At 43.3% G+C, this 144,179-nt stretch overlaps 1 protein-coding gene and 2 pseudogenes across 4 annotated transcripts; 2 read left to right on the top strand and 1 right to left on the bottom strand.

Annotated features, from left to right (window-relative positions):
- The window catches only part of LOC102463299 (ATP-dependent translocase ABCB1-like), a 74,496-nt pseudogene extending 24,970 nt beyond the window's left edge, over window positions 1-49,526 (bottom strand).
- Window positions 49,527-62,967: 13,441 nt separating this feature from the next.
- Window positions 62,968-64,760, top strand: LOC102463536 (SCAN domain-containing protein 3-like; annotated as a pseudogene).
- Window positions 64,761-68,122: 3,362 nt separating this feature from the next.
- Window positions 68,123-141,637, top strand: ABCB5 (ATP binding cassette subfamily B member 5). Of its 4 annotated transcripts, none has more exons than XM_006138343.4 (28): window positions 68,126-68,369; window positions 77,872-77,966; window positions 83,978-84,038; window positions 85,120-85,270; window positions 86,684-86,738; window positions 87,664-87,855; window positions 90,651-90,822; window positions 94,473-94,597; window positions 94,704-94,881; window positions 95,971-96,084; window positions 96,503-96,613; window positions 97,215-97,340; window positions 98,681-98,884; window positions 100,216-100,386; window positions 104,611-104,772; window positions 107,353-107,502; window positions 108,088-108,231; window positions 109,884-109,991; window positions 110,318-110,395; window positions 117,421-117,504; window positions 118,617-118,820; window positions 120,030-120,130; window positions 121,091-121,231; window positions 129,828-129,984; window positions 131,240-131,437; window positions 137,437-137,643; window positions 138,068-138,214; window positions 140,915-141,637. In XM_006138343.4, the coding sequence occupies exons 2-28, from the start codon at window positions 77,896-77,898 to the stop codon at window positions 141,110-141,112; spliced, it is 3,810 nt and encodes a 1,269-aa protein (XP_006138405.2). In that variant the 5' UTR covers window positions 68,126-68,369; window positions 77,872-77,895; the 3' UTR covers window positions 141,113-141,637. The 4 variants fall into 4 exon arrangements, 3 of the variants coding, with proteins under 3 accessions (XP_006138405.2, XP_075778353.1, XP_075778352.1); XM_075922237.1 differs by lacking the exon at window positions 68,126-68,369 and adding an exon at window positions 74,592-74,713; XM_075922238.1 differs by lacking the exon at window positions 83,978-84,038.
- Window positions 141,638-144,179: the final 2,542 nt, after the last annotated feature.

Below are 144,179 nucleotides of genomic sequence, written 5' to 3'. Positions count from 1 at the left end.
TACATTGGCATGATTTTGCGCAAAAGCAAGCACTTTTGCGCGAAAACATGCTGCCTGTCCACACTGGCGGGGTGTACTTGCTCAAGAACACCGACGTTCTAATGTGTGAAATCAGTGCTTCTTGCACAAGAACTATGATGCTCCCGCTCAGGAATAAGCCTTCTTGCGCAACTGTTCTTGCGCAAGAGGCCAGTGTAGACAGGCAACATGAATTTCTTGCGCAAGAAAGCCCAATGGCTAAAATGGCCATCAGAGCTTTCTTGCGCAAGAGAGCGTCTACACTGGCACGGATGCTTTTGCTCAAAAGCACATCTCTTGCACAAAAGCACATGACTGTGTAGACGCTCTCTTGCGCAAATGCTTTAACGCAAAAACTCAAGCGTTAAAAGTATTTGCGCAAAATCTTGCCATCGTAGACGTAGCCTGTAAGAATGCATCCAGCAAGTTTTACCAGTAGGCTGTATTGTGATATAAAGGAACTTTTAGAATAGAGTTTCTCCGCTGGCGGTTTCAACCCAAATTTGGGTCACTCAAATGTGTCTAAGGATTGCAGGCCTGGCTGGGCTCAGCTCCCCACTCCAGGCTTTATGACTGATGCCCATGGTAGCAATGCTGCTCTCACAAATTTGGCTGAGAGGGCTGGGGGCCTACGCCAAACCTGAGCTATGCTGTAACATGCATCCCAGCCAGCCCTGAGGGAGGGAGCTGTAGGTTAACATTCTCTGGTAATTACAGCCCACCCCCTCACTCTACAGTGGGGCAACACTCCCTCTTCCATACCCATTGTCCTGCACCCAAATTCGGATCCTTTGATGTAACCCCCTGCCATACCCAAGAAATTCTACTGCTGTCAAATCCCTCATCCCACCTCCAGGCCCCTCAGATCCACTGTCCTATCAACTCCTTCCCAACCTCTCCCACTTTAATCCTAGGAACTCAAACACTCCCACCCCCACCACCATCTTTACCCTCTTTGCTCTCCATGGGCTGTGTGAGGTGTCTGTGGTTTTGGGGAGGTATCAGTTTGCCACCACTACTCTAGAACTATCTGCCCCTATCTCCTTCCCCCAGTCCCTCATGGCACCTCCACACCTCTCTCCCACCATTTCCTTCCCCAGACCATCCAATTCCTTCCTCCTTATATCCCCAGACTCCTCTCTCTCCATCTTACCTCCACCTGATAAAAGCCTTCTACCATTTATTCTCTCCAACCCACACCCGCGTGGGCTGTGTTTTCTATTGCCAGCCTCACACAAGGATGTGAATTTTATTGTATGCAGTTAAACTATATATATTCTGCAATGAAGTCCTTATTTGGGCATAAGTCTAATCCAGAGACCATTGAAATTCTTTTCATTGACCCAATGAGTCCATTGAAGCACAGCCTAAAACCTGAAGTCCTTATCTGGTTTTCATTCAGTTCTAACTTGGGTAAATATCTTAACCAGAAGGGGAATTCTGTCTGAATAAAAATAGTGTAAGGATCTCAGGAGATTGCCCTATTGAAACATACAGAAAGATGTGGCTGGAGAAAAATGTCAATCTTTTCTATTGTTTTAATTTAGGTTGCATTTCAAAATAGCAGTTTCTGGTCATTCTGTGCCAACATTATTGTTAATTATAATTTGCATTTCTTTAGCACCTGACATCCCAAAGTGCTTTACAAATGGGCATACATATCAGAAGGAGTGTGTCATCCACTGGTAAAATGCAAAGTATAATTTAATTACTTGAGTAGGAATGTGACCAGGACAGTGGACTTAACACCCCAATGTTATGAAGTTTCACAAGAGGTTAAGAACTTGTTTGTACATCTTAACAAAAAGATAACTAACGAGCAAAATAGCGTCTTGTAACGGGATGTACCTACTCTGCACTGAGGGGCAGGGAGTTGCCCTGGCCCAGTTGGCTGAAAAGGCCTGACCCCCATGGCCCTGCTGGGCATGCTCACAGGGGAGAGCGGGTATAAAAGCCCAGGGAACTACTCAGTTAGGGCCGACTGCCAGAGGGGAAGGAGCTCAGGCCAGAGCTCCAGAGCATCCCCAGCAGTGGGTGTTGCAGTCTCAGCAGCTCGAGCCCCACCCCCGGCCAGGGAGGGTTTGACCCTACAAACAACACGCTGAGAGTGACGCAGCACCAGGCCCAGGGTGGAAGACTGTCCTCCGGGAGCTCAGCGCATTTTGGCTGAAATCCCCACTGAGCAGGCAGTGGAATCCTCCACTGGCAACAAGGCCTGGGCTGGGACCTGGTGGAGCGAGAGCCTGGGGCCCCCTATCTCCTCCCCAGACACATGACAACCCTGCTCCCTAGCAGTTGGGAGGCTCACCTGTGGACTAGGCCTCAGGGCCGTATGTACCCTGATAGAGGGAACTGTGCTCGGGACTAGGCCTCAGGGGGAACTGAACAAAGAACTGAGCCAATGGGCTGTGTTTGCCTGGTGGAAAGGGGGCACTGACCCAGACTTTGGGGTCTTCCGGGCTATTGAGGGGGCTTGTCCCATGACATTCCTTAACAGGAGTGTTAATAGCATATTAACAGCATATTGTGTTAATATGGTCTCAAGAGGTCAGATGGACATATTTACACATGTGTGTTCCTTGAAGATTCTTAATGTGGTCAGTGCAGTATATGACAGGATCATAACAAAGATGTCTTGACATTAGGCCTTAAAAATAAAAAAAATAAATAAAAGAGAGTGTCCTATGTTCCTATTCTCACAAACTATCACTAACCCTCAGGTTTAAACTGAATTTTAGCACTAACCGCTATCTCCTTTGTTTTCTTCTTTTCAGACCACTGTTTCTTAGTAAAGGTCTTTATTTTTAAGCCTTCTCGATCCTTTACAAATGCTTCCCATTTCAATGACCCTGGTTCTTCCAAACCACCAAGATCGGTCAAATTCTCCATCCTGATATCATCTAGATCTTCTTCCTCATAGTTTTCATTTTTTGTCTCTTCATTGTTTCTGATATCTCATTTTGAGTGCTTTCACCATGACCTTAGTGACAAGCAAGGAATAGTGATACACAGTCACAGTATATCTGGTATAGAAACAAACAAATAATAACACTTTGATTAGGTGGTCACTATCATGTTGTAAATTGTATAGCCCAAGTTCTCTGTCAAGATAAGATGGTACAGCTGCAACTTACACCAGCTGAGAATTTGGCTCTATATGGTTTTTCCCCCACTATCTATAAAGCTCAGCTGAATATTGGATCCAACGGTTCTGTAATAATTTCATGCACCTCTTCTGCACAGTTATGTTTTTGACTCATTGCTCTGGATAAATATGAAGCACTGCTACAGGTAGAAAACAACCATATCTGACTCATAAACAAGACTGACTGATCACCTTTCACTCAACTAGAAAGCATGCAGAAACTACAAAGTGAAAATGGCCCAGTTGTTTGAGTGCAGTAGTGCTGGTAAGATCAATAGGTACCAACTCTGTGGGTGCTCCATGACTCTAGCACTCATGCAAAAAACAAGTGCTGAACGCTTTTTTTGAGGACTGAATTAATGTTTTGTGGGCCCCGACACCTGGACTGTGGCCCTCCCCAAGGCCCGGTTTGCCATTTGATTCAACCCAAGGCTTCTCCCCAATTCAGCCTCTTCCCCCCCTGAGATTCTACTGCACTCCACCCAGAGACACTGCACCTGCTCATGCTCTTCCTCCTTGCCCGCAGCTCACACGGGGGCGGGGGTGGGAGGGCAATGGAGAGGAGCACCCACTGACAAATACCAAAGTTAGCTCCTTTGAGATATATGGATAATTTTCTGGAGTAAAGAGATGGCCAGTGGTGGTAACTCTGATTGGTAACTCTAGCAATAGGAGTCCTACCTTATCAAGAGCTGCTTGCACTGCAGATTCACTCTGAGAATCCAGAGCAGATGTGGCTTCATCCAGCAGCAGAATCCTGGGATTCCTTACCAGGGCTCGGGCAATAGCAATCTATTGTTTCTGTCCTCCACTCAGCTGAGCTCCCCTTTCTCCCACCATGGTGTGAAACTTCTGAGAAAACAGGAGGAGCACAGAGATTGCAGAAGGGGTCAATTGAAATCCTTTTAATCTTCTCCCTCCCCTACCCCCATTTGAGCATTACTCTCACAAACAGAAATGCCTCTTTAAAAATGTTATGATGGATGATCAAATAAACATTGTAATACTAATTACTGCTGAAAATACTGTCCTGGCCAATTACATTTGGGTTTTTCCTCTTGACACAAAGGACAATTTAAAATTTTTAATGATCAGTTTACATTTTACTCTCAGCCTCACCTTCTATTTGGCAGGTACTTAGCATGTTATGTGATGGTTTTCTATTAACTTAACAAATGTACTTTAAAGTTAGATTTTTCAATTATTATAAAATAGAAGTGATTGGAGCAAAAATAAAACCCAGATAAGCTAGAACTGGCTGATAGCCAAATGGCTGTATTCTGACTATATCCAAGCAATTTCATTTGCCAATCTCAACCCAATTTACAAACCAAATAAAAAAGAAAAGAATATTATAAATGGAAAAATGACAGATAATACCTAGCAGAAGGAAACAATAAAATTAATTTGGTAAATAGAAAATCTCGCCTTCCATATAAATTCTTCATCCATCCTATTAAAAAAAATTGCCATGTTAGTATAATAAGTTAAAAATGTTGTGGGCCAAATTGTCAATTGGTATAACTGACAGAACACTAGTGAAAACCAAGTGAAGCAGCACCTATTTATACTAATAGAGGATTTGGCCCTCAAAATTCAAACAAACACAGAGTAAAACCAAACATTCAGCCATAGTTATAAGGTTCTCAAAAGTACATTATCTTACATCAGGCAGTCTTGATATAAAATCAAATACATTGGCTTCTTTAGCTGCTTTTTCAACTTCAGAATCAGTAATATCCTCTCTGCCACAGTGAATGTTCTCAGCTTTCATTGTAGCAAACAAAACAGGCTCCTGGCTTACAAGGCCAATATTTTCTCTGAGCCACCTTACATTAAGTGTCCAAATATCTTGTCCATCTAAGGTAATCTAAATGGTAAGGCATAAATGAAACATTTGAGAAAATGCATTATTTTTAAAATAGGCAGTTGTCGTAGTAATAATAATAATTAATAATAATAAATAGACATAAGAGCTATATCTAGATTGCATCCCTTTTTCGTAAAAGGGATGCAAATTAGACGTATCGCAATTGCTAATGAAGCGGGGATTTAAATCTCCCCCGCTTCATTAGCATAAAAATGGCTGCTGCTTTTTTTCGGCACGGAGCTTTGCCGGAAAAAAGCGCCAGTCTAGACATGGATCTTTCGGAAAATACAGCCTTTTCTGAAAGATCCCTTATCCCTTATTTTAAGAGGGATAAGGGATCTTTTGGAAAAGGCTTTATTTTCCGAAAGATCCGCGTCTAGACTGGCACTTTTTTCCGGCAAAGCTCCGTGTGGAAAAAAAGCGGCAGCCATTTTTATGCTACTGAAGCGGGGGAGATTTAAATCCCCCGCTTCATTAGCAATTGCGATACGTCTAATTTGCATCCCTTTTACGAAAAAGGGATGCAATCTAGACATAGCCAAGCATTTGCTAGTAGCTTCTCACGTGGAATACAACAACAAAATGTAAACAAAATGACCAGGAAAAAATTAAAATGTCTCTTCTAAATCACCTCAAACTAAAAGAATGGCACGAGGACATTGTGCCAATGAACACAGAGAAGAACACCTATTGGGAACAAAAACAGGAGCTAGTCTACAGTGGTTCCAGACCTGCAGTTTTCTTATTGGCAAGTGTCATGTTAACCCTGGTAGTTCCATAGGAGCTTTGCCAGAAAAGGACAAAAAGGAAAAAGCAGTCTTAAATCTTTCTAATTCCCATTGCCTGTATTTTTATTCGTATGATGTATTTGACAGAGGAAGTAGTAAATGTAGCTATTGTGTGCAGCCACATCACCTTTCATTGTTTGATTAGCTTTTTTCTTGCTGTTTTCACAGGGTTCCGTTAAGAGGATAGTGAAATTCCATTAAGAGGGTAGCTAATCATAGCTTTCTCAAGGGAGTTAATATAGTTTCCTTACTGAAGTACCAATCCTGCAAAGCACATGAATAACATTTTGCACTGTGACTAGTTCTATTTAGGTCAAGTTCTCATCAGAAGTGTATGGGGCTACTCACAGTGCATAAAGTTATGCACATATATAAATCTTTGCAGGACCAGGACTTTATTCCTTTACAAAGGAAAAAATAATCTAAAGGGACTGGTAAAGTACAATAATCCTTTACAGAGTTTTTTTTTTTAAATGAGAGATGGATTCACAGCTGTGACACTGCCAGACCAAGTGCCAGCTCGCCAGAGCTTCAGACCTCACTGAATGCTTACAGATGGCTAGTCGGAAGCCAAGCCAATTCACTTGTGTGTATGGAAGAAAATGATTGTTACATGTATAAGAATGTATGTGGGGTTTAAACTTCATTAAAACCAATGGGATGTCCCATGCATTCTTTTCACTTTCCTTTATCCTGTTATAATGCAGTAGCAAATATTTACATTATGTATGCCTCTGTAGGCAAATAACACATCAAAGGAGAAAGAAGCCTTGTGGAATGCAAAGGAAGGTCTTTAACAGTAAAGTGTTAATTTAAAAGGAAGTGGTTCTTGTATGTGATGATGAAAGGTCAAAAAGACTCAAATGGCATTCCTCACCCTCTCTTACAAAATGACAAGCCCACATCAGCTTCTTTTCAGTGGGAAGTAGCTATAAATATGTACACAGGGAAAATCCTTCATCTTTTACTGTTTGGATTCTAACAAAGCACAATATAATAAATGAACACGAATATGGAGATTCCCAGTTATTCTGGGTAGCCATAAGAGACTTTTGGGTAACTGGCAGTTTACTGTATCTCTGCTACTATTAGGAATTATAGAGTGATTCATCTATACCTATATTTTATCTGCTTTAATTTCTCAATAACTCTCATTACTTTTTCTTAGCTAAAAAACCCTTAGTTAGTTTACTATAGAATTGACTACCAGTGATCACTTTGAAATAAGATTTAGGATACCAATTGTTCTGAGATAAGTGTTTAGTCTCTTGGGACTGTAAGGAACCTGAATTTGGGGTTGATTTTTGCTGTACATGAACTTTTATCTCTGGATGACAAGATAGACTGGAGAGTCTGTCTGAGACTCCACAGGTAAGATTGGTAGAATGATCTAAATATTCACACGTCCTCCTGGATTGGAGAAATCTAATCGTAGAATGTACCACTCATTTGGGGTATCTACGCTGTTTTCTGACAGTCTGCCCTGAGACATAGTAATAGAGATGTAGCCGTGTTAGTCTGGTCTAGCTGAAACAAAAGGAAATGGGTCTGGCCCACGAAAGCTCATCACCTAACAAACCATCTTGTTAGTCTTTAAAGTGCTGCATAGTTCTATCTTTTGTTTCTGCCCTGAGACAGGCACTCATAGTCATAAGCTACTCCAGATAGAATGATAGTGACCAAATGAGATATTCATTATGTAACTTTGAGGTTTTTCTCTCTGATTTATAGTAAACATATTTTAATATTTAGTCTGATGTGGTCTTTGTGCCTAAGTGGAAAATATGGATCCTTTTCTGCAGTACTTAAACAACAAAGCATTTTACTTAATTTATAAACCATTTTTGAACAGTTTGCTTCAGACTATGCTATATTGTACTTACAGTTATCACTCGTCCAATGTCATAGTTCTCTTTCTCTTCCACTGTGAGGTTGGTTCCATACCAAAGTGCAAGAGCATAGGATCCATATAAAATAAAATGTGTGAAACCCAAAGATGCACTGGCAGTAATGGATTTTTGAACCCTGACACTCTTAGCATTCTCAAGATTAACATCATATCTGAAAACAGAAGCTAAATATTAAATTTGGTGTGTATCCCTAACTTGCTTTCATGCTTCCAGGGTTTTCTTCCATAAAAATTATTAGCCAGATTCTTAGATGGCGTGAATTCTTGTAGATTCACTGATTTTGTATCAGCAAGAGATTGGCCCCAAGAATCGTCAATGGTAGGTCTAGTTTCTGGTGTTCAATGAATATGAGTGAATTATCAGGCACACAGATAAACTTGATATATTATAGAACAGTCAACATAACTTTTTGTCAATGGAAATGATGCTTCACCAATCTATTAAAATTCTTTGACTGTTTCAACAAACATGTAGACACAAGAGATCCAGGGTATGTCTACACTGCAATGTTATTTCAAAATAACTAGCACTATTCCAAAATAACTCAGTTCGCATCTACACAGCAGGCCGTTATTTTGAAATAGTTTTGAAATACTGTCAAGCTGGAGACTTCTTACTCTGACTCCTATCAACCACATTGTATAAGGGAAGTTGGAGGAAGAGTGCTCCATTTCAAAATAAGTGCTGTGTGGACACTCCCATTATTTCAAAATAAGCTATTTTGAAATAAGATATGCAATTGACATAGCTCAATTTGTGTAGCTTATTTCGAGTTAAGCCCTGAAGTGTAGACATACCCCCAGTGGATAAAATGTACTTGGACTTTGAGGGTGTATATACACAGCTTGGCTTAGCTCGAAATAAGCTAGCAAATTGAGCTACGTCAATTGCGTATCTTATTTTGAAATAGCTTATTTCAAAATATGGAGCCTCTACACAGCACTTATTTTGAAATAGAGCATTCTTTCTCTGACTCCCCTTATACAATGAGGGTTACAGGAATCGGAGTAAGTAGTCCTCTAGCTTGACATATTTTGATACTATTTTGAAATAACTGCCTGCTGTGTAGACACGGTCTAAGTTATTTCAGAATAGTGCTAGTTATTTTGAAATAGGGTATGTGTTCACTGCAACACTAAGAATGATTTGGAACCTTGTCAAAAGCTAAGATTCTTAAGCAAAGTCATAGGATAAGAGTGAAGATCCTGTTCTGGATCAGTAAGGCTATGTCTACACTGCACAGTTATTTCGGAATAAGCTATTCCAGAAAAGGTATTCTGAAATAGCTTATTTCAAAATAGCACATCTGCACTGCAGGGAAGCCTCAAAATTAGTTCGAGGCAACATATTTGCATTAGGGAAGCCTATCTTGATTAAGTGATCCAGGAGGAATCACTTAGAATGGCCCTTGTGAAGGTCTATTTCAAAATAGTGGAGCATCTGCACATGCCTTATTTTGAAACAGCTATTTTGGAATAGGCATTAGTCTTCGTAGAATGAGGATTACAGAAGTTGGAATAAGCCATCCATTATTTTGAAATAACGACATTGCTATGTAGATGCGCGCATTGTTATTTCGGAATACCAGTCCTAACCGGCTAAAGAATCAGAAACAAAGGGTAGGAATACATTTTTCACAGTGGGGCAGAATCTGTACAGAGGTCTGTGCTGTTCAGATTCATAGATGATATGGAAAAGAGGGTAAACAGTGAGAGACCAAAAAATAGCAGATGATGCAAAATTACTTAAAATAGTTAAGTCTAGAGCTGACTTCAAAGACCTAAAAAGGTATCTCACAAAACTAGGTGACTGGACAACAAAATGGCAGATGAAATACAGTAGTCCTCTTCTGCAGTTAGAAGCCAAATGTATTCTCATGTGCTAAGTTACTAAGCTGTATGCCAATAGCAATTAATCAAATATAAATCAAACACCCTACTGTGCTAGTTAAATCCTCTGAGACAAGGACAAAGTTAACAGTAATGTAATGAAAAAAATCACTATCCTCTTGTAACTGGCTAATCCCCTTTAGCTTTCCAAAGGCATTATAGAAAGCCCAGCCCAGCCCAACCCAGCAATGTTCTCAGACCTTTTCCAGAGGATATGTGTATTATTTTATTATTCAATGACATGCTCAGAAGCTTTGTAGAGAACTCTCCATGCTTATATTAGGCACACAAAGTGGGAAGGTCCAAAATTAATGGCACAGTTAAGCACTACATCCTAAAATGATGTGCCGTTAATTTCTTCTGCATAAACTGCTCAGATATTATTTATTAGTACAGTTCAGATGAGACCAAAAAAAAGGATTGTTAAAAGTATTCACCTTACACTTAAATTTAAGCTAATGCGTTCCCTCCTTAAAGTCAATGACCTAGGAAAGTGATATGAAATCTTACTTAAAGTTATGATCCAATAAAACATGAACTTAACTGTAAGCACTTTATTCAATGATTTCAGCAGGCATGTGCATGTGCTTACAGGTAAGTATTTGTAGATGTGCTTTGTTGGACTGGAGCATAAGATAAGATTGCATTTTCTATAGCTTCAGTTTCCAACTTCAGGTTTGCATCAGAGTGAAACTGAGCCTTACAATGCCCTTCCAAAATGTAGGTCAACTGAGTGATTGCAAATGTTCACAGGAGACAGAAAATGTCTCCTTCCAGACTTCTTTAGCTGAAAAGTTCAGCTGTCTGGCAGATAATCTGACAGAGCTTTGATTTTTTTTAAATGACTATATCACTTTCCCAAATATTATCTACAATCAATAATTAGTACAAAAACTCACTTTGCTAATGCCTTCGTCTGTCCATTGAACGCAACAACTGTTCTGATAGTCAAAATTTCTTCTGCCACAGCTCCTGCTCTAGCATAAGCAGTGAACTCTTTTGTAGAGAATGACACTAAGAACTGCAAAAATGGGGAGGGGAGATGGGAAAGTATTTTATTGTAATCTGTAGAAGTGGTGTAAATTATGTACAGGTACAAAGGGTAATTTAGCAGTTAGACTAAGAGCCTAGAATTTAGGAGATCTGTGTTCAAGTCCCCACTGCAACACAGTGTTCCTGGGCAATCTCGAGTAAGTAACTTCTTCTCTCTGAATCTCACTTTTCCATCTCTAAAATGGGCATCCCCTATTTTGCATGGTGTAGCGAGGCTAAACACGATGAATATTGTGAGGCACTCAGAGGGCTCGTCTACATTGGCCCCTTTTCCGGAAGGGGCATGCTAATTTTTCAGATCGTAATAGGGAAATCCGCGGGGGATTTAAATGTCCCCTGCGGCATTTAAATAAAAATGTCCGCCGCTTTTTTCCGGCTTTTAGAAAAGCCGGAAAAGAGCGTCTACACTGGCCCCGATCCTCCGGAAAAAGCGCCCTTTTCCGGAGGATCTTATTCCTACTTCAAAGATCCTCCGAAAAAGGGCGCTTTTTCCGGAGGATCGGGGCCAGTGTAGACGCTCTTTTCCGGCTTTTCTAAAAGCCGGAAAAAAGCGGCGGACATTTTTATTTAAATGCCGCGGGGGATATTTAAATCCCCCGCGGATTTCCCTATTACGATCTCAAAAATTACCATGCCCCTTCCGGAAAAGGGGCCAGTGTAGACGTAGCCAGAAAGTATAGTAATGGATGCTATGTAAATAACTTAGCTTTCTTGAATAAAGATCACAATCTTGTTTTTCCTCTCCACCCATTTCAGTGCTTGGGTGAGGGGGAAGAGGGAGAGAAAGCAAATAAAATCTATAAATGGAAACACTTAGGCTGTGTCCACACTCAGGGGTTCTTTCGAAAAAAGTACCCTTTTTTCGAAAGAACTTCCCCTGCGTCCAGACTCAAGCCGCGTTCTTTCGAAAGTAAATCGAAAGAACGCGGCTTTTCTTTCGACGGCGGTAAACCTCGTTTCACGAGGAAGAACGCCTTTTTCGAGGGAGATCCGTCGAAAGAACGTGAATCTGGACGGGGGGAGCCCTTTCTTTCGAAATTATTGGCCTCCAGGAAGAAGCCCTGGTGGACAATCTGGGCCATGGGTTGCACGTCTGTGGTTCCTGGCTGCAGCCATTCCTTAAAGGGACAGGCACCCTCACAGCCACTTGTTGCAGACAAGGAGCCAGAGCACACGGCGACCTTGCTGCAGCATGTCACAGCCCCAAGAGCGTCCTGGCCCTTCCACAGAGCCTTCTGGGGACCCAGCCAAGGGCTTCAAGCGCCGGGCACCATCCTGGTCCGGCGCAGAGATCAAGAGCCTGCTGGAGCTGTGGGGAGAGGAGGAGGCCTTACAGGCCCTCAAAAGCCGGCGGCGAAATGCCGAAATTTATGGCCGCATGGCTGAAGCCCTGGCCCAGAAGGGCCATTACCCCCGCACACAGGACCAGGTGCACTCCAAGGTAAAGGAGCTGCGGCAGGGCTACGCCAAAGCCAGGGAGGAGAGCTCCCGGTCTGGGGCAGCCCCCCACTACTGCCCCTACTACCTAGAGCTGGACCAGATCCTGGGTGGCAGTGCAGAAGCACGCACACCACGGAGGTTCGTGCAGTCTGGACTGGCAGACCCGGTGGTGGACGCTCCAGAGCGGGAGCTACAGCAGTCTGGAGACGGGGACATGGTCCCAGAGGACGACAGCGAGGAGACGGCGACCCTCACCCTGGAGCCAGTCACCCAGACCTCTGAGGCCTCCCAGGCGTCATCTGGCGCGGGAGAGGAAGCAGCAGGTGAGTACAGTGAGTTTGTGTCACACCCGGGGGGGGGGAGGTAGGTGGGTGGGTGCACAGTGGGTGATGCACAAGGGAAACCTGTCATGCTCAGGCTGATGCCCAGGTCACACACACACACACACAGTGTGACCTTCAGAATGTCTGCTTCCCCTGTCTCAAGGGAGAGGGCATGCCCTTTTGGACAGCTGTTGCACACATGACTGATTGTGATAGAAATGTAGCCGTGTTACTCTGATCTGAGGAAGTGGGTCTGGCCCCGGAAAGCTCATCCCCTAATAAACCATCCTGTTAGTATTGTAAGTGCTACAGAGTCCAGTTTATAGGACTGATTGTGTCTTCTTCTTTTCCTCCACAGCCGGACCAGCTGTGGAAGAGGGCCGCAGCACCTCAGCCCCACCTCCATCTCCATCTCCATCTCGGAGACATGGGAGCCGCAGACACAGGCGTGTCTACGCCGACATCCTCCGGCAGCACGTCGAGGCTGTGCAGGAGCAGAACGCCATCCTGCTACAGAGGGCGGAGGCAGAGGAGCGGTGGCGTGATCGGCTCATGAATGAGCTGGTCCTGCAGCGCACGGTGCTGTACAGCACCCTGAGGGAGGTCAGCGGCTTGCCTGCTGCTGTGCCTGGTCCTGCTCCTCCAGCACCCCATGACCCCACCCCATCAAACCCCCCTTCCACAACAGCATCCCTTTCCCCCCTTGGACCTCCCTCTCCCCCAGCCCCCCCAGCTCCCCAGCCCCTCTCTCCCCCGGCCCTCCTCTCCCCCAGGCTTCCACGTCCCAAGAGCCCCCCAGCAGCCAGCCAACCGACAGGTGCATCACCCGATCCCGTAGCCGGGGAGCACCCCAAACACGAGGCCCAGGCAGGAAAGGGAAATCTGCCAAGCCCCGTTCAACCTGATCCCCTTCCCCCCTCCAGGTTTCCAGTCCCCTTCCCCCCTCCAGGTTTCAATCACCCCCATCACCCCAGTTAAAGCACAAACAAAGGGTTAAACGAACTGTTTATTGTATATAGTTTGGCAACAACAAAAATGAAAAAAAATTTTGTTATGTTTGCAACATTGTTTGATAATATGTACAAAATTATAAATAAGTAAAGAGAACATTTTATTTTGAAACACACCCTGGTGTAAGTGATGTGTCCAAACTGGGTCAGGAGATGGGTTGTGGAGGGAAGCTTCTATTGGGGGCCAGGGCCCAGTCCCCAGGCAGAAGCCCCTCAGTGGCCTCCACTGGAGAATTGCTCCCGGAGGGCCTCCCGGATGCCAACTGCAGACCGGTGAGCCTGGCGGATGGCAGCTGTCCGGGGCTGGGCAAAGAGCCTCTCCTGGGCATCAGCAGCTCTCCCCCACCCTGGTAGGAAGGCCTCCCCTTTCCTCTCCACGAGGTTATGGAGGACGCAACACGCGGCCACCACCTCGGGGATGTTGGTCTCCCCCATGTCGAGGCGTGTGAGCAAGCACCGGAATCTGCCCTTTAAACGGCCAAACGCACATTCCACCTGGTTGCGATCCCGGTTAAGGCGAGCATTAAACTGCTCCTTGCTCGCATCCAGCTGGCCGGTGTAGGGCTTCATCAGCCACGGCATCAGGGGATAGGCGGCATCAGCCACTATGCACACCGGCATGTGCACATCCCCAACCACAAACTGGCGATGGGGGAAAAATGTTCCTGCCTGAAGCCTCCGGTACAGGTATGAGTTCCTGAAGATGCGGGCATCGTGTGCCCGCCCTGACCACCCAACACAAATGTCTGAAAACTGTCCACGATGGTCGACCAGGGCCTGGAGAACCATAGAAAAGTAGCCCTTTCGATTGATGAATTGGGCTGCTCGATGGGGCGGTGCACGGATGACAATGTGTGTCCCATCGAGCGCTCCTCCACAATTGGGGAAGCCGAGGGCAGCAAAGCCGGCCATGACGCTGTCCAGATCCGGTAGACAGATGAGCCTGTTGAGCAGCTCCGAATTGATGGCCCTCACCACCTGCAGAACGAGACAGACAACAAAGTGTTAGAAGGGGTGCCTTATCTCTTAGGAGGAGAACCCACCGCCCACCTTCCCTCTCAACCACCCCGGGAATCCCCTCCTCAGAACCCCCCCCCCCACAATTCAGGGTGAGTGGAGGAGCTCCCTCCCACTCCCACTCCCACTCCACTTGGCCCTTCCTGACAGTCTCCCTTCCCCCCACCCCAAACTGTGACTGTCCCCAGACAATGACTTACCTCCATCAAGACGGCCCCGACAGTAGATCTCCCCACGCCAAATTGGTGTCCCACGGAGTGGTAGCTGTCGGGGGTTGCCAGCTTCCAGAGGGCAATGGCGACCCTCTTTTCCAGGGGGATGGCGGGCCGCAGGTGGGTGTCTTGCCGTTGCAGAGCAGGGGCGAGCCAGGTACAGAGCTCCTGGAACGTGGTCTTTCTCATGCGGAAGTTCCGTAGCCAGTCTTGGTCATCCCAGATCTCCATCACGAGCCGGTCCCACCATTCAGAGCTGGTGTCAAACCTCCAAACACGCCTGTCCACGAAAAAGTTCGGAGGCAAGGGCAGTGTGGCTGCCGGACGGAGGAACCCCTCGTCCCTCTGGTCTGGGTCCAGCTCGGGAAGGAGCCTCATGATTGTCTCATGAAGATGCAGCAACAGCTGCAGTATGGTGGTGTGGGGCCATCGCCTGCCCAGGGGCAGCTCTGGCTCCATGCCAAAAATAAGGGTCTGCAAGCAGAAAAACCTCACAAGAAAAAAGCTGCTGGGGTGTCCCAGGAAGCTGAGCACTCCAAAGCAGCACTGCAATGCCTTGCAAAATTCCTCAAGGGACAGCAAAGGCAGCTGCAGGAGCAGAGCAACAGGTGTTCAGGAGTGTCCCTCTCACCACGCGTCTCTGCAAAGGGCAGGCAGGCAGCACCCGGAAGGAAATAGCGGATTGATCCGCGCATTGTAGTTTAGACGCGCTCTTTCGAAAGAGCCTCTTTCGAAAGATGCTTTCGAAAGAGGCTCTTTCGAAAGAAGCCTGCAGTCTAGACATAGCCTTAGTGTCTGTCATGCACAGAAAAAAGTACTATCTAATAATATGGTCCCAGTGATTAATGGAGTTGATGAATGCAGATCATCCTCTTTCCATGTGGAAGTCAGCAATGGTGGTTGAAAGCAGTCTATGCCTCCCCTCCATAGCATGTTAATGCCCATCTGCTGATAAACAGAGCTCTGCAAGTGTTGGGGCAGGAGACAATGGAGAAGGAGCAGGGAGGCTCTCCAAACTGTGGTCATGTTGCTTTGGGATTCACTCCCTGTCCTCTACCCTCTTCTTCCCACCCCTCTCCCCATCACTCACCCTTCCCCAATCTGTTTCTTAGAGGTAGAATTAGTTATTTTTTCCTGGCACTTGCATTTGACCTAACTACTATTGATGCAGCAGTGAAAGGAATAACTGACAACATCACCAAAGTCTGTTTCCACCCATAAACAAATCCTACAATAATCCCAGTCAGAAAAATGGAAAAGTATTGTACAGATATATTGATCTTGTCTCCGATTCCATCATGGATGGTGTTAATATCTCTGTAATTTTTTTTTTAAAATGCTTTTTCATGAATGCTTCCTCCTCACACATTTTTCTGTTTTCCTGGAGAGAGACTTAATGTCAGAAGTTAATTGCTCATATCTTTAAGGAGTAGGAACTGTGAACGTGAGTATTAAACAGCAGTAATACAGCTCTTTGTGGGGCTAGGAACTAACAGATCACAGCTCATTTTTGGTGATGTAACCTCTGGAAACATTTCTGTCGTTGCTATCCCCTCTCATTCACAAGTGTCTCAATTCACTGTACAATACCCAAAAGGAATAACCCATAGAAAACCAAAAATTTACTCCAATAACCTTTACAGTACTTTTTCCTCTGAGTTCTCCTGTGCCTGCTGTCATCTTCAATTGTGCTATTAGACTAAGATCTTTGAGGCAAAGGACATCTCCATTTTGCATCCTATATATGCAAAGTGTTAGTAAAATATTGTTTGTAGACCACTGTGTGTCCTACTAATTTTCTCTTCCTATTTACGTATGTGAGAGGTAGGGATTGGTGAAATTCAAGACTCTCATTCTCTTCAGGATTCACATCTTCCATAATCTGGGCATATCCTGACCTGCAAAAATTAAATCTGGAGAAACTCTGCATACCCTTCCTCTGAATCCCTGCATGAAGATCCAAACTGATCCAAAGATCCCTAATTTTAATTGGTTTGGATCAGTTTCAAAATGAGAATATACTGCTCATAAATATGAGTGAAGTTTAATTTCAAACAGTGTCTGGGTTTTCAGTGTTTGTAAATTAAATGGAGACAGCAGAGCTATTTACCTGTGTCTCAGAAGGGTAGCTGTGATAGTTTGTAAGGGTGCGTATATGCACCGGGGTTATTTCAGGATACCAGAGGTACTCCGAAATAGCTACCCCACGTCTTTTAAATGATCCCATTATTTCAAAATATTTTTTGAAATAAGGAGTGTGCTATTCTGGCAACCCACAAGGGTTACATGGATGTCTTGAAATAGCACGTTATTTCAAAATACAATCAAAATAAGATACAAAATTTGCACACCCTAATTTAAAACATTAATCTGAAGACATGGGTTGTGCCCACAAAAGCTCATGATACCATTTACATTTTTTGTTAGTCTCTAAGGATGCGTCTGCACAGCACCCTAACTTGAAATAAATATGCAATTTGTGCTATATGATTTTGAAATTTGGTGCTGTATAGACACAAATTTTGAAATAAGCTATTTCAAAATATTTGTATTTTGAAATAGCTTATTTCAAAATTGGTGTGTACACAGCACCAAATTTCAAAACAACATGCCATTTTGAGACATTCCTTAACCCTCATGGAATGAGGGTTACAGGGATACCAAAATAGTGTGCCCATTACGTCAAAATCTATTTTGAAACAACAGGCACATTTAAAAGATGAAGGGTAGCTATTTCGGGATACTTCCAATATTCCGAAATAAGGTATGTCTAGACAGTGAGGCTAAGTTGCTGCAGGACCATTTGTTTATCTATAGTAGTTTGCAAAGTAGCTTGTAAATCTTACAAAGTTAATGTCAGATGAATAAGATTTTGCATTTCACAAGTCCTTGCCGTGGATGTGTCACTGAAACCCTGAAAATGAAGTTAAGTTCACGTTTCTCAAACTGTGGGTCCCGACACCCCAGGGGGTTGTGAGCAACTTAGGGAGGGGGGTCGCGGTACCACAAAATTTGAGAACCCCTGAGTGAGTGATAACTAATTCCTCCCTCAGGCAGCAGTAATATTTTGCCTCTTCGTTAAAAAGGTTTCCTGGAAACTCCCTATAGCTAATTATATAAAGGAAAACATCAGTCTTCTTTTTGGCTCTGATGTTTGTGGTGCATAGATAAATAGAGCCTTCTGACTCTGTTAGTTGGGTGTTTAGTGTGCCAGTCTGGCTAGTATCAAACCAAGCCATCTACTGGTGAAGTATTGCAAAAAAAGCCTTTTGTCGGATTCTTGCAGTCTGTCTTGCAGCGGAGGTCAAAAATGTCCAGACTTGGATGGCATTTGGTATTTGTAAAATTATTTACTACTTTCTATAGGTTATAAGTAGGATTTGCTGTTTCAGGAAGTGACCAAAGGTTTGAATAGTGTTGCACATTTGGTTAGGTGCATTATTAGTATCATTACAGCAAAGCCAAAACAAATATAGTAATAAGCATTCCTGTAGTAAAACAGTAAAAATCTGTAAGATCAAGTGCATCTTGCAAGAGAAATTACGCACAGAGGGTCAAATTCTATCTCCCTTTACCTCCAACACAACCCTTCTGAAGCAAATCAGATGTAACAGATGGCTGAATTTGGCTCTCAGTTTATTGGAAAATAAAATATGGAAACTACATCATGCTATTCTTATGAAAATAATTGCAGAGGTTCTTACGCTGTTATTTGAGCTTCTATGTCAAAACCTGGAGCTGCTGGACAAACAGAACTAGTCATTGCTGAAAGATTAACTGTAACAAGAAAAACATTCAGTTTTGCTAGAACATGCATAAAACAAAATCATGGTGATTTTAGGCCATGAACTTATGGGTATTTTGCATGACATAACACTCCCTGAACAGCTCAGGAAATATATAACTTTACATCCAGTAGAGGATGAAACGGGGAACTTTTGAGTCCTCTCAGAGGGTTACTGTGGAGTGATGTCATGGATTTAACTCTTTACATCAATGGGAACTGATCAGATCATACCTTCTGATGGTCTATCCTTCTCCTTGCCACAGTGACCAATCTCTTATTTTTCATAAGTGAAAACTCCCCCTTTTACCTCACATAAGGAAAAAATAATCCAAGCAGAGGACACCATAAGGCCGTCTTTTTTGCACCACTTAAGTTCAACCCAAGCCTCAAAACTGGACTCAGGTGGAGTCCAACTAGTGACTTAACCTTTTGCTGGCTATCTGCAAAAAGGCACTAATAATGCACCTAACCAAATGTGCAACACTATTCAAACCTTTGGTCACTTCCTGAAACAGCAAATCCTACTTATAACCTATAGAAAGTAGTAAATAATTTTACAAATACCAAATGCGCAGCTCTGTAATATATCAAGCATCTGTTTTCCAACTGTACTAAAAAGGAAGGACTGCTCAATATTCAATATGCTCTTCAGGGTTTTTAACCGACTGGAGCACTGTGTCTTGGACGTATGCCAATCCAAAGAACGAGAGACCCAAACAAATATTGTCAGCAGTTGAATAACTCTCTTTACCTGAAGTCATATTTATTAGCTGGCCAGTCATCACAAAGTTGTCTGTCATCTTTCCATAGAAAACAATTGACAATGGCAACCCAACCCCACTTGCAGCAGCTGCAATCAAGCCTATTATCATCAGAATTATATCTAGCCAATCAGCATACCTAAACTGCTCAGATATAAAGAAAAAGGAAATATTTTAAGGGTGACAAATCCACATAACTGTAACAAGCTCTTTCTAGACCACACAGAATAGGATTTGTGTTTACATAGCACCATTCACAACTAGGTATCCCAAAACACTTTATGAAGCAATTAATTCGATACTATGAAGGTAAACACAGCACTTGGGATGCACTTTGCAAAAGCTCACACATAGTTTTAGGCTATGTGTGAGGGAGTTGGAACATGTTTGCAGGATGCATTCCCTACTCTGCAGAAAAAAAGAGATGTATCTTATATTTTTTATTTAGGTTATGTCTAGACTACATGGCTCCGTCGACGGAGCCGTGTAGATTTGTTTTTTTGGCAAAGGCAAATGAAGCCGCGATTTAAATGATCGCGGCTTCATTTACATTTACATGGCTGCCGCGCTGAGCCGACAAACAGCTGATTAGCTGTTTGTCCGCTCAGAGCGCTAGTCTGGACGCTCCCCTGCCGACATCAAAGCCCTTTGTCGGCAGCCCCGGTAAACCTCATCCCAAAAGGAATAACGGGGCTGCCGACAAAGGGCTTTGATGTCGGCAGGGGAGCGTCCAGACTAGCGCGCTGAGTGGACAAACAGCTGATTAGCTGTTTGTCGGCTCAGCGCGGCAGCCATGTAAATATAAATGAAGCCACGATCATTTAAATCGTGGCTTCATTTGCCTTTGCCTACAACTCTAATCTACATGGCTCCATTGATGGAGACATGTAGTCTAGACACAGCCTAAGTGATAACACCACCTGTGCAATCACTACCTTTCTGTGTTTATGCTACTACATCACATATTTACTCAGTGCACTTAACACCAAAACAAGAACAGGTTGTTGACAAATAGTTGGCTGCTCCTTACCATTAGAAACAGGTGTGCAGAAGTTGTCACATTTAAGAAAAACACACAGCACTTGTCTCAGGAATTATCCAAACAAGGGCACCATTTCGGGCACATAGGAGGGGCAGCATCCATGTACTCCGGGACATGGCTTGATTTTCATCCCGTTCCCCAACTGCTAAAGGAGTGAGGAGAAAGTGCTTGCATTATGTGCATGCCTCTCACACCAGGCTGGCATGCACGGGAATGCAAGTGCTCACTCCTTTAGCACCTGGGGAACGGGATGAAAAGCCAGCCAGGTCCTGGAGTGCATGGCTGCTGCCCATCCAACCCTCCCAAAATGGCACCTTTGTATCCAAGGAAACATTATGCATGAATGGTAAAATTCTCTTCTGTTGAGAGAACCAGGGCAAGGCCCTACTTATCACACGTGCTTCACTCCGGTCCTTTACTAGGGTGTATTCCTTGGGGGGAAACTGCACAATGTTGTAAAGCAGGCTTTTTCTGTCCACGGCCTTCGCATATAGCCCATCCTGCCACACAAGGCCCCTCGCACAAAACCCAGATACTCAGAGGAGCATGGAAAGCACAATGCAGTTTTTGTGAATGGAATTTAACCTTATAGGCATCCTGGAACTCAAAGGCACCAAGAAAATAGGGAGGTAAGCATAACTAGATAACGCCTAGCTAAATTTACAGATAAGCCTCATTTGACTGTAGCTTAACCGGTCTTAGGGGTAAGGGGAAAAAGTAAACATAGGGTAATAAAACACAATAGTCTTACACTAACTATGCCCCATCTGGTCCTGTCCACGAGGGTATCATGCATACATCACAAAAATTCCTATAGGGCAGTATTGTCATACTACCTCATGACTAGCCTATCAGGCCCTGCCAAATGCAGACCCTAGCATGGCATCAGACACCGAATTTTTGTATAAAAGACCCTCTACCCCTTTGTTCGATGGAGGTTCCGTGTCTTTTTTTTGCCCGGCTAAAGGATTGATCACCCTGAGGCTGCCTCCCCACCCTTCGAGTCAAATATAGGGGTGCACGAGTCCTGAGCATGCTCCGAATTCTAGTGTGTCTTTCTGTTGTTATTGTTTCTGGATTTGTAAGTATTGCTTAAATGTATTAGTTATTGGTTTAATTAATAGTTAAATTGTGTTAATTTCACTGTGTAATTCTGTAAAATGTATCTAAGTTCTGTTAACCACATTGTATAATCTTGTGTTGTATAGTAGTGTTGTATTTAGGCTAAGTATAAGTGTTAGAAATAGAAGCTCAGGAGTTGTTAAGTTGTAAAAGTAGATTTATGACTAACTCCACCAGCTGCCCTAAAATAACCATAGAGGGGCTGGCTTTGGACAAAGTTTTTATTATCATTATATTGTCTTTGTTTTTGTATTTTTTGTTAAGCAAATCAGAGACAGTGATTTGGTATAGTTAATTGTAATCAAAGAAGTTTGTAATTAGTTAAGTACAGCTAAGTTTAGGGTTTTCTACCCTGTAAAAGCATTGGGCAATTGCTGTGTGTTCTCATTTAACCACTCTCATTCTTTCTTATTCTTTTCTCTTTAATCAGTTGATGTTTAATAAATTGTATTTGCTTTGAACCTTATGAAATGATCACTGGGCCAAGAAAGCATGCAGTCTGAAGAGAGCACCTTGGGGTGGGGACACCCTAACTCCTGCCCCAAGGCTATGTCTAGACTGCAAGCCTCTTTCGAAAGAGGCTCTTTCGAAAGATACTTTCGAAAGAGCCTCTTTCGAAAGAGAGCGTCTAGACTGCACGTTGAACTTTCGAAAAAGCGGCTTGCTTTTTCGAAAGAAAGCATCCAGTGAGTCTGGATGCTCTCTTTCGAAGAAGCCCTATTTACATTGAAGAGCGCCTTCTTTCGAAAGAGGAACTTTCGAAAGAAGGCGTTCTTCCTCGTGAAATGAGGTTTACCGCCATCGAAAGAAAAGCCACGTTCTTTTGATTTAATTTCGAAAGAACGCGGCTTGAGTCTGGACGCAGGTGAGGTTTTTTCGAAAAAAGGCTACTTTTTTCGAAAAAACCCCTGAATCTGGACACAGCCCAAGTGACTACAAGGTCGGGGATTAAGCCCCAGGAAACCTGGGCCCAGCCTTGTTGGGGTTTCGAGGACTCTGCTACTCAGGAGAGTGGAGGGGGAGCCCTCAGGATCAGGGAAGCCATGGGGTAAAGGAAGTGGGAGCAGGGACTCAGATCCTTTCGCTGGTCCATTTCACCGGGGTGGTATAGAAGCCAGGAAAGTTCCCCACAATAGCGGGACCATTCCCCTGCTTACACTCAGTTCTTCACACTAACAGCAGGAACCCCAGTGACTTCCAGAGGATGAGTGAGATTTGCAGGGTATGGGAGTACAGAAAAGAGTTTTCTTGTTTTTAATCTTGAAACACCATAGAAGTAGGCACACCACAACAGTGTAGAAATATGCATAAAACAACATCGTAGACAAGACTCTCTGCCCTAAGGCATTTCAGCACATTGTTAAGTACAACCTGTAGTGGAAACAAAAACAGTTTTAAAAAAGAGAAGCTGAGGCCGTGGATCAGAAGTCACTGACTGAATGAAAGGTAATAGGTTTCAAGAAGGTCACAGCAGGTGGGCAGACACCACCCATCCCACTCCAGTTCAGATGGAGGCTGGGGGAGGCACATGTAGCAGCTAATCTCAGTCACATGCATTTATCTCCCTGTGAACCCATCTGCCTGATTTTGGGAACAAGTGAGTGAAGCTAATTGGTGCAGGTGCTGTTTGTTTGCCTCTCATGTCCTGGTCCCAGGCTGCCTCCAGCAAACAGGGAAAGGAGGAGGAGAGAGCTCTGCAGCCACGCCCTGGCAGAAAACTGAGGGGAGGAGTAGGGGTCATAATGTGACCTCTCTGCAGGGAAGGGAAGGGATGGGATGGGAGCAGGCAGTCTGCAAGCAGTGCCTCAGTTAGCAGTGCCCACTGTGCAGCACTAACTGTGTTCCAGTGATGCTGGTACCACAAGGAAAAAGAGCAAGCCCTTTCCTGAACAAATGGGGTTCCTAAGGGCAAAGGGGAAGAGAAGGAAGGTAGAACTGGACTTGTTACACTAACTCAAATCCAGACAGAAGGGCTGCTATATGCTCCCAACCAGATAGAACAAACAGAGACAAGCTGTACACTCCTCCTTCGATCCCCTCCCCACCGTACCAACCTCCGCCACCCTTCCTAAGCCTCCTCCAGCACAACCTGACCCACCCACTCTCCAAATGTCATCCACGGGGGGGGAGGGTTCCTCTATCCTGGAAAGCAGGGAACCCCCCACAGGCACTCACCCCTGCTTCTGTGCCCACAAGAGGAGTTACCTGGACAAGTAAGAGAATGAATGCCTCAAGCTGTAGCTTGGATGTGTGTTTTCGTTCTCTCCCTCCCTCCCTGGTTGGCTGTAAGTAAAGTCACGTGGGACCAATCAAATGCACCCCCATCAGCACATCACACTAGCCTACAGTCTGATCATCCTAATCCTACACTGGCAGTGAGAGGATGGCAACGAAAACTCTGAAAGATTTAGGATACCTGACCCTGAGAAAATGTTGAAAAATTGGGTATATTTACTCTTGAGAGAAGAGTACTGAAGGGGACCTGGCAACAATTTTCTGATATGTTAAAGATTGTTATAAAAAGGATTGTGGTCAGCTGTTCTTGTGAGGGGAAGACAAGAAGTAATGAAATTAACCTGCAGTAAGGGAGATGTAGGTTAGATATTAGAAAACACTTCTTAACTATAAGAGAGTTAATTATTAGAGTAGGTTACCAAGAGAGTTTGTTGAAACTCTGCCACTGGAGGTTTTTAAGAACAAGTTGTACAAACATCTATCCAGGATAGTCTAGATATACTTGGTCCTGCTTTTGTTCAGATCAGCCTAGATGACCTCTCAAAGTCCTTTCCAGCCCTACTTGTCTATGATCCTACGTCACACAAATCTTATAATAGGCAAGTGTTCACAGGAAGTTAAAATGGAACTGTATACAAAACCTTAATTATGCCATTTGTTACTTTAACTGCATAACCACTAGGCTTGAATTTACATCTATTGGTGCTTGACTCTGAATAGTTAAAGTGATATTGGTCTGGCTTCAGAAACTATTTGTAAGACATTAAATGCTAGAGAGATACATGGTCTGTGTTTGTTGTGCCCACATTTCACCACTGGAAAAATCTCTGTGTGGTTTTCAGGAACTTAGACATCAACCAACTTATTATAGTTTTAAAGACTATCTCTGAAACAATGCAATGAAAAGAGGATGACAAAGCAAAACTGTACACTGAGAAGTATATATCTACACCTATATATCTCAGTAAAAATAATGCTAGCTAGATCCCATGATACTCTTTCAACTAGCCTTCATTAATTTCAAGTTTAGGACCCATAACTCCGGGGATTTGGAGATATCAAGAGATCTGCTACTTGGTTTCAAATCTTAGGTGTCATCCGGATACAGCTGTTGGGGATTGTCTGTGACTACTAGATCATATTGGCGGTTTAGTGATTAGGAGCTCTACCGGGCACTTAGAAGACCTCAGTTCAATTTCCTGCTCTGCTGCAGTCTTTCTCTGTGATCTTGGGCTAGGAACTTGGTTTCTCAGCATCACAGATTCCCAATGTACAATGCAGGTGATAGCACTTGCCTGCCTCATAGGGGTTGTCATACTAAGCACTGCAGGAATACACACTATTGTAAAATAAGCTTTGTACAAACCATGCCTTGTAAAAGATCATTTCAAAACTAATCACTGATTAGTAACTTTACTGTGTGATGGATACATGCAATGTTTATTAAGAGTTATGCATATACCTTGGAAATATGATTAAAGTGTGTGTAAACCAACTATACCGTGGTAACCAAAGGAATGTGAGTTTAACTCTCTTAACTCAAAAGTAGTAAACAGTAACAGCAAGACAGCAGAGACAACAAGATGGCAGGAAACAGAACAATGTGTATTTCAGCTAACAGAAGTAGGGGCAAAAGAGCATAGGATGTCCAAGTTCCCTTCCTCACAGCTTGAACAAATGTCATTTTGAGGGGTAACTTTCAGAAAGATCCATTTTAAAGGTCGACTGCTATAGAAATATAGATGTCAAATCCACAAGTACTAAGCAATTAAATAAATGGATTGTATGCAATATTATTGTGTTATAAGAGTGTATGAAGTGCGGGCTTTCCTGAAAGCCAATGACAGACTGTTGATAACATCATTATGAAGCAGGGAGAAGCAGCTTCCCTCCCATGCAGGAGAGAAGGCAGCTATTTATCTGTCTCCTGTGTCAATTAAGGATGCTGGAATGTAAACAATGGAGGCTGCTTAGCACAGACACTTCCAGCTGTGACCCTGCACTCTTGTGGGCTGCTTGTGAGAATCCCAGGATAACAGGTGCAGTAGAACAGCACTGCAAGGTACCGGGGTTGCAGGACAAGATCAGATATATCCTGTCTCTGGTCAGGATAGCAACCCCAGACTCCATTTTAGAGGTGTTGTGAAGATACATAAGAACATAACATAAGAACGGCCGTACTGGGTCAGACCAAAGGTCCATCTAGCCCAGTATCCTGTCTACCGACAGTGGCCAGCACCAGGTACCCCAGAGAGGGTTGACCGAAGACAATGATCAAGCGATTTGTCTCCTGCCATCTCTCTCCAGCCTCTGACAAACAGAGGCCAAGGACACTATTTTATCCCCTGGCTAGCCTTTTATGGACCTAACCTCCATGAATTTATCCAGCTTCTCTTTAAACTCTATTATAGTCCTAGCCTTCACCGCCTCCTCTGGCAAGGAGTTCCACAGGTTGACAACACGCTGTGTGAAGAAGAACTTTCTTTTATTAGTTTTAAACCTGCTACCCATTAATTGCATTTGGTGTCCTCTAGTTCTTCTATTATGGGAACTAATAAATAACTTTTCTTTATCAGCCCTCTCCACACCACTCATGATTTTATAGACCTCTATCATATCCCCCCTCAGTCTCCTCTTTTCTAAACTGAAAAGTCCCAGTCTCTTTAGATAAGGGTATTAAATTCATGAAGCAATCAGGTACTCTGGTAATAGCAGCTGTGTCAGTCTCTGAGCCTTGTTAGACTGTTATGATTAATAATGTAAATTAACTTTTCTCTTCCATTACCTTATGCTACCTGGTTTCACTAGTTATTCCTGTTGTATTTTGTCAGATTGCGGGTACTCTGTGTTCCTTGTTAGTACAATGGAGCCTTAACTCCTCTTGGTGGCCCCAGGACAGAGAGAACAGTTTCATGAGTGATAGGCATAGGTTAGCTTTTAACAGAGAGATGCTACCCTTTACAGATGACATCACCAGTATTCTGTGTGAGTAGCAGATATAACACAAAGGCTACCAACTGTGCACTGCTGCTTACCATCAGAAGCTAGTAATCATTCTTCTTCTTCTTCAGCTGTAGGTCTCAATGAGAACTTATTTATTTGAGCTCCTAAACTGTAATTGATGCTAATGTTGTGTTTAGCACTGTACAAGATGGGCAGCAAATTTCCTGTCCCAGAAAATGTTTAACCTACCTAGACAAGGACAGGACACAGACGTGCGCTTCTAGCTGTGGGAGACACTTCAGCAAGACAATCTGCATGTGTAAGGTTAGGTTTCTTTGCAAAGCTCTGTGTCGAGTAGCTTACAGAAGAGCTACAGTAGTGTTTTGAAAAGAACCCCCTGCCCAACATTCACATCACTTTTTTACTGGGATGAGTGATTTATTTCTTAAAATGTCAAGACACCCACTTGCTGCAGCCCCATCACTTACCCTCCACCAGCTCCACTGCTATGAATAGAAGCCAGTGAGATACAGCAATGATAGCTTTACTTAGTCTGTCCATTTTCCTTACCTAAGAACTGATTCTCCAAGACCTTAGAGCAAATGGGATTCCTGGTGTGTGGCTCTAGCTGGGACATGCAGTGAAAGAGAAATGTGAGGGACGGGTGAGGTGTTAGAGTCAGATCATGTCAGATGAAGTTCTGAACATAGCACAGCGTGTGGAGCACAAACAGAAGGGCAGAGGCTGAGCTCTCTCTCTTTCAAGGGTCAGAATTTACACTGACCTCCGCAAAGACTAAACCAACCAAATGAAAACAAAAGCCAACCCCCAAAGCAAACCTCAATCATCTAGCTCTGCTCCTCACTAAAATCCTTCCCTCCTCAATCACACTGCTACAGTAAGCTACAATGATTTTCTCCTCAGAGCACAGCAGTTGTTATTTATTGTTATGTTACCCTTTTCCTTCTGTTTCCATCCCGGTCTGGGTATCCATCATACTTCATCCCATAGCCTACTTCCTTGTAGTACTATTTCATAGGACTCTGTTTTATTGCCCCAGTTGTTTACATAAATTACATGATACACTTCCTGCACCTCTGCATTAGCTGTGCCAGAAAGGACAAGATTGCACTGGCCTGTGATACATATATGCACTTGCACTTTCTAGATATCTTTGGATGACTGCTTGATATAAGAATAATATCTCAATGTCTACTGAAATGTTTGTGGCCAATTACCGTTCCCATTTTGTTCTTAAATATGTTTCTATTGTTCTCCCAAGATTTCCTGGGTCTCTATACTTCTCCCCAAGATAACCCTCAGTGGATATCTCTTATTTGTTTAATAATTTTTAGACTATTCAATTTCTTGATCCATGGTTTTCCCTTGCTCCCAGTTTGCTGATTGTACTACTTCATCCAGTGTTTCACTTTCTGTTAGAGTCTCCACATATTTCCTAATTACATTCCACTGTTAAAGGTTTCCCATATTGTTTCCGTTGACTGATCATCTTCTTTTCACATCCCAGAAACAGTATATTTAGTATTTTCAATCCATTTAAAACAGTGTTTCATAAAGTAGTCCACAAAACCTCTTTGAGAAACCTAACTGGCTGCTTCTGTGTGTGTATTTACTGGCTCTGCAGCAATGGAGCCTCACGGATCCTATTGGCTCTGGTTCGCCGTTTGCAGCCAAGGGGAGCCACGGGAAGCAGCAGCCTGGCCCTTGCCACTTCCTGCAGCTCATCTTGGCTGAAAACAGCAAACTGGAGCCAATGGGAGCTGCAAGACTCCATGGCCACGGAGCCAGTAAATAAACACACCAGAGCAGCTAGTTAGGAGGTTTTTCAAAGGGGTTTTGTGGACCACTTTAAGAAACACTGATTTAGAACAATTTGCATAACATCTATTAAATATTTACTTTTCCAGGATCAGATTTATACACCTTTTAAATCTGGATCCATTATGCATATATTTGCAGACATATTCATGTTCTGGAATTTACCATTGCATGCATTCAAGGGAATAGTTGGTTATACCGTGAGGTTCTTGTGTAATGTTGGTTATATTAACCCATGTTTTACTTCCTATACATTGTAGGTTGCCTCCATAGAGAAGCATTTCATACCTCTTATAATTTCTGTTGCCCTTTTCAGTAGCCTTTCCAACTCCAATATATCTTTTATTTTTAGATTGGGCAATGTGGGAATACCATGGATTTATACACAGGCAATATGATAGTATTGGTATATTAATATTTATATTAATTAATATGATAATTAATGTAAATATTAATTAATATGATTATTATAATAATTGGGATTATGTATTCCAATGTTCTTTACTTTACATATATCAACACTGAATTTCATTTGCCATTTTGTTGCCTAGTCTCCCAGTTTTCTGAGCTCCCTTTGTAGCTCTTTGCAGTCTCCATCTGGACAGACTGAAGATATTATATATGCTGAAATTCTTAATTTTTTAATTGCTTCATTTTTAACTGCTTAATCTGAACACTGCTTCAGAAGAATTGCAAAATGAAAATTGGAATTTATCTTGCTACTAAAGCTTTAATTTCACCAAGAACAGTAATGAAGAAAAACCAGTAGAACACTTTAATCTCCACAGACACAGAGGGTATGCCTAGACTACAGAGCTTTTCCAGGATAGCTCCGGTATCCTAGAAAAGCTCCGCTGTGTCCAAGGAACACATCCACTTTTCCGAAAAAATGTCAGAAAAGCGGATGCGTTTTGTTGGCATCCCTGTAAACCTTGTTTTACGAAGAAGGGATGTTTCAAAAGAGGGTTTTTTTCCCAACATTTGGCCCCATGTAGACAGGCCAAATGTCAGAAAAGCCTCTTTCGGAAGAAAAGCAGAAAAAGATGCGCAAATTGCAGTTCGCAATTTGCGTATCTTTTTCTGACTTTTCTTTGTAGTGTAGACATAGCCAGGGTTACAGAGTTGAAAGATGCAGTTCTTGGGGGAAAAAACCCCATCAAAAACAGCTGAAATCCATATACAAATTGACACTATCAGAATAGGTCTGAAAAGAGGCTGGGAATGACTATCATTACAGTAAGTAATTTTCCCATTCTTGTATTCTCACCTTGTTATCACTGTTGGAAGTGGGTCACATCCATCCTGATAGAATTAGCCTCACTAATACTGTTGTAACACTCCCATCTCTGAAAGTATGCATTTATCCCTGCCATCTGATTCTTTCTCTTCATGCATCTGACTAAGTGAGCTGCAGCTCAAAAAAGTTTATGCCCTAATAAATTTGTTAGTCTTTAAGGTGTCACTGGTCTCCTTGTTATTAAAGACTTTGTTGAGATGATAAATTACTACAATATCGGGAACCACATAAGTACCTTAGATAGACCAAATAAAAAGGTAACTAGTAAGACATTTTTTTTAAGTATGAAAGCAAAACTCATTGCACTTATGTCGCACTAAAGCATGGTCCAGAGAAGCTTTCTCCAGTTTGGTCACATCTTTCCTGAAATGTAGTGCCCAGAATTGTACATAATAATTCAGTTTCTAATTGATTTAGAGTAGAATGGAAGAATTACTTCTCACGTCTTGCTTTCATCACTCCTGCTAATACATCCCAGAATGGCATTTGCTGCTTTTGTTTTTGCAACAGTGTTATATAGTTGACTCCTATTGAGTTTACAACTCATTACGACATCCAGATACACTTTCTTAGGCAATCCTTTCCCATTTTGTAGTTGTGCAACTGGATTGGTCTTTCCTAAAGTACTTTTTCTGTGTCCTTATTGCATTTCATCTTATTTACTTAGACCATTTCTCCAGTTTGTCCAGATCATTGTGAATTTTAATCTTATTTTCCAAAGCACTTGTAACCTCTCCTAGCTTAATATCATCCACAGACTTTATGAGTCTACTCTTGATACCATTATCTAAATCTTGAAGATATTGAAGAGAGCTGAATGGAAAACTGATACCTGTGGGATCTCAGTTGTTCTGCCCTTCCAACTTGACTGTAAATCACTGATAGCTACTCTCCAGGAAGGTTTTGCAACCAGTTATGCATTCACCTTATAGCAGCTACATCTAGGTTGCATTTCCCTAGTTTGTTTATGTGACAGTCATGAGACAACATAAAATATCAATATCTTACTAAAGTCAAGATGTACCAAAGGGGTGCCATCCTGACCAGGGACAGGTTATACCACCTCTTGTCCTGCAACTCTGAGTACCTCACAATGCTGTTCTGCTGCAGCTGTCATCTTGGGATGCTCACAACTAGCCTACAAGCATACAGGTCACAGCTGGAAGTGTCTGTGCTAAGCAGCCTCCACTGTTTTAATTCCAGTGTGCTTAATTGACACAGGAGACAGATAAATTGCCTTCTGCAAGGGATGGAAGCTTCTTCTCCCTGCTTCGTAATGATATTTCTAACAGTGTCATTAGCTTCCAGGAAAGCCCTGATGCTATAAACACTTATAACACAGTAATTTTGTGTATAAGAACATAAGAACAGCCATACTGGGCAAGACCAAAGGTCCATCTAACCCAGTATCCTATCTTCCAACAGTGGCCAATGCCAGATATCCCAGAAGAAGTGAACAGAACAGGTTACCATCACTTGATCCCTCTCCTGTAATCTATTTCCAGACTCTGACAAACAGAGGCTAGGAACACCATTCCTACCTATCCTGGTTAATAGCCATTGATGGACCTAATCTCCATGAAATTATCTAGTTCTTTTTTGAAACTTGTTAAAGTCCTGGTCTTCACAATATCTTCTGCCAGGGAGTTCCACAGGTTGACTGTGCATTGCATGAAGAAAAACTTCTTTTTCTTTGTTTTAAGCTTGGTGACCCCTAATATAATCCATTGATTCAATTACTTAAGTACTTGAAGTTCAGCCATCTATATTTCTGTACCAGACAACTTTTAAAATAGATCCTTCTGAGAATTACCCCTCAACATGCAGTTTATTCGAGCTGTAAGGAAGGCTATATAGACGTCCTATGCTCTTTTGTGATCTCTTTTGTTGTTGCTGTAGTTGTTACTAGTTTAAATTATTTCAACTAATGATGGCTTCTGTTTTCTTATACTTGTCCATAGTTTTTAATGTCTGCAAATAAAAATTGCCTGTGCTTGTTATGTTTTTAGATTCCACCAAATCTGATGCATGATAAATATTTGCTCCTACGATAAAAATCTACATACCTATCAGATGAAAGGCCCTCTTCTGAGTAGAAATCTAAATATATATGCTTACTATACTGGAAAATCCAGAATAACTTCAAGCAGCAATGAGTATCATATTTTCCAATATGACTCAGGAATGTAATCTTTTTTGGGGAAAAAAAACTCCTTTTCATTTAAACAAATTAAAAGTGATTTCAATATTTGTAATATCCAGGTCTGAGGGAAAGTAACTCAACTCCTCCAAGACAGTTAGGTATCTACTCCCCATAGATTTTAATGAAAGTGAGGCACATAAAGATCTTAGATGTTCTGGGTCAGTTTCTCCGATCTCCACAGCCTGCTAGGATGCCATTGTTACAGAGGTGAATACATTGCCTCAGGAGGCTTTCACCACATCACTGATAATGTGCAACACCTTAATATAGCTGCCAAGCCTTCCCGTTTCCCCAACACACACTTAAATCTCCCATATAGCAACACGGCTACCCTCTGCACAGCAACTTTCCTTTCTCCTTAAATAGAAAGGAACTAAGTATTATACCTGTGAAGAGCTGGCCTAGTGCTAAAGTGGTTATATGTATCTGGTTCTTTTTTATGCACCATGTACAGATGTATAATCCTGGGTCAGGATTCGATACTTAAAGCAAATATATAATAAATCACAAGCTTTCTTGCATTATAGTTCTCTAGCTATGTATTCCATATCATTAAGTCTCAGCATTTCTCATTAGGAAACCAGAGCTTGACAATTCAACTTCCCGTGATAAATGAACTGTCCAGTTACAATCTTGCCATGATCAAGGACTGTAAGGTTACTAACAGGTTTGACAGCTCTTCTATTATAGCACAAGAGTAGCCAGAGATTGGCTGAAATATGTCAATCTCTTGAAATTACTATGAGATGCTTTTAAAGTATGTTTTGGGACAGTGGCTCTTTAATGTATCTCCTGTGGCTCTTTGCAGCCCTTGGTTTCAAAATACTGTGTAATTTCATTATTAACTAGTCAGGATGCTTTTACTCTGTTATTAACCTATTAAGATATTAACTTATTTGCTGTAAGAATAATATAATAAATATTTCCCTGTCATACTATTTAACTATGAATTGTGTTATAGTAAATGGAACAATGAATTGACAGCGCTGTGGCTCATTTGAGTAATGTTAATCACTAATTTGGCTTTTGAATCACTGTGGTCTGAGTATCACTGTTTTAGGGCAGTGTTTCTCAAAGTGTTCCATGAGCCTGCTTTGGGAAAGCCACTAGCAGGCCCTCACTACTGTGTTTACCTCCAGGGTCCATAAGCATGGTGCCTCGTATTCCCATTGGCTCCAGTTCACCCTTTCCAGCCAAGAGGAACCAAATGAAATGGTATGGTCCCTTTAGGCTAACAAAGCAGCACAAGACCTCTAGCACATGGGTTCCCAAACTGGGGGGCATGTGGCATGAAGAAATTCCCGGGGGGGGGTGCGAGGCAACCCGCCCCCCCCCCCTTAAATCGCATTACCCTAATTTTTGCTGCTATTTTTGTTTTTCGGCTCCAGTCAGTTCCTTTTTTTGTTTTTGTGGGTTTTTTTGCTCAACAAGTTTTGCTGTTACGGGGGTGGGGGGGGGGAAGAGGGCGTGAGGATTTCTCAAAAATCAAAAAGGGGGCGTGATGCCGAAAAGTTTGGGAACCACTGCTCTAGCACCTTTCCCAAAGTGGGCCCGCAGAACACTTTGAGAAACACTGCATTGGGGCATGGATGCTGATGGCTCATCTCATGAGACTTTGGCCCTATGGCATGTATTTAAGCTAGGACATTTCTATAATTGCCCTCTCTTCCTTTGAAATAGATAAATGTACTAACTGATCTAACTGGAAAGTTTTGTCAAAATGTTTTGGTTTCATTAACGTCTGTATATTATGTAGGTTTAATGTGATAAGATTAATCCTTTGTTTAGAGGATTTTTCATATTTATGTGTTTTCCCATTAGCCATCTGCATTTGCTGCTGCTTAATGTGCTAGCTACCTATGAGGAAACCTACTTATACTTCCCCAAGTGCCAGTATGTGATTACATTCCATTTTGTTTTCAATGGGCTATAGGCAAAAGAATATTAGCCAAAGTTTCTGAGACTCGAAATGAGAGCTAATTCTTTCTGAAACAGTCTTTCTGCAGTGATTTACACTGCTGTCTGAGTCAGGAACACCATGAGAAAATCTTTCCTAGCTGCATTATTTTTGGCCTTTCAGCTTCCAATCCCAGCTGGAATCTGAAGGCTCAGAGATATGTATAAGAGAAAAAAAAATATTTTCAAAAGTTAATGAAACTTAGAAAAAAATTCAACAACACTAAAACTTGGGGCAAAGATTCAGGGAGTTCTTATTTTCTGAACCAGTGCATTGATCTGTAATTTCTGTGATGCTTTAGTAAAATGTAGCAGTACAAATACTAGTGTGAAGCACCAGCAGTGAAGTAGTTAATATCTTAAAGGTCACTGGTTAGTATTCAATGTCAGGCTCCCCTTTCCGCTCCCCAACTGTGTTGCTCCTTTCTTAGTGTGCAGTGTACCTGCAAGTTTTCCTGTGTTTGGACTTGATCCTCTCCCCTTGAAATGACTTTGTATAATGGAGTCTGCTTTTGGGGGTACTGAATACATAATAAGTACGCCGTTTAAAAAAAGATGTGATTTTGCAATACCAATGAAGCCTTGTGACTCACCTATTAATTTCCACACAGTGATAAAAAACAAATATTCCCATGAAACAGGAAATACCCACAGCAAATGGAGCAAAAAATGTTTTAACCTTTCATATGTTTTATTTTCCCATGGGTGAATGACTGACTATGTTTTATTAACTCTCCCTTGCTGTATTGAAGCTGGTAAATGCACTGATTTAGCATAAGCTATGTCTTTTTTGTTTTGTTTTGTTTTCTTTTTTTCTAGATTCCAAAACTACATACTTCGTTTGGGCCATTCCACTGACTTCTCTGGGCTTTCTGAAGTATCTGTGAAAAAAGAGTCTTGCCTGTTCACTCTTCCCTCTCTTCCTATTAAATACAATAGAACTTCACCATATGTTAAAACTCCTTTACCCTGCTAGAGGCCACACTGGAAGTTGTTACGATTAGCAGACATCTAGGCCCTGTATCTCAGGTATCCCTTTTAAAATCTGACAACCCATTGCAAAGAAACGGGCCCTGATTCTTAGCTGCAATGGAGGAATGAGAGACACAAATTTATGCAGATTTGGCTTTTAGTCAACTTGTGCTCCCTCAACATGGAATCAGATGTTTGCAAGGGTTTGAAGAATCCACTAATTTACACTGCTGCAAATGTGTGCCAGGGGGCAGTATTGCTGCTAAAGATACTCAAATCAGAGAGAAACTGTGACCATGCCTGGGGGAGGTGGCCTAGGAACTGCTACACTAGCTCGATGTCCTGGAGAATCTCTCAATGTGAGGAGTCTTCTCTTGCAGCTGAGTGTGTTGACTTTAGAGCTCTTTCACTTTGGGATGCTGTGAGAAGCAGCTTAATGCAGTCAAGGATCATGGCCACTGACCCTATGAATTGCTGCAGAGGGGGGGTTGTGCAATCATACCAAGATTCACTCTTTCTGTTCAGCATAGCAGCAGCTAGTAACTGGCACAGTATTATAGAAAAAGAGAGAGAAGAAAAAAGAATGTATGGAAGAATGACTTGCACAGCTGAGTGCCAGAATATGAACTGTAGCCATTCTTGGTAGAGTAGACAATAAAATCAATGATATTTCCATTAGTAGGTAAACAGGAGGCAGACATCATTATCCAGACTGAATAACTTCATACATCTGATATGTAATCTGCTTGCTTTCATCTAAGTTACACGCTTAGGAAAGAGAATGCAGCAGGTCCTGTTCTCCCTAAAAGATGTCAACCCAACCTAATCACCTTCTTTGACAGGGTAACAAGCCTCGTGGATGGGGGAAGCAGTAGATGTGGTATATCCTAACTTTAGTGAGATATTCATAGAATCATAGGACTGGAAGGGACCTCGAGAGGTCATCGAGTCCAGCCCCCCGCCCTCAAGGCAGGACCAAGTTCCGTCTATACCATCCCTGACAGATGTCTATCTAACCTGTTCTTAAATATCTCCAGAGAGGGACATTCCACCACCTCCCTTGGAAATTTATTCCAATATTTGACCACCCTGACAGTTAGGAATTTTTTCCTAATGTCCAATCTAAACCTCCCCTGCTGCACTTTAAGCCCATTACTCCTTGTCCTGACCTCAGAAACCAAGAGGAACAAATTTTCTCCTTCCTCCTTGTGACACCCTTTTAGATATTTGAAAACCGCTATCATGTCCCCCCTTAATCTTCTTTTTTCCAAACTAAACAAGCCCAGTTCATGAAGCCTGGCTTCATAGGTCATGTTCTCTAGACCTTTAATCATTCTTGTCGCTCTTCTCTGTACCCTTTCCAATTTCTCCACATCTTTCTTGAAATGTGGCGCCCAGAACTGGACGCAGTACTCCAGCTGAGGCCTAACTAGTGCAGAGTAGAGTGGCAGAATGACTTCACGAGTTTTGCTTACAACACACCTGTTGATACAACCTAGAATCATATTTGCTTTTTTTGCAGCAGCATCACACTGTTGACTCATATTCAACTTGTGGTCCACTATGACCCCTAGATCCCTTTCAGCCATGCTCCTTCCTAGACAGTCGCTTCCCATCTTGTATGTATGGAACTGATTGTTCCTTCCTAAGTGGAGCACTTTGCATTTCTCTTTATTAAACTTAATCCTGTTTACCTCTGACCATTTCTCTAACTTGCTAAGGTCATTTTGAATTATGTCCCTATCCTCCAAAGAAGTTGCAACCCCACCCAGTTTGGGGTTTGCAGTTTGCAGACCAGGGGGACGGGGAGCAAAGCAGAGCAAAGCCGTGGAGCACGTGGGCAGCGGACAGCCCAGACGCGTCTGGGCTCTTCGCTGCCCGTGTGTTCCTCCGCTTTGCTCCCCGTCCCCCTGGTCAGCTGCCCCCATCCTCCGCTTTGCTCCCCGTCCCCCTGGTCAGCTGCCCGCGTGTTCTGCCGCTTTGCTTCCTCTCCCTGGTCTACTGGAGACCAGGGAGAGGGAGGGCCCCGTTCGTAACTGCGGATCCGACATAAGTCGGATCCGCGTAACTCGGGGACTGCCTGTACATAAAAGGTTATGAAAAAAGAGAAAATTATTCTCTGTAACCTCTGAGGATAGAATAAAAAGATTGCCCCAGGGCAGTTTAAGAAGCACATTAGGTTCCTAATAGTCAAGGTGCTTAAGCAGTGGACTAGATGACCTCTCAAGGTGCCTTCCAGTCCTATAACTCTATGATTTTATTATTATGTAGTAGCAGAAATGGAGTGTGTGTGGTGGCAGTATATTAAGAATGAAATTCATTGTTAACGTATACTAGATTGGAATGTAACTGCAGGGGATGAAGAGGAGTTCCTGAATTCAAGTTTAGAAAACTTGTCAATTTCCTTTTTACCAATGAAACCTACTTTTTAAAGTATTGAACCTTGGATGCCAGTGAAGAGAAAAATGTATTGTCTGAAAAAGAATTAAAGAAGTTTCTGTGGATATCAAAAATTGTTCTTTTAAATGAAGAAACTAAATATATCAATCCCTGATATTTCTGGTCTTGTTTAACTTAGCCAGAAGCATTTACTCTCTAGATATTTCATCATTTTAGAAGTGTTTTGATAGTATGGTGGTTAGACAGCTGTTAGGGTAGAGACTGGAAACTATAAGAAGAAAAGGCATAAGACACTTATTTGGGGGGTGGGAAGGAACATTAATGTCACTTGGAAAAGTCTCACTGAAAAATCACATCAATGGGGGGAAAAAATTCCAAGTGCTGTACTTCAAAAGCAGATAAAAACTTGAGTTTTGTGTTGGGGTTTGGCTTTTGTTTTCATTGGGTTGGTTTTGTGTTTGCACAGATCAGTGTAAATGCTCTGCTCTGAAATAAGAGATAAATCTTAGTCTCTGCCCTGCTGTCTGTGCTCCATACGTTGTGGCATGTCTATTATAGAACTGCATCTCTGTTTGAGGCAAGAAATGCACTGATATAATAGGACTTTAATGCCACATGTTCCAGAGTTCACCTGCCTCTCACATTTCCCTTTCACTGCATGATCCAGCTAGAACTATGCACCAGGAGTGCCGGCTGCTGTAAGGTCTGACTCAATCTTTTCTTGGAAAATGAAAATGGACAGACTAATTATTGAAACCTTCATTGCTGTATCTCGCTGGCTTCTATTCATAGCAGTAGAGCTGGAGGAAGGTAGGCAGTGGGACTGAAGCAAGTGGGTGTATTGACATTTTTAAAATAAATAAATCATTCATTCCAGTAAAAAAAAAGTGATATGAATGTGTAGACAGCTCCTTCTTGAACAAGAGCCCCGTCCGCAAAAATGGTGGCTCATTAGGTATGCAAATGAGGTCCGGTGATATTCATCGCTGTGCCTCATTTGCATATCTTCTTTCACAACAATGCACAGTGTAGACGTAGCCTGCATGTGTTAAGAGAGTTAAACACACGTTCCTTTAAAAAAACGACTAGTCTAGCAGCACATTAAAAACTAACAAAACATGTAGATTGTTTAGCACAGACCTGTTTAAGAACTTCATCAGCATATTTAGTTTACACACACTTCAATCTTTTCCAGACTATATGAATAACATTTAATACACATTGCATACATCTGTCACACAAGAATATTAATGATCAGTGATAAGTTAGTTTTCAAATAGTCTCTCACAAGGCATAGTTTGTACAAAGCTTATTACAATAGTGCGTAACTCCTGCAGTACTTAGTATTACAACCCCTGTGAGGTAGGCAAGTGTTATCATCTGCATTATATAAGTGGCAATCTCTGACAACAAGAACCCTGCCCAAAATTTCATAGGAAGTCTGCCACAGAGCAGAAAATTGAACCAGATCTTCTAATTGAGAGGTCCTAGACACTAAACCATCCATTTTCACTGCAAGGTATCCCAACTGCCTCATACAGATGTCACCTAAAATATGAAACTAAGAAACAGATCTCTTTATAGTTCCAAAACCCTGAAGCTATTGGTCCTCAGCTGGAAATTAATGGAAGGTAGTTGATAAAGTCTAATGGGATCTAGCATTATTTTTACAGAGTTGTAGAAATAGTCTACTTCATACAATGTAATTTTGTTTTGTCATGCTATCTCTTCATTGCATTGTTTTGGCTGTCTTTTTCCTGATTTCCTGAAAACCATAAAGATATCTTCTAATGGGCAAATGTGGACATTGTAAACACAGACCATGTATCTCTTTATTATAATTATTTAATGACTCATAGTCAAGCTGTAGTAGATATAAATTAAAGTCTATTGACTAGACATTTAAAGTCCCAAATGGCATAAGTAAGGTTTTGTGTACAGTTCCATTTTACTTCCAGTGTACACATGCCCAATGTAAGATTTGTGTGATAGAGGATCATATAAATGTAGGGCTGGAAAGGACCTTTAGAGGTCATCTAGGCTGCTCTACTGAGCAAAATGAGGACTAAATATACCTAGACCATCCTGGTAGACGTTTGTCCAACTTGATTCTTAAAAACCTCCAATAGCTGGGTTTCAGCAAACTCCCTTGGTAACCTACATACAAACCGCTAGTTTGAATTTAAATTGAACTAGCGGAGTGCTTAATTCGAACTTGATAAACCTCACTCTACGAGGAGTAACGCCTAGTTTGAATTAAGTAGTTTGAATTAAGGGCTGTGTAGCCACTTAATATGAACTAGTTGGAGGCTTGGCCACTCTGGGCCAAACCAGGGAAACTTTTCTGCCCCCCTCCCGGCCCCGGAGCCCTTAAAGGGGCACAGTCTGGCTACAGTGCTTATGCCAGATGCAAGCCTGCCAGCACCCAGCCAACAGACCCTGCACCTAGCATGGCATGATCCAGCCACCCGATGCCACCCAACCCTCTGCCTCTTCCCAGGACCAGGCTGGCAACTCCCAGGATCCTGCCCGGGGCCGTAAGAGGCGGGCGCCCACCTGGACTAGTGTATAGATTGTGGACCTCATTGAGGCTTGGGGAGAGGCCTCCAAAGTCCACGATCTCCGCACTAGGCACTGGAATTCGGCCGTCTAGGGCAGGATAGCTGCCAGCCTGGCCACCAAAGCCACATGTGAACCCAGGAGCAGGTTTTCATGAAAATCAAGTTGGTCCAGTGAGACACCCAATTCTGAGCCCTGAGCTTAGAAGATAAGAACATAAGAATGGCCGTACTGGGTCAGACCAAAGGTCCATCTAGCCCAGTAGCCTGTCTGCTGACAGCAGCCAGCACCAGGTACCCCAGAGGGGATGGACCGAAGACAATGACCAAAAATTTGTCTCATGCCATCCATCTCCAGCCTTCCACAAACAGAGGCCAGGGACACTGTTCCTACCCCCTGGCTAATAGCACTCCATGGACCCAACCTCCATGAATTGATCTAACTTCTCTTTAAACTCTGTTATAGTTCTAGCCTTCACAGCCTCCTGTGGCAAGGAGTTCCACAGGTTGACTGTGCTGTGTGAAGAAGAACTTTTGCATATTAGTTTTAAACCTGCTGTCCATTCATTTCATTTGGTGTCCTCTAGTCCTCCTATTATGGGAACTAATGAAGAACTTTTCTTTATTCACCCTCTCCATACCACTCATGCTTTTATAGACCTCTATCATATCCCCCCCTTAGTCTCATCTTTTCTAAGCTGAAAAGTCCCAGTCTCTTTAGCCTCTCTTTATATGGGACCTGTTCCAAACCCCTAATCATTTTAGTTACCCTTTTCTGAACCCTTTCCAAGGCCAAAATATCTTTTTTGAGGTGAGAAGACCACATCTGTACACAGTACTGAAGATATGGCGTACCATAGTTTTATACTTCCCCTCCTCCTTCTTCCCCTGGCTTCCCCCTTCCAGCTACCTCCTCCCAGGTTTCCCCCTCCCCTCTCCCACCCTCTCTCTTCCCCTCTCCCACCTCCTTTTCCCAATCTCCCTAGAGGTTAATCCCCCCCCCCTCCCAGTTTTGTTAAATAAAGAGAGTTTCTATTTTTGAATACTCGTGTCCTTTATTTTTTACATCAGGAAGGGGGGCTAGGGAAGGGTAAGTGGAAGGAGGTGAGGAAGGAATGGGGCATGAGCCCCTGATGAGGAAGACTGGGGTGGCTCTGCGGGCTCCTCAGGGTGGAAGATCTCCTGCAGGGCCTTCTGGTTCCTGACAGCCCCCCAATTGACCCCTCCGGATGGCAGCCTGCGGCAAGTGCAGCCGCGCTGATGGCCGAGTGCTGTGATGTGCCGAGTGTGGGCACTCAGGGCACTCCAAGGCAGGACTACTTTGATGTCCCTCATCAAGTGAGAGAAGCAAGCGGGGAACCCTGAGAACTGTCTGTCCAGGGTGAGGGTCGGGTCCCTTTAAGCACAGCCCTCGGCTAGCCTGGGGCAGCAGCCCCACACTCTAAGTCCTAACCTGATGCCCTGCCCGTACTGGTTGCAGCCAGCCTTAACTTCAGTTCAGGATGCTATTTTGAATTAGCAAAATGCTAATTCGAATTAGTTTTTAGGTCTAGATGCACTAATTCGAATTAGCTTATTTCGAATTAACTAATTCAAATTCAGTTAGTTTGAATTAGTGCTGTAGTGTAGACATACTCCTATAGTTAAGTAGCTTCAAGGGGTAGCCAGGTTAGCCTGTACAGGATAAACTTAAAAAACAACAAATAGTCTGGTTGCACTTTATAGTCTAACAAAACATGTAGATGGTATCATGAGCTTTCGTGGATCATCTGAAGAAGTGGGCTGTGCCCACGAAAGCTCATGATACCATCTACATGTTTTGTTAGTCTATAAAGTGCTACCAGACTATTTGTTGTTTTTTAAGCTTATAGTTAAGTGTTTGCCATTATGTAACCTCAATCTCACTTGCTGCAGGTTAAGCTCATTACAGCTTGTCCTTCCCTTCACTGGACAAGAACAACAACTGATCATCTTTTTTATAACAATCGTTAAAATATATGAAAATTGTTGCCAGGTCCTTTCAGTCTTCTTCTTGCAAGAGTAAATATACCCAATTTTTCAATATTTTTTCAGGGTCAAATATCCTAAAACTTTTAGGATTTTCATTGCCAGGGGCGGATATACGGCAGGGCGAATGGGGCGGCCGCCCAGGGCCCCTCGCTTCAGAAAGCCCTGTGCATGCACCGTGGCGCTGCCGCACATGCGCATGGCGTCACTGCGCATGCGCTGTGGCAAAGGGGGGGCCCCGCGGAATTATGCTGCCCGGGGCCCCGCAAAACGGTCATCTGCTCCTGTTCATTGCAAACTTTAAATGCTGGACTTTGATCAGGACAGTGGCCAGTGTAATGTGCTGATGGGGGCTCATTCACACATTTTATAAGTATACTGCCCATTCCATTACTGATATTAATTAAAATCTTGAAAAGTACTGAATGTAAAATAGGGCCCCTTGTAGAATCCTGTTAGCTAAAGCCTCTGAAATTGGATTGGGAACCATTAATAGTTACACTGAGTTTGTTTTTTCAGCCAGCTGTGCACCCCCCTTTGAGTAATGTCATAGAACTCCCATTTCCTTAGTTTGTGTAGGAGATTGTCACTTGGGACATCTAGCCCAGTATCCTGTCTTCCAACAGGTAGGGTGCAACGTAGCAACATCTTGGTTCAAGGGGGTCCTCGCAATTTGCTCCTTGACAGCATCCTGCAGAACACTCTTTGTGATGTTCCTCACCATGGCATCCCAGACCACAGAACGTGGAAGGTATAAGTGATCCTGGCAACCTCACACAGATCACCCTTTCGAAGGATATTGGCACTGCCTGCCTGTGCAAGAGATACGTGAAAGCTATAGATATCCATTTTGGTTCAAACATTTAATAAAATCTTATACATTTTTAATTTTTAGCAAAAACAATTATTTTTCTTTCCAGGTGGAAATGCATAAGATAGCATATTTGTCACAGAAGAGAATGTAACTTTCTGTTTCTAACTTTCCTTCACAATGAACAACAGAAGTATAATACCTGTGTGGGTGACAGGCACACAGCTTTCTGGAGGTCAGAAACAAAGAATAGCAATTGCTTGTCCTCTAGTTTGTAAGCCAGCGGTTCTGCTTCTGATGAAGCCACATCTGCTCTTGACACAGAAAGTGAAAAGGTTAATAATATGCATTATATCATTTGTAATACAGACAAAATTGTGCGGTTCAAAATATTCCTTGCATGAACATGGACACTCCATCACCCGTAACTTGCTCTCTGTCTCGGGCCTGCTTCAGCAAGGTGTAGAATGCCCTCAGCTCCTGCTGGGAACTGATGGTACTCAGACGCATTTGGGACTGGAGACAAAGTGGGATTTTTACATGTCCTCAGTGTTGGCCTACCTCAGCTCCTTGAAAGTCAGTTATGAAATCAGTGAGACTTTTAATGGGTTCACAGTTAGGCCAATGTTGAGTGAGTACTTTGAGTTTGAGACAGTTGTCTTCAAACAATGCACTGAGATCTAGTAGAAGAGGCCTTGTAAGGCAAGTCGCCAGCTCCTTCCTCTTCCCTTCAGCCAACAGCACTAGCAGCAAAGTGAGTCTGTTTCTGCACCATTTCCTGCTCTGTCTGGGTGAACAGATGTTGCTACATAGACTGAGAGGGATCCACTCTGCTACTAGAACTGCTGACCAACAGGGCAGAATGGAACAATGGGGAAGTATATTATTACCTTGCCTCTGTCCACTAGCCTGTCCTTTAATCCACTTGCTTTCAGAGGGAAAGATGTGATGTTCAGGAACAGCTGGCTTGGAGAAGAGGCTTCAGCAACTTCTCCTTCCTCACTGGAAATGCTATGCAATGAAGAGAGAATAATTAACCTTTCCTCTGCTGCTCAGCTGGCCCAGCTTCCTCACAGCATCAACCATCTGCAGGAAAGGGAGAGGCTCCATTGGGAAGAATAGATTGTTCATTTGGATGGTGATGGAGTAGACATGTAAAATGCCACCATGCAAACCACCATCCAGCTGTAAGCCAGACGTCAGTTCCTGAATTTTAGATTCTTATGGACAATGAGAAGTGTCTGGCATTGCTGGTGCTGTCAATGAAACTGCAAGTCATATTCATGTCCATGTATTTGGCTGGTCTGCTTACTCCAGTTATCTCAGCATTGTATATATCTGACTGACAAACCCATGGACAAGTATATATGGGGGGAGGGAGGTCAGAGATTTTTTCCAATTACACTCCAAATTTAGAGAAACAAACAGCATGCAACATGAAATATAACACATATTTGACAAGTAGGGTCAGACATTGCTATATGCCTCTGCAAATTAGTTGTGTTTCATGGTAAAGTTTTGTATTGATCCAAATGAGATTGGTCTGGGCCTCTCTACTAGTCCTTGTTCACCAGAGTAATCTCAATGACTTCAATGGAATTACTCACATGAGTAATGGCTGTAAGGATCGGGACCCTGTGTTTAACATCTCCATCATGCATGGGAAGCATTGACTCCTCTATTCGGTGAGGAATACCAGAGTGATAATGTGAACTATGAAGACAAAGGCAATGTTACCTATGAAAAGGAAGATTCTCCAAGTAATAACAAGTATTTCATTGCACCTGTCAGCAGATTGTCCAGAAAGCCTTGGACAATGCCAGGAAGGGTCAAACCTGCATTGTTATTGCTCACCGCTTGACAACTATACAGAATGCTGATGTCCTAGTAGTGATTCATAATGGAAAAGTAGTGGAACGAGGGACTCACAGCCAGCTGCTGGCAAAGGAAGAACATTACTATGCACTTGTAAATGCACAAATGCTCATCAGATTAGTTTGTAAAATTTAATAGTTTCAGAGGGGTTGCCATGTTAGTCTGTAACTGAAAAACTTAAAATACAGTGAACAGTCCCGTAGCCCCTTAGAGGCTACCAAATATGTAGATGGTATCATGAGCTTTCATCTGAAGAAGAGGGTTGTGCCCACGAAAGCTGAAGATGCCATCTACTTTTTCTGTTAGTCACTAAGATGCTACAAGACTATTTGTTGTTTTTTAAGCTTTTGTAAAATTTAATGTTATTCATATAAATAGGGCTTGCCAAGCGGCAGGCTGCACAGAAGCGCATGCTGCGCATGCACTGACCGCGCTGCGCGGCCCTGCCGGGCTAAAATCTTCTTGCCATGGGCAAGTAGATTGCCTAATTTGTCAAGCCCTGCATATAAACACACACAACTATAGCTGTGTAATAGTAATGGTGGATGCACCTCCTTTCTGAGATGTCTGCAGATTCAAAACACAGGCACACCTAGCATAGTCAGAACCAGGGAAGAAACATTTTCTTTCTGTGTTTCACAGCTTTAGTGTCATTTAATCCTATTGGTGAGTTCTTTTGGGATATGTCAATTTATTTTAAACTGTTTTTATATTTATGAGTAAAAGTTTTACCTAAAAATACATATTGACACAGTCAATTGCAAATTGTTTATTAACTACTTTGTAAAGCTTTATTACTGACCTAACAGAACTTAATGGTATATTTAAAACCATTAAGACTATTTAAAAAAGATTTAAAAATAAATATTTTAGGTCCAAAAACCATGGTAGTTCCTTTTGGAGCTGGCTATTGTCAACTCTGGAAACAGCTATTTATCAAAAAAAAGTGTCGGGTCTTTTTCAACCTATGAACTTTGATTTCAACAATTTTTAGCTTTTTAAATGGAGTTTTAGAAATGTTGACAGCTCCATTTATAGTCACAGTGGTTTACACAGCTCTGTTGTTATATTTTATTATCAGAGTGATTTTCCCTTCATATATCCACCATCATGCCCAAACAACAGTTGAGGAACATATGTCATCTACTTATAAGGGAGAGAGACAGGTCTCTGTGTTGAGTCTGCTTCTAGCAAATGTACGTTTTGGTTTGCCAAAGACAAAATCAAACCATGTTGGGTTTTGGTTTAGTATTTACAACCTACAGGAGCTTGGAATACTTCACGCTTCCAGATGTCGTTGCTTACTTGTGACAGACAAAAATGAAAAATAATTAAATTCTTCTTTGCCCTGTTAGTTGTTTCCCTGCTTCTGGGTCTATAAGGGAAACAAAATGTAAAAACATATAAATTTTCCTTCAACCTCGTTGAAATATACATGGCCACTTATCCCCCATTCATCCTCACCCCAATCAGTTTTTCTCAGCATTTACCAGGAAGCCACTCAGAGTATTTCTCTCTTATTCAAAACTGGAATAAAATTTGTCCCTTTCTCTGGTTTTGCTTTTAACACTGGAACCAATTGTGAAGTCACTTACAGTAAAGATGAAGCCTATAACAAAGAATGTGGAAAATCATTTCAATATTACATAAAGGTGATTGCCAAATTTAAGATAAACTTAAGACACACAGTGTAGGAACTATATAACATCTGTAGCTAGTTAATGGAATCTCATAGTCACATCACCACAGATGAAGCAGAATACAGGCCAAAATACTTGACTGCTCAATCTGCTGCCAATCTGATAACTCTGAACTTGTTTTAATAGAGCTGTGCAAAACATTTGAGGAGAGATGCACAATTGCACATTAAAGATTTTGAAAAGGGCTCTGCTTTGCTCAATGACAATACAGATGAGCTGCTACAATCACTAGGCAGGCAGTCCTGTCATTTCGCCATCTTAGAGAAAGGTGTCAGTATTACATATGATATAAAAAGATGATTGTACATATATTGTTCTTGGCCTGGGACTTAACACTGTCCATCAGTGCCTTCTTGCCTGGCAATAGATAGCCACATTCAAACACATCTGTGTCTCTGGAAAAATCATTTTAAAATAAAAGGCCCGGAGGTGTCAAGTATCAGATCAGTCTATAAAATATTGTGGGAGATGTTGGGGCCAGAACAACCAGCTCTTATTATTTAGTTTATTTTAGTCTATACATGGAGTGTGCATTCAGTGATGGTCTTATGTGTGAAGAAAGAACACTGCTCTGTGGCTGCACCTCACTTTTTAAAAAATGAATCTGAAAGCCCTCCTAATGTATACATCTAGCCTCTTAATGTGCAATTCAGAGGAAGAAATTTAACAGGAAAATAGCAAATTATGGTAACATGAGCTGAGTTCACTTAGGGTATGTCTACACTTGCACCCTCTTTTGAGAGAGGAATGCAAATGCAGATCAGTGAAGTTGCAAATAAAGCACGGATTTGAATTTCCTGTGCTTCATTTGCATATTCACGTTATAGCACTATTTCAAAATAGTGCTATTTCGAAATAACAAACTCTGTCTGGACGTGGTTACTTTGGGAGAACACCCTTCTTCCAAAATAACTGGTAAACCTCATTGTAGGAAAGTCGACTTAAGATATATTAATTACGTAACTGGAGTCAACATATCTTAAATCATGTTTTCATGCCATCCACACAGTGGGAGGTTGATGGGAGTGTTGACTTCCCTTACTCCTTGTGAGGAGCAGGACTACCAGCATTAACAGAAGTGTCCACTCAGTTCGAATTAGCAGGTCTTCACTAAACCCGCTAATTCAAATCCCAGAAGATTGACTGTGGCAGCATCAAACTTCCACATAGCGTGGACAAGCTCTAAGTCAGGGCTGGCCTTACCATGAGGCAAACTGAGGAGGCCGCCTCAGGTGCCAGACTGGGGAGGGGGGGCACCACCCAGAGTGTAGAAAATTGTGTCTGCTGCTGGTGCATATGTATTCTCTCTGCTCTAGATGCACACAGATGGTGGAGTGCTGTTGGAGGAAGGAGGGCACAAGAGACATAACAGGCAGGCAGGAGAAAAGGTGGCATGGGTGTGATTGATTTTTGTTACCAATCTGCCTGAGGCATCAGGTGATCAGGCTGAAGCCACAGGATCGTTAAGGGAGGAGATGACAGAACACACCAAGTGTCTAAATTTTAAAGCTTTATTGATAAAATAATAAAACAACAGTGGAGAGTGATGGGTGCTTCCCGCATCACTCAGAAGAAGGAAGAAAGTGTTAGTGTCCAAAGCCCTAACCCACTTTCATACTCACACACACACTACCCGAGGCTGGCCAGGCTTGGGTGTAATGACAGAAGAAGAGGGGGAAGGGAAGACAGGAGTTTGGTTCTGTGCACACAGGTCGTTCAGGGTCCGCTGTGATCTCTCCAAATTTCTCCAGCTCTCAGGAGGGTTTTAAGTCCTGGATTCCTTTGGGGGTGTTCCATTCCGCAACATCTGTTCCTGGTGCTCTTTGTGACAGTCCAATCCGGCTCTCAGTGAATTGCTTTTTAAATGCCTTTTGGAGATTCTGCAGCTCATGCTAGGGCTGCTTGGAGTATCTGACCCATGCACGGTGTACAGGAGAATTTAGAGCTACCATTTTTCCTGAGAAAAGTTTGTACTCCAGTAGGTCTTCTATATGCATTTTCAGCTCTGTCAAATGCACAAGCAGTCATCTCTTTGGGGTTCAGTTTACAAGCTTTAAGTCTAAGACATTGATTGTCAGAGATGCAGCTGATGTGTTTTTGATAACCTGAACATCTAGAAATGCATCTACTGGTCTACCACTAGCATCAAGATAATGTCTGAAATGACTTAATACTTGACACTTATTTGTATCAGTTCATTCATTGGCCATATATGCACATTTTCTGAATGCGGTGAGAGAATTCTTCACTTTTTCAGCAGCTGAGTCTTTCACTCAGTGATGACTGTAACTGCTGATAGTAAGGATGCACAATTTAAAGGTTATGATGGGATCCAGGAGGATTCAAGGCAGGCACACATGAGACAAAGGAATTTTGGTTTCTAGTGCTACTTTTCATGTCATGTTTCACAATACTTTGTAACAGCAGATGATGAGTGGTATAAAAGAGAACTATACACAAAGAAAACTGTGATTGTAGGCTTTGTACGCACATTAACAATCTTAAGAAATTTGTCCTAATATAGGATTAGCATTAAGGCCAACTTGTACGTTACTGGATCTGACACTTCAGAATATTAAAAAAAGGAGAACTCACAGAAATGTTTTAATGAGGAGTTCCATGATGCCTTAAAAACTAACATTTATTTGGGCAATAGCTTTCATGGGTAAAACTCATTGCATCAGATGCACTGGAATGGAAATTATATATACTTGCTTATGTACATATTTTAATCCTGCATGTCAGAGGCTAAGGGACGATGGAGAGAATGCACTGGCTCAGCATCTTGGGAAAAAGTTAAACGAGTTTACAGATCTCAAGTCATTTGTCAGAAAGTGTCTTTTTATCTTGCACAAACAGAAGAAAGTCTTACCACTGCAGAGAGGGGGCAGGCATGAGACAATAAGAGGTTCACAGTCAGGATCACAAAAGCTGCATAGGGGCTCCTAGCTGGAACAGCAGGGAATGTGGCAGGGCAGGGATCAGGTGTACTAGCAAACTGGGTGGGGTGAGGGAGAAGTATACACATTAAAAAAGTTTTGCAAACTAAAGTTTTAGTGAGTGATGAGCAGGTGGGAAGGGAGCAAATTGTTTGATTAATCATAGAAAATCCCTTCAATCATGCATAGGGTTTTAAGAAAGTCATTAATCTTTGTTATTACAACGTGTCTGTTGAGTCTGGTCAGTTGCATAAACCATCACACTCAATCACATGTGAATACTTGCCAGCATGTTGTTAGTTACTTTAGAGAACATCTATACAGTTTGTTGCTCCAGGTCACAACCCCCCCCATGCAAACTCCCTCCCAGATCACACACCCCAGTCCCTTACCTCAAACTCCATTCTGCACCTAACCTGCATCCCAAAGGAGAATGGATTATGGAAGAGTGCAGCCCTTGACCACATACCAAATTCTTGGAGTTGCCTCCCATCAAAAATTATTGTTCACCTCTGCTCTAAGGTATCACAGGACTACTCGTTTTTGAAGATACTGACTAACATGGCTACCCCTCCGAGATATCTTTTGGTTTTTGATACTCTCATGGGTTTTGATATTCTTTTTAATCAGATTTAAATAAAGTCCTTACTACTCAATATAGTGTGAGTAAAGACAAATATGAACAGCTGCATGTTTTAAAATATTGCATGTAACATACATACTGTATTATTGACATAGATCTGCAGTGTAGTGTATACTATGCATACTGAGATTTGTTTTTATTTTACATCTTTTTTGTGTAACTGTGAAGAAACATTTTGTATTATACACCGTGTACTCTAGTCACAAGTTCTTCAGTTATCAACCTCATCAGTCTGTTTCTTGGATCTTTGAACAATTTGAGTCTGCAATAGCATGAATAAAATGTGCTGCCTCTGATACCATGTTTCTACTTCCAGCAAGAAAAATCTGAGTCTACACACTGTCACAGCAATGCAAAAGTCAAGACAACTCAAAAACCAGTTCTGAAAATAAGACATTTATGGATAACTTATGCTTCTGGGTATTTCTGTATATTTTTGCATGGGCAGCACAGAATTTAGGGTAGGGGTTTCAAACTCAGTTTTCTTAGGGCCAGTGCCACTCCTCAAACCCTCCTAGAGGGGGCACCTCCCCTTTGGTAGAGTTACAAGGGGTGGGGGTCTCCATGCATCCCTTTCCCCTGTGTGTAACTCCTGGCTCTGCCTACTGACCAACGCACTTTCTCCCCACCTGCTGCCCTTGGGAAATTTAAAACTTGCCAGAGGCACCTGTCACCACCCCCACCAGTGCAGCAGGGCTAGAGCAACTTACATGCCACAAACCCTGTGGTGTAAGCTGTGAAACTATTAACCCATTTTATTAAATTGAATAGATAACAGTGATGCCAACTCTCCAGGGCTATGTCTAGACTGCAGGCTTCTTTCGAAAGAGCCTCTTTCGAAAGCATCTTTCGAAAGAGGCTCTTTCGAAAGAGCGCGTCTAGACTACAATGCGCGGATCGAAAGATCGATCCGCTATTTCGAAAAAGAGCGTCCAGACTGCCGGACGCTCTTTCGAAATTGAAAGCCACCCGGAACTGCTTCTGCCAGGGCATGGGGGCAGCATTTCCTTCCGGGTGCTGCCTGCCTGCCCTTTGCAGAGACGCGTGGTGAGAGGGACACTCCTGAACACCCGTTGCTCTGCTCCTGCAGCTGCCTTTGCTGTCCCTTGAGGAATTTTGCAAGGCATTGCAGTGCTTGTTTGGAGTGCTCAGCTTCCTGGGACACCCCAGCAGCTTTTTTCTTTTGAGGTTTTTCTGCTTGCAGACCCTTATTTGTGGCATGGAGCCAGAGCTGCCCCTGGGCAGGCGATGGCCCCACACCACCATACTGCAGCTGTTGCTGCATCTTCGTGAGACAATCATGAGGCTCCTTCCCGAGCTGGACCCAGACCAGAGGGACGAGGGGTTCCCCCGTCCAGCAGCCACACTGCCCTTGCCTCCGAACTTTTTCGTGGACAGGCGTGTTTGGAGGTTTGACACCAGCTCTGAATGGTGGGACCGGCTCGTGATGGAGATCTGGGATGACCAAGACTGGCTACGGAACTTCCGCATGAGAAAGACCACTTTCCAGGAGCTCTGTACCTGGCTCGCCCCTGCTCTGCAACGGCAAGACACCCACCTGCGGCCCGCCATCCCCCTGGAAAAGAGGGTCGCCATTGCCCTCTGGAAGCTGGCAACCCCCGACAGCTACCGCTCCGTGGGACACCAATTTGGCGTGGGGAGATCTACTGTCGGGGCCGTCTTGATGGAGGTAAGTCAATGTCTGGGGACAGTCACAGTTTGGGGTGGGGGGAAGGGAGACTGTCAGGAAGGGCCAAGTGGAGTGGGAGTGGGAGTGGGAGGGAGCTCCTCCACTCACCGTGAATTGTGGGGGGGGGGGTTCTGAGGAGGGGATTCCCGGGCTGTTTGAGAGGGAAGGTGGGCGGTGGGTTCTCCTCCTAAGACATAAGGCACCCCTTCTAACACTTTGTTGTCTGTCTCGTTCTGCAGGTGGTGAGGGCCATCAATTCGGAGCTGCTCAACAGGCTCATCTGTCTACCGGATCTGGACAGCGTCATGGCCGGCTTTGCTGCCCTCGGCTTCCCCAATTGCGGAGGAGCGCTCGATGGGACACACATTGCCATCCGTGCACCGCCCCATCGAGCAGCCCAATTCATCAATCGAAAGGGCTACTTTTCTATGGTCCTCCAGGCCCTGGTCGACCATCGTGGACAGTTTTCAGACATTTGTGTTGGGTGGTCAGGGCGGGCACACGATGCCCGCATCTTCAGAAACTCGTACCTGTACCGGAGGCTTCAGGCAGGAACACTTTTCCCCCATCGCCAGTTTGCGGTTGGGGATGTGCACATGCCGGTGTGCATAGTGGCCGATGCCGCCTATCCCCTGATGCCGTGGCTGATGAAGCCCTACACCGGCCACCTGGATGTGAGCAAGGAGCAGTTTAATGCTCGCCTTAACCGGGCTCGCAACCAGGTGGAATGTGCGTTTGGACGTTTAAAGGGCAGATTCCGGTGCTTGCTCACACGCCTCGACATGGGGGAGACCAACATCCCCGAGGTGGTGGCCGCGTGTTGCGTCCTCCATAACCTCGTGGAGAGGAAAGGGGAGGCCTTCCTACCAGGGTGGGGGAGAGCTGCTGATGGCCAGGAGAGGCTCTTTGCCCAGCCCCGGACAGCTGCCATCCGCCAGGCTCACCGGTCTGCAGTTGGCATCCGGGAGGCCCTCCGGGAGCAATTCTCCAGTGGAGGCCACTGAGTGCACTGAGGGGCTTCTGCCTGGGGACTGGGCCCTGGCCCCCAATAGAAGCTTCCCTCCACAACCCATCTCCTGACCCAGTTTGGACACATCACTTACACCAGGGTGTGTTTCAAAATAAAATGTTCTCTTTACTTATTTAAAATTTTGTACATATTATCCAACAATGTGGCAAAATAACAAAAATTTTTTTCATTTTTGTTGTTGCCAAACTATATACAATAAACAAACAGTTCCTTTAACCCTTTGTGTGTGCTTAATAAGTGGGGTGATGGGGGTCATTGAAACCTGGAGGGGGGAAGGGGACTGGAAACCTGGAGGGGGGAAGGGGATCAGGTTGAACGGGGCTTGGCAGATTTCCCTTTCCTGCCTGGGCCTCGTGTTTGGGGTGCTCCCCGGCTACGGGATCGGGTGATGTACCTGTCGGTTGGCTGGCTGCTGGGGGGCTCTTGGGACGTGGAAGCCTGGGGGAGAGGAGGGCCAGGGGGAGAGAGGGGCTGGGGAGCTGGGGGGGCTGGGGGAGAGGGAGGTCCAAGGGGGGAAAGGGCTGCTGTTGTGGAAGGGGGGTTTGGTGGGGTGGGGTCATGGGGTGCTGGAGGAGCAGGACCTGGCACAGCAGCAGGCAAGCCGCTGACCTCCCTCAGGGTGGCGTACAGCACCGTGCGCTGCAGGACCAGCTCATTCATGAGCCGATCACGCCACCGCTCCTCTGCCTCCGCCCTCCGTAGCAGGATGGCATTCTGCTCCTGCACAGCCTCGACGTGCTGCCGGAGGATGTCGGCGTAGACACGCCTGTGTCTGCGGCTCCCATGTCTCTGAGGTGGAGATGGAGATGGAGGTGGGGCTGGGGTGCTGCGGCCCTCTTCCACGGCTGGTCCGGCTGTGGAGGAAAAGAAGAAGACACAATCAGTCCTATAAACTGGACTCTGTAGCACTTACAATACTAACAGGATGGTTTATTAGGGGATGAGCTTTCCAGGGCCAGACCCACTTCTTCAGATCAGAGTGACACGGCTACATTTCTATCACAATCAGTCATGTGTGCAACAGCTGTCCAAAAGGGCATGCCCTCTCCCTTGAGACAGGGGAAGCACACATTCTGAAGGTCACACTGTGTGTGTGTGTGTGTGTGTGTGTGTGTGACCTGGGCATCAGCCTGAGCATGACAGGTTTCCCTTGTGCATCACCCACTGTGCACCCACCCACCTACCTCCCCCCCCCCGGGTGTGACACAACCTCACTGTACTCACCTGCTGCTTCCTCTCCCGCGCCAGATGACGCCTGGGAGGCCTCAGAGGTCTGGGTCACTGGCTCCAGGGTGAGGGTTGCCGTCTCCTCGGTGTCCTCCTCCTCTGGGCCCATGTCCCCGTCTCCAGAGTGCTGTAGCTCCCGCTCTGGAGCGTCCACCACCGGGTCTGCCAGTCCGGACTGCACGAACCTTCGTGGTGTACGTGCTTCTGCACTGCCACCCAGGATCTGGTCCAGCTCTGGGTAGTAGGGGCAGTAGTGGGGGGCTGCCCCAGACCGGGAGCTCTCCTCCCTGGCTTTGGCGTAGCCCTGCCGCAGCTCCTTCACTTTGGAGCGCACCTGGTCCTGGGTGCGGGGGTAGTGGCCCTTCTGGGCCAGGGCTTCAGCCATGCGGCCATAAATGTCGGCATTTCGCCGCCGGCTTTTGAGGGCCTGTAAGGCCTCCTCCTCTCCCCACAGCTCCAGCAGGCTCTTGATCTCTGCGCCGGACCAGGATGGTGCCCGGCGCTTGGAGCCCTTGGCTGGGTCCCCAGAAGGCTCGGAGGAAGGGCCAGGACGCTCTTGGGGCTGTGACATGCTGCAGCAAGGTCGCCGTGTGCTCTGGCTCCTTGTCTGCAACAAGTGGCTGTGAGGGTGCGCCTGTCCCTTTAAGGAATGGCTGCAGCCAGGAACCACAGACGTGCAACCCATGGCCCAGATTGTCCACCAGGGCTTGTTCCTGGAGGCCAATTCTTTCGAAAGAAAGGGCTCCCCCCGTCCAGACTCACGTTCTTTCGATGGATCTCCCTCGAAAAAGGCGTTCTTCCTCGTGAAACGAGGTTTACCGCCGTCGAAAGAAAAGCCGCGTTCTTTCGATTTAATTTCGAAAGAACGCGGCTTGAGTCTGGACGCAGGGGAAGTTCTTTCGAAAAAAGGGTACTTTTTTCGAAAGAACCCCTGAGTGTGGACACGGCCCAGATCTGATCACAAGTCTCTTGATTATTGAGGCTTTCTTACATTTTCTGGAAAGTCCCAGCCACATTATTAGAATTAAGCCAGATCTGGGAACTTCACCACCTACTGCCTCATGCACCCCTATCAACTGTGATCACTCTGACTTAGTAGATATGCTTGTTGTTTGGTACATGGTATTAGAAGAGAATCACAGCCTTCTTTTTCTTTTTTTTTTCCTTAAAACAAAAACAAAAAAACCCTTTAGGCCTCATGGTTTGTGGAGAAATGCTAGAAAATGTGCCCTGAGTTCAACCAAAGACCTCAAACACCAGACGCCAAATTAAAAGATTCCCAAGTGTATTTTTATCTGTAATTTCAAGAAGCTACTCATTTTTTGCAGGAGGCTGATTCATGAGTTTTGAACTCTTGGGGTTGACAATACAGTACATGTGTCTCCCCCCAGTGTCCAGACAGGACCAGGATCCTACAAAAGATCTGACACTGAGTCTTCACCCTGACACTCATATCCTCCTGCTGGGATTGCCTCTTCCCTGCTAACATCTGCACCTTCCCACTGGGATCCTGATTGCTTCCCTCCCACCCACCCACCTAAACTCCCTCAGCTAACATCTATGTCCTCACACTGAGATTCCCACTCTTGCCCCAAGTAGCTAAAAGTGGAACCCGTGGGCCCCACCCTGCTGTCTGCGGAAGCACACCAGCTCAGGCGGCACCCTAGCCAGCACGGTTTGCATCATGGTGAACACAACCAGTGTGGCTTCCCGGGCCGAGTGGCACCCTCTGTGGCTGGGACTATAGATGTGGCTGTTAGGAGCTGTGCACCACCTGCCCACAACCCTCAGGCCAGCAGCTGTGTGGGCCTGACTAAATAATTTCTCTAAATGATTTGGGAGACTAGATTGGGGGAAGTGCTTGTGCCATAGATGACCCAGAGACTGGGAATTTGAGACCCCTGATTGAGGGAGATCTAAAATTGCCATGATTGGGCCTTCCAGCAAATATAGGTACCAAAATGTATGTATTAGCCATAACCCAGCATAATGGGAACTGCAAAGCTGCATCAAACCAGAGCAACACGGTGAGAATTTCTTCCTGAGCTCCTCTGAAAGCAAGCGAAGCATACCCACTACTAAATCTCATAATTGGGTACACACTACTCACAACCCTCTCCCAGACATGCACTTACACTAGTTCTTCTCTGGGAGGGGCCAAAGCAAAGAGCAGAGACAGGACCACACAATCCCTTTAGACAAGGCTTATCCAGCAAGTGAATTTCTTTAGCAGAAAACAGCTGGATGTGGTGGACTTCCTCTTCATGCCAGTGTAGATGCTCTCTTGCGCAAGAAAGCTCTGATGGCCATTTTAACCGTAGGGCTTTCTTGCACAAGATATTCAAGTTGCCTGTCTACACTGGCCTCTTGCACAAGAATAGTTGCGCAAAAGGGCTTATTCCTGAGCGGGAGCATCAGAGTTCCTGCGCAAGAAGCCCTGATTTCATACATTAAAAGTCAGTTTACTTGGGCAAGAACACGCAGCCAGTGTTGACAGGCAGCAAGTTTTTGTGCAAGAGCGGCTGCTTTTGCACAAGATCGTGCCAGTGTAGACACAGCCCAAGGTTTTTGCACAAAAATGGCCAGTTTTGCACAAAAACCGGCAGAGCGTCCACATCTCAAATTTATTTTTGCATAAGTAAATCGGCAGAACAGAGGACTTTTGCTTTTAGAGTTACTCCTCTCCCCATGAGGAATAACTCCTTTTTGTGCTACAGCTCTTGTGCAAAAAGGCAGATGTGGACTCTCTGGAGGGGGTTTTGTGCAAGAAATCCCTATCAGCAAAAGCACAGGTGCTCTGATGGCCATTCTAAGACTTTCCATTCAGTGTGGACGCTCTCTTGCGCAAAAGCACATTGCTTTTGCAATGCGCTTTAAAGTCTGGATGCACTTCTCTGCAAAAATTTCTTGTGCAAGATCTCTTCCGCAAAAGGCTTCTTGTGCAAAAAACCTGCTGTGTAGATAAAGTCCCAGTGACTAGTAATAGAAATGTCAGAAGTCTGCATGCCAGTAGGAAGTCTTGTTCTCTGGATCATGCAGCCGGGAGTTTCTCCAGCATCAGCAGAGGTGAGCAATTGTTAGTTCTGTTTCAGATTTTAGAAGTATGAGTGTGTCAGCTTTTTTCATGAAGCTTGACCTTCATGTGGTCTCTACAGGAAATTGTACACATGCCATTAACAAGTCAGTTGTAGGGAAACAACAGGGAGATTAACATAGTCTGAAGAATTGGTTATATTGTTAGATCCTCTGGGATCAGTACTAGACTGGGGGTCAGAAGCTACAGACCTGCTGGTGACAGGCTGGGCAGGACTCCTCACAGGGAGGCAGAGAGAAAGTGTTCTGCTCTTGCTCCTCCCCTCCTCTCATGTAAAGGGAAAGTGTGAGCAAGTGGAGCTGAATCTCTCGCTGTATCTCAGGAATTCAAACCCATCTGGCCAGGCCATGATTTCATCACTTCCCAGCTTTGTGGCACCAGCACCAGCCTCCCTCCCACCTCCACACAACCAGTGGGGGAGGGAAAGAAAATGAAGATTTAAGAGGAAAAAAAGGTTGAAGAGAAAGACGCATTACATTACTATCTGGGAGGAGGCTGCTCCTCCTGTCTCCCAGGTGCCTTACCTGATGCTCCTATTATAGCCCTTGGAAGAGGAGTCTTTTCACCCCCTCCTGTTGGCTGCTCCCAGCAAACCAGGGCCTTTTAACAGACCCTTTCTGACAGGAGCCCCTGGTTTAGCTTGTTCTAGGCCCCCTTTCTCTTGAGAATGCAGTGATGGAACAGAGCAGCAGGTTACTGCCCTGAGCTGTTCTCGTCTCTCTCACAGAGCTGCTTTACTGGCCCCAAATGAGGCTTTCTCTGGCAAGGCAAACCCACTGCCAGTGACCAGAGCTTCCTTTACACTCTCCCTCCCTTGCCATCCACCTCTTGACTTCATAGACCTTTTTCTGTGACCCCTCTTTGCTTCTCCTCAGCCTTCCTGACAGCAGCTGACCTCAACAACTTCATGATTTGAGCCCACCTCTGCCCACGTGGCTCTTGCCACAGGTGAGGAGATTCTCTCTGGGGCCCCTCTGTCACTTCTGCCCCCTCAGAGGGGAGGCATCTGTTGCCTTATTGTGGCAGCTCCCTTCCCTCGATTCTGGCACTGCCCTGTCTTAGAGCTGCCTGCTGCTTTCTCCCTTCTCCCCACATTGCCCTGTACCTGCAACCCCACAGCTTCCTGAGTGTCACATTTTTCCACAACTCTCTCCCCTGTCCTTCTCTCAGCTTCCCCACCAGTCCATTCCACACCCAATAGAGTAGCTTTTTACTTTAGCCAACACACAGTTTGAATGACAACCCACCATTTGGAATCATAGAATAATAGGACTGGAAGGGACCTCAAGAGGTCATCGAGTCCAGCCCCCCACCCTCAAGGCAGGACCAAGCTCCGTCTACATCATCCCTAACAGATGTCTATCCAACCTGTTCTTAAATATCTCCAGAGAGGGAGATTCCACCACCTCCCTTGGCAATTTATTCCAATATTTGACCACCCTGACAGTTAGGAATTTTTTCCTAATGTCCAATCTAAACCTCCCTTGCTGCACTTTAAGCCCATTACTCCTTGTCCTGTCCTCAGAAACCAAGAGGAACAAATTTTCTCCTTCCTCCTTGTGACACCCTTTTAGATATTTGAAAACCGCTATCATGTCCCCCCTTAATCTTCTTTTTTCCAAACTAAACAAGCCCAGTTCATGAAGCCTGGCTTCATAGGTCATGTTCTCTAGACCTTTAATCATTCTTGTCGCTCTTCTCTGTACCCTTTCCAATTTCTCCACATCTTTCTTGAAATGTGGCGCCCAGAACTGGACACAGTACTCCAGCTGAGGCCTAACTAGCGCAGAGTAGAGTGGCAGAATGACTTCACGAGTTTTGCTTACAACACACCTGTTGATACAACCTAGAATCATATTTGCTTTTTTTGCAACAGCATCACACTGTTGACTCATATTCAACTTGTGGTCCACTATGACCCCTAGATCTCTTTCCGCCATGCTCCTTCCTAGACAGTCGCTTCCCATCTTGTATGTATGGAACTGATTGTTCCTTCCTAAGTGGAGCACTTTGCATTTCTCTTTATTAAACCTCATCCTGTTTACCTCTGACCATTTCTCTAACTTGCTAAGGTCATTTTGAATTATGTCTCTATCCTCCAAAGAAGTCGCAACCGCACCCAGTTTGGTATCATCTGCAAACTTAATAAGTGTACTCTCTATCCCAATATCTACATCATTGATGAAGATATTGAACAGTACGGGTCCCAAAACAGACCCTTGAGGAACTCCACTTGTTATCCCTTTCCAGCAGGATTTAGAACCGTTAACAACAACTCTCTGACTACGGTTATCCAGCCAATTATGCATCCACCTTATCGTGGCCCTATCTAAGTTATATTTGCCTAGTTTATCAATAAGAATATCATGCAAGACCGTATCAAATGCCTTACTAAAGTCTAGGTATATGACATCCACCGCTTCTCCCTTATCCACAAGGCTCGTTATCTTATCAAAGAAAGCTATCAGATTAGTTTGGCATGACTTGTTCTTCAAGAAATTTGCTACATAGAAAGAAGGGGCTCACCTGAGTTGCTTCTTAGTGAGCCATGAGTGTGCTTGAATCAGCCCTGCATTAACATATAAATCAGGAAATAAAACTGATTTTCTACCAAGAGCCAGCATGAGCAATGTTGGATTGCATCCCCTCCCACAGTGGTTGTCTCAATACCATTTTCATCATTTAAAAACAGGCAGCCCAAGTTGAGACACAAGTATGAAACAAAATTCCCTCTTGTCCACCTCCTAAAGAAATCCCACAAACCTCTCACTGCCTTTTAATTCTTCAGCAAACAGTTGAACATATTTTAAAGTTGCCATAAATCAAGAAAATGTTTTTAGTCAAAATAAATGAGAACAATGCTTTCCTGAGAACTCCTCAGGCATCCACAATCCAGGAAATGGCCGAGATTCCTGAAGAAAGAACTACAGGGAATGAGATTCTGCTCTTTTGAAACTCCGCTTTTTGTTAGTGAAGAGACCAATTATCAATTAAGAGTTAAGTCAAAAATATTAATTAATTTAAGACACTTTAATGTCAGCTCCTCTAGTGTGCAGTCTTTTGACTTTGGAACTATATTTAATTATTCACTTGTTTTACACTTCCAGCTTTGCAATAGCTTGCAGAGGGCTATTCTAATTAGTAAATCACAAATGAAACAACTGAACCCTGAATCAAATAATTAACTTTGATCTAAAAAGCCCACAATATCACAAGTAATTTGACATTATTTTTGCTCCATATTAAAACTGCAAGGGGGAGTTACAGGGCAGAATTCATCATTAGTTCTATTATGGCTAATTTAGAATGCAAGTTCCCCCTCTCAAGGACACATCTCCTCAGATTCTCTTCTCTATCCCTCAGAGAGGGACCTTCTAGGGACACAAAGGCTACCGCAACCTCCGCCTACATCTACACTGGCACGATCTTGCGCAAAACCTCTTTTGCGGAAGAGTTCTTGTGCAAAAACTCTTCCAGAAGAGAGCGTCTACACTGGCATGTGCTTTTGTGCAAGAGATGTGCTTTTGTGCAAGAGCATCCATGCCAGTGTAAACGCATCTTGCGCAAGAAAGCTCTGGTGGCCATTTTAACCATAGGGCTTTCTTGCGCTAGTAATTCATGTTGCCTGTCTACACTGGCCTCTTCTGCTAGAACAGTTGCGCAAGAGGGCTTATTCCTGAGTGGGAGCATCAGAGTTCTTGTGCAAGAAGCACTGATTTCATACGTTAGAACATCAGTGTTCTTGCGCAAGAACTCGCAGCCAGTGTAGACCGGCAACAAGTTTCTGCGCAAAAGCAACTGCTTTTGCACAAGATCACGCTAATGTAGACACAACCTCCAGGTTTAGCACCACCAGACTAACCTGACCCTCTGATATGTGAGAGGGCATGCAAGTGAGAGCTTCCCTCAAGCCCTTATAGAAATAGCACTCACACAAACCAGGGTTTGGTTGGTGTTGTACAGGGAAGGATTTAAGCTGAATTGATTTAGTAGTGATGTGAAGAATTTTTGTATGTGTCACTGTGATGGGAAGGCATTATTAGTCACATCTATTACACCTGAGCCATAATTAATTGACAGATACAAGGCAGTGAGATAATAGCTTATTGTACCAACTTCTGCTTGTGAGAAAGACAAGCTTATGAGTAACACCTGAGCTTCAATACAGACAGCAATAATTAGTGAATTGCTTCTCAGCCAGAAGAGAAGAGCTTAAAGGCATTCAGTGATAGTAAAGGGAACTGGGTGTATAGGCAAACCATACATCTCAGAAAGACTTTCTTCTGGAATTTAATAAGACATGGGGCTGCAGGAATAAGAAGATTGAAGACAGAGCCCAAAGAAGGGTAGATTTGTTGAGAAACTTTGGATGTTGGTTTGAGTGTTTGTTGCCCTGCAAAGGGTTGGGCTTAGATACTCTTCAGCTGGAGGCAGAAGACCTACAGGTGGCTCTAGAGTATGGGAGGGTGAAGAAATTCCAGGGTGTGTGTGAGATGACCCAACCCCCCAAGAAAGAGCCCACGCTGGCATTACCTCACCCAAACTTCATCTTTAACTGTTTGTTTTGCGCCGTGGCTTCCCCAGGTCGGTTTTTCTTAATCCCTCTTTCCAGGGATACAGACAAGCCCCAGAGCCATTTTGAAAAGGAGCTAATTTGGAGCTGACTTTGAAAAGGTGTTAATTTCCCCTAAACAATAGGGCTATGTCTACACTCGCAGCTTCTTGCATGAGAAATATGCAAATGAGGCTGTGTGGCATATCCCTGAGCCTCATTTGCATACCTAATGAGCCACCATTTTTGCAGAAGAGGCTCTTGTGCCAGAAGGGGCTGTCTACACTGCCCCTTCTTGTGCAAGAAAAACCCTCTTGCTCAATGCAGTTATTCCTGAAAATAATCAGCGTAGCGGCATTGCGCAAAAGGGTTTTTCTTGCTCAAGAAGGGGCAGTGTAGACAGCTCCTTCTGGTGCAAGAGCCTCTTCTGCAAAAATGGTGGCTCATTAGATATGCAAATGAGGCTCGGCAATATTCCACACTTAGCCTCATTTGCATATCTCTCTCGCAAGAAGCTGAAAGTGTAGACATAACCATGGGGCTGTGGAGCTTGGCTCCTTGAATAATCATTGATTTAAAAAGCTCGAATGGGGACAGAATTGCAAACAGCTGCTAGCTCAAAGTCAGGAAGCAGCTCTAGACACACCTCAGTCCTGAGCCTATCATACACTGGAACCCCATGTCCTAAGCATCTCACATCCCCAGCCTTCAGCAACAACACTACTGCACAATCCACACACTGCAAACTTGTGTCCTGAGCCCATCTTACTCCCAACCCCCCTGCCCTGAGCCCCTCAGACACCCCAACCTGAACTCCTGCATCCTCACATCCATAAGCCTGTGGTTTGCTCTGCACCCCAACACTCCACCTGACCCTAACACTCTCCAGCCTGGAGCCCCCTTCCTGAGCCAGAAGCCTCTTCTCCACCTCTTCCTGCACCCAAATTCCCTCCCAGAGCTTGCACCTTTCACCCCTTTTCACCCCCAAATCCCTCATTCCCACTCCAGAGCCCACACATCCTGTTTCAACCCTGTGAGAGTGAGTAAGGGCTGGGGACAGCAAATGATGGAGAGAAGGGAAACAGAGAGGGCAGGGCCTCTAGAAAGGGGTGGGATCTTGGGGCTTGCCCTGACATTTAAAAAATGATCTTGGGTGTAAAAAGATTGGAGACACTACCATAAAAAAATTTTAATTTTCAAATTTCATACCATGAAATGCGAATATATATATATATATATATATATATATATATATATATATATATATATATATATATATTGCCTTTCAACATGTAGGGGTACTGGTTCGGTTGGTGGGGAGGCCAAAGAATGATGTAGCAGGCAATGGAACTTTTTTGAACTTTCTAGCATGCTTGCGGAAGTGTTTGGGATTGTTCTATCATGGGAGTAGGTAGCCAGTCTTGCGCAGTTACTGGTGGTGGGGTATATATAAGGCAGCACACATCCATATGTAATAGTAGTAGTAAATAAATGTTTGCAATAACTTAGTAAATAAATGTTTGCAATAACTTATCAAAGTAACTTGCATCCATTCAATTTATTCTAATTGGGAAAATTAATTTTATAGATTTTTTTAAATTAATATATTATGGTTGTGATTAAGAAAAGGAAGTATGATGAAGACTACTTTAAGTGTGGCTTCATTGTCATGGAAAAAAATGGGATCAATCATCCTCAATGCGTAGTATGCCACAAAGTTCTTAGCAATGACACCTTGAGACCTAGTCGTCTTGAGCGACACTTGACAAAGAACCACAGAGCTTTGACAGAGAAACCAAAAAAGTTTTTTGCTGCTAAACTTCAAAATTTGAAACTCACGAAGCTGAACACTACTGGAACTTTTCACCAAGCGTTGGCCAAAGTGGTAGAAGCATCTTCTGAACTGTCATTGCTCATCACTAAAGACAAGAAAGCGCACATAATCGGAGAAACTCTTGTGAAGCCTTGCTTGTTGAAAGCAGCTGATATTATGCTTGATGTCGAAAGCAAGAAAAAACTATCGGAAATTTCACTTTCTGACAATTCCGTGAAACATCCCATCGATGAGCTGGCGAAAGATCTTAAACTTCAAGTTGTGGAGGCAGTGTTGGCATCTCCTTTTTTCGCAATTCAGTGTGACGATACCACTGATGTAGCACAATGCTGTCAGTTGCTTATCTGCGTTCAATTAATTAACAATGGAAATGTGAAAGAAGAACTGCTTTTTTCGAAGGAATTGATGACCACATTAAAGGTTCCTGATATTATTAAAACGATTTCCAACTTTTTAAAAGAAAATAGACTTTCCTGGGGAAAACTGATTGGTGTATGCACAAATGGTGCTCCAGCAATGCTTGGCTCTCACTCTAGACTTGTGATGTTGGTGAAAGAAAAAATCCAGCCGTAATCACAGCTCACTGCATCATACACACACAAGCGTTGGCTGCTAAAACCCTTCCAGATGACCTATGTGACTCATTGAATTTGGCCATCAAAATTGTCAATTTTGTGAAGAACAGTGCTTTAAATACGAGACTTTTTGATGCTCTTTGCACAGATTTGGGAGCAGATCATAAAACTCTTTTGTTTCACACGGAGATACAATGGCTTTCCAAAGGTAACCTGCTTTTGAGATCATTCGAACTGAAAGATGAAGTTGAAATTCTCCTCAATCAACAGAAGAAGAGTTATATCATGCATTTATGGATCAAACATTTCAGCTTTCACTGGCATGTCTCATGGACATTTTTTAATCTTTGAACAACCTCAATTTGAAGCTTCAAGGAAACAACGCTGCAAACATTATAGCGCACCACAATGCCATCAAAGTATTTATGGAAAAAATCCAGCTTTGGAAACATCAAACACAAGCTCAGATGCCTAACTTTTTGTCTTTTCTGACATTTTCATCACTCACTGAAAATTAAGGTTTCCAAGAAGTTTGTAAAGAGGATGTGAAGAACAAAACTGTGTTTCATCTGGACTGCCTTGCTGCTGAATTCATCCGCTATTTTCCGGACAACTTTTCTGGCAACCCCATTAATAAATTAGTACGAAATCCATTCAACGTTGATGTCGATTCATTGCCAAAAGTATTGCAAGAACAAGCACTTGAAATAAAATATGATTCAAGTGCAAAAGATAATTTCGAAAACACAAGCTTCGAGGAATTTTGGATAAAATATTTCCCAATGTACTCGAAGGTTGAAGAAGTGCTACATATTATTCTTCCATATTCGTCAACGTACCTCTGTGAAAAAAAGCTTTTAAAGTTAAGTCACATTAAAAGCAAAACAAAGAAACCGACCGGATGTCGAAAATGATTTGTGTTGCACACTTTTATCATTCAAATCTAGGATTTCCCAACTCGTGAAGAGAATGCAGCATCGTCCTTCACATTAAATTTGATCTGTTTCTGCTATTTCTTATGTTAAATTACATTTGTATTAAATTTTTGTGCCAAGAAAAACTATTTGTGCATATTTTTTATTTTAAATAATTTTGATACCAAATTTTTGTATTTATTTTTAATGTTAAATTACAAATTGAATTTTTTGTTAAAAGGGGGGTTGGATGATGGTAAAGAAGAGGTAGGGAGGCGTGAGGGTTTCTCAAAAATCAAAATGGGGGCATGATACCGAAAAGTTTGAACCACTGTTCTAGAGTCTCAGGATATGTCACACAATTTTTATTTCAGGAGAAGGATGCAACTAGCGCTGCGCATTTGCGTACTTCCTCCAGGTTTTTTTCTGGATGACACTCTTCCGCTATTTACTCACATCTCCATGTGGCCGAATTTCAAAATAAACCCCTATTTCGAAAGACCCCTATAAACCTCATTGTAGGAGGAATAAGGGGTCTTTTGAAATAGGGGTTTATTTCAAAATTTGGTCGTGTGTAGATGTGGGTAAATACCGGAAGAGCGTCTTTCGGAAAAAAAAATGGAGGAAGTATGCAAATGTGCAGCTCAATTTGCATCCTTCTCCCAAAATAAAAGTTGTGTGTAGACATACCCTCAGATTCTTGAAACATCACACCCTGACCCAAAGCAGAACCCTAATGGTGAGCCCATATGAGAAGTTTCTTCTGATAACTTTGGACCCAGATTATTACAGGGGTGAGATAAACAATAATCCAATTAGGTTTGGGGAATTCAGAACCCCCTCTCCCCCCCAAAAAAAACTGGGATCTTATGAACAGCATCCTGTGATGCACATAGCAGATGCACTAGTGGGGTTAAAATTTGCCTTACTGGGAGAAAGAAAAAAGCTGGGACAAATGTACCAATGCATTTTCATTCTAGGAATAAAAAGTGGATGACTCATTAGAAAAGAATGAGAGAACAAGGGGGCTAATCTAGTAGCAAGAAGTTCATAGTTGTAGCATTTTCTACTGCTGCAAACCACCTGCCCTGTGACCAGAGGCAGAGGAAAGTGTATGTTTTGAAATGAGTGTGTCAGAGTGATTCAAACGGAGATTAAAGTAGTTGCCAGTCTCTTGTTGGAGTTGGTATTTCTCTCTCTTGGGCCACATCGACACTGCAAGGTTTTTGACAAAAACAACAATGTCCACAGCTCAAATGCACTTTTGCTCAAGGAAATCAAGAGTAAAACGGCAGAACAGAGGGCTTTTTCTGCCATAGGTAAACCTCTTTTTACAAGAACAAGAGTTCTTGCACAAAAGGCTAGTGTGGACGCTCCAGAGGGAAAAAGCACAGGTGCTCTGATGGCCATTTGTGAATGGCCATCAGAGCTTTCTTGCGCAAGAACATCCATGCAGTGTAGATGCTCTCTTGCATGAAAGCACATGGCTTTGCCATGTGCTTTGAGGTGTGGACATGCTCTTGTGCAAGAAGATTTTGCACAAAAACTCTTGTACAAAAGGCTTCTTGTGCAATAAGCATGTAGTGTAGACGTAGCCTTCAAGAGTAGGCTGTTACTCCAGTTACATACCTGGAACATATTGGCCTCAGTGGGTGCAAATAGAACTCTGCCCTGTGTGCCCCAGTGACAGATACCTTGGCTCACTAATAATTGTGTTTACTGGAGTGTGCCCATGGGACTGTCCCTAGAGGGGTATGGGACCCTCGGCAACACACCTGCCCCCAAGTCCTGCCTTTTACCTGCCTTGTCCTGCCCCCACTCCATCCCCTACCCCCATCACCCTCTCTCAGCCTTACTATACCCTTTCCCCAAAGCAATATGAGCCAGGGAATTACCTGGGGGACCTGGTGTAGGATGGCAACAGGGGTTGCAACTTGGCATTAACCCAGTAGTCTGCACCACCCTAGTGCTCATTCCTCCAGCTGGGTTGCTCTGCTTCACAGCAGTGGCAGGAAGTGGAGCTCCCTGGCCTTAGCCCATTTCCCTGATTCCTACATCACTAGAACAGAGATGGCTAGGGCCAGGTACACCATTTCCCACTGCCACAGTGAAGCGGAGTGCAGTAGGCTGGGAGATGGTGGCAGAGCAGAGCAGACTGCTGGGTCACTCCACTTCTCACCACTTGCCATGGTGAATGAGGGGGATCCTGACCCCCTGTTGCTGCCTCCCTGGGCCCTGCTGCTGCAGCTAAGATGGAGGACCATCCCATGATCCATGTCATGGTTGAGGCAGCCATCTTACAGCCCCCCACCCAAAGCACAGAGTAGTAACCCCAATCTGTCCTATGGATGGGATAGCTCTGCATGTGTCCATACTATGTTAAGTGACTCTTAAATTGACATTGTGGGGGTTCCATATGTATTGTCCTTCATTAATATCAAATCATCAGTTTACAAGTTAAAAAGGTGGATTTTTTTCTAGCTACTAATTTCTCAAATTAAAACTGAGATCAAGGGTCAAGTTGTGTTAATTTGGTAGCGTCTGAAAAGCGGAACTTAGCTAATGATGCTGTAGGTTGTGCATAATCCTGAAGACAGTCTAACTCAAATTCCTGTTGTATTTGGGTAGATCTATAGCAATAAATGGAGTTGAAAGATTTACAGGGCCAGATCTGTAGAGTAAAAATGATGCTCTTTAGGTAGTCAATTTTCAGAGCACAATCATGCTGTAGTAGTGTAGTATTTGCAAGAACTGTAAGCTGGTATTACATAGCCAACAGTGACACCCAATGGTGCAAGTAGGTACCCTGCACTTCTCAGCTACTTGTTTTTTCTGATGAAAATCAGAAGAGTAACTTAGATGCATTATCAATAGCATGAAATGCCCAGCTTTGCCCTTTCTGTCTGAGGCCCCACCCCTTCCATGGGACCCAGAGCCAGCCAGTGACCATGTACCAAAGTTCATTAAGTGGCCCCTGATGAAAATTATTTCCCACCTCAGCAGTAGCTTGTTTTCGGCAATAAAAATCCCCTCCAGAGTTTGCAGTCCAAACACTACAGCATCTTGTAAATGTATAAGAACAAGTTAAAAAGTTTAGAAATCGAAAGCTGTAGCTTCGTTGTCCCAAAATAAAGGGACGAGGTGAAAGTAAACAGAGAACATAAATGGAAAAAGGTAAATATTAATGTTTTTTTTAAACTTGCACTTTTAACAATCTTGGCTCTATTAAAACATCAGATTTCCTAATACCTGTATCAACATAAAATTTCAGCATGATAGTGTCTCTTTAAACCAGGCTACAGAAAAGCACTTAAATTAAAGAATGAAATCACACACCAGAAATATTTTGAAAACCTGTAAATAGAGACGACTGGGAAATGACTGTGCAAGGCGATCTCCCACTGTGGCGAGGGGGAGGTGTAGATCAGAAGCATAAGAGAGTGATTGCCTTTGGGACTGGACCTTAGATGTGATCATATCCCTTCTTCTACTAGCTGCTGCCTAGGGAGGAGGAGAGTCTAAAAGCACTTGTCAGCGGTGGCTAAGAAAGCAGAGCCCCATCTTGATGTGATATTCTAGAAGAGGAGATTGATCTTTCTCTACAGGACTAAAGAAAATCCTGCTGAGTCATCAGCTCTTGTCTGAATGAGGGAGAGAAGATAGTGATTGCTCATCATGACCAAAGAAGGTAAATTATTCACATTCTGTTGCTTTCTCACATAGAGGGGAAGTCTGCAGCAGATTAACGTGCAGCTTAGATTTGCTAATGAACCAGTGTCAGATGTGTTTGGCAAATGACAGTAGAGGAGGGAAGGAATCTTAATGGCTTTGGGTATTAACCATGATCATGTCCCTTTTTGCTCACTTCTTCATGGATGCTGGTGGAAATTGGCTGTTCGGTACTTCCTCAGTGCAAGTGTGGAGCTCAGTGAAAGATGTTTTCAGAGTTTCATTTCTGTGTTTTTTTTCCCCACTATTTGTTTGCAGGAGGAGTTGGTCCACTCTAGCAACGGTGACTGTTTTTGTCCTCACACAAACAAGGGTCTTCACTATTCAGAATAGTGCATGGCTGTAAATGTTGTCATCCAGCCAGAGACCAGCTATGATACTGTGTGGCTTAGGTGGCCAATTGCATGTGTCAAATCATGACTAGTGGAGAGACTAAGACAGCCACAGTGGATCAGTTTTGAACAACCTATATATTAACATAAAGGATTAGTCAAACAATTATGAAGACAGAATGATTTCTTTAAAAAAATTCCATGTCTGTCTGCAGAGAAGTCATTAACACCAAAAGGGGCTAAAATTGTCAATTAATACTCCAGTCTGCCCAGCGCTGGTCTGAGGGATGTGCCAATGTATGAGTCAATTCCTATGAGAACTGTGAGCCTCAGTAAATCCCAGTGGCTAAGCTCAGTGATTGACCTTCAAGCTTGCATGACGTGCCGTGGGCTCCTAATAGCAATGTACTCCAAATGGCAGCTGATTCCCAGACAGCCACTGTGTCAGATCTGTCAGTGAATCATAACTTTTCTGCCTCAAGCATTAAGAAGAAAAGAATATTGCCTGGCTAATGGCTTGAAATTCTGGGGGAGTGGGAGATGGAGGTTTTGGGTTGTAACCATCATCGCATCCTAATCTCTTTTTTGTGTTTACTCTTTTAAAAAAATATTCACCAATACAATTGTCCCTCTCTTCCCTTTTACCAGCCCTATTAGTCTGGAACTTCACTGTCTGCATTGAGCTGACACCATGATAAAGCAGCAGATTGCCAAAGTCCAAGCAGGATGTTCTCATTGAAATGCCAAGAGCCTGAGGGATTTATGGGTAGCAGCAAATCCGAAGCTGACTTCCCAAGGGATTAATAGAAAATAACTTCAGCCTCTTTCCCCCCTATACCTATTGGGATCTGTGGGTGGGATAGTGTCACAGGGCTGTCTGCTGTCTTCATACCATGTCTTCTGGGACAATCCAAGGTTTATTGCAATCTGGTCTTTCTCAGAGAAGCCCTGAGATCTGACCAGAGATTGCCAAGACTGCAATCATCCCTGATGGAATATCACAAAGGCAGAAATCCAGGGCCTTCAACTCCATGGGATCTGCTCCAGTTGCTGAGGGGAAGTGGAGTCAAAAATATAACTCCAAGACCTGCTCCTCTACCCTCTTTCTGATTGGGTTACAAATAGGTGCGGGCAGGCAACGTGTGAATGTGATAAAGAATTGCAGGAAAAGTCACTTTCTTCTAACAATGAGTGAGGAACTACATGGGAAATAAAAACAACACTGTCTTTGAAGTTATTCTGTCTCGCACTGTGCTTAGAACCTTGCCCAGCCCTTTCCTGCCTTGCTTCCTGCTACAGTTTCAAAGAAACAGTACATGTATCCTCACAGTAGGGGAGAGATGAAGCCAAGGAAAGCTGCCAACTGCATAAAGCCCAGATCCTCAAAGGTATTTAAACCCTCAGCTTCTAATGACTTCCATGGCTATTAGGAGCCTAAATATTTTTGAGAATGTGGGCCTAAATTTCTATGGCTACTCTTACAGCACAGTGAAGAGTAACGCTTTCAAAAACATGTCATATCTGTATTTCTCCTCCTGGTGAAGCTGGAGCATCCTATGGCATGCTATCTAGCTGTACACCAGTCAGTAGGGGATAATAGGCTAAGGCCACGGGATGACTGGTAGATGTAGGGGTTGGGGTTGAAGCACCAGCAGAGGCGAACAAGAAATTTTGGAGGCCAGACATGGAGGTGAAGGGAAAATCACACTATATCCTTAGAGTACAGCTTCACCTGATATAGGGAACCTATTGTGGGACTGGGAGGGAATCAATTCAGTCTTAATAATGAGGAATCCTGTGGCACATTACAGATTAACCTATTTATTTGGGCATAAGCTTTGGTGGGCAAAGTCCCACTTCGTCAAATGAATTCAGCCTTAGTGTTTGTGAGCAAATGCTAATGTAAGAAATGATCACAAGGGGGATGGCTATGAGGCTCCTCTTTCTCAAAACATTCCTCTCAGAGTGTGTGCTTAGATAAAAGGGGTCTTGTGTCAAACTCTTGCTTAGCAAACTGCCACAATAACTTTTTTTCTTGAAGTACACTTCATAAAAAGACCATTCCATTATCTGAATATCATCCCATCTGAAGAAGTGGGTTTTGCCCATGAACACTCCTGGTATAATACATATAGGCTACATCTAGACTGGTATGATTTTCTGGAAATGCTTTTAATGGAAAAGTTTTCTGTTAAAAGAATTTTGGGAACAGAGCGTCTAGATTGGAACGGACACTTTTCCGCAAAAAAAACTCGATCACCATTTTCACGTTCGGGGCTTTTTTGCGGAAAACAAATCTGGGCTGTCTACACTGGCCCTTTTGCGCAAAAGTTTTGTGTAAAAGGACTTTTGCCCGAACAAGAGCAGCATAGTATTTCCGCAAGAACACTGACAATCTTACATGAGATCGTCAGTGTTTTTGCGGAAATTCAAGCGGCCAGTGTAGACAGCTGGCAAGTTTTTCCGGAAAATTGGCTGATTTTCCGGAAAAACTGGCCAGTCTAGACACAGCCATATTGTTAGCCTCTAAAATGCCATTGGACTATTTGCTGTTTATTTAAAAGTTGTTCTTCATTACCAGGGGATGGCAACATTTTTAGGATCTTCACTTGTGGGAGAGGAATATGCATGTTTTCACACAAACATCTTCTTCCAACTCAGTTTTCACAGAGCTTTTTCCAGATTCAGTACTTAGACACATTGCAGCCATCCTCTTTGAGTAACTCTTAAATGGCAACCTTGATCCAGATGATGCACACCTCAGGCTCTAGATTAGTTTCTTCAGCATCAGTGAAATATGCATTCCCATCAAAGAATATAGTAAATTCACCATTGTAGGGATTAGTCATGCTCATGCCTGGTCTCTACACTACAGTGGAAAGTCGAAATAAGATACATCGACTCCATCTATGTTATTAACATGGCTGGAGTAGTGTAACTTAAATTGCATTTCCACACCATCCACACAGCGAGAGGCCAATGGGAACAAATGCTCCCATCAGCTTCCCTTACTTCTTGCAAAAGGAGGTGTACTGGATGTCAGCTGGAGCTGCCCTAAGCATTTGATGTATAGGTCCATACTTGATCCACTAAATCGAATGCCCGAAGATTGACATCTGGAGCAACTGTCTTTTGCATAGTGTAGTCATACCCTCACAGAGCAAGTAGTACAGAAAAAGCTTTCATACAAACCCAGAGTCACGTTTGCCAATCTTGGTATCCTACCAGATTGTCAGTTAATCACTGTGGGGGCCAAGTATTTCAGAAAACTACTGCTGGCAGATAAATCCATTATGCATGTTGATGAGAGAGACCTCAGTGTCTTGTAAAACTGTTGAATTCAAGTGTACTGATCCTGTGTGTGGCGTGGGAGCTTTTTGAAAAGGCAAAATTGTTTCCCTAGGGAAAAAGGGAAAAAGGCAAAAAAAATCTTTTTGATACCTTAGTCTGTGTGTCTGTCTGTCTATGTGAACATAACATGGAGGCACTGCTTATTGCTCCAGAGTTAGGGTTGAGCCAAGTTTTATACTGAAACAAATTGAATATACTTACTCTACATATGAAGAAAACATTTTCCCCGAAACTTCAACATTTATTTTATGAGCACTTACAAGTAAATCCATTATTTGATATTAAATTAAATATTAAACAGGTTCTTTAAGACACTTAGCTTTTAGAATCAGACCTGTTGTTCTGTTCCAAACAATCTTGGCTAGGCATTATATAGCTACATAAAAAATTATCAGGGGTGAATTTAAAGACTTCTTTGTGATTAATGATCAGTTTTTCTCAGTACTCTTCATAACTGAAGCTTCTCCTTCAGTGGAGGATCAAGAATATTGTTCTCCATTAGAGAAACTTGCTAAAACCTGCACATTTGCAAAATAGCAACCAGCTGCTATTGTTTTCAATGGGACTGAGATGACTGCCTTCCTTTATTAAAGGTAGCCAATGCCTCCTTTCATGCGCTTCTCACATTTCTTCTCTCTGAATCCTGAAAGCAAATGGACCACTGTATTCCAGCAGAGCTGCTATCTCTACTCCTTTTGGGAGCAATGAGAGTGACCATCTTAACTGAGGAGCCCTATGAAGAATAATGGAAGAAATAGCCATTAAACTAGTTTAAGCAGAATTTGAAGGAATGCTTCCCTTATAGCTAGCTGGAGAGAGAAACTCTGGGTGTGTCTATGTAAATACAGCTTTTCCCTGCTTTGTGTAGATATTAAATATTAGATATATTGTGTTAGATATTCAGCAGATAGTATTTTTCTCATTGTAATTGAGACAGCTATGTTTGTATTAAGTGCAAGGATAGCTAAAATATGGCTACCAATGTTTGTAATGTTGTGGGAATACATACATTTAGGACTGTGCCATGTTGTTCCAAATGAAAAGGGCTCAGTTAGCATAAAGAATCTTTCAAATGCAGGGGCTCTACTTTTCACATCTCTGGAGGAATGCTTCAGAGCTCTATGAAGGTGAGGGAAGGTTATTGTGGTCTAGAAGCTATATGGCTTACTCTGCTTGTACTAGTTTGACCTGCTCTTCCCTCCTCTCTCCCCCTCCCCCACACTGTTCAATGAACTGTGCTAAATAGGCATAATGAGGTGCCTCTCTTATGTTAATTGTGTTGGAGTGTGTTTTTCCTACCCTGCTTGCTAAGCATTGAAATCACTGGGAGCTAAAATTATTTGAGACATGGGCAGAAGTATGGGTGGCCAGTGAAGAGAGCACTGTGGGGGGCAAGCCCCCAGCCCTGCCCCTTCTGCTGCCACTCTGCCCCCCCAAAGGAACCCAACCGCCTCCCTGCTTCCCCACCAAAATAGGGAGGGGAAAGGAAGGGAGAAGGGCACATGCAGCCCCAGCCTCCCCAGCGTTAGACCAGAACTGAATCCTGCTTATTGGGACCCAGGTTCTACAACTGCACCATATCCATATCACCATGCAATAATCAAGTCAAACAGAAATGGCTGAAACAACAACTGGTTTATTTAACAGAACACCTAACTTAAAAAGCAAACTTAAAATCTGGTGGTCACAATGAAGCCTGACCTAGGCCAGAACCCCAAGCAGGAATGATTTAAACAGTCCTACCACTGTCTCTACATCTGGAGAAAAGAGGTAGGTGAATGTGTCCAGGCTGAGGGAAAGGAACAAACAGAGGCGGGGCGGAGTTGCAGAGGCCCAGGTAAGTGGATAGTGGTCTTGCTTCTGGTCTTCTTTTTTCCTTTCTTCTATACGTGACATGCCATCCGTGCAGTGTGAGGACTGGAGGACGAGATTATATGCGTATGTGTATGACTGGCTCTGCTGCAGCCTCCTAACTAAACCAAATAAACCCTGAGCTAGCAGTCATTACAGCTGTGAAACTGGATTGCTGCACCACAAAGGGCTGCCAGCAACCAGACTGGCTTCTGCCCCAGACAGCCTAAGAGCCAAAGAGCCTGCTAGCTGTCACCCTAGTGCTGCTGGGTTGTGTCGATGACATACGCACAGAGCACTGAGGGGAAAGTGAACTCTCCTTATGAGCCCTCTGGTTACTGGGCAGATTAGGGTCATGTAACTATGATCCCTTGGTTACCTGCAGATTAGGGTTATGTAACCCATATCTTGAAAAGGAAAACAAAAAGGAGAAAATTAAAAAAAAAATGGCACCCCCTCCCCCAACACCAGCCCTGGAGCTTAGGGAGGGCAGGCGCTGGGGGGCAGCAACACTCCGCCCATGGAACACCTACAGTAGGCATTCTGGAGGCGGAGTGTGGGCGGGGCCAGGCTGGTGGTTTGGGAAGGTAATACAATCCCCAGCCTATTACAACGGACACCCATGGGCAGAAGTCACAGCCAAGAAGTGGATGGCACCGGATGGCGACTGACAGCCAACTGGTCGGTGGCAGAGAGATGTGATAGCATGACGAGCAGCCAGCAGAGTGGCAGCAGCACGACGAGCATCCAACAGTGCAGCAGCTGAGAGGTGAGACAAATGGCCAGCAGGGCAGTGGCAGTAAGTAGGAGGATGATGAGTGGCCAGTGAAGTGAGTAAGATGCCTCTATCTCCCCACACTCAGGATGGGAGGTAAACTCTGCAGCTGCATCTTTGAACTCTGGGTATGCCTGACCAAGGGCAGTGATGGAATGGGATGTAGAGAAGGGTTGGGTACATGAAGGGGACATTGCTGGGTTTAAAAACTTGAGCAGAAAAGGATATTGCTCAACCCACTCAGACTCTGTGCTGGCAAGGGGGAGGCATTGCCTCTCAGAGGCACCCAGGGGTGGTGTGTGAATTTCCCAGATTACTGAGTGAGGGCTCAAGCCAATTCTCTGTTGGATGGATGGAGAGGAATCCCTAGATCACGGCTACTCAACATGAGGCCCGTGGGCCACATGCAACCCACAGCCTGTTTGTTTGCAGCCCATGATGTGGTTTGGGTAACATGGGGCTCAAGAGATGGCCCACAGACGGGAGCCAAAACAAAAAAGGAGTCAATATAATGGTCTTCTGTTGACAACCATTTTAGTAGTTAAATTCCTGGACTGTCATTGCTCATTAAAAGTGCTGTCATATGGGTGGAAAGCGGGTGAATATTGCATTTTATTCATAGCAGCAGAACTGACAAATGGGGACTAGGTGTTGTGTAGTCTTGCCTTAATCTTTGTATTCATGCCTGTCAGTGTGAAATAGGATATTTGCATATATATTTACATATATATACAACCACATTTAAGTTGCGGCCCTCGGCATGTGCTATGAGTAACATTGTGGCCCCTGAGGCTTCTAAAGTTGAGTAGCCCTGCCCTAGATATTGGTCCTGGCTGTTGCTGGCTCTATCTGGCAGGACAGTTACACTATTAACCTAACATTTCTTAGCAAAATTAGGGTTCTGTGGCAAAACTATGTTGCCACCAAAAAAACAGTTTGAACACAACTTTGTTAAGCAGTTTAATTGCTCTATATATCATGTGGGGGAAAAATCCTCATAAAAGTGAATCTCTGTCACTGCTTTTTACAATTTGGTATCCCTAGAATGTATTATGAAATGTTGATTGTTGAACCCAAGGTTTGCTCTGTAGGCAATCACATGACGTGACTCATTAGACTTATGTAAGATTCTCACTATTTATAATACACTAGTTGATCTTAAGAGTTGGTGACAGTTCTAAAGCATTTGAGGATGAGGCTTATGCTGCTGGATGTAACCCTGCTAGCTATTGTTACATCAGGTCAATATGCTTGTTCTGTGGCATTTCTGAGCCAAATTTGTCCCTGGTACAAGTAATTGGCTACAGCAGAAATTACAGCAGGAAAGAACTAGGCATGAAGAATGTTCATTATGGACTTACAACTTCTCTTTTTTTACCTCCTGGTGCAGAACTCGGATCTTTATGATGTACAAAAGAGTTTTTAAGTACCAATTACTGTCTGTCAAATCATGCTCTGTGTGATCTTAATTATAAATGTTACCCTTTCCGGTATTGTTGATTCTGTGAAATAAGCATAAAATGACCTGAAGAGTGAGTGAGTGCATGTCTGAGAGGATGGAAAGTGCTTGTGTTAGCTATTATCTAAATCCCTCACCAATTCCTTCTCCTAAAATGTTATGTAGTTTTCATTTTTTGTCACTTTATGAAATCAGATTTTAAAAAGTATTAACTTGGTTCAAGTTGAATGAAGTAATATCTTTTATTGGACTAATATCTGGGTCTCTGCTATCCTGGGACTAATATGACTACAACAATATTGTAAACAATGTATTGACACTGATATATTTATTGAATAATTTGCTCACCAAGCAAGATTGTGCCAAATCTAGCAAGGTGGAAGAATCTCTGTCCTGGTCTAGTACACATGGCCTTGCCTCAGCAAGGGAAATGGAATAGATGATCTCCCAGGGTCCCCTTTTCAGTCTTACATGTCTATGGTTTTACAGTTCTGCTGGCCACTTTGGAAGGGGCACAATCTTATTAATGTTTTTTAGAAACCTCAGATCCGTGAGAGCTGTGCTACTCAGGTCAATGAAAGCAGGACTCTGTTTAAAAAAAAAAAGTAAAATAAAATATTAAACACCTAATATATGTTTGATTAATAATTAACCATTTCGTTTATGGTTAAAGACTTGGCTCTGAAACCCAGCCATTTCTAGTCTTTCTTGAGATTTTTTTTCTACATTTAAAACTCCCTCCAACAGGGAAAGGAGCCCAATTGTTTAGCGGGGAATGAATGCATCATGTTACGCTAATATTGTATATATGGCACTGAATTCCTATTGGCTACAGGGGCAACTTACATTGCAAAATAATTTTCTATTTATAAAGCATGCTGTAATTTTTTTAGATGTATGTGATATTGGGGAACTTGTTTAAATATATTTCACTTGCTGAATAAACAAGAGGCACCTCTAAAACAGGGTAGCTGGCACCATGCTTCTAATTTTCCTCTGTGTGGGACTTTATAAAAAATAAATCTATCCCAGAGTGACACAAATGACACTACACTGGCAGTTATATTGAACCAGACATGGTCCCCAAATCAATTTTGAAATAAATTTTTATGCTCCAAATAGGTGCCAGAATGATGGGACTTTGTTTTTGTATTTTGAGATTGAGAATCTATGTTCCTCCTTTTCCATCTTCTCTGTAACATTCATTATTCTACATACTTTTACCATGGCCTCCATTCTTTATGTCCTTTTTAAGGGAAAAAATCCTAATCGCTCTACAAAGAGAATTTTTTTCAAAATTTTTAATCCATCTCAGTGTGCACTTGGGGAAAACATAAAGATAAAGCAAGTGTTATCGCACTGTAGTTGTGTCTGGAATAGCTTCAAAGGCATCAGATATTGTGTTTTACTATCAGAAAAACTAATCTAATTTCTTTAACTCTCACGGCTGCTTATTTAACTGAAGGGAGCAAGGAAACTCATTCCAGGGGGACACCAGAAAAAGGTAGTAATACTGGGGAAGCCATCTTAATTCTGTTTTTAATAAGTAAACTTTAAAAAAAACTTCAAAGGCCAAGCTAATAATATGTCTAATGTAACGTTATGTTGGAGATTTCTCACTGTCACTTAAAGTATGTCCTGTATTGGATTTTATGATGAATAATGATATTAACAGCTCTGCATTTTATTTTAGAATAAATAACCTATACGCATAATTATGGAAGACATTGACCTAGAAATTGCTGGACAGGCACCAAAGTATTCTACTAATGTGGAGATAGATGACAGGTAAGAGTTTGGGTCTCACTTCTTGTCTAAGTTTTGGCTCAATGGGACAAACTGTTTCTAAACTTACTATAGCTTTCAGAATGAAGCAGGTCTCCTAGCTCGTTTTTAAAGCCTTTTAAACTGATGAACACAGCAGTCACCCTTCATTCAGGGTAAGAAACATTGGTGGTCTAAAAAGATGAGCCAATCCAAAGCCTCTCAGGAGTTTGAGCTATATAGGCAGAAAGCTAGGCTGGGCCTCATTTGACTAAGGATGTGGGAGCATGAAAAGAAGCAGGAGGTGGAGGGCTGATCTACACTGAAGATTTATACCAACATATCTATGTCTCCCAGGGGGAGAGGAGTGAAGAGGTGTGTGAAAACCCACACTCCTGAAAGACCAATCTAAACGCCAGTGCTAGGTCAACAGAAGAATTCTTCCATTGGCCTAGCAACTGCTTCTCAGGGAGAATGTGGATTAACTAAGCTATGTCTACACTGGGAAGATTTGGTGACAAAAGTGATGTTGACATGCAGAAGATGGCAAAAATGAAAAGCAGTCAAACTGTTTTTTCTGCCTCCGATTGTTAACATTTCATGGCCTCATTGCTAGCATCCTGTTGACAGATAGAGCAAAGCAAACCCACAGCGCAGTGTTGTGGGAAGGCAGAGCTGATCCCTGCACTTCTTGGGATTCCCTCAGGGCTCTCCCACAGCTTTCTGAGTAGCTCTGCGAGCTCTCTGTGCTGAGGAATATCAAAGCAGCACAGCAGTTTTTCCAGCCCTCCCCCTGCGGCAACAGTTTGCCTAGTGCTGTGTTTCTAGCAAGGAAGAACAGGAGAATTCCCATGATTTGTTCTTTTTTTGCTTGTTCCCCAAATGGAGCAGCTCGCTCAGCTGTCAGATACTTCCCTAAGCTTTGAAAGGGAAGGGGTGCATGTCTGCAGGGCAGCAGAGATCACAAAACATTGAGCATAGGCATTGTGGGATACTGGTGGAAGCCAGTTCTCTTGACAAAAGAGAATCCACATTGGCTCTTTGTCGACAAGAAAGGGAGAGGAAAAGACAAAAGTCTCTCATGGGGTGGAAGTTTTTGTCACCGAAACTGAGTATTTTTTCCAACAAAAGTAGCATTGTAGTGTGTTTTGTCTCACTGTTTTGTCAGCATAAGACAGTTTTTGGTGACAAAACTTGCCAGTGTACTCAAGGCCCTAGAGCCGTGGTCACCAACCAGTAGATTGGATCTACAGGTAGATCTTTGAGCCTCTGACAGGTGATCCTAACTGATTTGGCCAGGAAGCTATCAAGTGCTGGCACTTCAGTTGCCCTTCCACCCACTGTCATACTGCTCCTGCCCTCTGCCTTGGAGCTGCTCCCCTGGAAACCTCCTGCCTGCTGTGCAGAGTGTGGGAGGGAGAAACAAGCGGGGGCACTGATGTTAGGCTGTCCCTCCTCACCCCACTTCTGTACCTCATCTACACACAGAGAGAAGGGGATGGAGGGAGCTTGGCAATGCAAAGCTCTGTCACTCTCACACATTGCGTGTGTCTCTCTCATTCTCACAAATACACACTGTCCTTCACTCTCACCTCCCAACCCAACATATATATGTGTGTGGCAGGGGGATTGTTACTTCTGTTACTGCTTGCAAAGTGGGTTATTTTTGGGTTTTGACTGGTCTGTGCATTTCATAATTTTCATTTCTCTCTCACACTTACATTTAATTCTTTGATTAATGAGTTCTAAAATGCCTAACCTGTTGTGTCTGGAGTAATTATCCCTATGGTTATTGCTGCTCCTGGAAGTGGCTGGCATGTCCCTGCAGCCCCTGAGAGAGGCAGAGTAGGGGATCTCCACACACTGCCCTTGCCTGCAGATTCCACTCCTGAAGCTCCCATTGATCTATAACAGGGAACTGTGGCCAGCTGAGGCTGTGGGCTCAGTGCCTGTAGATGAGGGGCAACACATGGCGCCACAGAGCCATTGCTGTACATGACACTACCCTAAAGTGACAGAAGCTCTCCCATCACCATAGTGAATATTCACACAAGTGCTGCAGTGGCACAGTTGTATTGCTGTAGCATTTTAAGTGTAGACTTAAATGCACGCACGCACGCACACACACAGAGGGAGACTGAGAAAGCTTGGACAAGCACTGGGTGTCCAGTATATGATCCAGGGAGAAGCCAAGATTAGGGCCTTCTTTGTCTAGAGAAGCTGGCTAAAGAGCTGTAAGCAAAGAACTAACTCCTATTGTTTGATTCCTCCAGTGTTCAGAGAAAACAGGATATTCCTTGTAAATAAGTTTGCTTCAAAGAAAACACCTGATTCTACCATAAATTGTTCCAGTTAGGTGGGAAAATGATAAGAATCTGAACTTGGCTAAGCTTTCAGGTCAAGAGGGGGTAATGCACATATAGAGACCAGCTAATGAGCCTTATTGTTTTCTCACAAAGGTTTTATGCTGGCGTAACTCCACTGACTTCAATGAAATTAAACTGGTGTAAACCAGGAGTACGGGAGACTAGGTTCAGGCCCACAGGCTTCAGAGTAGAATTTATCTTTAATTCTCAACATTTTGTGTCATGTGCCCAGCAATGGGTTGAATTTCTTCATGAGTGTTTGTTTCTATTTTAAGTAAATTTGTGCTAATTTGAGCTCCCTGGGACTGCTGCTGTTGCAAAGATTTTCCAAGTGTTCCACCCACACAGCCATTTTCTCTAATCGCTTGTCTCGGAGGAATTGTGCAGGCTTCTCTTGATATCTTTGTATACATTAAGAAATCCAATATGCTGCTCTGCTTTTGGCATGCACTGTAGTGTGGCACATCATCTGAAAATGGCTAGTGTCACAGGATGGCTCAAAATGATGTAAATAAAACTCCCTGTCCCTATGTAGCACCCTAGTCCCAAATGAGATGTTTTCTCTGAAGGAAGGTATTGCCCCCATCTATGCTTCTGTAGGGTTTCTTGAGGGTAGTCAGCTTTAAATGGCATAAAAACCCTGTTGACGTTGAAGCACTGCACTCTGGACAACCCATGGCTATGCACCAACCCCCAGTTAGTATCACCAACTGGTGGGTTGTGATGGAACCCGATAGTCTCCTTGGGGTTGTAGCATTCATCCAAAAACTGCATCACTTTCTGACAGTGATTGGTAGAGTCACTGTCAATGCCAGCTCCTGTCCTGAAGCTGGATATAAACAAACCACAGTTTGACTGTATCTTACATCTTTCCTATATGTAGGGCCCTACCAAATTCACAGTCCATTTTGGTCAATTTCATGGGATTTTAAAAACCACACATTTCAGGATTTCAGCTATTCAAATCGGAAATTTCACTGTGGTGTAATTGTAGGGGTCCTCGCCCAGAAAGGAGTTTTTTGGGGGGGGGTTGCAAGGTTATTGTGGGGGAGGGAGTGCTGCAGTACTGCTGCCCTTACACCTGCACTGCTGCTGGTGGGGCACTCCTTTCAAAGCTGGCCATCTGGCCAACTGGTCACTGCTCTCTGGCTGCTCAGCTCTGAAGGCAGCATAGAAGTAAAGGTGGCAATACCATACACACCTTAAAATAACCTTACATATCATCCCCAGCAACTCCCTTTTGGGTCCAGGCCTCTATTTTGAGAAATGCTGGTCTCCCTTGTAAAATCCCTGTACAATAGGGTAAAAGCATACAGGAGACCAGATTTGATGGGCGGGGAGCACCAGATTTCTCCTTCCAGGCTGTATTTTTCATGGCCATGAATTTGGCAGGGCCTGATATATGTATAACATTAAAAACAACTTTGGACATTAAAAGGTCACCAATTAATTACTGGGGGGAGAGAACTCAGTGGTTTGAGAATTGGCCTGATAAACCCAGAGTTGTGAGCTCAATTCTTGAGGGGGCCCTTCAGGGATCTGGTGTAAATCTATCAGGGATGGTACTTGGTCCTGCCATGAGGACAGGGGGTTGGACTCCATGACCTCCCAAGGTCCCTTCCAATTCTATGAGATAGGTATATCTCCATAATCATCTTAACAGCATGAAATTCTGTGTTGTGCCTCTAAGGGAAGCAGTTCAGAAGTCAGTCACCTTTTTGTACCCTTTCAATTCTGGGCTGCTTTGTGAAGTGAGGTAGAGAGGCCCAGAAGGAGTAGCTGAGGGCCTGTTTAAATTACAAAAGCATCCCCCAGGCTGCCTTATGGCCTAGAGCACTGTATACTGTAGTCTCACCCCTTCTTGCATCCAAGGGCCCCATCCAGCCTCTTCCTAAGGAGGAGTCAAGTGGCAAGGCTCACTACAAAAAAGTGTATGGGGCTAAAAGTCTAATGCATGTACAAATAAAGATTATACATGCCATGTTTGTTCCAGATTGATCTATGGGACTAGCTCAGCAAGAGCTGCACAGCCCTGTGCCTATGCTGCATTCTCAATTTCCTCATCATCTGAGTCCAGCTTTACACGTGTTGTGTTCTGAGAGCCATATGTGTATATGCCCCCTGCCATACCACTTTGCACTGCTATGCAGCACATATGTAACTGTCCTCATCTCTCCTTTCGGAGTGGGCCCAGAAGTTGGAGGAGGAAGCAGAGTGAGGACACAGGGTTCTGGGAAGTGAGGAGATGGTTCCAGAGGCCAGCGTCCCAGGAAGTGCTGCTATCCCTGTTCCAGCTCATGCTGATCACTGACAGCTTCAATTGCTGTTTCTTTTCCATCTCCAAGAGCCTTCCCTGTGTAAGCAAGGCTGGCTGAGATCTTTGCCCCCTCTCCTTACCTCAGCCAGTGAGACTGGGAGGACTGTGTTGCTTTTAAAGAAACAACTACTAAAGTTTGGACTTTTTATTTCATGTTACTAACCCAGCTTTGGCAAAGAAATGAGCATTTTATGTTACCCATGCAAAATAAACAAACAATGTTTTTACTCTCCCAGTTGTGTAATTTCCTTCTTCATACAGATTTGCCTCCCTTCTTCCTCAATAAAACAGTGTCTCCCCCAAAAGTCATAGATAATTGCTGGGGATTGGAATTAATTTAAGTGAGATCTACAGATGGGTTAGGGTTTTGGTTTTTTTTGTCCCCTCTAGTCTCACACACATTCCCACTGAAATCAATAGAATTACTCGTATGACTAAAGACACAAGATGGGTGAAGTAACCTCTTTTCAGTGGACCAACTTCTATTGGTGAATAATTCGATGTTGTCCTATCCAATCAACAAACAGAAGTTGGCTCACTAAAAGATAGGGCATTATCTATGATATCTCTCTTCTATCCTGGGAACAACACGGCTACACCAACACTGCAAACATCACTCAGATAAACACTACTGATGTGAATAAGAGCTTTTAGGCTCATCAGGCCCTATTGTATTGAAACTGCCACTGCCACCACATGGCTAAAGGGATCCATCCATAGGGAGCACTTGCAGGATCATTACTTTAATTTGTGCCACCTTACTCTGTACTTTTTTTTTTGTTTTGCAATTTGTGTTTAATGTGAAATAGAAAAGTAAAATACAAAAGTTCAGTGGTTAATAGAATTACCATGTCTGCTAGAACAGATCAAGAGCAAATGGCATTTGAGCCAAGCCAAGGAATCTAGTGGTTACAACTTTTGTCCTGGGAGACCTGGATTGTTTCCTGCATTGCTCTAGGCCCAGGGTGTCCAACATGCTAACCACGTGGCTATTTGGCCAGTGGAGTGTGGCTAGTTCAGAAGTGGTTGGACACCACAGCTCTAGGCTTCCTATATGACCTTAGACACATCATGTAATGTGCCTCCTGAACCTGCTGAAATCAGTGGTGGAATCAAGAGAGTCTTGTCATTAATCTTTCTGTTTTTCATCCCTCTCCACAAAATGAGGATTATAGTACTTCCCTACTACACAGAGGTGTTGTGTGGAAGTGCTTTTAAAATATGGTGATGCTCTCAGATCCTATGGCAAGGGGGCTATCAAATTACACAAGATAGCTGGAAGTAAAATGGTGGACATATTTGTGCCAACCTTATAAAGTGGAAATGCCCCATATTTAATTTATATCTTTCAGGAGACACAAAGAAAAAGAGGGAAAAGGCAAACCATCTGAAATCGTTGGTCCAGTCACAATTGTAAGCAAGAATATTCTTGTAATGATAGTAACTATATGTTGGCCTAGGACATATGCAGTGAAATTTTAGCAGTTACAAGACTATTCGATAGTCCCCAGAGGGGGGCTGGGAATGAGTGTGCTCCCAGCCCCACTACCAGAAAGCCCCCTACCTGCTGTATCAGATGCAGCAGCACAGGGTGGCAGGCAGGAGACAGTCTGCAAGGGGAGCCGGTCCCCGCATAGACTAGCTCCTGCCTGCCTCCCCATACTGCTGCCTCGGATACAGAGGTAGCAGCATAGGGTGGCAGCAGCCCCTGTCTGTGGAGGGTCTGAGCTTCCCGCAGATAGAGGCTGTTCCAGCATGGAGCAGCCCCTATACACAGGGTCCCCCTGTTTGTGGTAGCCTTCCCTGTCCCCTGCCCTCCTCCCTGCACTGCTGCCTCTGTAGGAGGCAGCAAGGGGGAGTGGGCAGATCCATGGAGCCAGCATGTGTGGAGAGCTATCTTAAAAGATGGCTCTCCATGCATATCAGCTCCCATCTGCTCCCCTCACCTCCATGCTGCTGCCTCTCTATCAGAGGCAGCAGCTTGGGGTGGAGGGGGCACCAGTTCCTGCCTCCCCCGCCCTTGCTGCCTCTGATTCAGAGGCAGCAAGGGTAGGGGGAATGCATGTAGTCAACAGGATTATCCAATAAACCTAGGCTTATCGGTTAATCCAGCAGTTGTCCACAATTGACATCCCTAGTTTGTGGCATTCATTTTGTCTCCCCCCTCCTCCCCCCCACACACACTTTTTTAGAATCATAGCTAAATATGTATCAAATAATTACAAATGCTGCCCTTCATCCATGCGAAACACTCCCAATGCCATCTGTAGGCATGTCACCAATCAGAAATAGAAAAGCTAATTGAACTTTCCTATACCTGTCTTATATTTCAATTGATGATGATGTGACATAATTCAAAATATTGTTCTAATGTTAAATGAATCAGAGCCTTAAATTCTTTTATTTTATTACCATTCAAATAACCAAGAAATCATACTGGTTTCCACTGACTAAAATAAACTGAACTTCACTTTCTTGTATTAATTCCCAACAGTTTCGATATGCAGATGGGCTGGATATCATTCTCATGATATTTGGAACAATAGCAGCAATAGCGAATGGAGTTTGCCTTCCTCTGATGTCACTAGTTTTTGGTGAAATGAGCAATGGTTTTGTGAGTGGCTGTATATCCCAGGAGAGTTTACGTAAGGAAATCGTTCATACACTTTATTTATTTTGCCTTTATTCATATATTCCTCCGCCCTCCAGTGTTCCTTCTAAGCTGGGCAGCAGCACAGCCCCACAGCTGTTTAACTGTCCAGCCAGGCCTCACGCATGGAGTTGCCTGGCTGGGGGAGGGGCACTTCTCCCTCAGCAATAGCAGCAGCTCCCTGCTGAGGTCAGAGCCGTGAGTCTTTCCCAGCCAGCAGGGACATGTTGATCTGTTGGTTTGTGCTTTCTAAACACATTCAACTGTAATAATAATTACCCTTAGCCTCTTATTTTTACGATACTCAAAACCACAAGATCAGCAACAACATACACCTCCATGCAAGGGGTTTTCCCCATTCTTGAGCTCTCTTTTTCTTTAATTTTTTCTCTCTGTTAGATTAGGAATTCAGGTGGTGGTTACCCCTATAGTCTAGGAAGACTCCAAGATACATAGAGAATTAGTAGGATTATTAAACTGGGAAAACCTGAGGAACTAATCAGGATGGGGGAGGAATTGTAACTCAAAGGTCTGAGAAACAGTTGGGAGAAAATCTCTCTCAGTAGGAAATACAACAAAGATGTCTCTTCTACAGAGCACTGAAAAATCACCAGCTTCAGCCTTCTGTCTATGTAATGTTTTCTGCAGTAGGACAGAGAAAACATAAGAAATGTCAAGTTTTGTTTTACCTTATAAACAACCACCATTTTTGTTTATGTAAACTGGGGTAAATGTGGGCTAAAATGTATTGCCTTATATTGCATAAGTGCTTTTAATGAATATGTTTGTGATTTATTTTCAACTGTTCCATGTTGTTTGTGAACATGGGGGGAAGAGAAGTTCCACATGCAAGGGAAACACGGGCATATAATTCTAATGGTGATACGATAATGTGGCAATTACTGAGTTTAACCACTTTGCTGCTGAATAATACCCAGGGACTGTATGTCAGGCACAAATTAAATTGACACAGCAGGTACGTCACAACTTTGTTTCAGTGAAATATTGTAATAAATAGAATGATACTGCATGTTGTCACAACACATACGAGCATGGAGAACTAGCAATGAAGAGTTTCAGGGAAGATGGTGCAAGTAATTAATAGTTTACATTGTTGGATACAGTAATGTTGTAGCCGTGTTAGCAGTGTTTAATTTGTGCCAGGGGTTGGCATCTCTACTGCTTGAGCTTCAGCACCTCCTTCATTACAAATGAAAGACTTCAGGTTGGTATCAAGTCAATAGACAGATGAGGTGAATGATATAATATCTTCAAGAACTCTTCTTCAGGCCTGTTCTGTGGAAGCTTGTCTCTCACCAATAGAGGCTGGTCCAATAAAAATATTACCTCACCCACCTTGTCTCTCTAACAAATTACATAGCTTTTAAACCGTTTTATTTTGTTTCAGCTAGTTCACTGAGCTGCAATCAGTCACAAGTGCCCTTTGAAGAGCAAATGACAGAGTAAGTTCAAAGTAATTATTAACTATGGGTTGACTAGCAGCTGTTAAGTATACAACTGATACAGACTAAGCAAACTGTCAGTGGAGAGAATTAATAGCATTAGGCAGAGATTATTCTTCACCTTCCTCCATTTGGGAGAACAAGACTTATCTGCTGTATTGAATTATGTCCCTGTGACTACTATCCCTTCTGTCCCAACCATTTTACCTCATGAATAAAATAAAAGAATGAATGTCGTTCTCCACTCTCACACATTGCGGTAAATCAGAGGTAACTCCGGCTGCATTGATTGGAGTGACTCTGGGAAGTGACAGAATGGAAAGAAATGGCTGAGTGTCATGGAGAGCAAATTATGGGATTCCAGGAGCTTAATGTATAATTGTGCAGTAATGAATTGCCATTTAAACTCATTAGCCTCCAAAGATGTAGCATTTTTATTGGCCTTCTCAATAATGATGACAAAAAGGTTTTACTTTTGAGTGCAGATAAGGACAGGAACTCTGAACAGAAATAGGCTCTTAGATTCATAACGTGTATTGTGCTGAATCAGTTGTACAGCACTGTAGCAGTGTAGCTGTACCAATACACTTGTGCCCCTGAAGTGTGTGTGGTGAAGATTCTGTATACTAGCTGGAGAGCTCCCTCCCATTGGCTTAAAAAAAACACCACTACGAGTGGCATAAGGTATATTGATTGGAGATGCTCTCCCACTGACATAGTGATGTATACACTAGTGCTTAGATCCACGTAACTATGTCACTTGGGAGTGGAATATTCACACCCTGGAATGATGACACAAGTTTTGTTGACATAGGCAGTAGAATAGACATAATCTAACTATGTTTTGAAGGGTTTCTTTTTATTTATAATAACCAAGCTCCCTTTCTTCAAGCTTCAATAACTTTTAAAACACTTTTTTTTTAAGGTTTGCTCTATATTATATAGGTATTGGAGCGACTGCTTTAGTGTTTGGCTACCTGCAGATCTCATTTTGGGTTTTGGCAGCAGCAAGGCAGACAAAGAAAATAAGAAAAACTTTCTTCCATGCAGTTCTGGGACAGGAACTTGCCTGGTTTGATACCAGTAATTGTGGAGAGCTTAATACACGTCTGACTGAGTAAGAGCTTGTGTATTTTTTGTTTTTGGTGAGGTCCTGTTCTGCAGCCCTCATGTAGTCCCAGTAAGTAAAGATTGGAAAGCCATGCCCTTAGTGAGTTTTTAAGCTTTCTGGGAGCATTTCTTTGTTTTCGTGCCTAACCTGTACATATTTCCACTGAATGTGAAATTCCTGGGGGTGGGGAGGTTTCCAATTTGGTGGCCATACTGAAAAATCTGAGAAGAAAAATACTTTCAGGTCAAAAACCGAAAATGTTTGTTTTTGTTGTCAAAATGAAGAAGAAAAAAAGAAAAATCATTTCTGGTCAAATGAAACATTTTTGTTCAACTAGAAACCAAAAACAGGTTTAACCAATCTAGCTAAACTTGTCTAAACACTATTTCAAAATGAAAAGTTGAAACATTTTTATTTAGAAAATGTCAAGACAAACCTTTTTGACTTTTTCTAAGTTTTGTTCTCACCAAATTCAACCTCAATTCCCAAATTCATTCAACCAGAAAAAAAGTACCCAACTCTAATCCTGGGTTAGGTCTTGTTTGCATTAAATGTTTCCACTGGTGCAACTATTTAGTGGTGACTAAAATGGGGCTGAGTGAGGATTAATAGGATGCTCCTGTGTAAAATGATCTTTTATGCTAGCATTCTATGGTCTAACTCTGCCATCAGTTTCATCATTAAGAATTAGGACTAACTCTTGCCTTCAGTTGAGATACTCTGAATTTATAATAGTGTAACTGGAGGAATGTTCGCAGTGGAGGTGTTCTCCTTAGCGTAGTGTAGATTCTTGCTGTAGCCACAGAAAGGGGATTTGTATCACTGTAGTAAATTTTACCCCCTCAAGGCAGTTGCTTGGTCCTCTGTCATCTTAGCAGTGTCTACAAAAGGGCATAGGCCATCTTAACTATCTCTCCCATGAGTGCAAAACTTTTCAAAGCTCTGAGTGATGTAGCTGAGTCTACCAAAGTTTTCAGGTGTACACCAGGTCTGAGATCCGAACAGGTCTATAGCTTTAAAGACAAAGAGCCAAGGGTGCTCTGTTGTGTGGGTCCCCCTCCCCTCACATATTATAGGGAATATGAGCAGACACAACTTGCGTCATGTAAAGTGTATTCATGTAGAGTAATAAATTTGAATAGATATCTTCCTAATTTAAGACGCTGATCTTGTAGATGCTCATGTGCTTAACTCCAAAAGTGTGAGTGGCTACATTGAAATTCATGGAATTACTCACATGGTTAAAATGAGACGTGGGCAAAAGGGTTGTGGAGGATTTCTTTGTACATTCCTTGCAAGTAAACAAGGGTGAATCGAAAGTATTTGACTTCATTGTTCCAGTTAGGATGATGAGTTGACAAACCACAAGATCTGAAGTTTTTGGTTAAACACTTGGAGCAAGAGGGGTAACAGTAATAATAAATATTGTGCTATAAAGTGTGTGTGTGTGTGTGTGTGTAAGTATAAAAATATACTAGGATTGACAGTTAATTGCAGTTAACTCTCATGATTAACTCGAATTAATCACACTCTTAAACAGTAGAATCCCAATACAGTGTGTGCTGCTCACTTAATATTTTTATTACAAATATTTGCACTGTAAAAATGATAAAAATAGTGTTTTTAAATTCACTTAATAAAAATGCTGCAGTGCAACATCTTGCTCATGAAAGTGCAATTTACAAATATAGCTTTGACCCAAGGAACACTTGACCCAAGGCTTAAAAATCTGAAGTCCCTTCCAAAATATGAGAGGGGCTGGGTATGGAGCATGCTTTCAAAAGTCTGAAGGGCAACACTCCAGTGCAAAAACTACAGAGCCTGAACCATTAAAAAGAAAATCACTCTTCTGCTGGTGGCAGCTGACTTGGATGAAGATGATAAAAGTGTGTTGGTCTGCACTGTTTTGGATCGTTATCGAGAAGAACCAGTCATCAGCATGGATGCATGTCCATTGGAATGGTAGTTGAAGCATAAAGAAACACATGAATCTTTAGTATCAGAGGGGTAGCCGTGTTAGTCTGAATCTGCAAAAGCAGCGAGGAGTCCTGTGGCACCTTATAAACTAGCTGAAGTGTTGGAGCATAAGCTTTCATGGGCAAAGACCCACTTTGTCAGATGTGCATGCATCTGATGAAGTGGGTCTTTGCCCAAGAAAGCTTATGCTCCAACACTTCTGTTAGTCTTTAAGGTGCCACAGGACTCCTCGCCACTTTTACATGAATCTTTAGTGCATCTTCCACATAAATATTTTGCAACACCTGCTATGACAGTGTCATGCAAATGCCTGTTCTCACTTTCAGGTGACATTGTAAACAAGAAGCAGGCAGCATTATTTCCTTAAAATGTAAAGAAACTTGTTTGCCCAAGCAATGGGGTGAATAAGAAGTAGGACTAAGTGGACTTGTAGGTTCTACAAGTTTATTGTGGTTTTGGATGCAGATTCTTGTGCAGATTCTATATTTGTAAGTTCAACGTTCATAATAGATTCTACTACAGCACTTGCAGGAATTGAAAAGTACTATTTTTACAGTGCAAATATTTATAATTAGAAATAAAGTGAATATTGTTCATCTTGTATTCTGTGTGCAATTGAAATTGATACATTTGAAAATATAGAAAATATCCAAAATATTTAAATGGTATTCTATTATTGATTAACAGTGTGATTTTTTTTTTAAAAAAAGATTAACTGCTTGACAACCATGATTTAAAAAAAAAAACGATAGAGAAAGAGTGTATGTTCAGGGTATTATCTGCTTTATCTCCAGCTGAAAAAATTGCTTTCCCCCCCCTCTTAGAGACATTAATAAAATCAATGATGGCATTGGAGACAAAGTCGCTCAGCTGTTTCAGAACATGACAACTTTCATAGTAGGCATTGTGATTGGTTTTGTGAAGGGATGGAAACTTACACTTGTGATTCTAGCCACAAGCCCCCTCGTTGTAATATCAGCAGCATTTTGTTCTAAGGTAGGTGAGATTTTTGAAGATTCATATGTAAGGCATTTCTTGGAAAGGAAATTTCATGGAAACTGTTCTTGTTGTATACAAAAATTGTAATGACCAAAAAGCTCAAATTTCAACTAGTAAATTACTTATTTTTGTGTGAATAAATGTACAGTTTGATCTCTCTCTAAATTACCAAATTACACTTGAAGTAGGAGTTTAACAGCTGCTCACAACTGCTAAAGGTATGATTCATGAAAAGAAAAATGCATCATGTTAAAAAGAGTTCCTTTGCTCAGACAGTCACACAGATATATTTAGGCTAACTCAACTGTTTTATTTAAAAAGAGAAAGTTTCACTATTAATATTTGAAAATTTCTCCTTCATGTTAACAAGCAAATTATCCAGATAAATGCTGTTGTCTTTATTAATATCAAACAATAACTGCCACTAGGTTCATCAGAGGATGCTTGGAAAGAGAACAATTTTCCTAACAATGATTTCTACATGTGGATTAGGTACTTATTCTAACTGAAGTCCAACTTTCACTGTATCTCAAAGGCAAAATGAGTAGGCTTTATTCATTTGTTAGAGTGATATGTGAAAAAGTTTGAGACAATAATCAGCTATCACATGTTCAGTGCCATTTGTTCACTATAAATACATGTCATACCTTGGATGGATTTGTTACCCATACCATGTGTGATTCAATGTCAGATTTCAATGATTAACATGACTATAGAAGTTTAACTTATTAGGCAGGAGATACAAACAAAAGATAGCTATTGATCATGTGTACAGAGCACATTGTATATGATGTAAGGTCTGATAATACTATAGCAGGCTTAATGTGGATAAATCCAATCAAATTGCTGAGCCAAACAAAAATGTAAGTCTCAAATCCATCCAACAGGGTCCTTATTGAAGGCAGTGCAAAAGATAGATGCATAAAGACATAACAACATGGTATGAAATGAAAGAATTGCTAGTGGTAAGATAAAAATAAAAATGGGTCTTATGATTTAGGGTACATCTAGACTACATTTTTCTTTTGAAAGAAGATATGCAAATTAGGTGGTAATTTGCATATCTTCTCCCGATCACTTTTTTGAAAGTTTTTTTTTCGAAAAAGCAAGTAGACTCAGTTCTTTCGATTAAAAACCCCTTTTTCAAAAGAACCATGTAAACCTCATTTTTTAGGAAGAATGGTTCTTTCGAAAAAGGGTTTTTTTTTTTCTTGAAAGAACCACATCTAGACTACTTTCTTTTTGGAAAGAACCTCTTTCGAAAAAGCAATCGGAAGAAGATATGCAAATTACCACAAAATTTGCATATCTTTCAAAAGAAAAACTTAGTCTAGACTACCCTTAGTTCTGAGTCATCCACTTAGGCCTGATCCTGTCTTAAGATATGAATTCATATTCTCTTTGGAGTTTATAACCTTTGGCAGGATGGATCCCTAAACCTATTTCAGGTATCCATTCCAATTATTACTCTCATCTCTGTCTCATCTTCCCATTCCTATACAATGCATACTTTGCTGTCTTGCCATGAGAAAACATAACCAGTTTGTAAATATTATCCTGTCAATGATCCCAGAACTTTGAAAACTACAAGCAACATAATTGTCTTGTTCCACTTTCCTTCCTGATATTCCTCTATCTCTTATGATCCGTTGGGTTTTTTTGACATTTTTACCATTCTGTATGATGGTTATTATTAGCTGATGTCTAATTCAAATGTCACTTTTTACTAGCAACACTGAAACAATTTACATATAAGCCTCATCCCGAACAGGATATTCTGTTCGGGATCTCTCATCCCCTTGATCAAACTAAGGGATTTAAGGGTGTAGGAGACAGTAAATAGAGCAGACTGGAAAATAAGAATTCCATTTTGAAGGTTCAACGTTTATTTTTTTCCTGCATCAGGACAAAACTAAGACCTTTCTTTCCACCCTCCCCAATAAAAGAGAAAAAGGATATCTACCTCAGAATAACCAGATGGTTAGGGTACTCATCTATGATGTAGGAGCTCTAAATTAAAGTCCGTGAAATAATTTGTAGCAGGGATTTGAACATGAATGGCTAAGCACCCAGAATAACCAGTGTTCATTTTCACAAGAAACTCCATTCTGGACATGACACACCTTCTGGACAAAAGTCTGATTGAAGCCAACATGTTTCTGCGAAAGATTCTGCTTTAATTAATCTGTTTTCTGCTGAAAAATATCTGAGCAGCTCCAGTTTGAAGCTAGAGTTTTTAAAAAATATATCCTGAAAAATATATATTTAAGGGCATTAGGTATATTATTTCTTAGTCTCAATTTTCCTGTATTATTATTAGTCATGGTAGTAGATTTGCAGCAGCCCTTAGAGGCTGCAATCAGTATCACAACACCATACCATTAGGTACCGTGCATATATGTGCACGAATAAGAAAAAGTCCCTGTCACAAATAATCTGTTACGGATATTGGAACAGGTTATAATCCTCCTGGTCACATGCCTTTGATTTTAACACAGTCTTTTGATTATCTTAAAATGTGTAAATAACACTGAAAAGATTCAATATCTTAAAAACCCTCTGGACCTACCATTTTTCTCCTGGTCTCACTATATTCTCATTGAAACCATCTCAAAGAGCAAGGTTGGGGAATCCCAATTAATGAACATCCCTGCACTCATCCTGTTTAGGTAGGTCTAGCAGGCTGCCAGACAGAGTTTATAAGATCTGGATTTTCATGCTTCTATGCTTAAGATCTATCTTAAGGATATTAAATTTAGATTAATCAACTAACCGAATAGTCAATGTGATTTGCATCAGCAATTCAATTAGTTGATAAAGGTGCCTCTGCCTTCGACTCGAGCAGTCCCCCGCTGGCTCTGCACTCCCTGCTTTTGAAATGTACAAGAGCAAAGTGCCGCAGGGAGCATGGGGCCAGAGGGGGATTCAAGCAGTCCCGCACCGGCCCCGTACTCCTGGCAGTGCTTTGCTTTTGAAATGTACAAGAGTCCTGCTGGGGCTCTTGTACATTTCATAAGCAGAGAGTGTGGGACTAGTGGGGACTGCTTGAGTCCCCAGTTTGCCCCAGGCTCCCTGCAGTGCTTCTGCTTTTCAAAGGCAAAAGAGCTACCAGTTCCCCACTGCACCCCTGCCCCTTTTCCCCACAGAGATGTTCCTGGCAGGTACTGGCTTTTAAGCCGGCTCCCCCCCAGCACTGGATCCTGCTTCCCACCCCCCTTGCTGTCTCTCTCTAATAGAGGCAGCAAGGGGGTGGGGAAGCGACTAGCTGAGTCACGGGATGCCTATCTGACAAGAATTTGCTTATCAGATAGTCGACTGGTCACTTACATCCCTAATCTATCTATTCCATAACAGGTGCTCTACATATGAAACAGCATTTAAAAAGTTTCCTAGATTCCTAATTCTGTAAACATTACTGAGATACATCAGTATGGCAATATGAACTAAGTATATGCAAGTTTGGATATTTGGTCAGAAACAGAAGAGTGACCTGCGAAGCACTTTGAAAGATCACTGTGAATCTGGCAGTTCTGAGCTCACTGATATCTGACACTTTAAGCTTCTGAAATAACATAATAAACACAAGGTTGAGAGCTACTCTAGATTTGTTTGTGAAGTTCGCTTTATTCTGCTCCCATTGACTGTAGATGATCATCATGTTAACCAGTAAGGAGTTAACGGCCTACGCCAAAGCAGGTGCAGTAGCAGAAGAAGTCCTGTCATCCGTGCGAACTGTTGTAGCCTTTGGAGGACAAGAGAAGGAAATCAATAGGTCTGACTCTCCATTGTTAATGTCTTTTTAAAAAAAAAAAAAAATCTTTATGACTATATCTGCAGCCACAGTGGTTAACACGTGTGTGTTTTTTTCTGTTTAACAGATATACAAGTAAACTCGGAGAAGCAAAAAACCTTGGTATAAAAAAGGCTATTGCCTCTAAGCTGTCTCTTGGGCTTTTGTACCTAATTATAAATGGCTGCTACGGGCTTGGGTTTTGGTATGGAACTACCTTAATTCTTGATGAGAATACGGACTATACCATTGGGACTGTTCTGGCTGTAAGTGTCCTATTTTAATATCAGTCTTTCTACAAACTACCTTGGTTGTGAAGGTGATGTTGACTATGTGGTGTGCTGACCATAAGCAGGAACAAGAGAGCGCTGTGAAGTGTTCGCTCTGATGTCAAGTGATCATTGCCAAAATCTACCAAGTTCTGCACTTCAGTCACAACTGTTTCAGCTGAGACACGCTTATCTAATAGAGTGAGGCAAAGAGTGATTTCTCCTGCAGTTTGTTTTACCAGCACAAATGTGCATAGAAGGTCAATGATCTGAATGCTTCTTGAAAGTAAATGTAACAGACATAGATACTATAAGAATCCATTCAGAAACTATATGGCCAAATTCAACTAAGTAGCAGTAAATTAAATTAATTGAAAACTTAATTCGGTAATTAAAAATAATTAACAATTTAGCAAGAATCATCATTTGCTCATACATATTCCACAAACAGAGGAAGAGGTGAAATTGCCTAATAGATTCTTCCTCACAAACTGTGATCAACTGTTCTGTAGGATGACTGTATGTACTTCTCACATTTTGTGGTTTTATTCATTTAAAGGATATTCTGTAGAATAAAGTTGAAAGTTTTGACTTTGGAACAGTTTTTAATTGTTTGGAAAATTTGAAACTCAACTTACTGCTTGTCTTAAAGCTCAGAGTAATAGTGCGGTTTATGATGTAGTGAACTGAAGATATTTTGGACTTTTGCAGAGCGGCTTGCAGGTTTTCTGTAAATTTGAAATAGCAGAAGTAAAGGCTGTTCACTTTCCATATTAATTTATTGGATTATTAATGACCTTTTTGTATTTTTAATAATATTTGGTGTTAAAATATACTACAATAGAGCCAAGTAGAAGAGGGGGGAAAAGTCCTTTTTTTTTTTCTTTCTTTCTTAATTCCAGGGTTTAAACTTAATTCTTGTGATACTGGTGTGTCATTCACAAGACATTCCTATACTGGGGCTGATCCTGCTGTCTTCTCTAAAGCATAGTTCCTTTGGTCATAAATAGGAGTGTTGCCTCAGTCAAGACTATCGGACCTTTGGAGTTTGTTGTTTTCAATGTGAGTGTCATCTTTCTCCTCTAGGTTTTCTTCTCCGTAACTTTCAGTAGTTATTGCCTTGGGACAGCAGCACCACACTTTGAAACTTTCTCTATTGCTAGAGGAGCTGCCTTTAAAGTTTTCAAGATAATTGATCAGGTATTGATCCTTCTAACTTGACCTCACAACTGGGCTATTATCTTGAATGAGAGCACTAATGATGCCAGTAAAAAAATAAGGAAGTAATAAACAAAATAAGCCATTGTGATTTCCATATAAAAATAAGAGGAAACAATAGTGTTTGCCAAATGGAAAAAGACCAACCAGATCTAGAAAGAAACATTATTATGTTCAAGCTCTTCAAAGGAAATTACGCATAATATAATGGAGTTACCAAAGTAAATAAATGTGGCAGCCAGCTTTAGATGGCACCTGTTTTTAGCATTGTGTAGATTGCAGTGTGGACGATGTTTTAAATATAACTATAAAATATTCAGGAGATAATGAGATCTCCCTCCTTCAATTGTGCATCTGTAAATGTTTTTTCCTTGAATTTCATTTTTTTCCACTTCCCCAGAAACCCACTATCAACAGTTTTTCTTCAGATGGACACAGACTCGATCACATCAAGGGAACACTTGAATTTAATAACGTACAGTTCAATTATCCTTCAAGACCAGATGTCCAGGTAGGAGAAAGACCTACTCTGTATTGCGTTGTAGTCACCAGGACTAACTTGGAACTAAATATGGCATGTTACTTGTGTACTCTGCTAAAAGTCCTCTGCTTTAGAGGACAAGATGGAATCCTAGCACATTGGGGTCAGGAAGTTAACTTGAGTTCCTGGCATCGAGAGGAAAGGTAAAAGAGGGCATGGAGACAAATCTTGGAAAAGATGTGAAAAAGGGGTTGTTAGCCAGTGGAGCATTTCAGCTGAGTGAGAAAAGAAAGGTGTGGCCTCTCAAAAGAACAAGAGAGATGAGAGGGAGAAAAGTTATGCAAAGTCCTGAAGATGAGCACAGGGGCACGAGGAAGACTGGCACCAATTCAAGGACTTCAGGGGGGACTGAAAGTGGTCAGAACTACATGGGACATATTTGAGTACGTGAGGTGGAGGTGTTAGGAAGGGTGGTTCGGGTATGAGATGAAGCACACCCAAAACTTGCAAGGGGGATGAGCGGATTTTGAAAATGTGGCAGGGATAAAATTGGCAGGAGTTAGAGACAGATTCTCTTTAATTTGAAATTTTGAAATGCTGTTCTACATTTCTTTTTTCAAACTTCCACAAGGTACTGAAAGGTCTCACTCTGAAAATTGATTGTGGACAAACAGTGGCATTGGTTGGAAGCAGTGGATGTGGTAAGAGCACAACGGTCCAGCTGCTTCAGAGGTTTTATGATCCACAGGAAGGAGTGGTGAGTACAGCCATTGTAAAGCATAGTACTGTTTGCATGGGTATAAAAATAAGACATTAATCTGAGGGCTTGTATTCACTGCCGCAGAGATTGACGCTGTGGCAGTTGATCTTCCGGTGTTCTATTTAATGGATCTAGCACCGGTTTTTTTCTCCACCAGTGTAGACCTGGTCTTAGTAAGAGCATGCAAAAAATAACTATACCGATCCTCAAGTAAAAAGGAGACAAGTGGAGCACAAAATTGGGATATTGCACCCAACTATAATACACAAGATTTCTGAGCAATCACAAAAGTCTAACTCATATGTTGTGAGCCTTGCACCCCTCAGACAGTGGATTGCTTGGAAGTTGTATAAATAACTGGAAAACTTTTTCAAGACTCTGGCATATCTTCTGTCCTGAACTGCCTCACCTTTTACATTATCCTTCATCTGAAGTGGGGTTTACCCATGAAGGTTTATGCCCTAATAACTCTGTTAGTCTCTAAGGGTACGTCTACACTACAACGTTAATTCGAACTAACTTAGTTCGAATTAGTTAATTCGAACTAAGCTAATTCGAACTAACGTGTCTAGAACTAAAAACTAGTTCGAATTAGCATTTTGCTAATTCGAACTAGCAAGTCCACATTGAGTGGACCCTGAACAGGGCTTAAGGATGGCCGGAAGCAGTGCCGACAGGGCATCAGAGGAGGACTTAGAGCGTGGAGCTGCTGCCTCAGGCTAGCCGAGGGCTGCGCTTAAAGGGTCCCGACCCCCACCCCGGACAGACAGTTCTAAGGGGTGCCCCGCTTGCAAAGCAGTCCTGGCCTGGATTGCCCGGAGTACCCACACTGGGCACATCACACCACTCGGCCATCAGCCCGGCTGCACTAGTTTTTTAGTCTGGATCCGTTAGTTTGAATTAGCTTAGTTCGAATTAACTAATTTGAACTAAGTTAGTTCGAATTAACGTTGTAGTGTAGACATACCCTGACAGATTAGTAAAACAGGATTTCCCTTTACAGAAACCATGATGACTTTTGTCCAGCAAATTATGTTCTTCTACATGCTTCACAATTTTATTCTTTACTATTGTTTCGACTAATTTGCCCAATACTGAAGTTAGACTTACTGGTTTGTAATTACCAGGATTGCCTCTAGAGCTCTTTTTAAACTTAATGGGAAGTTTCTGTCTTAAAGGTCTGTAGGCTAAGAAAGAGTCAAGAACAGAAATGTCTTTTTGGTCTGCCTTTGTACAGCATCTAGTTCATTGGGGTCCATGATTAGCGCTTCTAGGTGCATTGGTAATACAAAATAATATGAAAAATAATATACAACCTCAAATTCTGTTTCCTTTAGATCACAGTGGATGGACATGACATAAAGTCTCTTAATGTGAGGCATTACCGAGAATTCATTGGTGTGGTCAGTCAGGAACCTGTTCTGTTCGGGACAACAATTAGAAACAATATAAAATATGGTCGAGAGGATGTAACTGATGAGGAAATTGAGAATGCAGCAAAAGAAGCAAATGCTTATGATTTTATCATGGAGTTTCCTGATGTAAGTATGATGCTTACAATAACATGTGTTCTTAGACATGAACTGAAATTAAAGTGAGAGATTTTTCATGTGTGAGACAGAGACCGAAGGAAAGTACAGCAATTGCAATGCTTCTCTAAATTCTCTGAAGAAGACATCTGAGGAAATAGAAATAAATAAGGGTTATGGTGGGCAGAGGGATAACTGTCAATCCAAACACTAGAAGCATGGATGACTCAGATATAAATAAAGAACAAATGGTCTGGTAGCACTTTTTAGACTAACAAAACATGTAGATGGTATCATGAGCTTTCATGGGCACAGCCCACTTCTTCAGATGACCGGTAACTCCCATCATCTGAAGAAGTGGCCTGTGCCCACGAAATCTCATGATACCATCTACATGTTTTGTTCGTCTATAAAGTGTTGCCAGACCTTTTGTTGTTGTTTTTTTCTGTAACAGACTAACTCAGCTACCCCCTGAAGCTTCAGATATAAATGCATCTTAGAAGTAAGAAATATGGTTTTCTTTCCTTTAATCTCAGCCCCAAGTTTAGGGACTGTGGCCCCTCTGCAAAATCACAGAATACATGTGCCAGAAACACAGCACCAGCTGATAAATGTAAGCAAGGAAACATTGCTTTTTGCAGCCACCTTGTGGCTGAGCGTGGAAATTGCTGTATCACTCAAAACTTGTATTTGTAGGCATGGAAGGCGGTGGTAAGGGTAGTGTTTATGGCACAAAGGTCTCTATTCAACAAGGCACTTAGACAGGTGCATGGCTTCAGGCACATAAGTAGCCTCACTGTTAATAGAACTAATTAGGTGTTTCATGGTATGCCGGTGCTTCAGAACCTGGCTGAATCACAGCAGCAGAGCATTTATGTGGTGCAGTGTTTGGAGGGTTTGTTGTATTTTTGAGAGAGAAAGAAGGGGGTGCTGTGGCTGAGGGGATAAGCTTTCACATGAGAAACCTGCATTCCAGTACCACGCCTACCAGAAACTTCCTCTGTCGCTTTGAACTGCTCCTCTGGTCCTTAGAACCATCTGAAAAAATTCCATTGTGGGAATACTTTTGCTACTGACAGTGACGCTTTGTGTAGATTTCATTGAAAATGGGTTTTGTATTCTGCAAGCTGTGGATCAGACAATATAACCTCAGCTTTCCTTTCATTTGGGTGCTCCCGTAATAGAGAATTATATTGCTTTGCTCTGGGCATGAGCCAAAGCCCACTGAAATCAATGGGGGAAGGTAGGGCAGGGGTCTTTCATTGACTTCACAGTGGTTCAAGTTCTATTAGCAGTTAATTGTTTATAGTGCAAAACTGATGGTATCTCTGCTGTTTTCTTAGAAATTTAATACTCTCGTAGGAGAGAGAGGAGCACAGATGAGTGGTGGCCAGAAGCAGAGAATAGCCATCGCTCGAGCTCTGGTGCGCAACCCTAAAATTCTCTTGTTAGATGAGGCCACGTCTGCCCTGGATACAGAAAGCGAGTCAGTTGTCCAGGCTGCACTGGAAAAGGTTAGTGCTGGGTTGCTAACACAACCTCTAGTTCCATCTTCTTGAATCAAGTATATTGTCTTTCAATATAAGAAAGAGATGAACAAGATGATTATTGTACTGCAGTGACTGATTATTTACTCAGTTGATGCCAAATGCTGCCCATTGTTCAGCAGTAACCATTAGCAGGGCTTGACAAATAATGTAATCTACTCGCCCGTGGCGAGTAGATTACATCCCAGAAGAGCCGGCGCAGAGCGATCTGCACATGCACAGACCTACATGGTTGGCGAGCAGGGCTCACTACCGCTTGACGAGTTCTGACCATTAGGGATGTTAAAATGTGTTTATTGTGTTTATTTGTGTAAACGTGTATCCGCTAACATTTTCAGAGGCAGCTGTGCAGGGAGGGTGGGGCAAGTGGCTCCGTGGGAGCCAGTGCTCGGGACAGCGGGGGAGCCGGCTTTTAAACCTGCCCCCTGAGAGCACTGGCTTCCTCCCACCACCCCATTGCTGCCTTGTAGGAGGCAGTGGGGAGCAGGGGCACGCAGCTCCATGGGAGTAAGCATGCTCAGGGAGCCAGCTTGAAAGCCGGCTCCTCATGTGCACCAGCTCCCGCCTCCTCTCCCCACCCTGCCGCCTCTGGTACATAGGCAACAGGTGGGGGGCTGCATGTAAGCAAGGGTTAACCAATGAGTCCAGGTAACAGTAACGATGCTGTGACCTCACTGGGAACAATAGCAACCACGTGGTAATTCTCACCATGGCCAGTCCTGCAGTGAGGCTCTGTATGGGGAGCCCCCATTGCAAGACTGGGACCTAAATCACTAGGGGCACATCTACACAGCCAGGCTAAAGCTGAAATAAGCTACGCAACCTGAGCTACGTCAATTAAGTTTTAAGCAAAAGAGCTAATTTCGGCTTTTGGTGATGTCTACACAGCAGGAAGTCGAAGAGAAAGCGCACTCTTCCTCTGACTTCCCTTACTCCTCCTAAAATGAGGGTTACAGGAGCTGGAGTAAGAAGTCCTCCAGCTTAACGTTATTTTGATATTGTCGAAATAACTGCTTGTAGTGTAGACGTGGACTATGTTATTTCGGAGTAACTGGTGGCAGATATTCCAAAACAATGCTGCTCTCTAGACATAGCCTGAGATATAATAAGGGCCTTCCAAATTCACAGCCATGAAAAACATGTCATGGACCATGAAATCTGGTCTTTTAGGTGCTTTTACTCTATACTATGCAGATTTCGTGGGGGGCAGTGGTTCTCAAATTGGGGATCCTGTCAAAAAGAGTTGCAAGGGATCTCAAAGGTATTTTAGAGGGGTCATAGTATTGCCACCCTTACTTCTGTGCTAACTCCAGAGCTCTGCGACTAGACAGTGGTATCTGTTGGCTGGGAGGCCTGGCTCTGAAGGCAGCAGCCTAGAAGTAAGGGTGGCAATACCATCCCATGCCATTCTTAGTTCAGCACTGCTGCTGCCTTCAGAGCTGAGCTCCTGGCTAGCTGCTGCCGCTCTCCAGCTACCCAGTTCTCAAGGCAGTGCCACTGCTAGCAGCAATGCAAAAATAAGGGTAGCTCTACTCAATCCCCCCTATAATAATTTTGAAACCCTCCCCCCGCCTCCAAATTCCTTTTTGGGTCACCTGTATAATTACAACACCATGAAACTTCACATTTAAGTGACTGAAATCATGAAATTCACTATTTTTAAATCCTACAGCCATGAAATTGACCAAAATGAACCAGGAATTAGGTAGGGCCCTAGATGCAATGAATGTATTATCATGGGGTTATGGTGCCCAAATATTGCCCTGATGTGCATGCAAACCCATTGACTATAATCAGGTTGTAAATAGGGTACAGTCACTGAGGGCAACATTTGCCTTTGGCAAATAATTAGTGTCACCATTAAAGCTTTTGGAATCTGTATCTTGTCCATTTTTTTTTAAATCAATTTTAAATACCCACAAATAGGAATTGATGCACTAGATATTTCTATCCTTTCAGGCCCTTAGAACAAAGCTAACAGAAATGTCAGATGGGGTATTAAGAAGTGCTACAGTGATGTTAATCTTTCAGGGGATGTAAATATTGATACCTTCTAGCTCATGCTTTTCATAGAGATGTACATGGCCAAAGACGTGTGCATTGGATTAGTATTTCAGTTCACTCATGGTTATTCCCTCCAAAAGAAAAACAGATTCTCAACCCTGTTTGTCTACATGGCACTAGCAAAGTGCCCCAAAGGGGTGTGATTTGTGAACCGTGGTAAAGTGGTGGTGTGCTGTAAGTGCCCTTTAAAAGGTATTTCGTTAATGTAGTCCCATTTGAAATAGGACTACATCAGTGTGACCTGGATATATTTTCAGGGTATGTCTGCATTGCATTACCCCTCTGTAAGTGGGCCTGTGTCAGCAAACTTGGGCTCGTGGGACTCCGGATTTAAAACTGAGGGGCAGACATTTGGGCTTGGGCTGGATACAAACGTCTAGGTCCCCTCCATCAGGTCCCAGATGTAAGCGGGGGAATGGTCCCACTATTGTGGGGAACTTTCGTGGCTTTTGCACCACCCCAGGGAAGTGGGCTAGTGAAAGGATCTGAGTCCCTGCTCCCAGTTCCTTTACCCAGAAGCCTCCCTGCCCTCAAGTGCGCCCCTTCCACTCTCCTGGATAACAGAGTCCTCATAACCCCAACAATGCAGGCACCAGGATTCCTGGGGGCTTGACCCCTAAACTTGCTGAGGTCACCTAGGGCAGGGGCTAGGGTGTCCCCACTCTGGGGTGTTCTCATCTTACTAGACTTTTCATGGACCCATTGATGATTACTTACAGCTGAAAGCAAATCCAATTCATTAAACAACCATCAGTTTTAGAAAAGAGGGGTGGGATGGAAAAAGTGAATGGAAAACACATCACTCCACCCCATGGCTCGGACACCTCACAAACAGTGTGTCTGGAATACAAGGGTAGTTCACAGTCTGTTTCTTGTAGGCACCAGGCCACCTCCTCCGGCCTTGGCTGTGCTACAGGGATGCTGCAGGTCAGACATTTGCTCTGGGCGGCAGGACCCTTCTTCTAGCATCAGCCGTTCCCCAGGCCAGCAAGGCTTCTTGTCTGGTGAAGACCCCTACACTGAGCCTCTACCCAGGGTTCCCCCTGCTGCTTACCACACCCAGCTCCAGCATGCTCCAGCCCCAGCTCCACTCTCTGCTGTGCTGTCTCCAGTTCCCAGGGTAGTTTCTGCCTCCATGTCTGCAGCTTTATTCCCAGCATGGCTCTGCTTCCAGGCTGTGTCTCTGGCTGGCATGGCTCTCCACCCATCCAGCTCAGCTTGGGCACATGACGTCTCCTTAGCTCTGCCCACTCAGTCTGATCCAGGAAAACTAGCTGACACGGAGGACAGGACTCTCCCCAGGAAGACCTGGCATTCAGGAAGACTGGGAGTGCTGGCTTCTTCCCACTGTTCCTGAGAGCTGTCAGTCTCAGGATCCTGATTTCTCAAAGACCCATCACTTTTTTTTTCATACTGGAAGTTTACCAACAAAAACGCAGACTGAGTTTTAATAAGGGACCAGCAGTCCCCTTACACAGAGCCACCTGAATGTCCACAGCAGGATTATCGTCTCACAGCCTGAGCACTAGGAGTCTGAGTCAGCTGACCGAGGGCAACCTCAGGTGAGAGATTGCAGTGTAGATTTATCCCAGGTGTCTTTCTACCACACTGGCTGCAAAGAAGCACTTGCAGAAACTCCAAGAAGACAGTTGAGAGCTCTCCCAGTGCAGGACAATCCATGGGCGGCCTGAGGCTAGCATAGTTAACTTCATGCCACCTGGTGGGGCAGGGCCAATGCACACATTGCTCCATCTGCTCCTCTGCAAAGAATTGATCCCTATGAGACTGCTCCCCCTGGCATAACCTAGAATAGCTCAGAGTTTAATTTTGAATAGAACAGTCAGAGGGGGAGAGTCAAGAAAAGCAGGAGAAGCAAAACAAGCTTTCTGATTTTTGTTTAGTGTGGATGCCAGCAAGTGCATTTCCTGTAGCCCAGCAGAGAAGGAATCCGGGCTCACAAGGTTTCTAGTTGAGTCAGTTGTGGAAAAACTCATGGATTGTCAGGATGTTTAGCAAATGAAATCAATAGGAAACAACTACAGTCTCAGTGTGACAAATTAGAGTAAATTACGCTAAATCTCCAAGCCACGGGGGACACGAATTACAATTTGGCTGTTTTGTTTCCAGGCCAGCAAAGGTCGGACCACTCTTGTAATAGCTCATCGGCTTTCCACCGTTCGGACTGCAAATGTAATAGTGGCCCTAGCAGATGGTGCAGTGGCTGAAGTAGGAACTCATACAGAGCTGATGAAGAGAAAGGGGTTATATTATGCACTTGCCACCGCTCAGGTACAATAAAATTGTAAATTCAGCTATAAAGGCTAGAAATGAGAATGTAGATGTGTGGAGCTGTTTTGTTTCGCTTAAGAAGTCTCTTGGGTATTTCACAGCAAAACTTTGGTATCTTTGTAAAAGTGTTTTGGTTGTGATACAGCAACTTTGTTTGTTTAAAAGTTTGTGTAATAAGCAGGTCACACACATATACTAGTATATGCATTGAGTTTGTTACTCTGCCAAGAAAGTAAGAGGCACAACTTTCACTAAAAAGCCAAATCACCTCCTCCCTGCCAAAAACCCAAGATGGTTCTGTTTGTACATGTCACTGGGTTTGTTCCCCCCTGCCTCCCCAAAAAAGGCAGGGCACTCTGATCCCCAAACTCCAGATACTCCAGGACGTGCTAAAATTTGGCCTCCTTCCCCATCCTCCAGCTTCCTTATAGCACAGCTCCTTTGGCCTCTCCTCTGTGTGGAATCTCAACTAAAAAGGAGGATGGAATCTTTCACAGCCCAAAGATGGTTCCAAAGAAACAGTAATTTTCTAGTCTGTAATTTTATTTCCTAATTTTTATTTTAGATCTGCACTCCACACCGATACATCTAATTTTGCATGTATCATTGCAGTTGTGCATAAAGTGGGAATATTCAGCATTTCCCCCGCTGTTGCTCCAGCACTAGTGCAACCTCTTCCATGGTAGAAATGATACTAGCATATTGCAGGCAGGGCACTGGCATTTTTTACTACCATGTTATCCAACCAGGTTTACAGTAGAAGCTAAGATACCTGGTTGCCCCAGTTGCTAGCCCAGCTGTGAGAGAAGAGTTGGTAGTTTGTTTAATGGAGACAAGAGCTTGACTGGCAGTAAGGCTGTCGCAGTGGAACAATTTTAAAGTGGTGTTTTTTCATGCCACTCATGTTACCATGGTTTAAATCCACTCCCGATAACACCACCATTTAAGAACATCCAGTAGATAGAAGTAGGCTGCTTTTAAGCCATATTCTAGAAAACTCATGAATATACTTTAAAAGATTGTTCGTTTTTTAAAATAGTTTCAAGACAAGCATGGCTTGCTCTGACTCTTGAAACTGTGTTTTAAACCATATGGCTGTGTCTAGACTGGCCAGTTTTTCCGGAAAATCAGCCACTTTTCCGGAAAAACTTGCCAGCTGTCTACACTGGCCGCTTGAATTTCCGCAAAAGCACTGACGATCTCATGTAAGATTGTCAGTGTTCTTGCGGAAATACTATGCTGCTCCCGTTCGGGCAAAAGTCCTTTTGCGCAAGAGGGCCAGTGTAGACAGCTCAGATTTGTTTTCCGCAAAAAAGCCCTGATCGCGAAAATGGCGATCGGGGCTTTTTTGCGGAAAAGCACATCTAGATTGGCCCGGACGCTTTTTCGCAAAAAGTGCTTTTGCAGAAAGCATCCGTGCCAATCTAGACGCTCTGTTCCGAAAATGCTTTTAACGGAAAACTTTTCCGTTAAAAGCATTTCCGGAAAATCATGCCAGTCTAGACATAGCCTATTAGTATGCAACTTCCTTATATGCAATACTTTAGAACTGTTATATCATCATGGATTCGTTCATCTGTGTGATTCAGAATAGCCCACTGTGGCTACGTCTAGACTACAGGCTTCTTTCCGAGGAAGCTTTTTTCAGAAGAGAGCATCCAGACTGAATGGATGCTCTCTCGCATGTAAGCTGTGATTGCTATGGACGGAATGGCCACCAGGGCACATGTGCTTTTTCCTCTTTCCTCTTCTTCTGAAAGAACTCCCTCTTCCCCATTCACACACACCTTTTTACGAAAGAGCTCTTTTGCAAAAAAAGTTTCTTCCTCGTATAATGGTAATTACCAATGCCAGAAAACACCTCTCTGTTCTTTCAATTTTCTTGAGGAAGAACACAACTGCAGTGTGGGTGTCCCTCAAGTTTTGTCTGAAAAACGGCCATTTTTCCGACAAAACTCTGTTGTGTAGATATACCCTATGATACTCTCTGTGGGAGGATAAACTAGAAGGAAATTCAGGAAAAAATTTCAAAATACTAGGGATGAAATCGTGTGTCTTTCAAAGTCGGTAAGTGTTGCCACTGACTTCAGTGGGCCAGGATATTGACCTAAAGTGGGAGAACTAACACATTTTCTCATGAGTTTTGAAAACCATTTAAAAAAACAGAATGAAAACAATATATCAAAGTAGACTTTATGTACTGTTTGCTTACAACTTTTTGGGCCCACTGCTGAAAGGCGTTGAGCAATCTCCTATCTTATGGAAATCAACGGAAGCTCACAGGATTAGGTTGGTGGAAGAAAGTATGGCTTCCTTAATGCTTGCCACAAAACATTAGCTTTTTGTGTAAATGTTTAGGTAACCTCTGTAGCTGGACTTCAGGATGTGAGTAGTTCGGCTTTTTTATGTTTCTGCTTAGTAAGGGTTTAAGCAGCAAATGTACTCAGAGGATTAAACCCAAAATAGCCGTCAGGGTTTCACAGAACCTACATGAAGTTGTAAATGGAAGTGGAGTCTTCCTAATGCAACTATTTTGACCTTTTTGATTCATTTGTGACTGAATTTATGTTGTGTTTAAAGTCTATTAAAACAGAAGACAGCGAAGAATCCACAGAAATGATTTCCTTAAAAGATCATGAAGTATCCCCTGTCAATGGGCTGATTTCTAAAAGAGCAAGCATAAACCATGTTTCTCAGAAAAAGACTGAAGAAGAAGCCGCACCTGAAGAGGTAACGCTTTAGTGTGGCTTAATTTTTTGGTTGGTTATGTTTGTGATTCTTTGTTTTTTAATCCTAAATAGATTCAACAGGCAGTAATGAACCTGCACAGTTCTTCCAGAGAGATCAGAGCACCTCTAAAAAGAGGTATATAGCAAAGACTTTTCCGCAGGGAGTCAAGAGGATTGTGTGCGCTTCCTCATGCTGTATATCAGATTCAGTCGGTGACTTTCAGAAAATCACTTCACTTCTCAGTACCTCATTTCCTCCTCTATAAAACATATGTAACACATGAGCTCCTTTGTAGAGCTTCTGTGAGATGCTTGGGTGAAAGGTGCTACTGTAGGTAAGGAAAAAGCATGAAGTTTGCTGTTAAAAAACACTCATTCTGGAATACTCTTACAAATAGCTTTAGGCCAGTCTTGTTACCTGTAGTTAGTTGTTCCAGATACCTGCCTTATTCTCTATAAGGGTCCAGGGTTCTTAAACTCAATTCTTCCTCTAGCCACCATAATGCAACTCAGCTCTCTTTGCAAATGGGTTGTTTTTGACAAAAGTAAAATTTCATTTTAATCTGTTCTTTCTTTTCTTTTCCAGGAACACCTCCCCAAAGTTTCTTTCCTCAAGCTTTTTAGATTAAACAGGTCTGAGTGGCCTTTCATTGCATTGGGGACTCTAGCTGCTGTTGTTAGTGGAGCATGTCATCCTGCCTTTTCCATCATCTTTGCTAAAATTATAACAGTAAGTATATCACTGAGTCTGGGGACAATCACTGGGTACTGCATCCTCATCCTCAGTCAGATGCGTCTCTCAACCAGCAGGTAGAAGAGAAGGTTTATTAGTCAACAGAGATACAGCATAGAACAGACTTGTAAATATAATAACCAAAAGCTGTCAGCACAATGCATGTTGGGGGAGAGGGGCTCACAGTCAATTCCCCCTCCATTCTCCAAGCCCTTCCTCCAGCCTTAGTCTTGCTTCCCAGGTAAAAGGTGCTACCTGGTCTCATACCCTTCCTGGACTCAGGTTACAAAAGGCATATGCCATAATGTATGTGGGGGAAGTTATTACACCAACATTCCCATCACCATTTAGGTGCCCCAGGAAACTGAGGCACACACAGGGTTACTACAGGACAGTAGAACTCACATGCAACATAGCAAGGACAATACAATCCCTACTTCATCACAAAGCGGAGTGTTGACTTTTCCATCATGTAATTGTAGAAGGGTGCCAGTTAAGATGACTTGACAGGAATGGCTGGCCCCATGTACATTTCAATGAAACCAGGACAGTTTTAAAATCAGTTTTATATAAAAAGTCTTCACAAAAATAGGCTAGCATAATTTCCCAACTGTTTCTTGGGTCACTGAGCACCCAACATAAGAAGATTATAGCATTATTGCAAACATGGTTTTCTTAGGTTCTGAATGGTTTTACATCTTTCAATTTAAAAATGGTTAGGACTAAGAGTTTTCCATAGAATAATGATCCTTCGTATTTACATTGCATTTTTTTTATCATTTTCAATGTACTTTATGAACACTAATGAATATCTCAACATATCTGGGAAGGAAGGCAAGATTATCCCTAGTTTACACACGCTGAGGCAGAGACATGCACGTTGTCCAAAGCCACTGAGGGATTATTATTTTTAGCGCATGTTGTAATGTAGACCAAAGAAGTTTCCAATCACTGACTCACACCTTTTTCTCTCTCTCTAACATGGATGAGGCTCTTTCTGCACTGAATGAAGCAGGTCCTACTTTAATCATGAAAGATTATGCCTATTGAAATATCAAGAGAAACAGTTTTCTTACAGGCCAGCATTAGAGGCCTAACCTCTGTTCTGCTAAAAAAATTGATTTTTGTTCTTTCTAATTGTGACTTCAGCATTCCAAAGCCAGCCTACGGGTACAGAAATTACTGCAGTCTCTGATGCTAGTGCCTAGGGATCTGAATAAACGTAATTCAGTAGCCAAACCGCAGCGATATAGCACCAGGATTATCAGGATGGGGAGCCAATGTGAGGCAGAAAGGTCAATGAGTGCTTTTGAAAATTTTTAACCCTTGGTTTTCATTAATGTTAACCTTGAAATAGGAAAAACTTCTTCATTTGAAGAAGTGGGCTGTACCCTTGAAAGCTCATGATACCATCTACATGTTTAGTTAGTCTTTAAAGTGCTACCAGACTATTTGTTGTTTTTTAAGTTTTTCCTGTTACAGACTAACTCAGCTACCCTTCTGAAACCTTGAAATAGTCATATAAATGGTCTCCTCTCTTTTTCCCCAAGGATGTTAGAAACTAGATAAACTAGAATTGAGTGTTATACAGCATCTTTTAATAGGCTGGTTAATAAAACATTGGGATGTTCTTCCTTCTCTTTTTGCAGATTTTTTCAATAAAAGATGATCCAGAGAGGATCCGGCATGAAGCTAACATTTTCTCCATCATATTTGCTGCGATAGGTGTGGTTTGCTTTATCACTTGGTTTTTGCAGGTAAATTCCCATCATCCATAAAATAATTAGTCTGAACAGCAGTCTGCATTCTAGTAACTACTGTAACCAGCTATGAATTTAAGGCTGGCAGCTGAGGAATTGTGGCATGATGGGATGGGAGAATGTCTGGTTCTGGAGCTGTATTGTTCAGCTCATGTTTGCTAATTTTATGTTCGCATCTAGCCTTTGCGTGCTATGCTTGTAATAAATGGCTGCACTTGATGTATAAATAGTATCAGACTGCCATTTCAACTGAAAGTAGTAAAAATCAAGATATGAGGCACTGCTGCTTTTTACTTCTTTTTTTTCCCCTCTCCCACTTGCAGGGATTTCTTTACGGGAGGTCTGGAGAAACCCTAACAATGAGATTAAGGCATATGGCATTTAAAGCCATGTTGCGACAGGTTAGTGTTAAAATTTTCTTATAAGTACACCATTTTCTTATTTGTCTTTTCTATAGTAAATTGCAAATGGTTCAATCCATTTTCTTTCCTCTTACACAATGCTGCATTACTGCATCATCTTTCACGTGAAGATTTAAGTTTTCTTCTACTTCAGACAGAGTACAATGTTAATTCTAACAATAATTAACCACCACTATTGCAAATTTCCTTAACTATTCAGAATAGAGATTTGTTTGCCCGGAAATTCTATTAGAACCTTATTATGAAAACTACATGCTACCAAACTAAGACCCTCTCTACAGACTGAAAACAACCACGTCAAAAAAATCATTAAACTTGGTTGCGGTTTAAACTTGTTCTAACAACTGGAATAGGGTTTTGAATCCCATTATAACATGACTCAGTCCCCTCCATGCAGACTAAACTATCACATGGAACACAGTTAAGTGGCAATCAAGTTTAACTACATTTGTTAAAATCAGGGAGAACTTGGGAGGAGAGAAGGGAGAGTTAAGTGTGGATGTGACCTGAGGATACCACCTATTTAATTTTAAACCACGTTAATTTTAAATGAGTTGGCTTTTTGAATGACCAGATTATATTCCTGCTTGTACCTGCTGGGCATGGTCTTCTTTGGTCTGCTGACAGATGTCTATTATCATCCTAAATATCATTTGTATTTATATTAACTGCACTGAAACAACCAGTTAGCACATGATTGTCCTCTTAGCAGGGCCGGCTTTAGGAAGTGCGGGGCCTTCGAACAGTTTCAATGGGGCCCCGGCAACCAGGATTTTTTTGTTGAGCAAAAAAAAAATACCGCTGACAAAAGAAGAGTCACAGCCCCTTTAAATCGCCAGTTAGAGGGCAGAGTCATGTCCTGCCTTCCCACCAAACCCCGGGGCCGACCCCCCCGCCTCCCATGGCACAGAGAAACCCCTGCGCTCGACTCACCCCTTCTGCAGTGCAGAGAAGCTGCCGCGCGCCTCCTCCAGGGCCGACGCCCCCTCCCGCAGCGCGCCCGGTACACCAGCACACTTCCGGCATTAGGGCGTGGGGCCCTCTTAGGCGCAGGGCCTGATTCGGGGGAATCGGTCGAATCAGCCTAAAGCCGACCCTGCCTCTTAGTCCAGTGGCACTGAGCAATCAGAAGACCCTGGTATGAATTTCAGTCTAGCTGAAGTAGAACCTCCAGCAACAGATACTGAGCATTAAAGGAGAGGCATGCTGAGAACCAAAAAGAAAAGGAACTTCTCCTTAGCTGAGAAGAATAACTACTGGCTGCCAGTTCACTTCTTCAAAATACAGGACTATGTAGCATTTTAAAGACTAACAAGATGGTTTATTAGATGATGAGCTTCCGTGGGCCAGACCCACTTCCTCAGATCATCTGAGGAAGTGGGTCTGGCCCACGGAAGCTCATCATCTAATAAACCATCTTGTTAGTCTTTAAAATGCTACATAGTCCTGTATTTTGTTTTAGCTACACCAGACTAACACGGCTACATTTCTATCACTAGTTCACTTCTTGTCTGTCTGCACTGCAGAAATGATTGCTCCTTACTGTTCTGTCTACCAGACATTCACAAGTCCTAACTAGGTAATTTATAGGCAAAAAGAACAGCAACACTTTCTTGAGCAGTATCCTGGAGCTTCTACATCTTGAAGAACTAGAAAAGATACCAAGAGAAGGTGACCAAGAGGCCTCCAAGCATCCTAGATTTGCTGCTTCTTGAGCCCCAGAACAGCTATTAGTAGAGCACAGAGAAAAAACACCATCCCACCAATGGAGCACAGAGAGGAGCAGAGAATTCCTGCTCATAATAATGTGGGCAGTATTCATGGCTTATTCAAGGGGGGAACAGTTTTATGTGAGGAGCTTAAAACTTTTTTTCTCCCTGGAGTCAGGAGGGGAAGGTTTGACTGACTGAAAGATAGAAAACTCTCTGGCTTGTCCATTAATGTGTTTTTGGCAGTCTTCAGAAAAAAAGAGAAAAAGAGATATATCTTTCTTTTTTTGCATTAGGGCATCCATATTAGAACCCTAGCAACAACAGTGTTTAAACCTCATTCAGCATGATTCTGTTTCTAAGGACAAGGCTACAAAATAAGGCTCTCATACAGCAATGCTAAGAAGGCTTAACATAAGTATGTTTAGCTCACATCTACATTATAAATCCAAATTGTACTGAGTGACTTGGTTATAATACCAGTGTCCTGATGTGGTTTTAAACATGTTTTGTCATGTAGATAAAACTAAAATTAATTTTAACCATGTTCCTGAACTGTTCTGCATCCTCTGGCTTCTGTAAATTTGTCATTCACAACCACAGTGGAAATGTGGTTCTTCAGAGCATGCTTTGTTTCCCATCCTATAACACTGTCCTTGGATGTGCATTTTGTGACTATCTCCCAGTACAGTAGGAATTGCATTGTAGATGGACCCTTGGCAAGTTTGCACCCTCAGCAAGTTTGTGGAGGATACTAAGTTGGGAGGAGAGGTAGATATATGGGAAGGTAGGGTAAGGTCCAGAGTGCATTAGGCCAAAAAAAATCTGAGATTCAACAAGAACAAGTGCAGTGTCTTGCAGTTAGGAAGGGAGAATCCCAAATATTGTTTCAGGGTGGGGACCTACTGGCTAAGCAGCAGTTGTGCAGAAAAGGACCTGGGGATTACAGTAGACAAGAAACTTCAAATGAATCAGTGTGCCCTTGTTGCCAAGAAGGCTAACAGAATATTGGGCTGCATTAGTAGGACCATTGCCAGCAGATTGAGGAAAGTGATTATTCCCTTCTGTTGGGCACTGGCAGAGTCATCCCATCCATAGGACAGTTCGGGCTGGCTGCCCCAGGCTCCACACTTTGTAAATATCATCATTCAGTTACAGCAATTTTTTTAATCCACAATTATGGTTTTATTTCTGTAATACTATTCTGCTCTTTCTTACCACATATAATGTATGTATAATGTGTTGGCACTCTACCATGGCTGAGGGGCTGGACCCCAGGGTCAAAGACCCTAGTGCCCCTCCATGCCAGCCACGCCCTAGGGTTGCTACTCTGAGGGGAATCTCAACCTCTGATGTTCGTGATTTATGGAGAGTTTCAAGTTTCTAGAGGCTCAGCAGGCTGCAGCTCTGTTTTCTTCCTCCCTCTGTCCTCATGTCACATTTCGTGGGCACTTGAGCTATCAGTTACCCTTTCTCAGAAAAGGGGGCCTCAGCCCACATTCCATAGGCCCCCAGGACCAGCACTAACCCCCAAAATAGCACACGCTCCCTGAACTCCACTCCGGCATGTGACTTAGTTTCGCTATCTCAGGGGCAGGCAGTAGTTCAATATACACACATGCAAAGAGTGTGTATGGTGAACACTTGTACATAAAGCACAGAAAAGTACAGATCAAACAAAACACTAAACATCCCTATAGGGCCTTCTCAAATCCCAGCTCAGAGTCCCCTGCAGGCCCTGCAGGCCTGCTGAATTGTCAGGGAGGGGGGCAAATGGGACAGTTGCCTCTGGCCCTGGTGGTTTCAAACAGTCCCAGCTACTGCTGCCACTACTGCACCAGCGACAGCAGCTGGAGCCCCGAACCCTTTAAATCACCGCCAGAGCACCACGCAGCATCCTCCAGGTAGTGCTGAGGGCTTGCACCATGGTCTAGGTTGGTGCTGAGGGCTGGCTGCCTGAACCCTGCCCCTTCTGGGAGTGTGGAGATGCCCCCCAACCTTATGCAGGGGCTCAGCTCCCCTGGTCCCTTGGATTGTAGAAAGTGTTCAAGGCATCAGGGCTCAAGAAAGTGGGCAGGGTAGGTTACCTCTGCCCCAGAAGGCTACTGTGCGCTGTGTGATCTGAGGGTATGTCTACACTACAAAGTTAATTCGAACTAACAGACGTTAGTTCGAATTAACTTTGATAGGAGCTACACATACAAATCGCTAGTTCAAACTTAATTCGAACTAGCGGTGCGCTTAATTCGAACTAGGTAAACCTCATTCTACGAGGACTAACGCCTCATTCGAACTAAGTAGTTCGAATTAAGGGGTGTGTAGCCACTTAATTCGAACTAGCGGGAGGCTAGCCCTCCCCAGCTTGCCCTGGTGGCCACTCTGGGCACCACCAGGGAAACTTGTCTGCCCCCCTCCTGGCCCCGGAGCCCTTAAAGAGACATTGTCTGGCTACGGTGCCCGTGCCAGGTGCAAGCCTGCCAGCACCCAGCCAGCAGACCCTGCACCTGGCACGCCACGAGCCAGCCACCTGCTGCCACCCAGCCCTCTGACTTTTCCCGGACAAGGCTGGCGGCTCCCAGGAGCTTGCCCGGGACCGCAAGAGGCGGGCACCCGCCTGGTCTAGTGTGGAGATCAGGGACCTCATCCAGGTTTGGGGGGAAGCCTCCAACATCCACGACCTCCACACTAGACACAGGAAAGTGACCATCTAGGGCAGGAGAGCTGCCAGTCTAGCCACCCAGGAGCAGGTCTGCATGAAAATCAAGGTGGTCCACTGAGACCCCCGACTCTGAGCCCTGAGCTTAGAACATAAAAACATAAGAACTGACGTACTGGGTCAGACCAAAGGTCCATTTAGCCCAGTATCCTGTCTGCCAACTGCGGCCCACACTAGGTACCCTGGAGGGGATGGATTGAAGACCACGACCAAGCCATTTGTCTCGTGCCATCCATCTCCAGCCTTCCACAAACAGAGGCCAGGGACACCATTGTACATCAGGAAGGGTGGCTAGGGAGGGGTAAGTGGAAGGAGGTGAGGGAGGAATGGGGTACGAGCCCCCGATAGGGAGGACTGGGCTGGCTCTGCGGGCTCCTCGGGGTGGAAGCTCTCCTGCAGCCCCCCGATTAACCCCCACCCCAGATGGCAGCCTGCAGCAAGTGCAGCCGGGCTGATGGCCGAGTGCTGTGATGTGCCGAGTGGGCATTCAGGGCACTCCAAACCAGGACTGCTTTGCTGTCCCTCATTGAGTTAGACAAGCAAGCAGGGAACCCCTGAGAACTGTCTGTACGGGGTGGGGGCTGGATCCCTTTAAGCACAGCCCTCGGCTAGCCTGAGGCAGCAGCTCCATGCTCTAAGTCCTAACCTGATGCCCTGCCGGCACTGCTTCCGGCCATCCTTAACCCCGGTTCAGGGTCCACTCAATGTGGACATGCTAGTTCGAATTAGTAAAATGCTAATTCGAACTAGTTTTTAGGTCTAGATGCACTAGTTCGAATTAGCTTAGTTCGAATTAACTAATTCGAATTAATTTAGTTCGAATTTGTGCTGTAGTGTAGACATACCCTGAGTCCCTTACCCAGCTTCTATGACGAGGGCTGGCATGAGGCATGTGCACGTGGCCCTGTGCTTTATTATCGGCTCCACCTGCCCAAGTCCTGGGGCTCTGCCTGGCAGGGACAGCCTCTCATCCAGCGGTGCACTCAGCCCCCAGCCCACTGGAGAAAAGGAGGAGCCAGTGGTGAGGGCCCCCCTGCGCTGCTGGCCTGGGAACTCCTCACGCTGCTGAAGGAGCAGCCCCGCACAGGCAGAGCTGGAGCCCTAGGTCCAGTGTGCGGCGGCCCAGGCTGGGTGCCACCATTCAAACTAGGCCCCACAAATAATCAAACCGGCCCTGTTTTGCCCTGCTGAACCTTGCCCAATGCTCCTCTTCCTGTCTCTCTCCCTCTGTTCCTGTGGGACTTGCTTCCCCTCCCAGGCATTTCCTGTTCTGTCTTGTGGTAAGGATGCGCTGCTTACCCTTTTCTAGGGAGCAATCCTCTAAATGGATTCCTCCCCAAGAATGTAGCAATTTTTTGCATAATTTCTGTGAGGCTTAAGTACCTTCACTAACCCAAATATTTCCCTTTGTGTTTGTCTGAGGTGTGTCTTTTTACAGGACCTGTCACCAACTGTGAAGCCACATAAAAGTGCTCAAATGCAGCTTTGCAGTACCATAGAGGCAACATGATAGGTGTAGATTCAAACATATGGTTGACATTTATTTGTGCCGTGGAAGAAATGATCCCGTGTGAACACAACCTAACTTCATGTGTTGTAACCAGAATAGGATAAAAATGTGACAAACTGGTTACAAAAATGTCTCTAATTGTATAATGGACAGGGCCTAAGACTAACTTTCTGTGCAAAGGCCTGATTCTCAACTTACTGAAGTCAGAGGAAAGACACAATGGGCGTCATGGTGAGGTCCATATTTTCTAATGACCAGCAAGTGCATATTCTTGGCTTACAAGCCCTGAACTATGTTTTCTGCCGTGCTTTTAATTTTGTCTCGCTCTCTGTGCATGTGTATCTATATGTATACAAATCAAGTTCTGCAATTAACTTATAGCCTTGAAATTGGAGACCATACTGATGCTGACAGGTCAGCTGGTTTCCTTTTGTAGCCCATAACTGATCTTCAGTTGATCAGTAACTAAAAGCCTATCTGATATATAGGGCCACCCAAAGCTCTTAAACTAGCATGACATCTATTCTGTAAAGGCTAATTGCTGCCCTCCTTCGCTGTCAGACTACTCAGTATAAGAAGGTTGCTGGGCATAAGAAGATTTATAGGGGAGGCCCCAGAGTCTGCGAGAGAAGAGGAGGCTTAGAGCATAGGACTTCAAGAAAATAGCCTAGATTTTGGTATCGTCAGAGTTCAGCTGTTGCCTTGCTAAGCACACAAAGGGTCAATAATTCAAAGGGTTTTTATAACTCTGTGATATTTGCAATAATTTTGAATGAACAAAAATCATATATCATCAATGGATATAAATTAGCATTGCTTGATTTGAAGTAAAGGAAGCAACCCCAGTAGGTTATGATCTGGCTGCAAATGGATATTTATATCACTAAATCAAGGAATTTCATGCACAAATTGATTAGTAACATGATTTGCATATGTAACTATTCACAAATACATTTTTGGTGCTTTGGAGGGAGGGTTATGTGCAAACAGAGGTACTCGGAGACATGATTTTTTTATTAAACCAAAAAGGGGAGAACAGAGTAACCTTATTTCTCTGTTTGTGCTATAGGAAATCTCTTGGTTTGATGACAAGAAAAACAATACTGGAGCTCTGACAACAAGATTAGCCACAGAGGCAGCACAAATTCAATCAGTACGTATGTGCGTGGGCTCATGAGGTTTTTGTATCTATGTAACACCTACATTAAAATGGGCCATGCTGCCAGGTTTCTGATAACACTCTTCTATCCACAAAGCTGGGGACAAGTACAGCCTTCAGCTGTTAGGAGGTTGGTGACCATGAGTGCTGGATCATACTAGCAAGAGGAAGAAGGCACAGTTCAGGGGAGATGGAAAAGATGGGGAGGAGAGAAAGCAAGGAAGCTCAAAACGTTAGGGCTGTTTATAAAGGGCAAGGAGAGGGGACAGATATTTGAATGGAGAGAATTGGCTTTAGAATGGCAGGACAAAGGGTACGCTAGAGAGTTGTGAGCTAGAGGCAGAGTGAGTGAAGTCAGGGTTGTGCAGTACATAGAGAGGGCTTGGAACTACTGTTTTGAGTTTGGATTAAAGCTTTCCTGAAGTTCATGAGTATTTGGAGCTAGAGTTGTGATTCCGCCCATTGTAGGGCCACAGGGCAAACTTGGAGTTCAGCAGAGTTCACGTTAAGCGTTTCAGATTAGCCTATCTCTTAAAAGAGCAAGGGATGGATGACAGGGAGAGCAACTGAAAGACAAGTGCTTCACCTGAAAGCACTATACAAATGTTAGCAGAGATTCTGAGTTTCCGATTAAATTTCAAAAAGTCTATTTTTCAGGAACTTGTTTTAAAAAAATACACACTGCCTGAAGTTTCTCTCCCTAATGTCAAGATTCTTTTAATCAGAATTAACATCCTATGTCCACTCTAATTTAGTCGGAATCACTCGCTATGGAGTCACTAATGGTGGAGAGGCGGGGTTCTTTGTTTTGTTTAGTTTTGTTTTTTGGTGCCGCTCACACAGCGTGGGAATGAAGATTTGAAGCAACAAATGGGCTTGTTTTAAAAAAACAAACAAACAAAAAACAACAGTACTGGATTACACAGCCCATTTCTGCTAGAGGAAAAGAGGCCAGAGAGAAGGGCCTCTCTGAAAGGTGTTGTCGTAGTAGTGGTGTTTTGTGGGTTTCATGTGTTTAGTTTTTTGTCTTTCTCTGTTCATGATTGGGTAGGGAAAAGGGTTTCATTGAAGACTCATGACCAAATGACAGTTTTCACTGATTACAGGCAACAGGTTTGAGGCTTGGTGTAATAGCACAAAACATCTCCAGCATGGGATTGTCGGTCATCATTTCTTTTATATATGGGTGGGAGATGACTCTGCTGAACCTAGTGATGGCCCCTGTGCTTGCTGTGACTGGGATGCTAGAAACCAGTGCATTGACTGGATTTGCCAACCGAGATAAAAAGGAACTGCAACGAGCAGGAAAGGTAAAACACAGCTTCTTCGTAACGTGTTTAATCTAATGGGACAAATGAAGAATGTGAGTAGTTTTCATCCTCCCGCCCCCTCCCCCCCACACCCACGTACACATACACACTGTGTTCTTTAATTTGCACAGTGTCTAGTACAACAGTGTCTCAGTCCATGAGTTGGATTCCCAAGGTGCTATTGCAAATCTTCCTGTTTCAGTTGATATAGTGCAGGGTTGGCCAACCTGTGGCTCCAGAGCCACATGCAGCTCTTCAGAAGTTAATATGTGGCTCCTTACATAGGTACCAAATTCAGGGCTGGAGCTACCGATGCCAACTTCCCACTAGGCCGGAGGGTGCTCACAGTTCAACCCCCAGCTCTGCTCTAGGCCCTTTCACCCAAGGATCCTGCCACTTCCTACCCTCTCCACTGAGCCTGCACTCCCATGCTTCCCCCCCTCCAGTGTGAGAGCTGGAGGAAGAGACCTGATCACAGTGGCTGGGAGGAAAAGGAGAAGGAGGCACAGATCGGTGGGGCTGCCAGTGGGCGGTATGTGCTGAGAGTGGTGGTGGGGAGATGATCATGGTTGGTGACATAGAACTGTTGCTCTTTGGCAATGTCATTTGTCAATTCTGGCTCCTTCTCAAGTTTAGGTTGTCCACCCCTAATATGGTGGGAGGGAGTCAGTGTTCCCTTTAAACTGAGCACTTGGACAGCCACCCCAGAGAGATATAAATGCTGTCCAGCTGATTAGCAGAGCCTCCACAGCCATCAGTATATGTTTCTATTGATGGTGCACATCCATACATGCTTCAGAGCACATAATAAAATATATTCAACTCATGGATGGAAAAAATTAGAGGGATTATGCTAATACCCCACCAGTACTTCTAGTCTAATTTTGTTCTAAAAATAATGAAGCCAACACCCACACACACAAATCAACAAGAATTCACTCTTGCTTACCATTCCAAGACTCGGGTGATGTACCCCCTGAGCCAGACCAGAAAATCTCTGCCTAACTTTTCACATTTAAGTCATGAGTATATATCTGGGGTTAGGAACATTGAAGTAAAAGCACCTGCATTTCTGTGATTTAAGCTTTTATACAAACAAAAACCAGGATGTTTGTTTTGTTTCATTCATTTTACCCTTATAAATGAAAGGATCAATGGTGATTTCTTTTCCATTTCCTTCTGTCTTTGTTTTTCCTGTTTTAAATAAAGGTAGCAACTGAAGCTGTGGAGAACATTAGAACAGTTGCTTCATTAACTAGAGAGAGCACTTTTGAACAAATGTATGAAGAAAACCTGAAGACGCCATACAGGTCAGAAATTATTCATGTCCTGTTAAGCCAGGCAACCCCAGTGGTTATCAGTCATGTTGAGACCACATGCATTGCTCTTTCCTGCACTGTAATTGCCCCCTTTTGACTTTTTCATTTTATTTTATCCATTTAAAATATTGCATTATATTAATAGTCTGCAGAGGGGGGGAAAAGCCATATTACTACATCATATGGCTGTTTTTGTTAGGGAGGGTATCAGCTTGAGGAATGAATGAAAGAGCTTGCACCTTGATCTAGATAATCCATAAGGCACCAAATTTTGTTGTAATGTCATTAGAACACATCACTATCTTTTGTGCCTTGGCACAATTTCTCTTAAACTCACTGAAAAGATGCTTGAGTGGGAAGACTGGGGTAGTCAAATATGCAATATAAATTTGCAGTTCTAGGATCCAATCCTGCCAACACCTGTAAATATGAATTCAGGCTAAGACTGGTACATTGCTTTTTTGACATCTATGGTTATGTCTACACTGCAGAGCTTTTATGGGATACCTAAGCTCTGCCAAGTCCAAGGAGTGTATCTGCTTTTCCAAATAAAAAATTCGGATGCATTTTTTCGACATCCCTGTAAACCTCATTCTACAAGGAAAAAAGGATGTTCCAAAAGAGGGTTTTTTTCCTACATTTGGCCCTGTGTAGATGGGCCAAATGTCGGAAAAGCCTCTTTCGGAAGAAAAGCAGAAAAAGATATACAAATTGCGGTTCACAATTTGCGTATCTTTTACCGACCTTTCCCTGCAGCTTAGACATAGCCTGAGTGTGCTTTCAACTCTAGGGAAATGTTGAGGTGTCTACTCTATGCAGCCTCTGTAGCACACCTGGGAGTGAAACTGTTCTAGCTACAGCATACAGAAGCCTAGTTTCTCTCTGAATAAATAGATGGTCCCTCATATTTTTAAAGTTTGTTCAGGATTTTGTAAATGCTGTATGTTGCAGAAATGCTCAGAAGAAAGCTCAGATCTACGGTTCCTGTTATGCATTCAGCCAAGCTTTTATGTATTTCACCTATGCGGCAAGCTTTCGATTTGGGGCGTACTTAATAACAGTTGGAAGAATGACCCCTGAGAGCGTCTTCACGTGAGTAATATGAATTAATAAATATTCAAAGTGTGCCATTTTATACATAGACCCCTGAAGAAATCCCCCAATACCACCCTCCGCATCTCACAATGCTGTCAGAGATAAATTAGTGTTAGATTTGAAAGTGAGTTTGTTTGTTTTCTATATTTGTTATTTAAATACAACGCCAGCCCCCTTGGAGCACTTTAGTACCAATAGCTGTACCTCAAGCCTTAAATGTTTTTGACAAGTTTTGTTAATTTTAGTAAATTCAGCATGTAAAATAGTTTCAATGTTTCCCACGCATGTTTGTTTGCAGAAACAAAGTGGAACACTAGATTTACCTGCAGAGAGTAATCAGTGATGCTCTGCACAAGGATCTGTCCATGTAGTCCTATCTGCAGAATGGAGGCCTGAGAAAGTTATTTACTGAAGTATTGTTTGTAGCCTATTTCTGGTGTCTCAACTACATAGAGCCGTGTCTACTATTAAATTGAGGTTCTACCGCTGATCCAAAGGATATCCAAACCAGCCCCCTGGGGCAAATCCTGCTACAGGGACACACAAGACCAGGACAGTTCAGCTGTACAACAAGGGGGCTGCATTCTCACAGCATAGAGCTCATTTTATAGTACCTGGGGTACCTGGGGACAGAGCAGCCATGGGCCAGGGAATGATTGGAGCTTGCTCCCTGCCATCAACAGATGGAGCCTATAAAGGCCATCAAACTTCATCATTGAGGATGAAGGTACTTCCCATATTCCTATGTGCCTAATGCACAGGCGGCTGGACCGATTTGTGCAGTGGGGGTGCTGAGTCATTGAACCAAACTGTAAAGCCTGTATATGATAGAAACCACTTCATGACAGGAGGTGTGGATGCATCCCCAACACGTTAGTGCCAGCACCTCTGCCAATTCACAGTGTGCACTTTGTGCATTGGAGCCCTAAGATAGCAAAGGGCTTCACTCTATTGCACCTGGATGTGAGGTTTTGGATCTTCTTGAGAAATTTTAAAATGTGTGGAGGGGTTGTGAATTCCTTTCTTTATGGCTATGTCTACACTACAGAGGTTTTTTTTTTTTTCAGAAAAACAGCCATTTTTCTGAAAAAACTTCAGTTACGTCCACACTGCAATTGCGTTCTTTAAAAAAAAAATTTTAAGAACAGAGGGGTTGTTCTGACCAATGGCGGATTTAGGGCAGGGCGAGTGGGGCGGCTGCCCCGGGCCCCGTGCTTCCCAAGGCCCCGCACATGCGCCTTGGCACCACGGCGCATGTGCTGTGTCAAAGGGGGGGCCCCACGAAATTTTGCTGCCCTGGGCCCCGCGGCACTCTCATCCACCCCTGGTTCTGACATTGGTAAACCTCTTTCTTCGAGGAAGAAGACTTTTTCCAAAAGAGCTCTTTTGGAAAAAGGCGTGTGTGGATGGGGAAGAGGGAGCTCTTTCGAAAGAAGAAGAAAGAGGAAAAAGCACGGGTGCTCTGGTGGCCACTCCATCCATAGTAATCACAGCTTAAATTCAGTGTGGATGCTATATTTTGAAAAAGCAGATCACTTTTTCGATGCACTTTTGCCGTGTGGACGCTCTCTTTCGGAAGAAGTTTTTTCCAAAATTCTCTTCCAGAAAGGTTTCTTCCAAAAGAAGCCTGCAGTCTAGATGTAGCCTATAAAATAAAAACCACTTGAAAACAGAGTCACAGTTTATGGCAGTATTTTTCCCTACATTAGCCATTCACAGCTGCAGAGCCATTCTTCTTTCTGTCTGGTTATCCCCATTGCATTTTGGGGTACTGAGCAGGAAAATGTGTGGATAGTTCTTACTGGGAAACGGGGCACAGACACATTCAATTTTTGGAGCAAAGTTATTCAGTAGATGACACATTTTTGGAGCCTGCCTGCATATGGTGTCACAGTCTAGCAGCATATCTTGTTTATCCTTTCTCTGCCTAATCATATATGCTAATAATATGTGGGTAGTTATTGGCAACCTACATCAGACAAAGCTGCATGGCAAATGATCAAGAACTTAAAACAGCCACCCAGGAGAGGGAGAGGCAGACAGAGAAATCACAGTAATGAAGATGGTTAAGTTTTCAGCATGGCTGTTTGTGACAGAGAGGTGGTGGTAGAGGAATATTGCCACTCATGAAACAGTGAAGGAAAGCTCTGCTGTTGGACAGAGTGCAGCACACAAGAAAGAGAGGGTTCCTCTCACTAGCCAAAGATCCATCACTGAACCATTAAAACTAATCAAAATAGAAAGTGAGTCTATGCTTGCTGTCACTTGTGTAAATCAGGAGTGCTGCTTTTGCAGTCGGCAATGTGTTTAAATCAGACTGGCCTAATGTCTCTTGTGCTGCTTATTTTTACATCTGAAAATGTTGCAATCTGGTTAAAGCACAAGCCATTGCTTGCCAGCCTGGTTATTAGCATAACTTGTAAGAAGAACTCGGAGGAACCATGCTGCTTCTGTCACCTTCTTCACACCCACCTACCTAAAATACTGATGAAGCACAGGAGCAAGCACTTCTAACCATAAAGCACAGACACCCAAATGTTCTCTAGCTGAAGGTCTCTTTATCAGTTTGCCAAAATCATAGGGGCTTTCAGACATATAAAGTGGCCTCATCCTCTCCTCCTCCTTATGTGAACTTTTTAAAATATAAAGTTTTACAACAGACACAAGGCCTGTCTTGTGGATACTGGGAAACTACAGTGACGCCAGTACTTAGAAGTCGAAACCACCAGACAGCATCTCTGTGTGGCAAATGCTGACATATTCTTTAGTAATGCAATTATCTGAATTGGTATCATTTACTTCAAAGCAGAATTCTAGGCATTTTGTCCCATTTGAATCTGCCTGGGTTTTGCCACAACATTTTATTATATATCCAAATGCGCCTCTCCCTTGGATCTACTTTAAACTTTCCTTTAAAAACATTATGAGTTCTTTTGATTAAATGACACCAATTCACATCTTTTAGACTGAAAAGATGTTCTGTAATCTGATGGTACATCAACAAATCTTAAACGCTCCAATAACCCCTTAGCAAGTGGAGTGCTCAGATAATTAAAAGTAGCCATAGCTCTCCAGTAACTGCAGGAGTCATTAGTGACACTGTTCCAGTATATCTAGAAGATAGCTGTCTACCACAATAATAATGAGAGTTACCTTTCAAGTCGGTCCCATCACCAGGAGGCTGAGCAAGTAGTAGAGAAATCTGTGACAAATGTGTGGACAAGCTTTTCAGAGAAAAGAGAAGCTGTTTGCCACAAGGTTGTTGTGCTCACAAATGCCTGATCGTAATGAAAAGGAGAACTGTGATAAGAAAGAAGCGTTGTGAAGTTTTAAAATCCCATTAATAGCAGTGATGCTTTTTATCCCGGTGAGACCTATAGTCTGTTGAGACATGCTGAAGGATCCAAGAGGGTGAATATTCTGTTAAAGCTTTCAAGAACCCTTTGACAATGCCCCTCACAAGAGGCTGTTAAAGAAATGAAGAAGCCTTGAGGTGAGAGGTAAAGTTCTGTCATGGATAGAAACTGGTTAAGAGCAGAATACTAAGAGTAAGAATCAATTATCCATTTTTAACCTGCAAAGAATGTTACCAGTGGGATGCCCTGAGGGTTAATACTAGGATGGGTGTTAAGTAATATGGTGAAAGAGTGAGCAGATGACACGGAATGGAAAAGAATGTATGGGAGCAGACCCACTCATGGGAGGGCAAAGGCAACAGTTACCCCAGGGCCCAGCAATTCAAAGCGGCCCAGGACTCTTGCCACTGCTGCGCTAGGGCCCCATTACCCGCAGCTCTGTGGGCTGGAGGGGGCACACCGCAGTCAGGGCAGTGCTGGGGGCTGGCTGCCTCCGCCCTCCCACTCCCCTTCTACTTGAGGCCCTGCCCCTTCTGAGGATGCAGAGTTGTGCCCCCACACAAGGTGGGTGAGGTCTGTGTTGGCTGTTGGCCCCTGTATGTGAGAAACTCCAGAGGGACCTAACTTCACACAGCAGGTTTACTTTAGAGAACATAATCCTTTATGGGTTGGGTTCTCACTTTCCGCTAAAGCCTTTGTTTCTGGCCACTACTGAAGACAGGACAGTGGCATCAACAGGCCACTAGTCTGATAGGAATGGCCATTCCTATATGATACTTAGTATCTTCATGAATTTCAGGCACTCTGAAAGTCTTCCTGCGTGGCTTTCTCCACAATAACCCTGCCTTGTACAAACTGATCCTTTTATATGTTTAAAACTGATCACAGAAATCCCTGGCTGGCAGTGACACTGGCAGCTGGCATGTCATGAAGCTCCTATTTCAAAAATGTGGCATTAGTTGAAGTTAAAGTAAAATACACCCTCTTTTATTAGCCACCTGCTCCAAGCACTAGCCATGTGTTGTCCTATCAGGTTTCAGCAGGCATAATGGCACACAGAAAGCTGAGGGCTCTCTGGACGGTACCTCCTGCCACAGTTGCAGGAGTGGGGCAGGCTGGTTTTATGCTGAAAATGATTGGCATTCTGACACCGCGCTGTGCTTTAGAAGAGTGGCTATTTTCCTGGCAATGCCTGCTGTGTTTTGCAATCGACAATGAGAAACCAGAAAGAGTCATAACAACAGGAACAAGCAGACAATAAAGCATGCTAATGGAAGTTATTCTGTCAGCACTGGCTTTCACAATATTGGATCCGATTAATTCTCAGAAAGTTGAGAGACTAAAGGTTTCTGGCAGCTAAAAGTTGCCCAGTGAAGTTTGGTGATGCTACAAAGCACCTATTCCTCCTATAAGGATTGACAGCATCTATATCCCTGAAATGGGACAATGCTTGCTGAGGAGTTAAAAGGCAGTTAATTGACTAATCATGTAGCCAATATAATTTGACAACTACAGGATTAATCAATAAGGGAAGGTGCTCTGTCCCAACTTGCGCAGGTCAGGGACCAGTCCCCATTCAGCTCTGCAGTTTGTAGGAGCCAGATGTGCAGGCAGCCGAGATCCTACTACATTTAAACAGCAGAGCTACAGGCAGGGGATTGGTCCCAGACTGGAGCAAGCCAGGACAGAGCCAGGACCGCTGTAGCTCTGCATTTTAAATATAGTATGAGCCACTCTGCTCTTGCTACATTTAAAATGCAGAGACACAATGGCCCCAGACTGGAGCAAGCTGGGACTGACATACACCCACTTTCATGAAAGGGTTTTATTTTTATTCTAATGCAGAATGAAAATATTTGAAACCTCAAAGTTTGCTGCAAAACACAATTGTCATCCTCCAGTCAGCCATAGAAGCTAGTCCCTCAGGGACTGTGCATGGCTCACTCAGCAAGTCCTCTTCCTTACTGCTATTTACTTGTTTGATACATATGATGAAGCAAGCACAAGAAAGATTATGTGGTGCACTTGTACACTGACAGGAGCCAGAATTTGCAGATAAACTCTTGAAAAAGATAAAGTATTGGTACCCAGTCAGAAACCATGCACATATTCTTTGACTGCCCTGTTTCCCTCTCTTTCTTTGTATTGGATGCACACCCTCTTGCTTAACTGTAACATGACCTAAACTGAGTGTGATAATCCTCATAAAGGAATACTGTGTTTGCCTACTTTATATAAGAGTTGTATTGTGCAGTTCTCTTTTTAACTTATAAGAATATTAGAGCCCACGTCATGGAAATGATGGCTGAACAAGGTCTTTGAAACTATGTCAGGGACAATAAAGATCTTATTAGGATTACAGTACATGTAATCTTTGCTACTAAATTAAGACTCTGATTGTGGAACATAATGGCTCAGGTTTGAGTCAACACAAGAGAAATACCAGATGAACAGTCCACATGTTTTAAAATCCCCCTTTTTGTTGTTGAAACTTGCAGTTACTGGGCCCAAAGCACCCTGGAAACTAAAGGTCTTACATTTTCAAAAAGCTGTTGGTGCCCAATGTGAGAGACATTACAGGGCCCTGACTGTCAGTATAGAAGATGAGCATATGAAACTTAGCTTCCATCTGATGATTAATATATAATGAAGATTATGATCCAGAACCCAATTAACAAGATCAAAATATCACAATCTTCATCTATCTGCTAAAACATGATTTTTAGTTTCTGTAGTCTTTCACTCAGAGTAGGTTTATTATTAAATGATGACAACCTCTGCTTTTTATAACATAAAACATGAGGTGTGAATAACTGGCCCTTAAAAATCAATGCTTAAACCTGACTATATAATCTCTGCAAAAATTCTTGAAGCACATGTATCTATTATATGTAGCTCAATTTGGTCATAGCTACGGCATGCTGTGTATATATAGAGTGACCAGATATCCCTTTTTTAAAGGGGCAGTCCCGTATGTAAGCCCTCCTGCAGGTATCCCTATTTTTTTTTAAATGGGCCAATGGCTTACCCAGGTGGGCCCGTGACCCAACTTTGAAAACCACTGGATTATAGTGTCTTCTTGCAAATACCTGTGGGAAAATCAATCTAAGCATCAATGCTGTTTACATGGCTACATTAAACATTATTTTTGCTGATGCAGGACTTTATTTTGTATTTATATACTTATGTATTTATTTTGGTGAGGAATGTAAAAGGATAATGTATTTTTGAAATATTAAGCAGTTCTTTATATATTTATTTGATAGCACCCAAAATTTTACTAAATGTTTCACAGGTAAATGTGGTTACTGTCCAGTGAATTTACACCCTAACTATCTCAAGTGACAGCTGTAAACAATGGAGGCAAAGGAATAAAGAAGCCAGGCAAGAAATTTGCAATACTCAAATTATAGGATTATTCAGTTCAGTTGGGCAGAATAAAGTGATAATTTAATAATATGGGCCAGATTCTTGGGTCTAGCCCATCCAAGTACATAATTTTTAAATGCGATTTCCCTATCCCATTTCTAGCAGACAAATAGGGAAGCAAGTCTCATCCAGCCCTAGGACATAGGTCAATATTAAAATTTAGACTAATCTTGCTATATAATCCTATACGTCTACACTGTGGGGGTTTTCCAGGATACCAGAGGTATCCTGAAAAAACTCCACCACATCCAAGGAACACGTTTGCTCTTCTGCTTTTTTTCGCAGAAGAGCAAATGCGCTCTTTCGGGGAACCCTGTATTCCTTGTTTCATGAGGAATAAGGGCTCCTCCGAAAGGGGAGGCTTTTCCGCCATTTGGCAAAGGCGGAAAAGCCTCTTCTGGAAAAATAATCGGAAAAAGCTACACAAATTGCAGAGCGCAATTTGCGTACCTTTTTCTGATTAAACCCAATAGTGTAGACCTAGCCAGACATATTACTTAATTCCACTAAATTCCTAACCAAGCTATTCCTTTATACATAATTTTTCCCTGCATCCTCCAGAATCCATTCCTCACTTCACTCTCATAGAACAAACCCAAGCTGTGTTACATGCACAATGGGCATTCTTGTTTGACTGGTTTTGGTTAGTTTGTTTTGGGTTTGTGTTTATTATAGCTGCATCGATTTATTAAATAACATTGTCAACTAAGAAAGCATGGTCATTTCCTGTGGGCATTAATTGATTTTTTTTTTTTTAGTGAAGAATCTAACAACTCCCATTTTTTACCAGAATTCCTAGCTCCTAAAGAAGTAGATCCCTTGTAGCTATTTGGACTTCCAAACGCTCCTCTTTTAATTTCTCTTCATTCTGAGAGCTTGGTCTTATTATCTCCAGTCATGCATCTCGACAAAAGAACAATCAGTCAGAGAATTCCTAAGCCCCCCAAGTTCAGATTTTTGCCACTGCTGCTCTCCATCAGGGTGAGAAGAACTTGAGGTGAAGAGTTCCTGAGTCACAGCAACATCTTTCCCTCTTGGTCTTCCTGCCTTGGGTTCTGGTGGTGCCACTGACACACTTGCTCTCCAGTGAGAGATGTGGAGGGAAATGAAGAATGTCTAGGACATCTATGGATTAGTCTTATCCATTTTGGATCCCTATGGGGCTACTGCAGCTGCTGATCCATGTAGAGGTGACGGGGGACATGAAAGTCTTGTGGGTCACAAGGCAAAGCCCAGTGTCATCCTTTTAATTCCCAATTTCTAATATACAATCTTCCATGGTCATCTGGTTTATGGTGGTTATTAGAGGAAAAAGTGTCTTGCACTAATTTCTTTTACTACTTAAATGTGTGCTACATGTCACCACTTTTGAGACACTAGTGCAGTGGTCTCCAACCTTTTTACACCCAAGATCACTTTTAAATGACAGACCAAGCCAAGATCTACCGTCCTGCCCCTTCCTTGAAGCCCCGCCCTCTCTATTCTCCTCTTTTCCATCATTTGCTATCCCCAATCCTTATACTGCTACTTTAAAAAAAAATCCCACCATTCCTCGCAGCTAGTCACCTGTGCTGTTGCTCAGTGAGTAGCTGCTCTTCAAATGAGGAAATCTAATGTAAATGTACTGCGCAGGCGCGCAGTTCAGAGAGGGCTCAAGAGCTACTCTTAGAGCCTCCGAGATCTACCGGTAGATCTCAATCTACTGGTTGGTGACCACAGCACTAGTTCTTCTGTTGTTTTTGCCTCGCTGAATGAAGCTGACATCTAACCAGACGTTACTGTGTTTTGAAACCTTTTCCTTCCCATAGAGTTTTTTCTGCAATTACATATGGTGCTATGGCACTTGGTGAGACATTAACCTTTGCACCTGAATATGCCAAAGCCAAATCAGGGGCCGCACATTTGTTTGCTCTGTTTGAAAGGACACCAGCCATTGATAGCTACAGCCAAGAAGGACATGAGCCGGTGAGTGCAATTTCGGTTCTAAATGTATCCATGTGTCCTAGTTGCTAGCAATTATCTCACCTTGTTGCAGCTTCTGCTTAGAATAAAAGAAAGAGAGGCTGGCAAGGTGGCTATTTTGAGCTATGGTGGGATGACAAGCCTTTTATCCATTCATCATCTTGGTGCTATTGTTATTTATATTACAGCTGTGCTTAAACTATATTAACACCTAATAATAAGTGGCCTGTTAGTGACTGATTGTATCCCTGCCATGTTGTACACTGTACCAAATATATAAAGCCTTGTGCTCCTAATACTCACCCTTGTTTTCTTCTTTCACATTCTCTGTTGTGTTCTACATCCACCCCTCCTGTCATGTCTCCTATGTAGGCTCTGATCCTGTAACATGTGCCACACAGGCAGGCCCTTACGCTGCGCCTCCCTCAATGGGCAGCGGGCCTCCAAGTGCCGAACAAGTTGCAGTATCAGGGTGTCATAGGGTAAGTTCTTTGTGGGCAGAAACTGGCTTTTATGATATGTTTGTACAGTGCCCAATATAATAAGGCCCCGACCCTAATGGTGGTGCTTGTTATATACACATACTCACATACAAGTATCATAAAAAAGACAAGAATCAGAACAAGGATGACATAGTCAAAGTTCTTGAGACACTGAGCCCCTCCCTCATAGGCCATAAGGCATGTGTCACTAGATTAAATATTTTTGTATTTTGAAGATGACAATCTGCTTTGGTATGTCAATGGGAACACCCTCTGCAGACACAGTGATAGAATCAGACTGTGAATGAGCCATATGTTGTTTGGGGTTTGGGTTTTTTTTAATATCACAAGTCTTACAGAACTCTTTGGGGATAGGCATATATCTATGTTGTGGTTTAGTTGGTTTTACATTGCTTGATCCTGCAAAGCTGTTACCACATCCAAAGACAGAATCAGCTGGTACCGCTGTCTTCCATGCTGAGACTGAGCAGCAACTTTTCCTGGAAATGTAAGCATGGAATCAGAGACCTAAAATTAAAGATTGATTATGGAGGAATAGAAATGAAGAACAGTGGTGTGTTGTTTGGAACAGCATCCTCAGGACAGTTTAAAAATCATGGGGTGAAAACAGGGCATTTGAGGATAGCCTGGACATTTTGGAATTTGTCTGTAATAAATATTTAACTTATGTGATTTTTAAGGAAACTGTTTAAAGACTTCATTTGTTTAAGTTTTAGAACCTGTGACCTGACCATGTTGCCAATCTCTTCTCACAGGCCACATTCAGAGGAAGCTTAGAGTTCCATGAAGTGTCTTTCACTTACCCATCTCGCCCAGATGTTCCCATCCTGCAAGACTTATCTCTTCAAATTGAGAAAGGACAAACTGTGGCCTTTGTTGGCAGCAGTGGATGTGGGAAAAGCACTTCTGTTCAGCTTTTACAGAGATTCTATGACCCTCTCACAGGGCAAGTGGTAAGATTATATTTTGATAATATCTGCACTAGTGATTTTATTGTCATTTTTCTAACCACATGTTCCTACTTAAGCTTTACTGCTATTTTAAAAGCCCCAGTCACCAAGCTGCAGTGAACTGAGGCCAACGAGGAGGTGTGAACTTATATTCATTCAGAGACTATTGAGCACAGCATGCCATGCAGGTTTTGTGGTCATTAGGTCAAATTCTGCCATATTGTATCAATTATAGCTGAAGTGAGTGAGCAGATTAGAAATTTGTTTTATTGCTTCTTTTGTTGGGCTTTCTCACTGTCAGTAGCCCACATAACCTCTCTTTTCCAGCTCGAAGCCCACAAATATCAACTGTAAAAATTTTTTAAAAAAAATCTCAGTTTTGTTTTAATGAAAACTGTGTCTCCTCACCCCTTACCAGGTGAGCATCAATATTGCTCATCTGAGGGGGAAAATGGATGCAGTTTTTCCTTTTCCAACCTTTTTTATTCCAGTACACTATGTGTAAAAAAGGAGTGCTGAAGTACCTCCTAAAGCAAGGATAAGCAATAATATTCATAGGGGGCCTCTTCAGAAATTTTGGTATGTTGTCACGGGCTGGCTCAAGGCCCCCTGAAGGGGGAGGCCTTGGCCAGAAAGGGCTGAGGACTACAGAAAAAGAACGTGTTCTGAGTGTGAGAGACACTTTGTGCATGAGAGACCGACTTTGTGACAAAGATTGAGGGTACGTCTACACTACAATGTTAGTTCGAACTAACGGACGTTAGTTCGAACTAACATTCATAGGCGCTACACTAGCGCTCCGCTCGTTCGAATTTAAATCGAACTAGCGGAGTGCTTAGTTCGAACTAGGAAAACCTCATTTTACGAGGATTAAGCCTAGTTCAAACTTACTAGTTCGAATTAAGGGGTGTGTAGCCCCTTAATTCGAACTAGTGGGAGGCTAGCCCTCCCCAGGTTTCCCTGGTGGCCACTCTGGCCAACACCAGGGAAACTCTATTGCCCCCCTCCCGGCCCCGGATCCCTTAAAGGGGCACGGGCTGGCTACGGTGCTCGTGCCAGGTGCAAGCCTGCCAGCACCCAGCCAGCAGACCCTGCACCTGGCACGGCACAGAGCCACCCACCCGATGTCCCCCAGCCCACCCCCTCTTCCCGGGACCAGGCTGGCGGCTCCCGGGAGCTTGCCCGGGACCGCAAGAGGCGGGCACCTTCCTGGGCTAGTGCAGACATCGTTGACCTCGTCCACGATCTCCACACTAGGCACAGGAAAGTGGCCGTCTAGGGCAGGAGAGCTGCCACCCTGGCCACCCAGGAGCAGGTGTGCATGAAAATCAAGGGGGTCCACTGAGACCCCCGACCCTGAGCCCTGAGCTTACAATGGCCGTCCTCGGTCAGACCAAAGGTCCATCTAGCCCAGTAGCCTGTCTGCCGACAGCGGCCAACCCTAGGGACCCTGGAGGGGATGGACTGAAGACAGTGACCAAGCCATTTGTCTCGTGCCATCCCTCTCCAGCCTTCCACAAACTTTGGGCAGGGACACCACTCCTACCCCCTGGCTAAGACTACTCCATGGACCCAACCTCCATGACTTGATCTCACTTCCCTTTAAACTCTGTTCTAGTTGTAGCCTTCACAGCCTCCTGCAGCAAGGAGTTCCACAGGTTAACTATTTGCTTTATGAAGAAGAACAACTTTCTCTTACTAGTTTCAAGCCTGCTACCCATTCCTTTCCTTTGGTGTCCTCAGGTCCTTCTTTATGGGAACTCATGAAGAACTTTTCTGAATGCACCCTCTCCACCCAGCCCCTGCTTTTAGAGACCTCTATCCTGTCCCCGCTCCATCTCCTCTTTTCTAAGCTCAACAGTCCCAGTCTCTGTAGCCTCTCTTCATATGGGACCTGTTCCTAACCCCTGATCATGTTAGTTGCCCTCTCCTCTCCCAGCCTTTCTCTTCCCCTCTCCCTCCTCCTTTTCCCAGTCTCCCCCAGTTTTGTTCAATAAAGACAGAGTCAATGTTGGAAGAAACGTTATCTTTATTTTGTACATCAGGAAGGGGGGCTAGGGAAGGGTAAGTGGAAGGAGGTGAGGGAGGAATGGGGTACGAGCCCCCGATGGGGAGGACTGGGCTGGCTCTGCGGGCTTCTGGGGGTGGAAGCTCTCCTGCAGCCCCCCAATTGCCCCCTCTCTCCAGATGGCAGCCTGTGGCAAGTGCAGCCGGTCTGATGGCTGAGTGCTGTGATGTGCCCAGTGTGGGCACTCCGGGCACTCCAAGCCAGGACTGGTTTTCAAGCGGGGCACCCTTGAGAACTGTCTGTCCGGGGTGGGGGTCGGGTCCCTTTAAGCGCAGCCCTCGGCTAGCCTGGGACAGCATCTCCACGCTCTAAGTCCTCCTCTGATGCCCTGCCGGCACTGCTTCCGGCCATCCTTAAGCCCTGTTCAGGGTCCACTCAATGTGGACATGCTAGTTCGAATTAGCAAAATGCTAATTAGAACTAGTTTTTAGTTCTAGACGCGTTAGTTCGAACTAACTCTGTAGTGTAGACATACCCTGAGTGTGTGTGGCAGTGAGTATGTGATAGTGACTATGTGTGATACAGTGTGTGGCACAGACTGGGTAAGTGCAGGAGTGGCCTGAGGCCAGCTGTGGCAGCTTGGGCCCTAGGCGGGGTGGCACAATCGGTGCTCCTGCGTGCATGGCCGTCAATGGCCATGACATCATCATCGGGCGCCCGGGCGAGTGGCACCATAGGTAGCTGCCTAGCTCTCCTAGGCTCACGGGCCGCCTGTGGGTATGTGTGACAGTGACACTGCGTGTGTGTGTGTGCATGCGCGCACTGGCTGCTGCTGGATACATTTCTGAGAGTAGCCATATGCTGTCTCTTCAAGGGAAATCCGTCCTGCTCTGTTGTCTTCCCCCATCCCGCCATGCTCTGCATTCATCTGAGTCACTTACCATCCATGCTTCAGACTGGATCAATTTCCCATGTGTCTCCCTACTTCTGATCTCTGCTCTGCAGAAATGGAGTATAGGGGCAGGGGGCACCCTGAATTCAGCACTCCCCTCTCCCTTCCATTCTCCCCCCTCCCTCTGCACAACTAGCAGGAGAATCCTGGGAGCAGCTTGGCCACAGGATAGCACACGGTGGGGGAGGGGCAGCTGAACATACACTGCCAGCTGCAAGTATGCACCTCTGCTAATCACCTGGATGGACTGGAGAGAGATGCATGGCAGGCCCCACCTGGCCCCTGTGGCCTGATTATGCACACACCTGTCCTATAGTCTTTGGATCCCCAACAAGTAAATCAGCGTAGCTCCGCTGAGGTCAATAGAGCTTCAGATATCAGTTAATGTAAAATGAGGCTCTGATGCATAAGATGTAATAAGTTCATCAAAATTAATCCGACTCCTGAGGAAACAATTGCATATAACTTAAATAGGAACTTCCCTAAAGGAAAATGTTACTTTTCAGAAATTATGTAAATTTTAATCTCATGGAAAATGACTAGTGAACTACAGGAGTCCTCTTTTAGGGTACGTTATAACAACCATTATTTCGAATTAACTTTACTAGCATCTACACAGCCAAACCGCTATTTTGAAATAAATTCGAAATAGTGGAGCACTTATTTCGAATTTGGTAAACCTCATTCTATGAGGAATAACTCCAAATTCGAAATATCTAATTCGAAATAAGTGCTGTGTGGACACTTATTTCGAAATAGGGGGCCTCCAGCCTTCCCAGGGTGCCCTGGCGGCCACTCCAGCCTCAAAGAAGAACACTCCTCTTTCTCCCTTCCATCCCCAGAGCCCTTAAAGGGGTTGACTCTGGCCATGGTGCCTGTGCCAGCTCCAAGCCTGCCACCCCAGAGTCAGCAGTCACTGCCCCTGACCCAGTGGCCCCAAAACATGAACCAGGAAGCCACTGGCAGCCAGCCCTCCGCCGCTCCCCAAGAGCAGTCTGCCAGCCCCCAGGAGCCTGCCAGGGCCTGGAGAAGGCAGGCGCCTTCCTGGTCCAGGGTGGAGATCAGGGTGGACCTTTAGGTTTGGGGGGGATGCCCCCAATGTCCATAATCTCTGCATTGGATGGAGGAATGCAGCTGTCTATGGGAGGATAGCTGCCAGCCTGGCCACCAAAGGCCACATGCGAACCCAGGAGCAGGTTTGCATGAAAATCAAGTTGGTCTGGCAAAACCCCCCAACCCTGAGCCCTGAGCTTCCCCTCCCCCTTCTTCCCCTTGCTTTCCCCTTCCACCTCCTTCCTCCCAGATTTCCTCCTCCCCTCTCCCACCCTCTTTCCTCCCCTCTCCCACCTCCTTTCTCTAGTGTCACCAGTTTCATTCCTCCCCCCGCAGTTTTGTTAAATAAAGAGAGTTTATGTTCAAGAAAATACGTGTATTTTATTTGACATCAGGAAGGGGGGCTGGGAGGGTAAGTAGAATGATGTGGGGGAGGAATGAAGCACAAGCCCCCAGTGGGGCAGACCAGGGAGGCTCTTAGTGCTCCTCAGGGTGGAAGCTCTCCCACAGGGCCTCCTGGATGGCAGCCTGCAGAAAGTGCAGCCAGGCTCACGTCAACGCATTCACGAAAAGCTCCCGAGTGCCCAGGGGCAGCTCCGGCTCCATGTTGCAGAGTGCTGTGGTGTCCTGAGTGAGGGCAACCAGAGCACTCAGAGACACAAATGCTTTGCTGTCCCTCATTGAGATAGGCAAGCAAGCAGGGAAAGCTAAGAACTGGCTGCCTGGGGCAGAGGTCCCTTTAAGCACAAGCCTCAGGCAGCAGCCACACAAATAAACTCCTGACCTGATGCCCTTCTGGACCTGATTCCAGCCGGTCTTCAATGCAATTCATTGTCCACTCAGTGTGGATGCGCTATTTCGAAATAGCAAAACGCTATTTCGAAATGCATTTTGTGTGTAGATGTGTTATTTCAAAATAACCTATTTTGAATTAACTAATTCAAAATAAGATATTTCGAAGTAACATTGTACCCTGAGTTGCTAGTGAACTGTCCTCAGAAAATGGTGGTTTCTGTACTGTTATGCCACTTAAAAAATCAGCTGAACTAAGCCTGATACACCAGCAAGATCCCTGAATTTTGTGACTTCACTTTTTTGGAAATGCAGAGGGGGAAACACATGACTCTGAGATTTATAACACAGCCCGAATCCACTTGCAGGTAGTTGGTATGATCATAGAATAGATTAACTGCAAAGACTAGTTATCCTTAAAACATGCCCACAAAAGAAATTTGCAGCAGTTAAACATAAATTAAGGGGGTTAATCCATGTAGCTTAAGGTGATGCAACCTTCTGTACGGACTCAATTCATTTTAAGATGGAATTTTGTGGTTTAGTTTTAACCTGTTCCCAGTGGCGTTAAGCTCATTCCCATAATCCTCCTCTAATAGAGCCATGCAGTGCATCATGGGAAATACAACATAGCCAGAGAGCCTGGCCTAAAGGAGACATTAGGCACAAAACTACAACTCACGTGAGGCATTGCTGCACATTAGGCTGATGCAGTTTAATGTCAAAGTAAGTTGAAACAAAATATATTAACATTATCCAATGAAAGTTTGTCAGATCAGTTTCATTTCATGGGGAAAAAATGATATTTTTGACTTTTCATTCTAATTTGGGATGAAAACAAATGTCAACACATTAGAATTTCCCACAAGTTGGACATTTTTAATTTTTGTTCAGCTCTCCTCAGAAGCAACACTTGAAAAACCAATGACTTAACACAGTTTTATAAAAATATAAAAAGCTCAGTACTCAGTGATTCAGCTGACATCAGGAGATTGGTGCTGTGAGGTCCTCTCATCAGATGCTTTGTCTGGAGGGGTTTTCAGAGGGATTCAATAGTCACCGCTGGTAACTCTTGCTGGTTCTTTGTGTAAGAAAAATTTTCATAGTAAGGGTCATCAGAATTGTAATGTCTGTGGATAATGTCTGACTGAAGCATCAGACACCTAATCTTGCCTTAACATTCTTTGTTGCTGGCAGCTATTTGATGGCATCAATGCAAAACATTTGAATATCCAGTGGCTCCGCTCTCAAATAGGAATAGTCTCCCAAGAGCCAGTGCTCTTTGACTGCAGCATCGCTGAGAATATTGCCTATGGGGATAACAGTCGGAATGTGCCACTGGACGAGATACAAGAAGTAGCAAAAGCAGCAAATATTCATTCTTTTATAGAAGAACTTCCAGAGGTAAGTTTCAGAATATCAAAGTCTGGTGATTTTTTTTATATCAAATCACTAGTATTGTTATGTAACTTTCAGCATTACTGAAATAAGAGTGCTTGATTTCATGTTTCAATCCTACTTTTTTTTTAATGAGATGTTCTATTCCATAGGACTTCCCCCATCACCAGTAGATCAATAGCTGAGTCACAGTGAGTGCACAAGACCAGTAGCAAGATCTGTACGTTGCTCCCAACTTTGGGCCTTGCTCTGAGCCACAATGGGAAATCCAGTGATACTCAAGAATATATTTTCTATTCATTTCTCCATCACAAAGTATAGAGGGGGGGATGGTCAAAAGGAAACTTGTAGATTATTTAATTCCACATATAGTTGCAATGTAATATAAACATTAATCTCTTGCTTTATCACCTCTGTTTTGTTACAACAGAAATACAGCACTCGGGTTGGAGATAAAGGAACACAACTCTCTGGTGGCCAGAAACAACGAATAGCTATTGCAAGGGCTCTTCTCCGGCAACCAAAAATTTTGTTGTTAGATGAAGCCACTTCTGCTCTTGATAATGAGAGTGAAAAGGTAACTTGTCTATGTTTTAATAAAAGACGACTACTACTACTACTACTACTTCTACTACTACTACTAATAATAATAATAATTAATAATAATTAATAATATGCAGGAATGTGTGTCTCTAGACTGGAGGCAGTACTGTGGAAACAAACAGTAGTACTAAGGAAAAGACGCAAATGTATTTATATGTAGCATTTCGTTTGGAGCTTGTAATAGGGTGATAGCTTGCAATATCAGACTTGGCTTTCTGATGCCTAGTAGGGTTCACAGCATCCACATCCTTTCTGGGGTATTTTCCTTTTCTTTTCATGACTGTTAGTTGCTGTGATTCTGAACTGTACATGAAGGGGGTACATGTACTAGAACTTCAGAGGGGTAGCCGAGTTAGTCTGTATCAGTATAAACTTAAAAAACAACAAATAGTCTAGAAGCACCTTAGTCTTTAAGGTGCTACTAGACCAGTGGTCTCCAACCTTTTTACCCCCAAGATCACTTTTTAAGTCTCAGAACAGGCGAAGATCTACTGCCCCGCCCCTTCCTTGAAGCCCCGCCTACATTACATGAGGAAATCTAATTAAATGCACTGCGCAGGTGCGCAGTTCAGAGAGGGCTCAAGAGCTACTCTTGGAGCCCCTGAGATCTACCGGTTGATCACGATCTACTGGTTGGTGACCACAGTACTAGACTATTTGTGTTTTATGTTTTTCATATACTAGAAGTAAGTTGTGTGTGCATTTTAGTTTAGAAATAATCTCCTAGTGGGTTTCTTGGGGGGCAGGGTAGATTGGCCTTCTGGTTTTTGAACATTCGAGTTTAGCTATTCTACATTTCCCCCCTCCCCTCCCCACTCTCACTCTTCTTTATTTCTATTTTGTGCTTCCACCTTTTGGCTAACTTTTCACCTGGGGCTGCATTCATCCAGTGCTTGCCAACCTGCTAATACAGATCATTTCTCACTGGTCTCTACTTTTTGCACCTCTCTAGTATCTTCCTTGAAGGAAGAGAATTGCAGCTGTGTTTGTACAGGCTGTGCAATGCCTAAAATTATTGTATGAACTAATGAGATTACCTGCTCAGGAATGTTTTAAGACTACTATAGAGCTTGCTGTTGCCTGCTCAGTACCACTTAATACAGTATTTCACTGTTTAAGGTCACAGTAGCATGGCACACTCTTCTGTGGGTTACCTGGACATGCCTGCCGATATCATGTGTATTTGAAGACGTGTTCTAGAGGAATTACTGTTCAAATAAGATTGTACATTCTGAATTGATAGCCAGAGGAACTTGCATTATTTCACTAATTTGAACTGAGATGGGTAAAATACTCCCCAAAACGACTTAGAGTGATTACAAAGGTGTGAGAGAAAATCATCGGAACTCCACCTGAATCCTGTGAGATCTTCCAGAATAACGTGGTATTTCATGGATTCTCCCTCAACCATGGTATAGCTGCAGCAAGTCACAACTGCTAATACTGTAAAGGACAGGTGTTCATACCCTGACTCGCACTGAATACACCTTACTCCACATGTAGCTTCACTGAAATCAATGGCAACGAAGTAGGCCCTAAGTGCCTTAATAGCCGAAAAGAAAATAGTTAAAATTGTCTTCTATTTTTGAATGAACACCAGCCGGCCTATATGGACTATTGGAGGAAACCTCACATGTATTTTGCCAAGGCCCTGTCTATATCACAGAATTAACCATGTTGAAACACCATTGAGAATCTGTGCTCACTTGTCTGGATAGTGTCAGGGTGAAGGAGGAAAATGTATATTCCCTAGATTAGAGAGTTTGTTTTCCCTACATTAGGGAGCATTTAACAAGATATCAGTACTGTCCAGAATATGTTTTGTTGGGATTTTTCCCCCTCAAAAGAAAGACAAAAACAAGGCATGATTATAGTCACACTATAAAACTCCTTGGCAGCTATGGCTCTCTCTACACGAGGCCTCTGCAGCACACACCCCTCATATAGAAGCACCATACACTGACAGAAGGAGTTTTTTGCTGGCGAAGGAACACCACCTCCCAAAGTTAGCTGTGCTGACAGAAGTTGTCTTCTGTCCACCTCGCTGTACTTACACTTGTGGTTTTAGCAGCAGAGCTACAACTCTAGCAGGTGGCTTTGTTTTCATACCCCTATGCTGATATAGGTGTTCAGTTTACACCAAGCCTATGTTTTAAACATGGCTTTGTGTATGCAAGTATTTTGCTAGTCATTAAAGTGCTGCTAGACAATGTGTTGTTCTTTAAGTTTTTTCAGCTGCAGACTAACTCGGCTCCCCCTTCTGGCGCTTCTAAATGTTTGTGTCACAGGTGGCAGACTGTGTATGTACTTCTCCTCCCAAGAGATATTACTTATTTTTAGCTTATGGAAGTGTCCAGGCTTGTCTTTTCCTATGTAGCCAAGTCTTTAGGGATGTGTGCACAGAAGGCAAATTCAAAGCTAGAATTCCCCATTGTGGCCGTAATTGTTGGTGTGTAATAGAGACATTGCAGGTACCTTACTACTCTTTCATCCTGCTCAGATCAGACTTGGATAAAATTGGTTAAAAATGCCTGTGTCTTGCATGCACTACTTTTATTCCTGGTGAAAGTGCATTGTTGGTCAATTACAAATCCACATTTTGTCTGGATTGGGGCAATACTTCTGAGAGAAGTGCTAAAACCAAATTCATGATGTCTTCTGTGTTTTTCCCTAGGTGGTACAACAGGCTCTTGACCAAGCACGGAAAGGAAGGACCTGTATTGTGATTGCTCACAGGCTGTCCACAGTACAGAATGCAGATGTCATTGTTGTTATTAACAATGGAAAAATAATAGAACAAGGAACTCATCAGCAACTAATGGCAAAGCGTGAAGCATATTTTAATTTAGTAAATGCACAAACACAGCACTAAAACAAAGACAATCCTTGAGGCCATTTTTAGAAATGAGCTGTCAGCAAAAGAGTAGTTAGCATCCAGAGAATACGATCTGACCTTCTGGATTTACCAGCAACTCTTTTTTTGGTTTTTCTTTTTTCTTTTTTTGTGTGGACACACAGATGTTCCTGAGGACCTGGAGTAGTTTCACTTGCTCAGTGTTCTTGCCTTTCATATAAAAAGATGCCCTTTTGGGGAAATCCATGTTGGAGAACTTTTAAACATAGGCTTGAGGTTTAATACAGAGTTAATAGGAATGTGGGAAAATAACACCTCTTTCTCAGGTTAGCTACAGAGCATGTTTCAGTATTTCCCTCAAATGTGGTTACTCTATTCTCTCTACTTGCTCCATAAAATATGCAACTGGCCAGGAACTCTTTTTTGCTTTAGCAGATATATGGGGATATTAAAAAAATCTTAATTACTTATCAATTTAAATATATCTTTTGAAATCAATGTAAGAATTCATTTTATTTTTTGTATAAAGGCTGCTATAAATCATTACATGTTTGCTACTGTTGAAACTAGGGATGGGTCTCACCTGATCAAACAACCCAAAACTTGTAAAACGTTTGGATCCATGTTCAGGCTTCCTTACATACCCATTTTGAGTTTAAAAATTAGTTGCTAATCCACTAACTCAGGAGTGGCTAACCTAAACCTGAGAAGGAGCCAGAATTTACCAATAAAAGAGCAACAGTAACATGTCACCAGCCCTGATCATCTCCCCACCACCACTCTCAGCATATTCTGCCCACTGGCAGCCCCACCGGTTAGTGCCTCCTTCTCCTTTTTCCTTCTGCCCACTGTGATCAGCTCTTTCTCAGTGGGAGACACTGGAGGGGGGAAGCATGGGTGTGACAGGCTCAGTGGAGAGAGTAGGAAGTGGCAGGATCCTAAGGGAAAAGGGCCTACAGCAGAGCTGGAGGTTGAACAGGTCCAGTGGAAAGCTGGCACCCGTAGCTCCAGCCCTGGATTTGGTACCTATGCAAGGAGCTGCATATTAACTTCTGAAGAGCCGCATGTGGCTCTGAAGCCAGAGGTTGGCCACCCCTGCACTAACTCATAAATCCCAATTTAAACTGTTAAAGAATCCCTGCTAAGCTTTTATTTTCATAGGCTTTATTATTTCCAGATCTGCCTTTGAATTTTATGTCTGTTTAAGTTTTCCTTCTGCATCTTTTCCCCATTAGAAATATTTCATCTTACTATTATTTGTATTGCCATAGCACTTGGGCAAAAAGACAATACCTCCCATCAAAAGCTTACACTATAAGTGAAGGACAAGAGACAACAAATGAATATAGAAAGACAATGAAACAATGAGAAAATATCTTAATGTCACTGTCTTTGTGGAGCCCTTAAAGACTAGAGAACTGGATTAGTAATGTTCTGTGCTTACAGCTGACAGTGGAAGGGTACTGAATCATCCTCAAATTTTTCTCCCAAGTGTTTGTTGAGAATTTGAGTCAAATGTCTGTGAACAAAAATCCTGTCCTCCGGTTGCTCATTTTGTGAGTTCATCATCCCACCAGTTCTTCAGTCCCCAAAGGCATTCTCCAGAATAATGAAAACATCAAATAGTTATTATCATTCTTCTTTTAGAAACAAGGGTTGTTTTTTTCTTTTGCAGTCACTTTTAAGAGTGGCTCAATTTCCAAGAGACATTTTTACATTTAATCAAGTTCTTATAATTCTGTTAAGGGGGATTGTGAAATTGTAAAGTAATTTTGAGGGCTTTTAGAGTTAAGGTTTTTTTTTTCTTTAAAATGCTGATGGCTAAATCTACACATAATCTGGACATCTTCCTCCCCACCCCCACTCCCACCCCCCAAGAAGCCACTTAAATGTAGTGTAATCTTGGATGCAATACACAGCTTGTGATCTATGGGAGTCTTCCAAACTCTGAGTGTCAAGTGTGTTCCGAGTTTAGGTAAATTTGTTTCCCAAAGGTCTTAGGCCAAAGCATAACTAATCTGGATTCTGCTACGCAGAGCCTAGCATAAATCAGGCCAATCCCACTGTAAGATTTATTTCTCCCTACAGGTGAAGGGACTAAAGCAGAAGCTTCAGTTTCCTCAGATAGGGATAGATGTACAGATTCCTCTAGTAAACCTAAGCATAGACTTTCCCACTAGTCTGGGGGAGTGCTCCTGGCCCCACCCTCTCCCACTGGCTCACACCACCTTGCTCCCATTCCACCCCTTTCCCCAAGCCTGACCTTCACGCTGTGTCTTTCCTGCCTCCTCCCCCTGAGCACACCTAGGTCCCAATGCAGGAGAGGTGCAAAGGGTGTAAATGCACCTCCGCCCCCGCCATGGTCCTTCAAGTAAGCATAAAGGACGTTGCCCCAGCTTCCTTCCCCTGTGCTGGCTGGGGGAAGGATGGGGCTGATTCTCCCCCATGCCTTCTCCAGGAGCGAGGCCAGGAGCAGTGCTGGGCAACAGGAGCAGGACAGCCACCAGCCCCTCCCACGGCTCGCACCACCCCACAAATTCCTGCGTACGGGTCTGCATCCTTTCTTCCCCTCCCTCCCTTCGTGCCTGGAGTGTCCTGAACACTGTGAAATACATGTTTCATGATGGGTAAGAGGCACTGAGAAGAGAGGGGGGAGCGTGGCTGCTCAGCACCTGCGAATTTTTCTCTGCGGGTGCTCCAATCCCAGAGCACCCATGGAGATGGCACTTATGCTAATATAGGACTAAACATAATGAACTGTCCTTTGTCCAGAATGTTGTAGACTGCAGCTCAGAGAGGATAGCTATGTGTAATATATATAAAATGCAAATGTTAACATTTGAAAACAATCTGTGGGAAGGACACTTCATGGAAGATTCCATTCCATAAATCCACACATATTCAATTTAAGAAGCATCAAATCCCACTCACATATATTTCATCCTGCATACGGGGAACAATCAGTGTATGAGTTTCCCTGTTCACACTATGAAATATGATAGGAAGACACAAGTTCTCTACACAGGCCTGCAGGGTTGGCTGTGGAGGGGTCAATTGCACAGCACAAAATTCCACTCTAACTGCC

This window comes from Pelodiscus sinensis, chromosome 2, assembly GCF_049634645.1.
Source record: "Pelodiscus sinensis isolate JC-2024 chromosome 2, ASM4963464v1, whole genome shotgun sequence".
In the NCBI taxonomy this organism is placed as follows: Eukaryota; Metazoa; Chordata; order Testudines; family Trionychidae; genus Pelodiscus; species Pelodiscus sinensis.
The sequence above is the reverse complement of the archived record's forward strand: the minus strand, read 5'-3'. Positions and strand labels throughout refer to the sequence as shown.

Excerpts from the sequence above, each read along its gene's own strand:
- ABCB5 (XM_006138343.4), top strand. The coding sequence starts at position 77,896 with ATGGAAGACATTGACCTAGAAATTGCTGGACAGGCACCAAAGTATTCT. Across the intron at positions 77,967-83,977 it reads AATGTGGAGATAGATGACAG|GAGACACAAAGAAAAAGAGG; the intron begins GTAAGAGTTTGG and ends TATATCTTTCAG. Across the intron at positions 86,739-87,663 it reads TTTGAAGAGCAAATGACAGA|GTTTGCTCTATATTATATAG; the intron begins GTAAGTTCAAAG and ends TTTTTTTTTAAG.